Here is a 144179-nt window from a genome sequence, read left to right as displayed (position 1 = left end):
CCGCCCCATGTCCTCAGTCCATCAGCTCCAGCCATTGCAGAGGATCCCCTGTCTTTGCTGCCAGTCTCTGCACCCTGCACTCCACCGCGGCCAGTCGACACTTCGGCTACGCCCTGGCTCCTCCCTCCCTCGGCTCCACCGGAAACCTACGGCCATACGGCTTCTCCAGGCTCCCTCGTCTCTCCGGCTCCGCCTTGGTCAGTTGTCGACCTGCCTGCACCTTCGGCTTCGTCTGGCTTCGCCTTACCCCCCAGCTCCGCCTTCGTCCTCGGTCCCACCGGCTCAGCCTCTGTCCTGCAGGCATCCGGCTCCACCTTGGACGCTCGTCGCCGCAGCTCCTCCTCGGTTTGCTGGGCCTCCGCTCTCGCGCGGGCACATCGACCCAGCAGCTCCTCCAGTGTCTCCATCAGTGGCTGCTTCGTCGTCGTCGACCATATCATCCACTCCATGGCTCCTCCCGCCTCTGACTCCACCCTAGGGCCTCTTGCATATCACCTGGCTTCTCCTGCTCCAGGCTCCCCACTGGCTCCTCCCTCCTTCCACACCCCCATGGACTGTTCTTTCCTTTGGACTTTGTGTTGTTTCTTGCATGTTTCCGCGCCCTCCTCCAGAGCCTCCACCCTCCCTCCTCAGTTGTTCCCTTTACGGCGCGAGGATGCGCCTACTCTGAGGGGGCGTTATGTCACATATTTAGTCTGTGTCAGTTGTGTTTTTGGTTCTGTCACATGTTCCTTTGTTCCAGTTTTCCCGCCACTCCCTCATCATTGTCATTATGAGTTAATTCTGTTCAGCTGTGTCTTGTTAAAGTTCCTGTACCAAGTTCTCCTTCGCCTTCGTGAGTTTGACCTACACACTAGTTTATAACAGCCATCTCCAATGTGCAGCATCCACCTGGATTTTGCAACGGCAGCCATATTACGCCAGAACACCCACCACACACCAGCTGATTGGTGGAGAGGAGACTGAGTGATGAAGCCAATTGTATATATATGGGGGGGATTAGGAGGCCATGATGGACATAGGCCAATGGGCAAATTTGGCCAGGATTTTGAATGACCACAGAGAGTCAGGACCTCGGTTTAACGTCTCATCCGACGGACGGTGCTTGTTACAGTATAGTGTCCCCATCACTATACTAGGGTATTAGGACCCACACAGACCACAGGGTGAGCACCCCCTGCTGGCCTCACTAACACCACTACCAGCAGCAGCCTAGTTTTCCCAGTTGGTCTCCCATCTAGGTACTGACCATTCTCAGCCCAGCTTAGTTTAAGTGGGAAACCAGTCTTGGCTACAGGGTGATATGGCTGCTGGTTTAAGGGTAGGGATAGGGTTAAAATAAGTTGACATGTAATTGCAAAGTTACTTATACTCAGTAGAATGTCTGTTGGGGAACCATCAAAATAAAGTGTTACCAAGATTTAAACATGTTTTAATGACACTTTGTAAATCTTTTTGCATGCAAACCATTTTAATGTCATGCAGTTGTATGCACGCAGTGGCAAAGAAACCATGGTAACACTTTATTTTACAGTAATATCAGTAAATACATCCAACTAACCCTAAGCCAAGTCAAATTCCTAACCCTAACCCTATAGTAAGTATATGTTATTAATCAATATTACTCGGTACTTAAATGTATAATTAGACTGCATTTATACATTTAAAGCAGCACTAGGTAAGTTTTGCTCTCGGGGTCCCCCTACAGTTGGGAAACAGTATTGTCCTCTACTACTGTCGTAAACTCTGTCATCAGGGGATGCATCGCAGTGCATTTGTTGACATGACAACCATGATAGCCCTGAACACTGCAGGGGGAGTTCACATGCAGGTGTTCTGCTTGCGTCGCGTGTGAAATGTCTTAATCCCAGGTACAGTGGCATATGTTTCACATGTCATATGAATATAATTTCATGGGTTTTATTTTTTTTCAAACGCCAAATGATCGTGATGCTCACGTTTACAAGCCAGCATCATTATAGTAGCCTAGTCTATTGGTTCCCGTTTTACAGAATCTATATGATACTTCAATTCAATGTTTGAGTGGTAGGTAATAACCATACATTGTCAATATTATGATATCAAGCTACCATAGATGAATCTGCAAATTTGAAAAATCGATTTGCATTATAGCTTGAGGCAAGACAAATAAACAAATATCACAGACATGTTAGGTATCCTAAAATATGATTTTGTACATCTTATGTATTTACTTGCAAGAATGTAGCCCCTGCTCCTTCAGCTCACGCCAACGAGCAAATGCTGGCCCAATGTTGATCCTCGTCCTGCCTTTAATCCGATCACTTTCTCGTTTCCTCTTTTTGCTTTCCTCCGACAAAACCTTTGCTTTCTTATTTTTCTGTGCTGCTTCGGCCATGACTATAACATTCGGCAAACAAATGATAGTTGGGCTCGCACGTCCGAATTTAAGGAAGTGGGGGTGGTGGTGGAAGTGACGTATATGCCGTAAAGCGGTCAAATTTTGTAGTTCTTTTTGTTCTCGGGTTACTACCCGAAACCCGAAGTTTAAAAGTACGATTAAAAATGATACAGACCCGTCAGGCTATGGCAGACGTGTCAAACCTATTGTAAGTCGATGTATCATCACAAGAGTCTTGAAAATATATTATAAAAGTTGAAAAGTTACCTAGTGCTGCTTTAATAGACACATTTAAAATTAAAGTGTAACCAAAACCATTTATTTCATTAAATCAGCAGATGTATTTTTTTAGTTAAGTGAAGAATATGAACAAATGATCCAGTATAAAAATACTTCAAAAGAAACCATCTGGTTTAATAAATAATCAGTATAAAGAACCAAAACTCAAAGTGCATATAAGCAACAGATATTCATTTGGGTAAATCTTTAATTCTCTCATTCATTTTATCTTTTTGATTCTCTTCTAGTCGGTGTTTCTGTTTGCTTTTGTCAGGTATTGGCTATGCAGGAATGCTGATTCTTCTGTACAGCTGCATGTATTACATCATCATTCTGGCCTGGGCGCTTTTCTACCTCTTCTTCTCTTTCAGCTCCCAACTGCCTTGGGCCAGCTGTGACAACACCTGGAACACAGGTGATAATCTAAATAAATAAACTAAAGTAACATTAAAACTATAAGCAATAAGTGCCATCTGCTGAATGTCTTAATATTTTTTTCTCTGTCTTAGATGACTGTGTAAATCTTGCTGCAAAGAATTTGACCATCAACCGGACATCTCTAATTAATTCAACACCTGCAGCTACTGAGTTCTGGGAGTAAATAAATACAAATTGTGATACTGAGCTTTGAATGAACATTCTGCATTAGCAAATGTTATAATAATTAAGCAAATTAATTTGAAACTATTTATTTGTTCATAAAAACAAAAGCAAATTGTCTGTCTCTCTTTACAGACAAAGAGTGCTGGCTCTATCTGGAGGTATTGAGGAGATTGGTAAGATCAACTGGGAGATTCTTCTGTGTCTCATTGCGATGTGGATCATATGTTATTTCTGTATCTGGAAAGGAGTCAAATCTACGGGCAAGGTGTGCAAGAATGCCACTTTATTCATCTATTACTTTCTTTAAAGTCAGTATTTGTCCTAGTTTTTCTTACAAAATTGTGTCACATTGCTCACATTGGTTTCCTTAAGTGTATAGTAGATGTGCAGCCATGTTTCAGAAGGCATCAAATTAACTTGTCTCTTTCTTGTATTGTGTCTGTACTGTAGGTGGTGTATTTCACAGCCACATTTCCTTATGTGATGCTACTGGTGTTGCTGATTCGAGGGTTGACTCTTCCTGGAGCTCTGCAGGGGGTTGTGTTTTACCTGTACCCTGAACCGACCCGTCTCGCTGACCCACAGGTAATCAATCATCTTCCCTCTACCTTACTGTGACCTAATAACAACATAAAGCCTAAAGGCAATGACCAAATCACATGAAAATAGTTTAAAATTTAGTATTTAACATTTTTAATACATCACTACATTTGTCACATTAAAAAACAAGTTCAACTTTATATTATGTATCTTTAACTACTATGTACTAACATTTCAATGAATAATTTGATAGTGCACTTATTGTGCACATATAGGTTTTTATGTTGTATTTATTTTATTTTATTGTTTTAAATATCTGGATGTAGATACAGCTACAATTAATTTCAGCAATCTCATCTATAATTGCATTGTTGACCCTACCCTTCTTCAATGGGGACTACAAATAACTACAAAGATGGCACCAGGAACGGAAACAGGAACAGAACAGAACAGAGAACATAAGAGTCCAGACCTGACTCAGGGAACAAATATTACCTCCATCCCACCTCAATAGCTGCAAAAGTGTTTTGCAATACAACATAAACACAATTCTACCTAACATTTTTTTATGCAAGTACCTAGTAGTTAGACACCTAGTTAGACATCTAAAATAACAGCTAATATAACAAGTTACTAAAAAATAAAAAAAAATACATAAAATAAACATAAAAGTATTTTTTTTCCTGTAACTATATAAACAACGTTTTTTTATAATATATATATATATATATATATATATATATATATATATATATATATAAAATTATATTGAAATGTATGTGCTCTTTATGTGTAGGTTTGGTTGGAAGCCGGAGCTCAAATCTTATTTTCCTACAGTGTGTCTGTTGGCACGCTCACTGTTTTAGCCAGCTACAATAAATATAACAACAACTGCTACAGGTTAGTATTGGAGCTTTCAATAAAATTACACTACCAAAGAATGAGCATATGAATGAGTCAACAATTAAAAAAATGTATGTGTCGGGTTACTTGACTCTAACTCTGTTCCCTGAAAAAAACGGGAATGAGATGCTGTGCTCATAGTGTTATGACTGGTTGTGAAGTATGTGTGGCAAACACACCAAGGAACTTGGCTTTAAATAACCTCTGATGATGATGATGTCACTGAAATGTGTGCTCGTGAGAGGCTGTAAATAGACATGAAACAGGTGCCCCTTCAGGTATCACTTTGTCGATAAAATTAAATGAAACATGTGCACCTTCAGGTCTCATTTTGTTTATAAAATAAATCACCTTGGCCTGAGCCCAAAGCAAAACCAGCTGTGCTAGCCTGTTCAGATGGCACAAACACAGTCTGCTGTACTGTAACTGTTTCCACTGAAGAGGCAAGTTGTAGACCCAAGTGCAGTTCTTTATTTAAACATAAATCCAAACATAAAACAAGGACTTCACTTGAAACAAAGACTTAGCAAAAACAGGACATAAACAGACTTTACAATGACAATAACAGACGAGGACACATGGCAAACATGAGGGCTAAATACACTGAGACTAATGACAAGACAAGTGACACCTGTGAACAGTGATTAAACAATTAAAGGACAAGACACAAGATCACATGAGGGCATGGGAGTCACATGACAAGACTGTGAACATGACAAACTCAAACATAACATGATAAACTAAAAATATGAACAATGAACATGAACCATCACCAAAACACCCTGTGACAGATCCCCCCCCCCCTCTATGGGCGGCCCCTGACGCCCAAACATAACCAAAACACCAAAAGTCTAAACACAAAGAGTCTTGGGGGGTGGTCTTGGGGGAGGGATGGTGGGCCAGGCTCGTGCAGGGGCACCGGACCCAGACATGACCTGGACGGGCCTGAGAGCTTGGGCGGACCTGGACGGGCCTGGGAGCTTGGGCGGACCTGGACGGGCCTGGGAGCTTGGGCGGACCTGGACGGACCCTGGGAGCTTGGGCGGACCTGGACGGACCCTGGGAGCTTGGGCGGACCTGGACGGACCCTGGGAGCTTGGGCGGACCTGGACGGACCCTGGGAGCTTGGGCGGACCTGGACCCTGTGGCGTGGGCGGACCTGGACCCTGTGGCGTGGGCGGACCTGGACCCTCAGGCGTGGGCGGACCTGGACCCTCAGGCGTGGGAGGACCTGGAGCCGTGGACGGCCATGGAGGATCTGGAGCCGTGAACGGCCATGGCGGCAACAGCAGTTCAACGGGCCATGGCAGCAACGGCAGTTCAGGGGGCCGCAGAGGCGTGGCCTTCGTGGCCTCCATGTACCCCTTGCCCCCCACAAAAAATGTCTTGGGCGGGACAGCGGGCTCGAGGGCTGGAGCCTGGGCGTGGGCTGGAGCATGGACGTGGGCTGGAGCATGACCACTTAAAAACAAAATAAAGTCAATGTATTGTCAAAAGGTGCAGGGGTGTTCCTCTGATGGCATGAGGGCAGAGTCCAAACCAGTCAGAGTCCAAACCAGAACAAAAGCACCTTTTAAGCATGGTCTCATCCCAGGGCACAAAGTCCATGAAACGTATGAAGTCTCTGACATAGTCCTCTATGGGACGCTGGCCTTGACGAGGGTGGGCAATGGTAACTGCTGGGTCCATAATGGCGGTCTGTTATTCTGTAACGGTTTCCACTGAAGAGGCAAGTTGTAGACCCAAGTGCAGTTCTTTATTTAAACATAAATCTTAACATTAATCCAAACATAAAACAAGGACTTGACTTGACTTGACTTGACACAAAGACTTAGCAAAAACAGGCCATAAACAGACTTGCCTGACAACAGGTTACAATGACAATAACAGACGAGGACACATGGCAAACATGAGGGCTAAATACACTGAGACTAATGACAAGACAAGTGACACCTGTGAACAGTGATTAAACAATGAAAGGACAAGACACAAGATCACATGAGGGCATGGGAGTCACATGACAAGACCAGGAAGTGCATGACAAGACTGTGAACATGACAAACTCAAACAAACATAACCATGATAAACTAAAACATGAACAATGAACAATGAACATGAACCATCACCAAAACACCCTGTGCCATGTACAAACTGTATCTTGTAGCCTATAATTTTTGCTTCATTTTGCTTATGAAAATCTTCCTGCCTACTCATTCACATAAAACAATATATTGATTTAAAATTTGTTAGACATGATTTGAGTAAGCAGGCATTCATTTTCATGAATATTGATGTGTTTTCACACCTGGGAAGACAAAGACGCCTCCCTTAAAGGGTTAGTTCACCCAAAAATGAAAATTCTGTCAGTAATTACTCACCCTCATGTTGTTCCAACCATGTAAGACCTTCGTTCATCTTCGGAACATAATTTAGTATATTTTTGATGAAATCTGAGAGCTGTCTCACTCCTCCATAGGCTTTCAGAGGGACTGAAACTTGATGGCCCAGAATAGTAAGTAAAAACGTCATTTAAGGAGTCCAAATGACTACATTGGCTCTGTATTAAGTCTATCATGCGACGAAAATACTTTTTGAGCGGAAAAACAACAAAAATAACGACTTTATCACACTATTATTGTTGTTCAATTTGAGGCTCTGACGAGAGTTCGCGGGAGTGCCACGACGCATGCGCGAGAACTGAGATTACGGCGTTCTTCTTCTACTACTACTTGACTGGCTGCTCACTCTTTCGGAGTAGGGTTAATCTCAGTTCTCGCGCATGCGTCGTGGCACTCCCGCGAACTCTCGTCAGAGGCTCAAATTGAACAACAATAATAGTGTGATAAAGTCGTTATTTTTGTTGTTTTTCCGCTCAAAAAGTATTTTCGTCGCATGATAGACTTAATACAGAGCCACTGTAGTCACCTTAAATGACGTTTTTACTTACTATTCTGGGCCATCAAGTTTCAGTCCCTCTGAAAGCCTATGGAGGAGTGAGACAGCTCTCAGATTTCATCAAAAATATACTAAATTATGTTCCGAAGATGAACGAAGGTCTTACATGGTTGGAACAACATGAGGGTGAGTAATTACTGACAGAATTTTCATTTTTGGGTGAACTAACCCTTTAATGGCCCTATCAGCTGAATGGGACTAGAAGAATGTGAGGAGATTAAAACATTGGATTTTTAATTATTTGTATTTTATTTACAACAAAACACAATCCAAATATAACGAAGGACAAAAAGGCACATTATTGAGCACACTGATCTAAACACAGAGACGTGAACAGTCACCTTTGTGCCTGTTGGTGGCAGGGATTTTACAGAGGTTTCATGAGAAAGCAAGCAACATTATTTATATAGCACATTTTCAAAATTTACAAAAATGAAGACATTAAAATCAACATTTAAAATTGCATACAACTAAGCAAACACTATTTATTCAAATGCTAAAGAAAATAACTACGTTTTTAAATAAGACTTAAAAGTGGCAATTGAAGGAGCTGACCTCACATGGGATACTATTCCAGAGCTTCGGACCTACCACGGAAAAAGCAAAATGTCCTCTCGATTTAAAATTACAGAGGGGGACCTTTTGAAGCCATTGATCTGAGGACCTAAGAACTCTAGAAGGAGAGTAGGGAATAAGAAGATTGCTAATGTATTGGGGGGTAAGGCCTGATAGTGCCTTGTAGACAAAGAGGATCATTTTAAAATGAATCCGGCATTTAACTGGAAGCCAATGTAAGGCTTGCAGTACAGGGGTAATATGGTCTCTCTTTCTCGCCCCTGTTAAGAGCCTTGCTGCTACAATTTGCACTAACTGCATGTGGGCTAATGCAGTCTGGGAAGACCAATATATAAATAATTACAATAGTCTAACCATGATGAGATAAAGGGGTGAACCACAATTTCCAAATCCTTTCTGGATAGAAAATTCTTTACTTAAGCAATTGATCTCAGGTTAAAAAAGCTACCTTTAACAACGGCACCAATCTGTTTATTGAAGTTTAGAGATGAGTCCATAATTACCCCTAAACTCTTAACGTGATCTTCAAGCTTTAGGGACAGGGAACCTAGCTCACCAGCAAAGGCAGGTGATGTGGCAGAACCTACAATTAAAACCTCAGTTTTGCTCTCATTTAATTGGAGAAAGTTGTTAGAAAGCCAAAGCTTAATGTCACTGTAACATTCCTGTACTTTGTCCTGAGAGCATGTTTTATCTAAGCTCACAGGAAAATAAAACTGAAGATCATCGGCATAGCAGTGGTATGAGTTTTTTGTACAAACTTCGAGACGGTGCACTCGAAATCCATCTAGCCAGAAACAAGAGATGCAGCATCCTCTGCCCAAGCCAATGAGGCGCCGGGGCGTGCTTTGGAATCGGATACGAGGACATTCCGATCTGGAGAGAGAGTGAGCGAAAGGGACGGACCTGTCTCTCGCTTCAGCCAGATCGACTCGTGAGCCCCACGATCTCAATGTTGGTGCTTGCCCTTGAAATTATGCGAGACGAGCGTGAAGCACTTTAAAAGTGAACAATTCACAGTACTAACACTCGCCATGCTCAAACGCAAGGGCAGCATGCTGTTCCCCAAACACTCAAAGCAAAACTCCTGTTTATCATACTCTGGGATGGGCCATGAACACGGAGGCATGCATTGCCTGATTGTTTGATGATTGTTTGCTGATGTTCTGCTTTTCTTTTTCTTTCACACAGACATTTCTCAGTGACAATTGAAACTATAACTCCTAACAAAGTGGACAGATAGATAAAGTGTAGCACACACACACACACACACACACACACACACACACACAATACGGTCTCTGAAGACAAACCTGAAGGCACACCTGTTTCACATCTATTTATACCCTCTCATGAGCATGCATTCCAATAACGTCGTCGTCAGAGGTTATTTAAAGCCAAGTACCTTGGCGTGTTTGCCACACATACTTTACAACTGGTCAAACAAAGATGTTTTCGAAAAGCGCTATGAGCGCAGCATTGAGAGTAGCTTTTGAAAGGGAATATCTGTTATGTTGACAACTATGAGCCAGATGTTCTACCAGTATGTATACTGCTTCTTGTGATGCTCAGCCAGCAAATGGTAGATATGTGTTTTATCTACTGTATGTTTATCAGGGACTGCTTGTGGCTTTGCCTTCTGAACAGCAGCACCAGTTTGGTGGCTGGCTTTGCTGTGTTCTCTGTTTTGGGCTTTATGGCCCAAGAACAGGGTGTCCCCATAGAAGAGGTGGCGGAATCAGGTAATGCAATATTTCATGAAAACACAGAAGGTATTATAAAATTGAAAACATAATAAAATGTTGCACACAAGACTGTATTAAAGTAATGAGTAAGAACACAGAATGATTAAAATAATCTCTCTCTTTCTCTGTCAGGTCCTGGACTAGCGTTCATAGCTTATCCACAGGCAGTAGCCATGATGCCTCTCCCTCAGTTGTGGGCTGTTTGTTTCTTCATCATGATTATTTTGTTGGGGCTTGATACACAGGTGAGCTTAAACTAACACATAAACATAATTTGTAATACTGTACCTTGAACTAAAAACTGCAAATGAGTATTGAAAGAATAACGTCTTGGTTACTGTTGTAATCCTTTTTCCCTGGTGGAGGGAACGGAGACGTTATGTCGATACTGACATTAGGGGTCTTACTTGGGAGCCCCAATCACTGCTGAATTTTACAAAAGCAGGCAATGAAATTGGCGATTGGAATTTGCAAACCTAGCTAAACCTGACCCACGAAGGATGGAGCTACTACAAACATAGAGAGTGGGCAGAGGGAATCTGCCAAGGGAAAGACACAGGTTTACCGACAGGGAAACCAATCTGTGGAAAATACATATATGGGATTACCTGCAGGGAATCACTGCATATCACGCAGGCACCTAGCCCAGTACAGGGGCTGACTGACCGAGCAAGCATCTCAAGTACTTGGCCTGGCATCCGACTGCCGAGGGAAGCCTGGAGGATACTCTAATCCAGGGTATGCCAGCTGGGGAACTCTCATGAAGAGCATAGAGGGCACTTGCATTCCCCTAGGGTGGAATAGAACTGCAATCAAGAAAAGCAAGGTAGCCAGTCCTCCCACGCTTTACCTGTTTGTACCCAAAACACAGGAAGAACCTAGCTCTACCCAAAAAATTTTGAATCTCGTGAAGGTACTAGGTGTCACCCAGCCTGGATTCCTGCAGATGTCCACTAGAGAGGCAGCATGCACTAGAGCCCAGGAGGAGGTAACATTCCTAGTGGAGTGAGCCCTCACTCCAAGGGTGCACGGCACCACTTAGGTCTGGCACACCAAGGTGATGGCATCCACTATCCAGTGTGCCAACCTCAGCTTGTAGACAGCCTTTTCCTTCTGCTGACATCCAAAGCAGCAAAGTGCTGCTCAGAGCTTCTGCAGGTCCCCCATCCTCTTTATGGAAGTGAGCGCGGTTAGGAGCGCTGTCTTTAGAGACAGGATTTTAAGCTCAGCTGACTTCAGTGGCTCAAAGGGAGCTCTCTGCAGTCTAGAAAGGACTACAGAGAGAACCCAGGAAGGGATGAGGTGCAGCCTGAGAGAGTTTAGCCTCATATACTTTAAAGGTGGAGGTGGAGCCTCTCTTGCAGAAAGGAAAGCACAAAGTGGATCAGGCAACTCCGGGGGACAAACAGTACATCTTAGCGAACAGACTCCACTTCAAATCATAAGCCTAGTAGAGAGAGGTTTGGCTTGAGTGATCCATCCACCACCGCATTCCCTCCAGAAGCCACATGTGGAGGTTCCAGAGGTCCGGACATGACTGCCATATGGGAATCCTGTTGCGAGGAGAATTAGGTCCGAAAACAAGGTCCGAGAGGGCCAGTAAGGCGCAACCATCAAAACCTGCTCCTCATCTTCCCCGAACTTGCACAGTGTCTAGAGGAGTGGGCTGCGTCACCTTCCTGCAGGTGGTGTTCCCAAGTAAGACCCATTAGGGGTATTACTTGGGAACACAATCCGAGGGTATCGACATATCGTCAGGTATCGTCAGTATCGACATATTGTTGAACATGACTGTATAAAGTGTAAATTGATTCATCAAACAAAAATACATTTTAAATATAAATGTCTTAAGCACTAATTTGCATGTTCTCTATTTGTTTTTGGTTTTTTTTGTTTTTTTATTATTATTATTTAAATTATTATATTATTTAGGTCAAGTTGGCATCTCATATAACCCAGTGGATTTTCAGCGTAATATCTTTACACCATATCCCTAGTCAATAATTTTGACTTGTCTCTCTGCGTGTACAAAATATGTTTACAATAAATACCCAAATGCATCCACAATGTCCCTGAGTGTCAGGGAACTCTGCCTTTTTGGTGTTGCATAAGATGGGGCGTAATAATTTAGAGAAATTATTGTAGGTAAGTGAAAATATATACAAAGTATAAACCAAAAATATTGACATGGAAAAGCACATGGTAAATGTTGAAGTTCATGAATTATAAACATTTTATTTTGAGTAATTTGTGGAGTGTAAAAAACAACAGCATCTACAAATCCACTGGGATCTTTTGGTGTTAGTTAGAAAAACAGCTTCCAGTGTGTTACAGGGATAGTGTAACACACTGAAACTATTACAGCACCCAACTATTAAAATAATTTCATAATTTACTCTCTCTTTGAAGTTTGTTTCAATGGAAGCTGTCATGACATCAGTGATTGACCTGTTCCCTGTGGTGCTGCGCAAAACAGGACGACGAGAAATTTTACTCCTAGTCTTCTGTCTGACTTGCTTCTTTGGCCAACTCATCATGGTTACAGAGGTAAGGAGATCACCCAAAAACGAAAATTCAGTCATCATATACTTGACACAGAAGAAGATATTCTGAAGAACAGTTTTTTTCCATACTATGGAAGTCATTAGGGGCTTTCGCACTGGTTAGTTATAGGAAGTCAGTTATAGAAACATTGCCCTAGGGGCATTTTCCTTGTTGCATTCATACTGCCAGTAGGAACTCTGAAGTGACGTAAGCCAGTCGACAGGGAAGTAATTTAAGCACTGCATTATAGCTGAGCATTTTGGCTTTGTCTCTTCAAAGTTGCATTGGATTTCCTATTTAGCGTAAAGGTTGAGAAGTGCCTAGACTTCGCTGTTGGTCCATCTATCTGTTTTCCATGTTCATGGAGTAAACTGAATTTACTATATAACTTTTTGTAAATGGTGGTTGCCAGTGTTTCGTGTCGCTTGTGTTCGTCCAATCAACGTATACTTTCGTCAATGGTAGTTCCTATTGTGCTGAGTTAGACACTATTTTGAAGTGAATAACTAAAATTGTACCCAGTTCCTGTGGTGCAAACACGTTTAGCAGAAGAAAGAAAAACATACAGGTTTGGAAAAACTTGAGTGTGAGTAAATGATGACAGAATTTTAATTTTTGGGTAAACATTAAAGTGGACAGTAAACCAGTGAAAATTGACCCAACTTTTCAAATCTGCCTGAAAGACTTGGAACAAATATGAATTTAACATAATATTCATAAAGAGAATAATGTCCCCGTCCTGTCTGGTGGTTCAGTGACCATCACATAATGCTGGAAGAAGACAGAAAGGTGAAGAGCCTCCCCAAAATATATCAAACCGTTCAGGGCAGATTTAGGGCCCTATTTTAGCTATCTGAGTGCATGGTCTGATGCGCATGCAGCTGATGCACTTTGGGTGTGTCCGAATCCACTTTTGCTAGTTAGAAAAAATGGTTGGCACGCCAGGCGCATGGTCCAAAAGAGTTGTACTTAGTCTCCTAATGAGTCATGGGTGAGTGCAGTAAACCAGTCAGAGTCTTATCTCACACTCCCTTTAAAAGCGAGTTGTGCTTGCACCATGGCGGATTCGCTATTTACTTGGCGGAATTTGTGACCGGAAAGACTGAACGCTTCTCCAGAGAGGAATCCTTTTATTTTTAACATTTAAAAATATTTGTGTGCTGCTGCACCCTGTGTGTGTAATAGCAGAGTGTACACGCATTGTGCACCCGCCTATAGGTACATATTACTAACGCGCCCTTTAATTAACCCAAAGAATACTATGTTTTCAGTTGCCTCAAAATAGCAACGCGCCAACAATGCACCTGAACACAACTCGTTTTATGACCAGCACACCCATGGGCGAACAGATGGGCGTGAGTGCATTTGCTATTTAAACAACGTGGCGCTGGACATGAAAATGTCTGCGTCGGGCTGAAATTAGCTAAAAACACTTGCGTCGCGCTTGGCGTTGCATTGCGCTGGCTGTATGATAGGGTCCATTGTGATATTGGGGCCCCAGGCAAAATTAGGAATGGGGCCCTATACAATTGCACACATTTACCTGGATTAAACTTGAGGTTCTTTTCTCTGTTGTGATGCTTGCTGCTGCATGGCCGTTTCCCAGTTGTCCAATTTTTCTACATTTTTCATCTCCATGTTACAATTGCTGTGTTTCATGTTGTAGACCTCTTGTTTTAGACCCCTAAAATAGCAACTGTAGGCTTTGTTGTGAAACCATACACGGAACTTTCAAAGGGGTGTGGTGTGTATTAGACTTGCCATATCATAATTTTCACCCCAGTGCAGTTATGGTTTTCATGTTAAAACAGGTTATAACAGTATTAGAGTAGGTTGGACACTAGGTGGTGCTTTGGGGTCATTTTCACTATAATTCTAAACTTTAAAACACATTTATTTTTATTTATTTTAACTACAAATTTAGATGGACCTGAAATAAATAATGAAAAGGAAATTATACATTTACACACACAGGATTATGTCAACCAAAAATGAAAGACATATGTGCTGTGTCAGATTTGAGTGCCTGGGTGGAAAGTACCTGCACATATATCCTCTACTTGGGTCCTTGACAGATGTGAGCATCATTTTAAAACAATAAAAATATAATACGATTTGCGGAATACGAAATTATTTGCTACAAGCAGGATAACCAAGAATCATGTTCAACGCGGACGCACAGACGATTGTCATGGTAACGAACAAACATCATAACAATCGCTTGTGCATCCAGGCTGAACACACATCTTGTATATAAAAAGCATTTTAGGGGGCCCTTGGAAGTCGTCTACCTTTGCCTAATGGTTAGGTCCGCCTCTGTATGCGAGTATACCGAACAGTGAGTAAGGCGATCACTGACAGTAAATATAAAACTAGCCTACTATAAAAACCATAGGCCACCCTCCACCTGCTATATGCATGGAAAGTTTCCCCAATAAAGAAAAATAATCTTAAAATATTAAATTGTATTGGTACACTATTATTACAAAAAGCTATACAGTTTATGTTCTTGCAAAAATTGCTCCCAAGTTTAAGATTATCATAATAGTATTATCCCTTAGCTCTAAAATACTTAAAGAGTATTATAAATAAAATAAATAAATAAAATAATGTATTAATTTTCCTGCTAGTTACCCCTTTATCCGCCAAACTTGGAGGAAACATATTGTTCCCTTATATATATATACAAGTATGTACTTTATAGGTACATTACAATTACCGAAAGTTACGCTGTAAATTAATTTTACTTGCGCAGTACTTTCCGGGCTGTAATCTAAAACATTACCTAAATATTTTACAGGTACTTAACACATTTTAGAAGAGTTTAAGTTTAAAACAAACCTATTCAAACTTCTATAAATTCCCAGAGCTCTAAGATTGAGGGCCAGTGCTATTTTATTTACTTAATCTGAGTTTTACATTTTAACCACCACAATATCTTAATCTGGCCCTGGCAGTAATGTTGTATTGTGACCTGCAGGGGGGGATGTATGTATTCCAGTTGTTTGACTACTATGCCTGTAATGGAGCTTGTGTTCTGTTCCTGTCTGTGTTTGAGTCTCTGGCCATGGGTTGGATTTTTGGTGAGTAACACACAGCGCAGACCATAACATAATAAAGCCAACAGAATACAATGACAATGCTGGAAAGCCAGTAAAGCTAAATCCTCTACACACCACAGGGGCTGAGAGAATGTTTGACATCATTGAAGACATGACAAAGTCACGCCCTAACTATATATTCATGCTGTGCTGGAAATACCTGACTCCTCTCGTGTCCCTGGTGAGTGTCTCTGCATTTTATGCATCAGTTTGCGTTTGTCTTGACTTAATGAATATTATTTGGGTGTTCCTGAATTCCTGAAGCCTTCTCAAACATAACCACTTAAGTTGCACCCAGTTCTTACTATTTACTTCCCATTTCTCTTTTCCCCTTTCCATTCTGAGGTGTCTTTCATCTGTTCTTTGGTGGAGTACCAGCCCCTGACTTTTAACCGCTGGTATGTGTACCCGGACTGGGCATACGCACTAGGTTGGTTACTGGCCCTGTCCTCCATTCTGTTGGTGCCTGGATGGGCGTTGGGCCGAATGTGTGCTGAGAAAGGGAGTCTGAAACAGGTGAGGATGAAAAGATGTTGGAAACACTTTACAATACGGGTGCACTAATATGCATTAATTCATGCTTAATTAAAGCACAGATAATCACGTGTTAATGTATGACTCATGAAGACCTAAACCATTAATTAATGATTAGCATCAGCAACTAATAAAGAGTCTATATGATTAATAGATTAAGTAATATATGAATTGCTATTAATTAAATGTGTCGCCATGTATTAATTACTTAAAGGGGAGATATCATGAAAATCTGACATTTTCCGTGTTTAAGTGCCATAATCAGGTCCTCGGTGCATCTACCAACCAAGAAAACGTGAAACAGGACAACCCAGTAACTTTGTTTTGGTAAGCCTTTTTCTGCAAGCCTGTGGAAAAACGAGCCGCTCAGATTTTTCTCCCCTTCTGACGTAGGAAGGGGATCTATTTTAATATTACCGCCTCTTAATCTGCACGTTTCCACCCACGGCGCTGACAGACTGTTCAGTATTAGCATGATTTCCACCCTCAGCCAGTTGTACACTGTCCACCATTTTCTCTGTGCACGAGCAGCGACAACAATGTATTGTTAGTAATGCAGGTGCATTGCCAGAACGAGGGACAGTTCAAGGCAGGTTTTGCTAAAATGTTAAAGCTCAAGGATGGATCAGTACCAACTATTCGCGATCCAGTTTATAGTCTCCAGTCCGGAGCGACACTTGTCACGGCAGTCATGAAAGGGAGAGCGCGCACTTTATAATGCTTTATCTGAGTTGTTTTATGGATAGAAAGTTTACCAGATTATTAAGTACCCCCTGAAAAGGCATAAGATCTGTATATATTTGTTTATTATTAATTGTAACGAGTGTTTTGTATAATTCGCTGTGTAGGCCTATGCTGATCGATGCAAGGGAGAGAGAGAGTTTATGGTTAAGACTTTAATGCGCACTTCTTGAACTGTGTGTTCAGCTTTTACATTGGTTTTCTGGAGTGAAAACAGATGCTTCATCTTTTGTGTTATGAACAATAAACTTCATAAAACTCATCAGTAAAGTTTTGGACCTCATTCGGACAGGGTCAGCTACAACATGCTTGTACTATTAATGTTAGTGGATAAAAGCAAGGTGGCAACACAAGTTAAAATTATCGGAATTAAACTAAACCTGTTCTATGTCTATTCAGCATATATTCTCTGGCTCTGTAGGCATTATTGTCCGAAGTCCGGTTTGAACTGAACACCTTTAGTCACTGATTATAATGGGTTCTATTGTCTTTGTCTGGTCTAGACACCGTGTTCCCAGTCGTATGTTCTCAGTGTTCCGATTTGAATCCTAAACCTCAAGCTTAACCTGACTGTGCCATGATCAACCAAGGTATTGGATGTGCAGTTCATCTGGCACAGTGAAATCGCTAGACGGTTAGAAATTGAAACCCATGGCTAGTGTGGATGTCAAAACCAAAATGACATATTAACAGTTAGTTAACAGTTAGTCATGTGCCTCAAAAAGTAGTCATAATAATGATACCTTTGCAAATCATTAGCTAATGATTAAATAAAGCTGACAACTGGAAGTTGAAATACATGACTCATTGTGGTAATTCCACATTAATTTACACTATTAGTTAATACTGTATGCTATTAAGGAATGAATACATGATGGCACATTTGATTAATAGCAATTCATATATAACTTAATCTATTAATCATATAGAATCTCTATTAGTAAACATTAATAAATGGTTTAGTTCTTCATGAGTCATACATTAACATGTGATTATCTGTGCATTAAATTGGTACTTCAGTGCTGGGAAGATGAATGTGTAATTAAACTGGGTCTGGTGCCTTCTAAACTGAGAAATGACAGAAAATGTATTTTTGTCTCATGTGGATGAAAGACAACAACTCCCAGAATGCACTTGCTTCGCTGTCCAACGAGGCCACTCCCAAAGCCACGGCTACGGGTTATCACTTTCCCACCGCGGCTCCACCCCACCGTGGTTTTGATTTTCATAGTAATACAATCACTTCATTCCATTAGAGAACAGACACTACAATTAAACACTAAACGTGTCTTATCAATAAGGTTTGAGTGAGCCGAACGAAGGTCACGGCACAAATGCAGCAGGAGTCAGATTTCATTCATCACGAGAGCGAAGAGCTGAGGTAAGCGTGGCAGTCATTAACGACGCCTGTCCAGTCTGGCGTGTTTTCAGATCATGCCTATAGAAGCTAAACTTTCATAGGAATTAATTGAAAAGTTGAAACACTCACTTTTCTCTGTGCCGCTCCGTTATGAATGCCCGAGGTCGAGCCGAGCGCATTTACATTCTGTGAGTGAGATCCCTCCCCTGTGGGCGGTTTGATAACGTGCGGAACTAGCTCCTTCTACTGTCTGTAGTCTCTTGGCTCTGGCCAAAAAATCCCCTGATGAAGCAAAATGACAATATTTGCATCATCTGAGGATTTTTTCCAGAAACAAAATGCAGAATTCTTTCGTCTCAGGGGGACATGAGTGGGGAAAGTATGACAATTCAAATATACTACCGGGTTTCTACTGATACAAAGCTTAATGCTAAATCACTGAAGTAACCCTTTAAGCAGGGATTAATGCATATTAGTGCACCCATATTTGAACAGTTAAACAAGCCTCAAAGGATCTCAGTTCAAAACAGAGATATTTAACCAATGCTAACTAACCAAGAGAATCTAATCTGCTTTTCAGTACTGCTTAACTGTTGTTTTCCTGTATTTGTGTATTGACAGCGTTGGCATCACCTGTGTAGTTCTGATGCAGAGCTTCCTCTCACCTCTAAACAACTAGCTGAAATGAAGGAAACTGCTATCACTGCAGAGATGGAAGACTTAGTCAGGACCAATACAGAGGAACATGAAAATGGACTTTGAAAGAAAAGTTATTGTATTTTGCAGTCAGTTTTTTAAATTACTATTCTAATAAATAAAAAACTACAGAACAATGCCCACATTTCATTTTTTCATCTCAAGAAACAGGTAGTATTTGCTCAACACACAAGTCAGAGGATATGCCTAAATCGAACAGGATGTTTCAGGCAAATTTCTGGTCCTAATTAAATTCACAAAACAAAATGTAGGTAGGTTTCTGGTTCTCATCAGGAAGTACGCCACAGTATATAGAACATGTCTGTTTTCCCTTCCTCTTTGTTCTCACCTGTGTCTTGTTTTCCCAATTAGCCCATGTGTATTTAGCCCTCGTGTTTACTTGTTTCATGTTCATTGTCAGGTTTGGTCCATTTGAGGTTAGTTTGTAAGGCTAATTCTTGGTCTTAGTCTTAGTTCTTGTTTTGTTACTTTCCTGAGTTTCTTGTAACCTTTTGATTATTTATTCATTAAATACATTGCATTTAGATCCTACCCTTGCTATCTAAGACTCATTACAGACTCCTCTTTATTACAGAAGATCTGACCCTTCTATAGATCCAGCAGTTGAACTCCATAGAGCAGGGCTCTCCAACTAGTCCTAGGGTCCAGTGTTCTGCAGTTATTCGTACCAATCCCAGCTTAATAAACCTGTCTGCAATTTGCAAATAATTCTGAACATATTGTCAGCATCCAAAAGCTTAGGCAGTTACCTTGTTGCCTCACTGCCCTATTAGCCAATGACTTCACACACAGGAAGTGTTTGCATCTGAAAGTACCTCCTGAAACCTTTTGGCAGGGCTTATAATGCAGCGTATATACCATTTATATAAATAAGTCACTGAAATAAGTATTGAATATTAGACTTTAATAAATCTTATATCATATAATTTTTGTTCGGAAACAATGTGGAAATCACCCTGCCCGTACTTAAAATGTATAAGACATGTTTTGTGTCACAAAGGCTGTATGCAGGGAAGCTGGAAAGACAATGACCCCTCCCCTAATGGCCCTATCAGCTGACAACACAACATAACCCAAATGCACTTAAAGGTGCACTATGTAACTTTTCCGTCCACTAGAGATCGCCTATTCAAAACAAAGGCGTAGTTTGATGACGCCAAGTTGTTATGGCATTACTCTGTGCGTTCGCTCAGCGGCTCTTATGACGCTTGTTGCACACTGCAGTAAGAGTAAAGCGTTTCTGCAAAATAACTGAGGGTAACGCAGATATGACGCAATTGACAGGCGACTCCCTCACGCGTCCCGATTCCTTGGTTAAAGTAGCAATTTTCTCACAATTTACAAATAGTTGAAGACATTTGGGATATTGTACTCAACTGAGCAAAATATATAACACTGGCCTAGTGGTTTTTGGATATTTTACTGAAAAAAATGTTACATAGTGCACCTTTAACAGAGGAAGGCACATTTTGAGCACACCAATCTAAACACAGAAACTTGAAACAGTTCCTGTTCAACATACCTGTAATTTACTATTAGAGAAAAACAGTTTGAAGAGACTTTGAGTCAGTTTGAGTCTGTAGAACATCTGGTCCCTGTAAAAAACAATAAAACAACTGTGAACATGTTGATATCAAGAGCAGCTAGGAACTACAACTAGGAATACAATATTTATTTCTAGTTAGAAATGTAAATCAAATGTAAGTCATATGTTGAAATTGGGCAAAAACCTACAATTATACATAACCTTGCTTACCTATCTCCTGTCAACACAGGCCCCCCTTCTCCACTTGCCACCCATTGTGCATTTCATCGGTCCTCTAAAGTTGTGAGGAGGTAGTCTCACGCAGCCAGACCTTCAGGCAGACGGCAGAAGGTCTGGATTTTTTCGCATCTTTCATTGGCCAAGGACCGCCCAAGAGAATGTTTGACTGACATGTAACAAAACCAATCACAGTTGCGCTCCATCACGTTTGGGGTCATGAGAATATAAAGTCGATGACCTTGCAATAACAGACCGGCGTGCATATATAAATAGCCACAAACTTAAAAATCCAGCGTTTAGTTGATCCTGGTAAGCACTCATTGTCACAGTTGTAAACACAACGTTGTTTGTTGACAGCATTTGTTTCCAGGCACACCGTTAAAGAACGCAGCATACACGTCTTGCAGACATCCTGTAGAATTCAACCAATCAGATGACGACTTCAAAACTCCTGAAGTGTTTACAGAAAAGTGTACTATATGTATCAGATGTTCAGCCAATGTCCGTGGGCTTGACGTCTGAGGCTGAGACTAGTGAGGAGGTGGCTCCATTTTGTTTACTCAGGTTTAGCCCAACTGGGGCCCACCAGACATTCGCATGTGATCTCTCCCAGGCCTAGCTTCAGGAGAGGGCCCCAATATCCCCGCAGGCTGTGTCTCATCAAGTTCCCATTGCTTATATCATATCAGAGAGATTTAGTCTTTAGTGTCAAAAACGGTGTATGTCTAATGTGTTTAAGCTTCTCTTTAAAAAAAAGACAATAAGACAACAAATGCCCAGTGTCTTTATCATAAGAGACATTATCATAAACACATCACATTAGTTTTAATAAACTATACTTTCAAATACATTTTAGTTAGAGTAGGCACAACTGAATTATGTGCACATAAATGGTGTTGATTCATGTTTGGACCACTACAAAGCAGTACGATTGCTCCATGTATGCAGATGATGCAGTTTGCATAGCCCAAAGAATGTTGGCTCAAAGAATATATTCCCAGCCTGGTGTCTGTAAATTTTACATATATATTTTACATATTGTTCTTGAAACAAATTACTTTGTGGAAAAGATTTTACCTGAGGCTCACCCTCATCAGAACTAATCAAGATTCAAACAACATGTAATACTTCAGTTCTCTCAAACTGTTAGAAGGTGTGGGATAAAATCACAACAATCAGCATGTTTGGCTTGTAGGTTTATTACTAGTTACATATGTTTAATGTTTAAAAGCACACATTGTTACATCTTATCCCATGATGTAAAGATGCAAACCCCATCTGACTAATCAAAATCTGGGGCCTGTACCATGAAGCCGGTTTAGCTGGCTAACCAGATATGTTTAAGCTTAGTTTGTGCCAATCCTGGGTTTTAGGTACTATGAAAGTAGCTCGGCTTTAATCTGTGTTCGTCGCCATGGTATCTTACGCTGCACGGCTAACCTGCTCTGGGGCAGGTTATGTTCTGGATTCGAGATCTCAGACTTAAGTTTGACCAATCAGCTGTGAGCAAAAAATATGACGTAACTAATTCCCCGCATCTATTGCAATGGCTTCACCTTTTCTTCCAAATCCTGTGGACATCTCCGCGCAAATTGTTAGAAGAGCACTTTGTAGAGAAAGAGTTTTTAGGGACAGACAAAATCCGCTTGACTTTCCTGATCCGCAGTAGGAATCTGTTATCTTTGCAAACTTCTTGAGCCGCACATAACAAATGTGACTCGTCGGAGCCATGCCCTTACAGTACCGCATATGGTACGTATTGCGTTGCATTTTTTGCAAGTGGTACATACTTGTATGCGGCCGGTAATGCGGAGAATCAAGGGAAAAACACGGTTTGTCGAACCATTCGCAAGGTGGTCCTCAATCTGCAGGGGTACATAAATGGCTTCATTGTGTTCCCTGGATCTCACAATTTTCCCCTTTTCTGTTCTATGACAGGGCTTTTTGACGGCCGGAGACAGGGGTTATGCATGCCAGAGGTTTTTGCTAACTCCCTATCCTGACCCTCAGACGGGGCAACAGTGTGGCCCTCAGTAAAACCAGGGTCAAGATCGAGAGGACCTTTGGCATCCTAAAGGCGCATTTCAACTGCCTTCGGCGCTTAAGAGTGTCACCAGAGCAGGCATCACAGATAGTGGCTGCATGTGCCATTCTGCACAATATAGCCAATATCAGAAAGAAGCGAGTACCACCACAAAACCAGCTTCTCCCCAATGAAATTGACCCCATCACACTTGACCACCCTGGGGCAGCTGTCAGAGATGCAATCACAACACAATATTTTACTTAATAAAAGCACACTGACACTGCAGACTGTTCCCTTTCGAAAGGGAACTCTCGCTGCGTCTAGCTGACGCTATGGGGAACGCCTCCAGCGTCACAGGTGTCTGAAGCTACTATCGAATCACGTCAATCCTATTGACCGACGACAACCCATGACGTCATCACTATGCGACCCGGAAGTATATAAGGGCGCTGTGCCAACACATACACATCTTTCTCGTCTTCAGGGACTGTCTGTAAAGCGGTAAATTCTACGGATCCTGGTAAAAGACTTTTGTAACATTATGAAACGCACTGAGAAGAGGCAGAACTGCTTCAGGAAGTGTGCCGACCCGTGTCAGAGATTTCTGACACCGGAAGACACACACACTCTATGTGTTTTCTGCTTGGGAGAAGAGCATGCACAAGCAGTTCTTGAGGGTTCTGCTTGTGCAAATTGTGAGAGGTTTCCGCTGCGAACTCTCCGCTCTCGTTTGGCCCTCTTCTCGAGGGAAGGGGGCGCTTCATCTGGCGCAACCGATGTGGGTTCCACTCCCGCTGAGGCGGAGCGGCTACGCACATCGTGGGGCTCCCAGATGGAGCTCGCCGATCGTCTGGAGAGAGGCGTTGTTCTCTCAGACGATCCAGCGGCTGACGAGAGTGAGCTGCAGGTCGACGTGGAGAATGGCAGTTCTCCGAGAAGCTCTGCAGCGAGTGCTCTTCTGGACGGGCAGGAGATGGCTGAGGAGGGTGGTAACAACAACCAGGATCAGCCTGGATCCTCTCAGCCACCCTGTCCCGCGTACGCTGAGCTGCTGGACACTGTGGAGCGCGCCGCGGGCAGGCTGAGGCTGCCTTGGCGGCGCGCTAGGGGAGAGATCGCACGTGGTAGACTCGACGATCGGTTTCTCCCCGGCCACAGCCCAGTACCTCAGGCGAGCCTTCCATTCCTCCCGGACCTCCATGATGAGGTCCGGGCGGCATGGAGGAACCCGTACTCCGCCCGCATCCACCGGCATCAGCGAGCTAGTTTCGCTGATGTCGAGGGGATGGCGGAGCACGGGTATGTGTCGATGCCCCCCATGGACGAGACGTTCGCGAACTATCTCGTCTCAGGGCGTGCATCGACACTGAGAGCTCCAACTCTGCCATCCCGACCGCTGAGGGCGACTGCGCGGTTGAATGGCAGAGCGTACGCGGCAGCAGGTCAGGCTGGTGCGACCCTGCACACGATGGCTGTGTTGCAGGCGTACCAGGCGGATCTGCTGGAAGACCTCGACCAGGGGGCGGGGCTGTCCCCTGAGGCGGTGGCTGAGTTGCGCCGCACCACAGACCTGGCTCTCCGGGCCACTAAACAAACCGCTGCCGCGATCGGGCGGTCGATGGCGGCGATGGTGGCCACGGAGAGGCACCTGTGGTTGAGCTTGGCTGACATCGGGGAGAAAGAAAAGAGCTTTCTCCTCGATTCACCAGTTTCGCCCTCTGAACTTTTTGGCACCTCCGTAGAGGCGGTGGTTGGGAAGTTCAGAGAGGCGAAGGCGCGCTCAGCCGCATTTAAAAACTGTATACCGCTGAGGTCTGCGTCCGCACCCAGGCAGGCGGGACCTGGTCCATCGCGGCTCGAGGGCCGTAGAATGGACCAGAGAGTGAGCGTCTCTTCCCGTGCCCCTCCTCCGTTGAGGAGTAGGACACAGAGGAGACGCCAGTCCCGCAGGAAAAGGGATCTTAGGGAGGTGATCCAGGACAAGCGCTCCCGGCGTTGGTAATGGGTCACCTCCTTTGAGGGGATTTCAATCCTACCCTCTCCCTTTTCCTTTTTAAAATGCCTTTTTAATGCAACATTTTAACATTCTATGTCTTTTAAATCCCAGGCGCTTCTTACATCAGGCCTGAGGCGGGCCTATGATGATTAGAACAGTGGTTCTGACGGCCCGCCGTAGCTTGGTTAGTGAGAGCGCCACTTTCAGGCATGCAAGGGCGGTAGAACATCGCGGTGATAGCTGCTTGGTGAGTCTTCGCTCTACGTGCCGCAGGTGAGAGTGGTAATTTTTTGTGTTGAAACACTAAAAAATGTGCTTCTTACAGAGACACCATTCCCTGTTGCAGTACGGGATTTTTCTGAGACGGAGCTAACTGAAGTTTTCTCCCTGTAGGTGGCTTATGTCAGCATCAGGTGCTGCTTGAGTATGTGTTGGCCTTCCCTTCTGCGATTGAGTTATCGCGGGGCTGGCCACCGCTCATGGTATCATAGTTTTGTATTAAGGCCTCCTCTCAGTGTGAGAGTGGTGTTTAGGCCGCCGATCTTTCTATTGAAATGTTTGCGGGATACTAAGCGGTAGCACACCCTTCTGGGAGAATGGAGTGTTGTCTTTCTACCGCTTAGGGTTTTTTACTATATACCTTCGGTAAGCCACCGCAGGTTAGAATAGTTTGTCTCCTTCAGAGTGTTTGTTAGAGACTGATGCCGGAGCTTCAGTTGGGCATTTGGCTTAGGCTATGTGGATGAGGGAGCTGCATTGCTGAGGCACTGTCACCTCTGGTCGTCACTTCGTGATTTTGAGCCTTCTTGTACCATCCCTGTGGTAGCCTCCTCTCAATTGAGAGTCGTTTTTGTCAAAGCAATAATAGTATTAGTCAGCCAGTGGATCTAACTGTCAAGGGTTTCATAGCAGTCAGTTAAACTTGCTACCAGGTGGTAGGCCTCACCAGGCCTCCTTGGAGGCGAGTTCCTGAGTTGGATACTCGGGGAGCTAGCATTGCTTGCTATCAGGTAGTAGGCCCCTTCAGGCCTCCTTGAGGGCGAGAGCCGAAAATAAGGCGTGAATTTGATATGGCTAGCCTGATGGCTATCAAGCGGTAGGCCTCATCAGGCCTCCATGGAGACGAGCCCCTAGGGTCTTTTTTGTTACTCTCACATTGTGCAATGTGTTTGATATCAGTTGGCAGGCCTTTGAAGCTAGGCCTCGCTGGAGGAGCGCTCTGAGTCTCAGTCGCTTGACAGCTAGCACGGCTGAGGTAGTGCTAGCAGGTGGTAGGCCTCACTAGGCCTCTCTAGTAGGCTTGCTCTCAGATAGAAGGCCTCTTTAGGCCTCTCTTTTGAGGGTGAGCTTCCGGTAGAAGTTCCCGGGCAGCTAGCATAGCTTGCTATCTAGGTAGGCCTCACCAGGCCTCCTGGGAAGGCAAGTATCGATGCAGGGCATCGTGAAAAATAGCCCGGCTGGCTTTCAGGGTATAGGCTACAATAAGCCTCCTTGATGGTCGGCTGTTAGGTGGAAGGCCTCAGTCAGGCCTCCCGGGAGGCAAGTACCGATGTGTGGGCATCGGGAGTATTTTAGCCTGGCAGGCTACTCAGGTGGTAGGCCTTATCAGGCCTCCCTGAAGGCAGAAGAACCAGCCTAGCTGGCTATCAGGGTGTAAAGAGCCATTACGCTCCCCTGAGGGTCGGCTGCCAAGTAGGCCTTTATAGGCCTCTTGATCAGGCATATTATCAGTTGGAAGGCCTCGCTAAAAAAAGCAGGCCTCACTGGAGGAAGTACCGATAATCACATCGGGACAACTGGCCTGCCGGCTAGCAGGTTGCAGGCCTCATCAGGCCTCCCTAAAGGCCTGTTGTAGTGGAAGCAGGCTAAAATGGGTGGAAGGCTTTACAAAAGCTTCCCTGAAAAGGAGTTCCCAGGTCATGGTCACTAGATCAGTAGTATATATTGCTATCTGACAGTAGGCCTGTACCGGGCTTATCCCAGAGGCCGGTAGTAGGCCTTATTAGGCCTCCCTAAGGCGTTCTTGGGGCCCACTCACTTGAGAAACAGTTAGGAACGAAAAATAAACAGGTAGTAGGCCTCTCCAGGCCTCCCTAAAAGACTGGCTATCAGGTTGTAGGCCTCAATAGGCCTCCCTTGAGGGCGAGTTCCTGAGTCAGGATGCTCGGCTAGCCTGCGTAGCTTGACTGTCAGGTAGCAGGCCTTCATTTGGCCTCCTTGAGAAAACAAGTTCAGTTTTCCAGCCTTGACAGACAGCTTCAACTGTTATCAGGTGGCCCACGGGACCTCCCTAGATGTAACCTCAGCAGTAAGCATGCTTCGCTGGCAGGTGGTAGGCCTCTTTAGGCCTCCCTGAAGGTGAGCTCGAACGCTCTATAAGTTGGCATATATTGCTGTCAGGTAGTAGGCCTCTCTAGGCCTCCCTGAAGGTGAGCTTGAACGCTCTGTAAGTTGCCAGCATGGCGTGCTGTTAGGTAGTAGGCCTTTATAGGCCTCCCTGGGGGATAAACCTTTTATCAGGTAGTAGGCCCACCGGGCCTCCTTGAAGGCGAAGTTCCCGAGGTAGGCACTTCTTAGTTACCAGTTCTCTGTCTTAGAACTGGTCATAGTTGGCCTACAGCTGGAGGTTACCCGCCAGGCAGGCTCAGCTGCTCCCCTCACTGAGGGTCGTCTATGAGCACACAGCCGCCTGAGCCTGGTCAGACGGTTGTAGGCCTCTCGTGAGGCCTCCTTGTTAGATCAGTCCGTAGGCCTTTCCGGCCTCCTTATTGCTTTGAAACACAAGCACCTGATAGATCCTTGATTGAGCAGGCAGACTCCCCTCGCTAGCAAGGGTTGTAAAGCGCTATGCTGAGTATTGCTCTCTTGGATAACCCGTCTCTGAGTTCCGGGCTGAGTAGGACTGCCAGTTTTTCAGTCCCTTAGTTTGGATGCCTCCTGGGCACCATCCAGAGGCTCTGTCTCTGAAAAGACAGGGTTGGCTAAACCGAAGTGTCCATAACTCTTAGGGCACCAGGTCAGGCCTCCCTGGTGGCATTCGGGAGAACTTGTTTCCCGAAGAGTGACTGGCCAGGGTTCCCTCGGGTCCCCTAGCCACATTCCCTTAAAGTAACCCCTTCTGTTGAAGTAGTGGTCTCGGGCCTTTGAGCAGTCTGGATAAGAACCTCACGCAGTTGCGTTAAGGTTCCGATTAGATGTATAGCTTGGGCTATGACCGTAGGGAATGCTGTCGCTGACAGCCCAGTGTGACCTGAGGGAGTGGCTCAGGTTTTTGTTCAGTTGAATTTACTTGTGTTGACAGTGGTCACTGCCACTAGGCAGACACTCCCCTCAGCATGGCGGCGTTGGTATATCGTTCCCCATAGCGTCAGCTAGACGCAGCGAGAGTTCCCTTTCGAAAGGGAACGTTCTAAGGTTACGTATGTAACCTCTGTTCCCTGAGAACAGGGAACGAACGCTGCGTCGCTTTGCCATGCTTCAGGGCCTGTCTGCCACACAGTCCCTTCAGACGAGAAGATGTGTATGTGTTGGCACAGCGCCCTTATATACTTCCGGGTCGCATAGTGATGACGTCATGGGTTGTCGTCGGTCAATAGGATTGACGTGATTCGATAGTAGCTTCAGACACCTGTGACGCTGGAGGCGTTCCCCATAGCGTCAGCTAGACGCAGCGTTCGTTCCCTGTTCTCAGGGAACAGAGGTTACATACGTAACCTTAGAACGGTCTCAAACTAATGTATTGGTCATGTGGCTAGGGAGGAAGAAAGAGAGCAAGAGAAAGTTACATTAATAAATATTCATAGAGTGTTCATACTAAAGTGTTATTTGGTTAAATAAATTCACATACTGAGATCTGTTTTTTTTTCAGCTGTTTGATCTCCAATTTATATTTTTTAATTTGGAGCCTCCTCAGCTCACAGTCCAGCTCCTTTAGTGAACAGTCTAGTTCTAGACTCATTTTGAAACATAATTCCACCACAAACAATCATTTATTGTTTTCTGGAGGTTAAATCAAAATCACAAAAAGTGGCATGACTTTATATACAAACATAGGACTGACTGTAATTTATGTCAAGGGTTTAAAGCATTCCTACCTTCTGTAGCCCATTGAGGTAGAGGACTCAGTTTCTGGGGCAGGTTGTGAAAAATCCTACAGTAAAAAAGATAAGTGTAAGGGCCAGTCACTTATTTATGACACATTCAAATGTGTGCCATAATAAAAAAGCCCAGTGCATTCACCTCAGCAACTGTCTCAGAACACATAGAGTGTCTTCATCATTTGCGTCACCCTAATAAATAAAATTAGGCCAATATAAAGCATAACTGTTAATAACCTGTAAAGCAGGTTATGGTCATGGTGTTCTGTCTGCTGCAAAGTGCATACTGACATCTGTGTGGGAGACTGCGCATGTGTGCCTGCTTCAACAGGGACACTGTATTTCCCTCTACAGCAGAACATAGAGTCAGAAAAATTTGAAGTCATTCGAGTAATAAAAAAAAATAATTAGTAATGCATTGTACACATACCCAGTGTCACTTGCTTAGAGGAGCCAGCACCAGGGTCAGATTGCGCAGCATCTGTAATGCCATCCATAATTGGCCTCCCCGTATTGTTACTTAGCGCCAACTCCTCCGCCACAGTGTATTCTGGAGGAGGTGGCCCTCCCCAGTTTTCCAGATTTCACACTTTTTTCTGTTTGCTGTTTATGATAAAATGTTCACAAAAATAATAAAAGGTTGTGGTAAATACTCACCACTTTGAATTATATTTTTATCTTTTGTGTTGATCTGCTGCCAAAAATGTTTGGAGTTGGGTTGCATCTAAAAATCAATTAATATATATTTTTTTAGGATGTAACATATATATATACACACACACACACACACACACACACACACACACACACACACACACACACACACACACACACACACACACACACACACACACACACACACACACACACTCATTTCATTTTAGCATTTAATACATTTTTAAAATCAAAAGTTGTAACTGTTTACATTAGTTAGGTCTAATGCACAGTGAAGTAACATAGTAACATGAGTAACATGAACAAGTATTTTAGAAAAACGATTGTTCATTGTTAGTTCATGTTAGCTAATGCATTAACCTTTTAACAAATACAACCTTATTGTAAAGTGTTACAAGCGAACACATACATATAGGCTGCATTATATACATAATTTTACATTAATTAATTTACTTTTCTTTTTTTTTACTTCGTATTAATGCAATCAGCAATCTTCCTCCAACATTCTTCTCTTTTTTTGGCAGCAGAGACAGTGTTACTGCGTGCTTGAAATACAGTTTTATATTCTTCATAATATATAGCTCTCGCTCTATCCATATCGAACGCGATTGGTTGTTCAGTGCCGACGATAATCTTTTATGTGTGAGCACGCGTGAAGTAATCATAGCTTAAGGATCAAAGCCTGAGTTGACAGAGAAATTTGATGAGCTGCGTCATGGTACTGTAACAGTAATGATTCAATCAGTCATGTGGCAGGATAGACCAAAGTCTGAACACCTCACAGCCCTCATGACTTGTCTAATCAAATCATACTTAAACAAAAGGCCTGTGTGTTACGCTGATTAGATCCGAGGCGTCATCATGTAGCCGCAAGAGATTGGAGCGTTGAACTCTTTGGGCGTCGACCTTCCCCTCTATAAAAACTGCAACCGACCATAAACTCTTTGCATTTCCGCCACCACAAGGAACGGACCTCTTGGCATTTCGCCTTGAAGGGGAAGACCAACCCTGGAGGGCTCTTGCGAAAGGACTGTGAAGCTCTCTCTCTCTCTCTCTCTCTCTCTCTCTGTCTCTCTGTCTCTCTCTATCTCCCTTGTTAATTCTTCTTCCCTTTTTATTATTCGTTAAGTTTCATGTTTCCTTGTTTGTACCATATTGTTTGTTTTCTCCTATATACAGAGGTGTCAAAAGTATTCGCATTCATTACTCAGGTAGAAGTATAGATACTGGGGTTTAAAAAGACTTCTGTAGAAGTTGAAGTATCAACTCAAGCTTTTTACTCAAGTAAAAGTGTAAAAGTACTGGTTTCAAAACTACTTAAAGTATAAAAGTAGTTGTAAGTAATGTAAGGGGAAAAAATGCCATTAAAGGGGTAGTTCACCCAAAAATGAAAATTCTGTCATCATTTACTCACCCTCAAGTTGTTCCAACCGGTATGAGTTTCTTTGTTCTGAAGATTGAAAAATGTTTGTAAACAAAACGATTATATGCAATCATTGACTGCCATAGTATTTCCCCCTACTATGGCAGTCAATGGTTGCTCTATCTGCTTGGTTACAAACATTATTCAGAATATCTTCAGAACAAAGAAACTCATACCGGTTGCAACAACTTGAGGGTGAGTAAATGATGACAGAATTTTCATTTTTGGGTGAAGTATCCCTTTAAGGACAAAATATTAGGCTGCGCCACAGTGCATACCCCACCTCCTCAAAAAAACATTTTCTAAAGGCCATAATGACTATAATGTTATATTAAAAAGTTAATGTTGAACATTTTTAGATGCACTTGCGTTTCAGCCGCATATATTCCCATTGAAAAGGAACGCATTTTAGGTCAATGCAAATACATTAAAGAACCATATGTGTACTACTGAGCATTAACGTGTTTCATGGAGCGGAAGATTTGATGACTAATTGCCTATAAATATTTTAAAGGTGCAAAAAGTCAAAATTCAGAGGCATGTTATCAATAACCATTTTTTGAATGTGTGATCAGTGTGGCCAGATTGGGTAGACAATTTCCAGCCCAAAATCCTCACCAAATGTACATTTATATAAAAAAAAATGGTTATTGATTACATGCCTGGTTATTGATAACAATTTTGCACCTCTTACAATACTTATAGGCAACGAGTCACTCTAAGAAAAAAACCCAAAACTTTAACTGCCAAAATAATGTGATATTATTTTATTGCCATACCAGTCAATGTTGATAAGCAAGTTACCATTTTATCTCCTTAAAACATAACATTGATGATAAAAAAATAAATTTAAAAAAAATCCCAATAAAACGGATCAAATATGACTATATGTCCAGGTAGAAACTGTCAAAACGGCTATCCATCAGAAAAACACATACATAATTTTCAATGTCAACAGTAAGAAGCCAATTTACGTGCAAAAAGTGTCCAATATAGAGATTGGAAAAAGCAATGTAATTAACAGGCATTTCACACATTAATGCACACACCACTGCCAAAATGCGTAATTCATTGATACTGTACAATAATCCGTCAACAAATAAATAACAACAATGCGCTTACCTTTGTGTTGCACTTTGCTTTGACAAAACTACAGTACGTCTTTCGTGAAGTTTTCGGATTAATCGTTGATTTTAACCTCTTTCAGCAGCTGTCGGTGTTGCTAGTTGCAGATGTCCTAAGTGTGTATGATGATGGACTGGAGTCACGGTTATATTTATAAAGAGTCTTCGAGTCACAGGTGTCAATTCACGTTTGAGAGTTGAGTCACTCTCCCACTCTTTACTGTAGATACAACTTACTGTATATTTATGCCACTGGCATAGCGATCACTGGAACATACAGCTACGAGTTACAGTCCCTCCAGAAAAACGTGATTATGCGATCGCGTGATTTAACGCATAATCAGCCAAAGTCCGCATATTCATGCGGGGGCCGCATTTTTTCAAATACGCCGCACTTTCGCCGCATAAATTGCCTATTTCCGCGTGCAAAATATGCGGGGCTATCATGATTTCATAATCCCCGCATTTTCGTTGCAAAAAAAGTCATATATATTAGCAGAAAGTTGAAAAATTTTCGTTTACTTCACACAAGAGCCGCCATTTCCGCCTCTTGCCATGGGAACGTTTTGAAGTGACGTGATTACCCGACGCGAACGTCATCGAAAAGCTTCAAACCCCGTGGAGAAACCATAGATACCGGTGAAACCATGATGAAGCACAAACTCCCATTGGCCAACAAAAATAACAGCAAAAGAGCAAAGCAGTTTCCCTGTGTGCTGACTGATTTCAAAACACAGCATCATGAAGCTTTGAAGCGTTATGAATCAATGAGTCGATTCAGCGGTTTGAAGCGTTATGAATCAATGAGTTGATTCAGCGGTTTGAAGCGTTATGAACCAATGAGTCGATTCAGCGGGTTGGATCGCCAAAGTCACGTATTTCAGCAGTTTGACACGCGATCCGAATCATGAATCGACTCGATGATTCATAGCATCATGATGCTGTGTTTTGAAATCAGTCATCACTATATAAGTCGTTATTTAGTTTTTTTTGCACACAATAACTATTATCGTCGCTTCATAAAGTTATTGTAGAACCACTGTAGTGAGATGGACTTTGTAACGACGTCTTTAGTAGGCTACCTTTTATGGGTCTTGAGAGTGTACATTGTGCCAATGGAGGCCTTTCTGAGCCATCGGAATTCAACTAAAATATCTTAATTTGTGTCCAACAACATAAAGGGAAGTCATTAATGACAGAATTTTCATTTTTAGGTGAACTAACCCTTTAAGAGATTGCACTTTGTGCATTGGAAGCACTCAAATGTCTGTTTTGTATAGCGACATCTGTAAAACAGGAAGTTATTTATTAATTTTTTCAGAAGTTGTAGCATATTCCTTTTGTAAAGCTACAGAACTTGATTGACTAAATGTTTTGTAAATTTGAGCCATTATTAAGGTCTTCAATAAAACAAGATGAGAACTTAAATATTCCAGCACTTTCTGTGATGTAGTGCTTTTTTTCTCTTTCTCATCAAACCGCGGTTTTTGCAAGTTCCCGCAATTTTATCGCATAAAATTGCATAAATATCCCGCATTTTTCATCGCATTTTTTAAGAAAACGTGCCGCATAATCAAGGATTTTTGCCCGCAACAATCACAAAAAAAAGCCGCATTTTTCTGGAAGGACTGGAGTTATCGCGCTAAAAACACGGCTAAAGTCATGAATGAGCACGTCTGCCTGCTGAACGCTGATTGGCTGAAAGTGCGTGCTCGTCGGCGAGAACCCGCCCTATCTGGCAGCATGGTGTGTGATTTGTGCAGGTGCAGGCGTGATTGATCGCCTACAACCCAATAGGCTGTCGGAATGGTTTGTGTTTATCCTTCTCATCCAACCACAATCAAATCTGGATAGTTTTTTTTTTTTTTATGACAATCCGGAATTAAAACATGCCGAAATGGAATAGGAGTAACGAGGCTATTTTTAAAGAGTAGAAAGTACAGATAATTGCTTGAAAATGTAAGGAGTAGAAGTAAAAAGTAGGCTGAAAAATAATTACTCCAGTAAAGTATAGATACTCAAAATTTCTACTTAAGTAAGGTAACGAAGTATTTGTACTTCGTTACTTGACACCTCTGCCTATATATATATGCATATTTTCCCCGTATGAATCATAGCTTTGTAAACTGTAGTTGTTTTATTAAAACCCAATGATTGCATTAAATTGAATCCGTATTGTTTTGCTCACAAATATCAATAAATAAATATAAAGTCCATGAGACGTAAGATTTTAGCTACCCATTTAAGCTTGATTTTCCTGTATTACTACTTCAGTAATACAAATTGTACAAACATAAGAGACATTATTTGTCCTGATCAAACAGATCAATGTTTCTTAAGGTTTGTAAGATTGATAATTGATGAAGAAATCAATTTGGATAAAGGTTACTTTTAAATGATTAAAGGTTCCGTTATAAGTAATATTGTCTGTACAACAAGCAAATCATATTCATAGAATCATGAATATTAATACCATTTTAATTAATTATTCCCCGAAACTCATTGTTGCTACAGTACCAATAAAGCCTGATTGCATCGGTTTGGTTTTGTCAACTCAAAACCAATCCTGTAAAACCTGAGTTTGTTCAACTACCTTCATGGTATAGGCCCCAGGTTAAAACTGTCTCATTGTCACGATCACCAGTGTGAGTGCCCGTAATTATCACCAGAGGGCACTCCACCCCAGACTGTCACTCCATCAAGGACTACATTACCTACAATCCTCTGCCCTGATTCGTCAGCACTCATTGTTTTCACCTGTGTCTCATTTACCTCATTACCTCTGCCTATATCTAGCCTGTTCACCCTGTCATTCACTGTGAGGTTTTGTATGTTGTTACACTGCATCTCTGAGTGGTTTCCTGGTTCATGTCCCTTGGTTTTTGGATTTCTTGTCTGTCTTTGTTTCCAGCCTTGTGTGTTTGATTGTTTGGACTGGCTGCCTGTGTTTTGACCTGTTGCCTGTACTTTGGATTACGTGTCTGGATTGTCCCTCTAATAACTTGCTTTGTACCTTTTGATACTCCAAATGTGGTTGTGCAGTTTGTTGCATCAATCAATATAAGTCAATCAGCCATTGAGTTTTGCATGAATCAAGGTTGATACATGCCACCTGGATGTACAGTGCATTCACAGCGCTTCACTTTTTCCACATATTATGTTACAGCTTTATTCCAAAATTTCCCCTCAATTCTACAAACAATACCCAAATAATGACGTGAAAGAAGTTTGTTTGAAATCTATGCAAATGTATTAGAAATAAAAATAGTCACATGAACATAAGTATTCACAGCCTTTGCTCAATACTTTGTTGAAGCACCTTTGGCACCAATTACAACCTCAAGTCTTTTTGAGTATGATGCTACAAGCTTGGCACACCTATTTTTGAGCAGTTTCTCCCATTCTTCTTTCCATGACCTCTCAAACTCCATCAGGTTGGATGGGGAGCGTCTTTGCACCGTCATTTTCAGATCTCTCCAGAGATGTTCAATCTGCCTGGGCCACTCAAGGACATTCACAGAGTTGTCCTGTAGCCACTCCTTTGTTATCTTGGCTGTGTGCTTAGGGTCGTTGTCCTGTTGGAAGATGCACCTTCACCCCTGTCTAAGGTCCAGAGTGTTCTGGAGCAAGTTTTCATCAAGAATGTCTCTGTACATTGCTGCATTCATCTTTCCCTAGATCCTGACTAGTCTCCCAGTTCCTGCTGTTGAAAAACATCCCCACAGAATGATGCTGCCACCACCGTGCTTCACTGTATTGGCCACGTGAGGAGCAGTGCCTGGTTTCCTCCAGACATGACGCTTACCCTTTAGGCCAAAGAGTTAAATTTTCATCAGACCAGAAAATTTTGTTTCTCATGATCTGAGAGTCCTTCAGATGCCTTTTGGCAAACTCCATGCAGGCTGTTATGGGCTGTCTGGCTCCTTTACAAACATGCCTGATTAGTTGAGTGCTGCAGAGATGGTTGTTCTTCTGGAAGGTTCTGCTCTCTCCACAGAGAAATGCTGGAGATTTGTTAGAGTGACCATCAGGTTCTTGGTCAGAAATTTTTCTGTACCCTTCCCTTGATCTGTGCCTTGATTAAATCCTGTCCCGGAGGTCTACAGACAATTCCTTGGACTGCATGGCTTGGTTTGTGCTCTGACGTACACTTCTTCTTTTTTTTTATTCTTTTTGTTGCTTGGCAGATTGCATCCTTCATTTGTTACAAACTGCCACCTACTGTACATGAGTGTGTAGAGTGTTGCAGTAAACCTTTGGTTATTGAATCAAAAGGGGGGGCGCAAAAAAAAAAGAATTGTATTATTAAATCATTGTCTTTAAGGAAAATAAATAAGGTTCTAATTCTTCCGCTTTGCATTCCTTGTTCCCCAAGAATATCCTCAGTTATCGCCCATTTCTTGCCATCTTTGTCTCTGCTCACTTTGTCAACGCGGAGTGGGCGGTCGTGCGCGTTCGTGCGCATTGGGTGCGCAAGACCCCATTTCGCCTGGCGATGTGCAGCGCATTTTTTGTAACAGCGCGCGCGACTCCGCATCCGAAGCTGAACGAGTTCTAGGCGAATCTAGCCGAGCATGACGTCTCATCACACCGGCTCCCAGTTTGCACATACAAATTAGGTGCTTATATTTACAAAATGAGCCTACAAACGCAGAAATAAGCCCTTTTAAATAACGATCCATGTTTAATAAAAAAATTATCATGAAACTAAATGAAAATGTTTAGTGAAATTAGGAAATATTTAAGAGATCGTTAATTTAGTTGAATACATGTGTGCATTTTGTTCTCATGTCACAAGTAATATCAAGGTTTACTGAGTTTTACACAATTCTTTTGTAGTGTGGTTTTTGGTGAAGTGTACTAAAATACATATCATCACCTGAGTACATTAGCCCACTTCTTCTCGACGCTTTTTCCTGATGGTTTATAAAACAATTACTCCGAGTCGCCCTCTGTCGTTTCAAAGAATAGCACAACGGCGAGCGCGTCAAGTATAACGCCGCATTCACACGAGGCGTCGGCGTCAACGCTTCTCGTTTACTTTGAATGGGTGACGTCATGCGTTGACGAACTGAATTGTGGGTTCCGTTGCGTCGCTTCACTCGCGTTGCAAGCGGCAAAAGTTGAAGATTTCCCAACTTTTCAAGCGCCAACGCAGGCGTCATCCAATCAGATCACCCTATGCAAATATCCTAGAGCAGACACTAGCCAATAGCGTTCGTTTAAAACACCGGTGAATGAAGAGTGAATGAAGAGTGAAGAACGATCTAAAATGGAGGAAAAGCTAATAATTGCGTTGGGTAATCTTTACTACCAATCATTATTTACATACCGGGACACAAACTGGAGAGACCAGGCCTGGAAGGAGGTGGCAGAGACGGTTGGAGAATCTGGAATGTATCATGCTTGTATTCTGTCCGTGTACTATGTTTATCTTTGAATGACAGGCAGCATATCATATCATGTGTGGTTCAAATAGGCGCTATCCCCCACCCAATGAGGAATAAAATATTAAAGTGATCAGTTTTCATACACAAAATAATCTCACAGACTAGCTGTCAAAAAAGGCGCTTTTTTGTGTTGTGTTGTGGTCCAAGCGGCAAGTAATGTGATTAGCTGTTGTCACTATGACGGTTGCGTCAGCACCAAGCTTCAGCCACGCCCTTCGTCAAGCGTTGAAGCCAACGGCCCGGGTGAATGCGGCGTAAACGCCTCGTCCGTTTGGGGAGGAGCGCGCGCAGTCAGCGGAGGCTCGCGCTGCGGAGCCAGGCGAAAGTATAAACAAGGCTTTAGGTTCTGCTTCCAATTCCTGTTGCCACTTCAATGTTATTTCAAATTTTACTTTAGCTTTCGCTTCTCCTTTCCCTATTGGAGCATTCGTTTCTATTACTTTATTTTTTAGTGCCTTTTTAGCTAAATCAGCCAATTTAGCCTTTTCATTACCTCTAATTCCAATGTGTGCTGGAACCCAACAGAATTGAACTGTTATTCCTAGGCGTTTGAATATTTAACAGTATATTTCTAACCTCTACTATTAGATAATCTCTGACTGAAACTCCACTTTGTAAGCTCTGCAATACAGCCATTGAATCTGAGCATATTAGGGATTTTAATGGTTTTATCTCTTCTATTCACCTTAATGATGCTATTATACCAGTCATTTCAATTGAATATACTGAAAGGTAATTAGTCTATATTTCAAACCTTTTTTTAAATTCAGGAATGTAAATTCCTACACCACAATGACCATTTTGGTCTTTTGATCCATCTGTGTAAATGTTAATAAAACCATAAAATGAAGAAGACAAATATATTTCACTATTCAAGCAAAACTCTGTTCATCTGAGTGTTCTCTCTTTTCTTTCAAAAGTTCTATGTTGACTTCTGGCATTGGAAGCATCCAGGGAGGAACTTCACTCTATTGCTATTGCAGGACTAAACTCCAACTCTTTAATGCCGCACTGCTAAATGATGTAAGTCCCATCCAAACCCTTTAGCCTTTGTTTGATATTCCCAACAATCATTTAATACTGACACTGCTGGATTATTACTACTCCCTAGCAACCTAACCTATATGTTAATGCCAGCTTAATGAATCTTAATGTAAGTGGGGCTTCTTTTGTCTCTTCCAGTATAGCACTTGTTGGAGTCGTTTTAATAGCACCTATGACCATTCTCAGTGCTCTAAACTGAAAAATCTAAATCTAGCTTTGTTAAATTCGTTTGGCATGCTGTGCTATATACTATACAGCTATAATCTATAACTGACCTGATTAATGCTATTTATATATATATATATATATATATATATATATATATATATATATATATATATATATATATACTTATCAATTAAAGATTGTTTATCTACTCCCCAGCTATGTCCAGTAATCATTCTCCTCATATTTATGACTTTTTTCATTTAGTTTCAATGTGATTAATTTATTTCCATGTAAATTTTTTCTCCATCCAAACTCCTAGATATTTAAATTTCATAAATCTCTCCAGAGTTTGCTTGTAAATAAACAATTTGTGGTTATCAGCAACTTTCTTTCTTGTAAATAACATAACATTTGATTTTTGTATGGAACATTTAAATCCCCAGTCAACTCCCCTTTGTTCTAATAACTGAATTCTCTTTTGCATGATTGTTGTTATGTATGGAATATTTCTGCCTCTTTTCCACATTACAGCTATATCTGCATACAGTAATCCTTCACTTTCTTGTCCTAGTTTTACAAATATATCACGAATCATAAAATTGAATAAAATAGGACTGACATGCACTGTTAACTGTGGGAGCTTATAAAGACAGGTGTGTGCCTTTCCAAATCATGTCCAATCAACTGAATTTACCACAGGTGGACTCCAATCAAGTTGTAGAATGTCTCAAGGATGATCAATGGAAACAGGACGCACCTGAGCTCAATTTTGAGTGTCATGGCAAAGGCTGTGAATACTTATGTACATGTAGTTTGTTGTTTTTTTTATGTAATAAATTGCGAAGATTTTAAACAAACTTCTTTTACATTGTCATTGTGGGGTATTGTTTGTAGAATTGAGGAAAAAAATTATTAATTTAATCAATTTTGGAATAAGGCTGTAACAACAAAATGTGGAAAAAGCTGTGAATACTTTCTGGATGCACTATATGTCACTGTTGAGTAACTGCCCTTTTCAGGGTCAGATGTTGCCATCTGATCAGTTGTTGACTTGCTTTCCGTGTGTATCTATACTGGAGAAATTTAGACAGATTTACACACATAAAAACAATATAATTACCTTACTAAGTTACAAAATCGGTTGGTGTTTTCAAATCGTAATTGGTGCTTTCAACCACTGATTTGAGTTTACGGATCCTATGGCCCAAGATTCTGGGATAGGCTCCAGCATCCCTGCAACCCTATAGGATGTAGGCCTACATAGGACATAGGATTTGGAAAATCCATAAAGTTTGTATCATATGCACGCGAAAAACTGCGTACCATATGCATGCCAAAACTCATTTTGGCGTATACATTCCACGACATTGCACACTCGTATTATTTATATACACTGTAAAAACTAATTAGTTCAGTTTACTTAATTAAATTGTGCAAACTTGTTGCCTTAATTCAATTAAGTAAGCATCATAAGTCTAGAAAAAATTGCCCCGCCTCAAAAACACTTTGCCCGTCCGCCCGTCCACCCGCTTGTTTTTTTGCTTTGGCAAAATGGTACTCAAACCAGTCAAGTAATGTTTACTTGAGTTTTCTAAGTAACGAAGGCATAGCATGCAAATAGTTCAGATTACTTACTTGTTTTAAGTAAGGTCAACAAATTATTGGACATTAAGTAAAGTTTACTAAAAAAGTCTTAGTAAGAACAACTGTTGGATTTTACAGTGTACCACAGCTGCAGCTACAAACTTTTTGGATAAACAATGTCTAACTTTACGAAACCTAAACAACCTCGTTATGAATCAGAAAAACGTTGTGACAGTGTCCGAAATAAAACAGGGATTTGTATAAGAGATGCCTTTGAAAGATGGAGACGGCTGAAAACGGAGAATAATTTGAAGACTGATGCCAACGTTGCTAATTTTCTCCTGGACAGGTAAGGTTCATCTTTGTTTGGCTAATTTGTACTTAATGTAAATGGACATTTTCAAATATTCATGACAGTCAAACAAAGTTATGCATGTTCGTGCAAAGTAACGTTAGGTTAGCGCAGATGGAGGAGGTGGGTCATTGAATTGAAAAGGTATAAGGGAATTGTTTGGTAAATAAAAACGGCGAGTCGTCATTGCTAACATTAGTAATGCATTATCAGAGCCCGTTTCTCTGTCATTATGCTGGGACGCTGAGGAAAACAACATTAGCACGCTCATTATTGCAATGTGAAAACGTATTTGAGACAGTAGCCTAACGTCTCAGTAAAAATGATTCCTCATTCGTTCTTCGCATATATAGTGGACAAAACATGCTGCAAGTTGACCTGTATGACCATTGCTAATGTTATTTAGCTTTGCTGTAATTTTACTATAGTATTTTTTCATGTGGGAATGTACTGTCACATACGAGCGTTCATATTTACGATTAGTTTTGGCTAATCGCCATTAGTAAATTTTTGCGATTCATAATTACTTCACAAAACATCGCTCTTGAAGCATAAACATAATTAACAGAAAGAAAAAAAACCTTGTCACTTGCCATTGAAAGCTCCTAGCAGCCTACGTTCCTGCTGGATCCTGCAGCCTAGCTGGCAACCTCGAGTCGGGGGAGAGGGGAGACCCGCTCAACAGTAATTTTAAAGTGATTGCAGTACCAGTTTTGGCCACAGTCCTACATACAGCTCCTTTAAGTTTAAGATTCCTCAAACTGTGAATTTGTAAAAAAATAAAAGCTTTACATAAAGTCATAACAATTTACACATCATTATCCTGGCTCTTAGTGCATAGTGTTGCCTTCTTGAGCATTAGTGAATGTTTTACTTTTTTGTAGTTGATGGACTGTATACACGATCGCTTCTCCCTCAGTGGTCACCACAACTTCCTATAAAGCGCAGTGTATGGAAATTCTGAGGAAATCAAGCACAAAATTATATATTGAGGAAATTTCCTACCAGAGGACAAAGCAATATTAATACAATTCAACTTTTTCTCAAAACCATATAGCCGCTGTTGTAAAATATTCGATGATGAAAAACCAAAGAATGTCAAGGTTCAAGGTTGTGAAGTCACAATGTGAAATCAACATTTGGGGACATGCTGCGTCTGGCTGTAAAATGTCATCTTCCAATTTCAGTTTTCATTTAATTTCAAAACAATGTCTTAAACATCCACACATGCATGCAACAGATCCACAAAATGCACACAGGAATCCAGAAATATTTTCAACAGATGTACACATCCACAAAAAGTCCTCCCTTATCTAGGCTCCCCGCAGTGATTCTCAACCATTTCCACCACTGGTTACACCAGTGGATAATGACCACAGGGACTTTATTTTGATTCTGAACAGATGTTTCAAAGGATGGAGTGAAACTGATTAAATGTTCCTAAATATTTATATGTCAGCAGCTAAGACTACTGTTGTTAACACAAGCAAATAATAACAAGATTACAGGTCACAATTGAATCAACGCAAAAAAGTTTATACGAGTCTCATGAAAAAAACATGCCTGTTGTGGAGCCCGATCTCTCGAAAATGCGTATATGTACTCCTAGACTGGACTTTGCATATTTTAACATTTTTCTTCAAAACTAGAATTTGAAATACAAATGTTTCCTGAGGCATATCATACATCATGATCAACTGTATCTGCTTTAGACTCGCCCCATTACTTATTTTGCACTTTGGTTGTCATTTCAGCTGACGAGGATCAGTCAATGAATACCTTGAAACATTTATAAATAATTAGAAGCTAAGCAGAATTTAGAACAAATTCACTGTGAAATTACAGCAGTCTGGACAGCAGGATCAGAGTGACCTGGTCAAAACGGTGTGATGATATGACTAGAATCAAAGGACAAACGGAGGAGAGGGGGCACTGGGGCAGTAAAACAGAGTTTATTTTAGCTGTGGCAGGGATTGTGATTGGTCTGGGTAATGTTTGGAGGTTTCCTTACCTCTGCTACAAGTATGGAGGAGGTATGAGGCAGCCTAAATACACAAATGCTATTTGCGGTTTTGAAATTTCATTATTTTAGTGGTTACAAATATGAATGATCTATTTTACCTTTCTGGCATTTTAATGTTTTATTGTACTCAGGGGCATTCCTGATACCCTACCTGGTGTTTGTTGTTACCTGTGGGGTGCCTCTGTTCCTGCTAGAGACAGCTATGGGACAGTACACACAGGAAGGGGGCATTACATGTTGGCATCGCCTCTGTCCACTGGCTGAAGGTGAGTCAAAATATTGAAACAATTTTTTATTTATTTTAATCTGCATTCTTTTTGCAGATGGGATTTGGACAGGCAACCAGCATTCACATTTTCTAAAGTAGCCTAAATGTGAGGCAGTGTACCAATCGAGTCAACATTATTATTGTTATTGTTAGTCTGTGGCAGCCCCTGGAACTGTTTTATAAAAGGAGATGAAATTTCTTTAAAGTACATTTTTATATTGGTCTAATTCAAAATCATGGTTCCTGGTTAAAACCTTAAGCTAATAACACTTGTCACAGAAAAAAATTAAATAAATCATTCGTTTAAAGACGGCATGAAATCAAATTTTACAATTCATATTTTTATATGTAATATTGCAGTGTTTACTATAACTGATTTATCTGTGCACTTCATTCATTTTTTAAAATTAATTTACCCTTATAATCTTTAATCAAATACATTGACCTGCCCTCCCCAATCGAAACAACTTCTCTTCTCCCCTGGTCATGTACTTTGGCGCGTTTATTATTGCCCCGAAACGTTTATTAGTCTCGTTTCTGCACCGCCTCTCAGAAACCTGTCACTGATCGTAGCAATATGGTGGTTAGGTGCATTTTTCTGGGTGTAAACAATACCTTCTTCAGGAAGGACTTGAGGCAAAAAGAGAGAAAAATATGAGAAATAAAAGCTTTTTTTATGTAAAAATTACTAAATATAGTCGGACGAACAGCTTGTCGTGACCATAGATATCCATAATAAAGGCTAGATGTCTCGTACATGCTGCTGACCAATGGAGGTGGACGTCCGCACCTGGCGGCCATCTTGTCACAGGCAGCTCGCTCACTCGTAACATTGTTTTAATGGTGCTTGCACTTTTTAAATAACCATAACTTGCTCAATTTTCTACCGATTTTCAAACTGTTTGGTTTGTTATAAACGTCAGAGATGTAGTTATGACACTGCATACTTATGAAAAATTATTCATAATTTGTTCAAGCATCCATAATTATAGCCACCTTTAATAACGTTTGTAAGAAACCAAACCATTTTTAAATCCGTCAAGATTTCAGTGAGATAAGAGTATCTGTGTTCATGCAGATCATCAGGTACCACAGAGCCCTGCCAGTGACAAGATGGCCGCCGGTGATGACGTTAGAGACTCCGCCGTAAGACATCTAGCCTTTATTATGGATATCTATGGTCGTGACGGCTTGCACTTAGGAATAGCGTGTGTGAACGCGCTTACGGCGAAAGAGAGCTGAGAAAAAAAGTTTGACAGAAATAAAGCCATAAAAGGCTTAAAATAAGTGAAATCTGTAGCATAAACCAGCGAAAAGTGAGGAAATATGCTCAGTAACATATGTAGAAAAGATTTAGAGAGAAAATACATTTATTTAAGAGATAGATCGAGTTTTTCCTCCATAACTGAGTGCAAACTGGCATTCAAATCTGCCTCCATTTTGTTAGCAACACCCAACTTCCAACGATCCAATCAGTTCCCGAAGGACGAAATCAAGCCTCGCCTTACATTTTTTCTAATTTCAGAAGCCGTTTCACTCGGATATACGTCACAATAAGGAGAAAAAGACGATCTGAACTTCCGTTTCACGCCGACTTCAAAGAGTATTTTACTGACTGCAGAAATTATTGTGGGCTTTATTTATTTTTCTGGTGGGGGGTTTTTTTCCCTACTTTTTTTAGATTATAATATTTTAAAAATACATCACAGTAAACATTAAAGGAACACTCCATCGTTTTTAGAAATAGGGCTTATTCAACTTCTTTCCTACATTTAGATATGTGGGCAAATGCATTTTTGTCTCAGTGCATGCATTTTTTTAGTTTGGCAGGGTCGTCGCTAGCTTACCTTAGCATAATGAATGGAATCCTATGTTGCCAACTAGCATGTCCCGAGTAAAAGTGATTAAAAAAAAATAACCCCACCTAATTACTTCTTGTGGCCTGCGTATTCACAACGAGTACAAATAGCGATGCAGATTAAGACTAGGCGAAGTTGTGGGATTTCATGTGTTGTGTGATATCTCTGTCCCCAAGTAGCAGTGCTTCGCCTGTGCTTCCCCATAATATAGTCCCAAGTCAATATCTGCCTAGGAAATCGCCTAGTCTTAATCTGCATCACTATTTGTACTCGTTGTGAATACGCAGGCCACAAGAAGTAATTAGGTGGTGTTTTTTTTTTTTTTTTTGATCACTTTTACTCGGGACATGCTAGCTGGCAACATAGGATTCCATTCATTATGCTAAGCTAAGCTAGCGGCGACCCTGCCAAACTAAAACAATGCATGCAATGAGACAAAAATGCATTTGCCCACATATCTAAATGTAAGAAAGAAGTTGAATAAGCCCTATTTCTAAAACCGGCTGAGTGTTCCTTTAAGGTCTTTTGAAGAGAATATTCCTGTCTATAATTATATTAGTAACACAATGTTTTAGTTGTATCTTCTACTTATTTTATAATTGAAAACTAATTTAGCTTTTGTTTTTGATGAAATTAAGTTGGGAAATGCCAAATAAATAAATACATACATAAATAGATAAATGAAATTGACCTACATTAAGTAAAATTTGGGAAATCATTTGGAAATAATAATTTATTAAAATATATTGATTAAATAAGCAAACTATAAGTGTACCCTTATTCTTCTTCCAATTCAGCGGCCACTTACTGTTATGTATTTCGGGAGAAATTGATGAATTTACGTTATGTAAATCCGACAGATGCGATTCTCTGAATTGTGGTGCAACTTTACATGGCAACACCCATCGCACATTATAGATCAATTAACCTGATCATTATAAAGGTGTTTAAATGAAAACACATTCACTTACAGACATTTGACATACACGGAATATATCATATAGCATATAATTAACAAATTTGTGAATATTTTGAATAAAAAGGGGAAAAAAACTAAACAAAAGTTATTCATCGTTCATACTGTTTGGCTGCATGACACGTCAGCATGGAATTAAAATGTTCAAAAATAATGTTCTAAAATAAAATATAAAAATCAGCTAGAATATAGAGCCTCATCTGATATAAATCCCTCTTCCCACATATCATATTATGGGTCTTCTACACAACAAAATTATTTTTCTCTTTTAAATTTTATTTCTTTGATTTCAATTAATATAAATCTCTAAATGTGCAATCTATTATACATATAAAATTACTTAATTTGGTTTCTTAAAAATAGCTTAAATCGATGGGTCAATAACTTCCTTGAATGGTCCCTATTAATATTGTTGACTGTGCACCTGGTGATCAGTGTTTCTGTTTTCTTTTTCAGGTATTGGCTATGGAGGACAACTGATAGTGCTGTACAGCTGCATGTATTACATCATCATTCTGGCCTGGGCGCTTTTCTACCTCTTCTTCTCTTTCAGCTCCCAACTGCCGTGGGCCAGCTGTGACAACACCTGGAACACAGGTAATAATTTGAAGCAAAACTCCTAAAAATAACATCTGCTGTATACTATATCTAAATATGCCAAACCAAGGGTTTGCAAACGTTTATATATTATTTTTTTTTCTTCTTCTTCGCCTTCTCTGTCTTAGATGATTGTGTAAATCTCGCTGCAAAAAATCTGACCCTCAACTGGACAACACTGATTAATTCAACCTCTGCAGTTACTGAGTTCTGGGAGTAAATAAATATAAATGACATCATGACAACATTTGACAATACTTACAAAAACATTCCACATTAGCAAATTATAAAGTTATATTGTTGCTCTCTCTTGTCAAATTTTTTAGACACAAAGTGCTATCTCTATCTGGAGGTATTGAGGAGGTTGGTAAAATCAACTGGGAGATTCTTCTGTGTCTCATTGCAATGTGGATCGTGTGTTATTTCTGTGTCTGGAAAGGAGTCAAATCTACAGGCAAGGTCTGAAAAAATGTCATTTGAAGATAATTTTGTCTTAACACATTAACATTTCACAAAATGTCAAAAATGTTCACTTACTGGTCCTTAATTCTGAAGATTTTCTATTTTCTTCTGCATTTACAGTTTTTATATGGAATTATGTTTGTATTCATTATTAGTGAATGTCAGTACAGTATTTTTCCTGTTTATTGAAATTTGTAAAATTATTATTATTTTCCAAATGCTTAATTTTTTCCCTTTGTGTATTGTGCTTGGACTGTAGGTGGTGTATTTCACAGCCACATTTCCTTATGTGATGCTACTGGTGTTGCTGATTCGTGGGTTGACTCTTCCTGGAGCTCTGCAGGGGGTTGTGTTTTACCTGTACCCTGAACCGGCCCGTCTCGCTGACCCACAGGTAACCTGACCATCTGCCCTTTCCTGGCATCAGGTTTAATAACACTATACAAAGACTAGATCAGTTGATATTACTGAAAAAAGTAATGTTTTTTTGCACAGTCTATTTAAATACCTTCAAAACCAGTAAAAAGTATGCTATTTTCTTGTTATAAGTATCAAATGAATTGAAATTTTCGGACATCAAATTAGCATTAATATTAAAATTATTGAGCCCCTTCTTAAGTCTTGAGTACTAATCTGTTGTGCATTTAGGTTTGGATGGAAGCAGGAGCTCAGATCTTTTTCTCCTATGCTTTGGGTACAGCCTCTCTTACTGTATTAGGCAGCTACAATAAATATAACAACAACTGCTACAGGTAAGTTCGGTACTATTCGAAAATATGATATATTTTTTCATTATCTTTCTTTTTCTGAAAGATTCCTTTGAACTATACTGTATGTATTGTATACTACTGCCTTTGTTTAAATACTACTTCAAAGGTATTCTTACCTCAGGGTATCTTGAAGGGTATGGTGTCTAAGTTACATAAACTAATCAGTGATGTACCTCAGGGTTCGGTCTATGGCCCCCTCCTCTTCTCTCTTCTACAAAACATACAATTTAGGCACATTGATTTTCGTAGAACTTGTATAATCTACGTTTTCCCTATCAGGGACAGCTTATGGCTTTGCCTTCTGAACAGTGGTACCAGTGTTGTAGCTGGCTTTGCAGTGTTCTCAGTCCTGGGCTTCATGGCTCAAAAGCAGGGTGTCCCCATTGAGGAAGTGGCAGAATCAGGTTCTGCAACATTCTTTGAATTTTTTTTACAGCTTTAGACCACTAAATACTCAAGATTCTCTCTGTCTTTCTCCCAGGTCCAGGACTAGCGTTCATAGCTTATCCACAGGCTGTAGCTATGATGCCTTTCCCTCAGTTGTGGTCTGTTTGTTTCTTCATCATGATTATTTTGCTGGGACTAGATACACAGGTGATCTAAAATTCAAACCTACACACAGAGGTCTAAAACCTTAATCATGAGCCATGTTTGATGGGTATACTGATATGTTAAAGCCTTCCTAAGTTGGGAAGTCTTAAAGGGTCATAAAACCCTAAACCAAATTTTCTGAGATTTTAACAGAGTTATGAGTGTTGAGCATCATAGAATTCAATGTTACCATTCATTCATTTTGATTGTAGGAGAAAACTAGTTAATTTTAAAAACAATTGTGCTATATTCAACTTCCGGGTTTAAATTCATCTTTGTATTAACGTCACAGAATGTGACGCTTTGTCGTACTATAGTACAGCGATGACTCATCGATGTCTCATTAATTATTCATGAGTCTGCCTGTCTTTATCCTATGAGCAGAGGCCTCACTTAATTATTCATGAGACTGCGTATCCTTATCCTATGAGAAGACGTCTTGCTTAATTATTCACGAGTCTGCGTGTCCTTATCCTATGAGAAGATGCCTCGCTTAACACAGCAGCATGCGTTGATTGACAGGCGCTTCAAAGAGTGAGATCGCATTCGTAAGTGAGATCGTAAGTGAGAGATGCATTAATGGATCAAAAACGAGTGATTATTTCTGCTTTGTATTAGTTTCTGCGTCGCATAAGTTCTCTTCAGTAGATCCTTAGTCTTCACACAAACGCGATTCATCCACAATGTGAGTGTAACCTCTCTTTACGGCCCATTAACCGATCAAACGGCTCATAAAACACTGCAAAATAAGCCTCAAAAGTTATCAATGATGCAACAGCGTGTTCGTATATATTTTCTATACAGAGAACATGCGAATGGCTGTGCATTTATTTGTGCAATACATAGCTGTCATAGGATATGTATTTTATGTATTTGTGTTATTTAAGGTGAGCTTACAAAACCATGTGTATATTGTGTTACGTAATGATATTTTGCAGCATGCAAGATGCTTTTACTGAGAGTGAAATAATACTCTGAATCAGAAGCCGTTGCTGTGTTGTTGTCAGTCAATCTCCCCTCATCCCCCTCCACTCCGCAGCTTAACCACGCCCACTTTTATAGCATTTTTTAAAACTGTGGTGAGAACTGACGGCTGATGTAATATAAAGAACCTCATCTGAGGTAACATATTTGAAAGTGTTTCACAATTCTAATGCACTTGTGTTTTGCTTCCCCCAAAGTTTGTTGCGATGGAAGTTTTCATGACATCAGTGATGGACCTGTACCCCATGGTACTGCGCAAAGCTGGACGACGAGAAATATTCCTTTTACTTTTCTGTCTTTTTTGCTTCTTCAGCCAACTTGTCATGGTTACAGAGGTTTGGTTTGTTTAACTTGCTACATACTTTCAAACCTTTAACATTGTATGCTGTATACTGTTACAAGCTACTACTTTTGAAAATAGTAGGCAGTATACAGCACATACTATGCAGTATGAATTCCAATTCTTTGTGTTGTCTTCAACACATTTGTTCTGCTTGAGATGTAATTTTGCATTGTGACCTACAGGGGGGAATGTATGTATTCCAGTTGTTCGACTACTATGCCTGCAGTGGAGCCTGTCTTCTTTTCCTCTGTGTTTTTGAATCTTTGGCCATGGGTTGGGTTTTTGGTGAGTTGCACAGAAGCTACAGAAACTGAGAGCTGTAAAAGAAAAAATAACTGTAATATAAAGGCATACTGTAAATAGTATGTACAATAATCAGAACTTCCTCAGACCTAGATCAGTGGTCTTCGCTATTTTTTTTCAGGAGAGCCACATTGATAGGACAAAATCAATAGGAGAGCCAATTTTACAGCAAAGTATCAAAAGTTACATCCAGTCATAAATAGGATGTCTGATGGAATCGTCAGTCTGTCATCCCTGCTGAACATATAATATGCTATGCAATAAATACAAAAGGTAGATAGATAGTGGGTAGGCATAATATATTTTTAATGTAAACTTTCTTTTAGTGCTGTTTTAAACTAGATTATTCATCATTATTATGATTATTCAACATTTTTCTGTTTAAAACACGTTTTTTATATTTTATAATGTAATAATTTCACAGTAAATCAACAAATGAATGTAGAAAAAACAAAGACAGTATATTTTAAATATTTGTTCAATGGCATCTTTTTATGGATGAAGGCCAGTATCACTGATACTGATACTGATGTGTCTATGACATTTTTTTCCCTGGATGTGCTCTTCATTGTACTCAAGAAAGGCGATGGGTTACAACCAATTTTGGACTTGCGAACCTTGAATCGGGCCCTTCACAAGCTCCCGTTCAAGATGTTAATGCAGAAACGCATTTTCGAATGTATCCGTCCCTGAGATTGGTTTGCAATTGGTTTGCAACCCGAAGGACCCGTACTTTAATGTCTCGTTTCTTCCTCGACACAGGCCTTTTCTGCGCTTTGCTTTCAAGGGTCGGGTATATCAGTACAGAGTCCTGCCCTTCGGACTGGCCCTGTCGCCTCGCGTCTTTACGAAGGTTGCAGAGGCGGCCATTGTTCCCCTGAGAGAACATGGCATTCGCTTCCTCAACTACCTTGACGACTGTCTCACTCTAGCTCACTTGCGAGAACAGTGGTGCGAACACAGGGACATGATGCTCAGGCTCTCCAGTCAGTTGGGTCTTCGGTTCAACTGGGACAAGAGCAAACTCTCCCCTATGCAGAGAATCTCTTATCTCTGTATGGATCCACGTCCAGTCGGTGTTGAACTGCTTGGATTCGTTCAAAGGCAGGGCAGCGCCCCCACTGAAACTTTTTCAGAGGCTCCTGGGGCATATGGCAGCCGCAGCCTCAGCAACGCTACTCAGGCTGCTTCATATGAGGCTGCTTCAACACTGGGTTCACGGCCAGGTCCGGAGATGGCCGTGGCAGAGCGGCATGTACCAGGGGCACATCACCCCGCACTGTCGCCAAACTTTCAGCCCGTAGTCTACAGGCAAGAGTTCCCTTAGAACAAGTGTCCAGGCATGCTGGGGTTTCCACTGGTGCCTCTGCCACTAGCTGGGGGGCCTCATACAATGTGCATGCAGTTTCAGGTCTGTGGACAGGGCCTCAACTGCATAGACATTTCAATTGCCTTGAGTTTCTGGGAGTGTGTCTAACGCTGAGCCACCTCAAAGGGCCACTACAGGGCAAACACGTACTGGTCCGTACGGACTGCACTGCGGTTGTGTACATCGACTGTCAGGGTGGTCTATGCTCCAGACTCAACCAATTACTAGTTGTTCTATTCTCTGACAGAGAACTCTCAGCATAGATGCACTGGCACACAGCTGGCCCTGGAACCTATGCAAGTATGCGTTTACCCCAGTAAGCCTTCTAGCACAGACTCTGTGCAAAGTCAGGGAGGACCAGGAGCAGGTCCTGTTAGTAGCGCCATACTGGCCCAACCGAACCTGGTTCCCAGAACTGATGCTCCTCGCGACAGCACCTCCCTGGCCCATTCCTCTGAGGAAGGTCCTACTTTCTCAGAGACGGGGCACCCTATGCCACCCGCATCCAGACCTCGGGAAACTCCATTTCTGGTCCCTGGACGGGATGTGTAGGTTCTAGGTGACCTACCCCAGTTGGTGGTAGACACCATCACTTCAGCTAGAGACCCCTCTACGAGGCGCTTATGTGCATTAAAGTGGAACCCATTCGCTGAGCGGTGTTCTTCCCGCCGGGAAGACCCCCGAAGATGCCTGGTCAGAGTTGTACTTTCCTTCCTGCAAGATAGGTTGGAGCGAAGGCTGTCTCCCTCCACCCTCAAAGTGTATGTTGCCGGTATCGCCGCACACCCCCATGCAGTCAATGGTAAGTCTTTGGGAAAGCACCACCTGGTCGTCATGTTCCTCAGGGGTGCAAGAAGGTTATAACCTCTTTGGCTGCACCCCGTACCCTCTTGGGACTTTTCTCTGGTGCTCAGGACACTTCAGGGCACATCCTGTCCATTAATACAGTACTCCTGTCCTGGTAGCATTGGCTTCTATCAAGAGGGTAGGGGACCTGCATGTATTTTTGGTCAACGAATCGTGCCTGGATATGTGCCAATGGTTCCCACCATTCCCTTCAGGGACCAGGTGGTGAACCTGCAAGCGCTGCCCTCAGAGGAAGCAGACCCAGCCCTGGCTTTTCTCTGTCCCATCCGCACTCTGCAGTGTTATGTGGACAGAAAACAAAGCTTTAGGACCGCAGAATAGCTTTCGTATGTTGTGGAGGCCAGTAGAAGGGAAAGGCTGTCTCCAAGCAGACGTTAGCCCACTGGATAGTGGATGCTATCGTCTTGGCCTACCAAACCCAAGACGTGCCTTGCCCGTTCGAGTTGAGAGCGCACTCAACAAGGAGTGTTGCTTCCTCCTGGGCGCTGGCTCAAGGCGCCTCTCTAACAGATATTTGTAGAGCTGCGGGCTGGGTGACACCTAAGAAGTTCGATAGATTCTATAGCCTTGTTGTAGAGCCAGTTTCCTCCCGGATACTTGCCTACAATGGCCAGTAGCACAGAGAAATTGCTCAATGTCGGCTTGCTGCGCCATTCTCGCTTAATAGCTAGGTAAGTGCGCTTATTGCTCCAGTAAGTTACAGAAACGGCTAACCCTGTTGAGTTCCTACGTCAACCCGAGCAGTCAGACTTGGCGCAAAATCTGGCTCCAGGCCTAACACTCATATGCTTTGAGGAACCTGTGCTATGCTGGGTGTCCATATGCAGAGATCCCTGTGGCTACCCCATATGTGTATTCTTCCACGGTACAGCTACCCTGTAGGCTAGCCAGTGTCTGTCCTTCGACAAAGCCCGCTCTGTCATCTCTGCCAGTGTCGCCTCCCCCCTAAATAGACTGGAGCCACTCAAGACATTCCATATGCTGTACTACCCTAATTGACTAGTCCATATATGTAACTTCCACATGGTTACCTCCCTTCGGGCAGGATGTGGCTTGCATAGCGTTCCCTTTCCGCTTGAAGGGGCACGCTTTCCCAGCGTTATCCAACAGTCTCACTGAGTGGGTCATGCAGAACAGCAGTGATTGACTCTCTCTGCATAAGCTTCCGTCCCAAACAGGTGGTGGTCTGAGAGGCTTATGCAGGGCACTGGAAGAATCAGCAACATGGCGTTTTGGTAGGGATCCCATTTTGTCGGATCATCTCTGATGTACGTCAAGAGTGACTGACTGAAAGGGAACGTCTCGGTTACGTATGGTAACCCTTGTTCCCTGGTAACGTATGTCCCGTCGCCATGGTTGTTGTACCATCACTGCGTCTAGCTCGGCTCCTCAGCGAAAAGCAAAGAGATGCGGAACCCGCTTAGTTCGTATGTCAATGTTCATTGGCTCGTTTAGTTTCACTCTAAGTGTTTGGGCTCTCAAGCAAGATCCCATTTCGTTGAATCATCTCTGATGTACGTCTCTGTTTCCTCCTTCAGGAAACGAGGGTCACCATACGTAACAGAGATATTTTCATGTCACAGTCGCTGATCATTTTTGAAAATGACCATAAGAAACTAAATTATATATATATATATATATATATATATATATATATATATATATATATATATATATATATATATATATATATATATATATATATATATATATTTTTTTTTTTTTTTATACTATAAATTAAATAAAAATGATTTATGAGATGAGACAACTAGAGTATCTGAAACAGCAATAGACAACATTGACAGTATCTAAAAGCCAGTGATGCTCAATTCTTCCCTAACACCACAGGTGCTGAGAGAATGTTTGACGTCATTGAAGACATGACAAACTCACGACCCAATTATATGTTTATGCTGTGCTGGAAATACCTGACTCCTTTCGTGTCCCTGGTGAGTGTCTTTGCGTTTCTTTCATCTGTTTGAGGTTCATGTTTTATTTTTGTCAAAAAGCCAACAAATCTCTCTGGACATTATTTAGTTGTATATCCCTGGCTAAAGCCATTTCTCACATTCATCTGATTGCATTCTTCTTTTTCTTTTACATCCATTCTTCACAACTTCTATTTATTCTCTTTTCAGGTGTCTTTTGTCTGTTCAATGGTTAAGTACAAGCCTCTCACTTTCAACCGCTGGTATGTGTACCCGGACTGGGCGTACGCACTAGGCTGGTTACTGGCCCTGTCCTCCATTCTGCTGGTGCCTGGATGGGCGCTGATCCGACTGTTTACTGAGAAAGGAAGCCTAAAACAGGTGAGATTAAACATGATCAAGAGATGAACAAGCCGCTAAAATGTCAACAGGGCAGAGATGTAAATGTTTAACTTTTAACCAAAGCTGAACTGCATAAAAAACAAGAGTAAATCAACTAACAGATTAATGTTGTTTCTCTGTGTCTGTTTCTTGACAGCGTTGGCATCACCTGTGTAGTCCTGACACCAACCTCCCTCTTATCTGTAAGCAACGAGCTGAAATAGAAGAAAATACCTTCATCACAGAGATGCAAGACTTAATGCAAGACACAAACTAAAAGATATTCAACTCTTGCAATTTATTTCAATTTGTTTTTATAATCTTTGTCATTTATGTCCTTGACAACAGCACAACTGCTGAACTGCAAAATATATGTCATTGAACCGTTATTGTGCTTTTATGTCTGTATAAAATATATATGTGTGTGTGTGTGTGTGTGTGTGTGTGTGTGTGTGTGTGTGTGTGTGTGTGTGTGTGTGTGTGTGTGGGGGCATGTTTTCGTGAAATATCAGGACACAAATGTGTATAATGACATGGGTATGACATAGGTATTACAAAAAGAGGGTGAAATATGAGGACGTTCCCCATGTCCTCACTTTTCAAAATGCTTATAAATCACACAGAACAAGTTTTTTTTCACAGAAAGTGAACTGCACAGTCTCCTGTGAGGGTTAGGTTTAGGGGCAGGGGCAGTGTAAGGGGATAGAAAATACGGTTTGTACGGTATAAAAACCATTACGCCTATGGAATGTCCCCACATTTCACAAAAACACCCCTGTGTGTGTGTGTGTGTGTGTGTGTGTGTGTGTGTGTGTGTGTGTGTGTGTGTGTGTGTATATATATATATATATATATATATATATATATATATATATATATATATATATATATATATATATATATATATATATATATATATATATATATATATATATATATGTATGTGTGTGTGTGTGTGTGTGTATGTATATATATATATATATATATATATATATATGTGTGTGTGTATCTTTTTATTTTTCAAAAAATCACTCCAAACCAGGAGGCTTAAGATTTTTTAATACAACATAAAAAGAAATTGAACTACAAAAACTGTTGCGACCATGTATGAAAATTCATATTTTACATATTAAAGAGAACTTGAATTATGTGTGTTCCATACATTAGGTAATTACTAATCATAAATAATTAAAAAATAACATTTGTTACTTTGTCATTAGAGTTAGCAGTGTTTAAAATTAAAATATAAAAAGTTTGGGGTCAGTTCAGAGGAATAAAATGTGATCAATGTGATTTCCCATCTGTTGTTTATTCTTTAATCCTCCTCTGCTGAAATATTCAGAGATTTAATGTCTTGATTTCGTCTGTGACTGGAAGTTTCTCATTCTCTCTTTTCTGTTCTTGTCTTTCCTTCAGTGATTCTGCTCATTATCATCATCAGGTGTTCATAATTAATGATCAATCATCACTTAATTATCTCATTAACTTGAACACTGCTTCAATGGTACTTTATCTCAGTAGTGTGCACTAGGCTGTGTTAATTTATCATGGGCATTTTGCTGTGTACTATTACATAAAACTTACCTATTTCATTTACGTATGACTGACAAATATGAACATTAAGTTTATTAGTTTGTTCATGTTAAAACTACATAATCCAAATGGATGGGAAAATGTAATGTAATTCAAATACATAAAACTTAGGGTGACCATATTCTGATTACTGGAAACCAGGACACTCTGCCCGGCAATGAGATACTCAAATGATACTCGAAGTTTACTCAAAGATTCCTTATTAATTTCAATACATTTAAAGTATGTCCCCTCTGTATGAATAGAAAATTGTTATATTAGGGCCAGGACAGGACTTGAACAGGACATGTCCTGGGAAAACAGGACGTTTGGTCACCCTAATAAAACTTATATTTAGACCAAAATATTTTTTTGGCCTGTTGCACAAAAGTAGAATTAAGACATCCAAGATAAATGACTGAGCTGAGCTCAATGAAGCCAAAACAGGTGCGTCCAGGCTTAATTGGTTGCACAAACACCAAGCCAGGATGAGCAGACACGGATTCATCAAGCCAGGTGAAACCAATCCTGGATAGGTGCGCGCTCACGGCTCACTCAAATAGACCTGCCACCGATCACAGATTCGCTGATTCACCATGGCAACCAGAGCAGCGTACTTTTCCCCGTCGGAGGCACAAATCCTCATGGAGGCATACGAGGAGGTAAAAGATATAATTAAGAAGAAAGGCAACACCGCCACAGTGATAAAACAAAGGGAAAAAGCGTGGCAAAGTATTGCAGACCGCCTGAATGCGTAAGTAGTGCACAATTACACACTCACCGCTCCGCTGAAACATCACAATTACAATCCAAATAGTTTATTCACATCTCCAAAAACGCAGTTGTACTCTGATTATGAAACAGTTGAATTTATTTACATGGACTGCAGATATGAGTTAAATTGTGTAAAGTAACTCCATCACACTGTATAAGGCTTTGATAAATTATTATCAAAGCCTTACATTATTACTACGCTCAGTAGTACGGTTTAATTTTAGAAGCCGTTGTACTGTGCTTCTTATGTTGTCCACCGATTTTTCTGTGTTCTCCTGCTTTTATTAATGTAAAACTGCTTTGAAACAATGAAACAATTGTGATTGCGCTATACATAAAATAAAAATGAATTGAATAAATAGATGAGCTAATAATAATAATAATAATAATCACTTTAATTTATATAGCGCCTTTCAAAGGAGTCAAAGTCGCTTGCTCACTGACTCCATTGAATGTTCTTGTGTGATAAAGAAAGTATTTTTTTCGTGTGTGTGTGATGTAGATTAAACATGACTGGGCCAAAACGGACATGGCAGCAAGTCAAAATCAAATACAAGAACATTCTCCAGAATGGTAAGGGCCCTGACTAATACTTAACAATGCACAAGCATATATTGTACCCAGAAGGTGGCTGCTCACACATTGTCTGTACTGTTTTAGCAGTGAAAAAGAATACCCACAGACAAGGCACGGGTGGTGGGTCACCAAAAGCTGACCTCACCCCAGCAGAGGACATGGCCTTGGAGCTAAATAAAGGCAGGCCCGTGTTGGAGGGGATCCCTGGGGGGAAAGAGACAAGCATAGGTCCCTCCCAAGATGCCACCCACTTCATACAAGGTATGTCCTTCCATCTCTACATGGGACACAACCACATTCATATTGAATCCATTTGGACTGTCTGACTTTGGTTTGCCTATTGCCTTGCAGTGTCTGGCAGCACTGTGTTACTGTTAGAGCCACCAGCACAAGCACCAGACGATGCTGATCCAGTGAGTACTCCATCAAAGGCATACTGTAGGCCTGGCATGTCTTGTCTTCTAGCTTCAATATGAATCCAATTAAATGTGATAGGGTGAAGGCCACAGAGCAGCAGCAACAGCACATGACGGCGATGATGATGATGAGGAGACCATCTCTCTGGATTCAAGAAGGCATGAGGTATCATGTCAAGCCTGTGAAAGTACTATTTAGTCTACAATGGTGAGGAGTTATCATTTGGAGCCCACACAAAATCACAAAATCTCATTTCTGTAATAGGACCCAGATGCTGTACAGTGGGAAAGCCAGCCTGGCAACATAGTGCGTATTAATGGAAGGACACTACATCGTGCCAAATTCCCGCTGCGCTAATTGTATTGTGTTCACAGACCTCACAAGCTATCAGACAGTTGTATGGCAACCACCTCCGGCGCCAAATAGAACTGGCAGATATAGACATGCAGTACAAGAAGAAAAAGATGGAAAATCTTGATTTGGAGGCCGAAATAAAAAAGAGGACAGTTAGGAAACTGGACCTTGAAATAAAAAAACTTGAGCGGGAGGTGAGTTATGCCTTCAATGTACACTATATGCTACCTGTAACAAATGTATTAATCATTATTCTCCTTTCCTCCCCCAGCTCCAAGAAGATGACACATCTTTAAAATAAAAAATATAAGGTTAAGTCAAGTGAGCCATGACATATGAGCTCCCATTGTGAGCACACAGGACCAGCGGCATCTTTTAGTTGTTTTTTTTTATTTTCCCCAGCAATCAGTACAAATAACAACACCTGTGATGAGACGACTCGACGCCAGTGTTATGGCCTAAAATAATACACGATTGATTAACTTATTCTAACATTTTTCTTTAACATTCTCTTTCTAACATTTTTCAATGTACATTTATGAAATGCACTTTCTGTAAAGCTGCTTTGAAACAATGTGTATTGTGAAAAGCGCTATACAAATAAATTTGAATTGAATTGAATTTGAATTGAAATAAGCATCGTTATAAGGCACCCCCCAGCGCCAGGTGTGGCCACTAGCCTATATGAAGGGCCAAAATGGTGTTTCCTTTCTGCTCTGACAATGGCGTGCCCATTCTTGCGAGATGTGGTGGATGAAGAAGCACTTGTGCTCAGGAGAGCCTTCAGGCGAGAGAGGGTCTTCAGGGACCGGTTGGACCCACTGGCCTATCATGATGACCATCTATATGAAAGATACAGGTTTTCTGCAGATGGCATCAGGTATCTGTGCAGACTGCTGGGTCCCAGGATTAAGCACCGCACCGCACGGAGCCATGCACTGAGTGTGGAGCAAATGGTTTGTGTGGCCTTGCGCTTTTTTGCTAGTGGAGCCTTCCTGTACTCCGTTGGGGATGCAGAACAGCTGAACAAGGCCACAATTTGCCGCACACTAAGGAGTGTGTGTCTGGCTATCAAAGCATTAGCAGATGTCTTCATCTCCTTCCCTCCCCACAGAAGACTCTGTGACATCAAAGAGGAATTCTATAGGATTGCAGGTAAGAGGATCTACAAATTACAGGACAACTGTTAACACCCGTAGTAGGATACTCATTACTTTGTGTGACAGGTTTCCCCAATGTCATTGGTGCACTGGACTGCACACACATAAGGATAAAAGCCCCCTCAGGTGCCCATGAGGCAGATTTTGTGAATAGGAAATCCTTTCACAGCATTAATGTTCAGGTGAGCATAACTTTTTGATATTGTCCATTGATGAACACTGTGCATTGCCAGTGATGTGCATTGATTGGTTTAATATTCCTCATCTTATGATTTCAGATGGTCTGCAATGCTGACTGTGTGATCAGCAATGTTGTGGCAAAATGGCCTGGCTCAGTCCATGACTCCAGAATCTTTCGGGCCTCTGAAATCTATCAGCGCCTATCACAAGGTGAGCCACACATACAACCCCTATTAATAACCACTTTTTACATCATGACTGTGTCAAGAATATCACTGTTTATGAGGTAGTAATGATGAGATTTTGTGTTCACAGGTGAATTCTCTGGTGTGTTGCTGGGAGACAGGGGGTATGGCTGCCAGCCTTTTCTCCTGACACCTTTCACAGACCCCCAGGAAGCACAGCAGGCCTACAACCATGCCCATGCCAGGACCAGGGCCAGAGTTGAAATGACCTTTGGCCTCCTGAAGGCACGCTTTCACTGCCTTCACAAATTAAGGGTCAGCCCTGTGAGGGCATGTGACATTACTGTGGCTTGTGCTGTCCTCCACAATGTGGCCTGCCTGAGGAAGGAGAGGGCCCCCAGAGTGCCACCAGCCATGGACTGGGACAATCCGGCAATCTTCCCTGATGACGACAGTGGTCGGCTGCTGAGGGACCAATATGTGTTGAATTATTTTAGCTAGAATGTTTGCTTTCAATTTTGGTTAAATATGTCCTGCGGTGGCAGAGGAATTTGGGTTACATTTTTATAATTTTTTTATTGATTTGGCCTCTTATGATGTTTGTGCTGTATACTGTGTGTAATACAAGCTTGCAGGGAGGCTACTGCATTCATTTGTCTGTTCAGTTGATGTGTATGGATTTGTCCTGCATTTATTTCAGTGTGCAGACATGCGGGGTGTGTTATATACAGACCTTTGAATGTGTTATCCTTTTGTTGTAAATGCTTTGATTCTGTGCTTTCCATCTTGTAGAGTCACTGTGTGACTTCAGTTTCGAAAGGAGCTGATGGTTTACCTGCTTTGTTTTATCCTTATTCAATAAAGGAACATAATGTTACACTTTGTGTTTTTATATTTATATGGAATGTGTATTTTATACGACCGTGTATTAGGGCCACACTGAGGAAGAAGGAAAAAAGTCATATATATATATATGAGGCTGGTTCTTTCTGCGGAAAACATGCATATACTTTTTACAGTCCTGATACTTATGACAATGTGATGCTGATGTGCCAAAAGATTAAGTATGTCCTTGTTTGTGAAACCATACTGAAGAACAATTCCATGAAATGCCCCACAGCTGTCATTTTAACAACTGTCCTCCTCTAAAACAACGGGTTACAATATTATAACTTCATTCTCGAAGTCTGTGAATTTTCTTTTTTTCCTCTGTGGCCCTAATATTCTATAATTTTATATATAGCCTTATAGTCTATGGGAAACTGTAAATTATCTTATGACAGCATCATCTAAAAATCATAATTTATCCAAAATTATTGAAATTAATGATCTGAAAGTTTAAATAATGACAGTGGGTCTAGTTATATGTGATAACAATGTATAGTGGGCAGTGGAATAACTATTGGTTTCCGTTAGTGGTGACTGCTGACTGACATAAGGGATGAGATTAAATAGATCCTGGAATTTAGCCTGGTCTGGAGCAGGCTAGCTCCACAGAATAAATCTCCATGGTAATTTATACCATAACATCCAACTGCCACCCTATCCAGCTTTAGTGCAACCGGATCATGGATAAATTGAGCCAGGATCACCAAGATATCCCGGCTTAATCCCTTATCCTAGTTTTGTGCAATAGGCCCCAGGTCACTGGTGTTCCAGATTTAAAATATTTATTTAAATGTGTTGATTTACTCTGATCGGTGATGTGGGTTTTGCAATGCTATATTAAAATAATCTGAAATTATCTTTTATAAAAATGTGTCACTGCTGTTATGTTTTCGAATGAATTAATTACTTTGCATTATATATTTTACCTGAGGCTCACCCAACCATCATAATAGATAATTAATTTTGCCAGTTTTAGACTCACACACTGACTTATTTGTTTCTCAATGATCATCCTCCACCACTGTAGAGTTAAAGCAGTCTACACAGCAGGATCAGACAGAACTGGTGAGAACGGAGTGAAAAAATGAGCAGAATAGAAGGACAAATAGAGGAGAGAGGGCACTGGGGCAGTAAAGCAGAGATTCTTCTGGCTGTGGCAGGGAATGTGGTTGGACTGGGTAACGTGTGGAGGTTTCCTTATCTCTGCTACAGGAATGGAGGAGGTATGATGACAGCCTAAATATACATATTTCATTATACACCAATCAGGCATAACATTATGACCGGTGAAGTGAATAACACTGATTATCTCTTCATCACGGCACCTGTTAGTGGGTGGGATATATTAGGCACCAAGTGAACATTTTGTCCTCAAAGTTGATGTGTTAGAAGCAGGAAAAATGGGCAAGCGTAAGGATTTGAGTGAGTTTGACAAGGGCCAAATTGTGATGGCTAGACAACTGGGCCAGAGCATCTCCAAAACTGCAGCTCTTGTGGGGTGAACCTGGTCTGCAGTGGTCAGTAACTATCAAAAGTGGTTAATTGGTGACAGGATCATGGGCGGCCAAGGCTCATTGATGCACGTGGGGAGCGAAGGCTGGCCCGTGAGGTCCCATCAAATAGACAAGCTACTGTAACTCAAATTGCTCAAGTAGTTAAAGCTGGTTCTGATAGAAAGGTGTCAGAATACACAGTGCATCGCAGTTTGTTGCGTATGAGGCTGCATAGCCGCAGACCAGTGAGGGTGCCCACGTTAACCCCTGTCCACTGCCGAAAGCGACAACAGTGGGAACGTGAGCATCAGAACTCGACAGAAAGGAGTCAAATCTACAGGCAAGGTGTGCAAGAATATTATTTAAAAGAATATTGTCTATTCACAAGTCCGTTTACCCATACTCTTTAGCTAATAAGGTTTAAGCGTATTTGGCTTGCTGTGGTGGAGGGGCTCGAGGAAGCCGCTTCTACTCGAGCTTAGATTTACCCCCCAGGGACAACTAGTGCTAGGAAGAAGATATAGTAAACAAGATGCCTAAATGTAAGTAGGTGGAGATGGGGAGGTGGAGGAATGCAAAACAACTGATGCCTGAAGGAGGTAGGAGGCTGCTTATATGCTTTGGTGGTTAATTGAAAGATTAGATGGTTCACGCCTCCCAAACTTGCGTTGTGAACTTCACTAATAACCTGTTTATATTAAAACGTTGGGCATAGATATTTTCTCTTCATTGTTTTCTCTCTTATAAGATATGGCCACTTTAAAAAATATTTGGTTTCACTTCATTTTGATGGTCCCTTTAACACATTATGTTGACTATAGCGTTGCACCTAAATTTCTACTAACTCTCATTAGAGTGTTAATAGAGTATAAGTAGACTGGTAGGGTTAGGGTTAGAATAAGTAGACATGTAGTTGCAAAGTTACTTATGGTCAGTAGAATGTCTGTTGGGGGACCATCACAATAAAGAGTTTGCAGATATTAAGCAGACAGTTTATTAATACTCTAATGAGAGTTATTGGCATGTAGTTCCAACGTTACTTATATAGTCAACAGAATTTCAAAAGGGACCATCAAAATATCTATTTTTTTGAGGATGAATTCATGTTTTATTCTATATTTGTTCTGCTCTCAGTGTCAATATTATTATATTATTGCATTGTGCCTGTAGGTTGTGTATTTCACAGCCACATTTCCTTGTGTGATGCTACTGGTGTTGATTTGTTGGTTGACTCTTCCTGGTGCTCTGCAGGGGGTTGTGTTTTACCTGTACCCTAAACTGGCCCATCTCGCTGACCCACAGTTAACCCCACTGTCTGCCTTCTACTTATGCCTTATAACTAGTGATGGGGACTAACTAGTAACACACAAAAGTATGCCAAAATGTCTGCTTTGTCGAGTATCCTTGTAAGCACAGTCTTCAATTAGTTAAATAAAGTCTTAAATGACCGTAAAGAGTTGTGAAGACATCGGATACATGTCAGATCTGTCTTAGGCCCTGTCCACACGAACACGGGTATTTTCAAAACCGCAGCTTTTTTTATGCGGTTTGGCTGTTCGTCCACACGCAAACGCAGTATCCGGTTACTGAAACCGGACTTTTTTGAAAACTCCGGCCAGGGTGAAGTTTTTTAGAAACTCCGGTTACAGCGTTGTCGTGTAGATGGTGAAACCGGAGATTTAGGCTTGTTAAGTCAAAATGTGCGCTGTTCTCTCCTTTGTTTGACGTCTGTTTGTGCGCCGTTATCGCTTTTGTTTAACGTTACATGAGTCGAGTCTATGCAATGGCGGACGTAGCATTTAATAACTCTGCTAATAGCGCTTATCACATGTAGCCTATACAGATACATGCGCAGTTATCTCATTGTATTGCAGAACAGAGGCGCCAGAATGCAATAATACAACATAGTAAGGCAAGTGTGTGAAGCTTCAGTCCACTTGGGCCCTGCCCCTGTGTACAGTTACCTGTCACTGAGTCCAAAGTAAACTTGTAGAAGGGTTTCACTGAGCCCATAGCATCCCTCCGTGGATGGGACCCATGTGGAAATCAGGCAGCCAATCATAGCCCGGTTTTGCGTTTTCATGTGGACAGAGATTTTTTTTAAACCGTGCTTGTGTGGACTCGATTGTTTTTTTAAACGGATGAGGAAAAACTCCGGTTATAAAAATACCCGTGTACGTGTGGACTAGGCCTTAAAGTCACAGCAGCCAAAAAACCTGTCATTAATGATAATCAAAGAACAAAAGACAAAGAGAAGATCATTCACTGCTCTTTACTAAACTTGTATAGCTTTAATAAGGATTAATCTATATTTAAATTATAATTTATTTAGACTGTGACGTGTTTGATTAATTTATTCAATTTCTGTATATTTCTTAGGCCTAGCTGTTTGATCAAATATTAAAAAAATATACTGTCTTTATGTTAGTGCTGGGCGGTATGACCAAAAATCTATGTCACGGTATTTTTCAAAATTATACTGTTTACTGTTAAAGCTGCACTATGTATCTTTTCCATACACTAGAGGTCCCCTATTCAAAACAAAGGAGTAGTTTGATGATGCCAAATTTGAGCGCAGAATCTTGGGACAAAAGAATCGGGATAGGACTCAGGCAGAAATCATGTTCATGGATGCGATTATTAACGTTACTGTAGTATGAAGCAGAGCAGGGCCGAGTGTTGTGGGAGCTGAGCAAGGCCGCTGGAGCGATTGTTAATAAGAAAAGAGGAACATACGCCTCGCGAGCAGCGGGACTGTTATTATGGCATAGTTGCCGGCAGGACTTTTATTATGCCACAGTCGCCAGCGCCATTTCCGCTTTTCTGGTTCGTGCTTAGAGCACTATAGTATATGAAATATGTCCATAAAAAACTTAATTGCGCACGCGCTATATGATATATATATCTGTGCTATATGATATATATCTGTGCTATATGATCCATGTGGTGAACGTTGTTAATATCATCTCGATTCAGCCATAGGCTGTAATGTGATCTCAGCTGTGTCCTCACTACAGTGCAACAGTGAAACGGGACCCTCTCAAACAGTGTCGCGCTGCACTGTGTTCCGAACATTGTTTAAGCGACATATACCGGTATTGGTATGAAAAATAAACACCGGTATTCGGTATGAACCAGTATACCGCCCAGCACTATGTTGTTGTGTTCTTGAATGCTGTTTCTACATTCATTTGGAGATTAAATGTGAAATTATTATAATATTATAATATAATATAAAGTTAAATTATTATATATAATATATTAAAAACTGTTTAAAAATGCTAGGTGTCATGTCACAGGTGTGATTAATCATGATTAATTAAAGGAAAAATGATAGGAGTAAATTACAATTTGTTGCTTTGCTTGTTTTTGATGTGCCATTTTAAGGCCGTTTATTAAAGTGAACTGTTACACCTTCGATCTCAATGTAAAAAAGAGGTGCTAAAGTCTGGTTTTGTGGTCGCTTAAAGTTAAATTATTATAACCTTAATTCAAGTGATGAAGGATTTTCAAAGTCTGACAGTAATCAATGTTGAGTACGACTGTATGGTTAACCCTGGTTTAAATGTTTGAAAATGATTAACTCTTTACAAAAGGAATCAAAAAGGAATCAAATGCAGAGGTGTCAAAAGTATTCGCATTCATTACTCAGGTAGAAGTATAGATACTGGGGTTTAAAAAGACTTCTGTAGAAGTTGAAGTATCAACTCAAGCTTTTTACTCAAGTAAAAGTGTAAAAGTAACTGGTTTCAAAACTACTTAAAGTATAAAAGTAAAAGTAATGTAAGGGGAAAAAATGCCATTAAAGGGGTAGTTCACCCAAAAATGAAAATTCTGTCATAATTTACTCAAATTGTTCCAAACCTGTATGAGTTTCTTTGTTCTGAAGATTGAAGAATTTTTGTAACCAAGCAGATTATATGCAACCATTGACTGCCATAGCATTTTGCCCCTATATGGCAGTCAATGGTTGCTCAATCTGCTTGGTTACAAACATTCTTCAAAATATCTTCAGAACAAAAACTCATACAGGTTTGGAACAACTTGAGGGTGAGTAAATGATGACAGAATTTTCATTTTTGGGTGAAGTATCCCTTTAAGGACAAAAGATTAGGCCGCGCCACAGTGCATACCCCACCTCCTCAAAAAAACATTTTTCTGAAGGCCATAATGACTATAATGCTATATTAAAAAGTTAATGTTGAACATTTTTAGATGCACTTGGCTACGCGTTTCAGCCGCATATATTCCCATTGAAAATGAACGCATTTTAGGACAATGCAAATACATTAAAGAACCATATTGTGTACTAATGAGCATTAACGTGTTTCATGGAGTGGAAGATTTGATGACTAGTTGCCTATAAATATTGTAAAGGTGCAAAAAGTCAAAATTCAGAGGCATGTTATCAATAACCATTTTTTGAATGTGTGATCAGTGTGGACAGATTGGGTCAACAATTTCCAGCCCAAAAACCTCACCAAATGTACATTTATATATATAATTTTTAAAAATGGTTATTGATAACATGCCTGGTTATTGATAACAATTTTGCACCTCTTACAATACTTATAGGCAACTAGTCACTCCAAGAAAAAAACCCAAAACTTTAACTGCCAAAATAATGTGATATTATTTTATTGCCATACCAATCAATGTTGATAAGTAAGTTACCATTTTATCTCCTTAAAGCATAACATTGATGATTTAAAAAAAAAAAAAAAAAAATCCCAGTACAATGGTTCAAATATGACTATATGTCCAGGTAGAAACTGTCAAAACGGCAATCCCTTAGAAAAACACAAGATTTTCAATGTCAACAGTAAGAAGCCAATTTACTTGCAAAAAGTGCCCAATATAGAGATTGGAAAAAGCAATGTAATTAACAGGCATTTCACACGTTAATGCACACACCAATGTCAAAATGCGTAATTCATTTATACTGTACAATAATCCGTCAACAAATAAATAACAATGCGCTTACCCTTGTGTTGCACTTTGCTTTGACAAAACTACAGTATGTCTTTCGTGAAGTACATTGCACATGCACTTAGCACAGTCAAAATGGCAGCTGTCGGGGTTGCTAGTTGCAGTCAGGTGTCCTAAGTGTGTATATGATGATGGACAGGAGTCACAGTTATATTTAAAAAGAGTCTTCGTGTCACAGGTGTAATTCACGTTTGAGAGTTGAGTCACTCTCCCACTCTTTACTGTAGATACAACTTACTGTATATTTATGCCACTGGCATAGCGATCACTGGAATATACAGCTATGAGTTATCGCGCTAAAAACCCGGCTAAAGTCATGAATGAGGCTGAGCACGTCTGCCTGCTGATCGCTGATTGGCTGAAAGTGCGTGCTCGTCGCGAGAACCCGCCCTATCTGGCAACATGGTGTGTGATTTGTGCAGGTGCAGTCGTGATTGATCGCCTACAACCCAATAGGGTGTCGGAATGGTTTGTGTTTATCCTTCTCATCCAACCACAATCAAATTCACTCTGTCCGGATGGCGCGATTTGTCTGGATAGTTTTTTTTTTTTTTATGACAAGCCGGAATGAAAACATGCCGAAATGGAATAGGAGTAACGAGGCTATTTTTAAAATGTAAGGAGTAGAAAGTACAGATAATTGCTTGAAAATGTAAGGAGTAGAAGTAAAAAGTAGGCTGAAAAATAATTACTCCAGTAAAGTATAGATACTCAAAATTTCTACTTAAGTAAGGTAACGAAGTATTTGTACTTCGTTACTTGACACCTCTGATCAAATGTAATCAGTTAATAAAGTAATTGAAATAGTTACATTACTTATTACATTTTAAATAGGGTAACTTGTAATCTGTAACTTATTACAATTCCAAAGTAACCTTCCCAACACTGCTTATAACCAAATAAACGCAAAGGAAAAGTAACAACACATATTAAACATTTAAAACATCAGACTATTACAGGTTTGGGGTGTTGTGTGTTTGTTTAGGTTTGGATGGAAGCAGGAACTCAGATCTTTTTCACCTATAGTGTGTGTTTTGGCACTCTTGTTGTTCTAGGCAGCTATAATAAATACAACAACAACTGCTACAGGTTAGTAATTAAACAAATGCACAAATGAATAGCTGAATCTGTTGTATTTATGTGTTTGTATAATCTATGTGTATCAAAGACTGCTGGTGAAATTGTAGTACTCATTAATAATCTGTGAAAGGATGATATATTAATGAACAAGTCCAAGCGATGCGAGTTCAAGCATTTGTTTATCTTGAATCAATAGAAATTATGTACATCAACATGTGCACAGAGTATCACAAACTTACATACATGTTTAAGTTACATGCTGGTCATGTAAGCACTCAAATTCAAATCATGCCATGAATACATCCAAGTTCGCTCGACTAATCATGACGTCATACACTGTACATACTCACACTAACAGTAAACCAGCGCTGAATAAACTCATAACTCAATATTAATGACTAAAGGAAACCATGAAACATACAATCTCATTACATAGTCTGTACTCTGTCTCTGTATTACTCGAGCGCGCACGCTAATCGCAACACGTTTGCCAACCATGTGCTCAGCACTGATCGTTAACTCTAAAACAGACATAACTCTCTCATATACATTAGGAAAACAATGCAGTTAACAGTCCTTCCTATAAAACAATTATGGTGTGCTTTTTATACATTAGTTACCTGTGAAAGGATGATATATTAATGAACAAGTCCAAGCGATGCGAGTTCAAGCATTTGTTTATCTTGAATGACGCGTATCGCGAGAACTCTTTCTACAAAGGCGCGCAATGACGCTCACACGCCCGCGCAACCAATCAGACACATCCATCTTAAACTATAATAATATATTTAATTAATTCAAACTGATAGCGCTTTTTATAGAACTCACAATATTTGCAACAAGTATTTAAATGAAAAAAAAATTATAATTATATAAATCTAATACAAATCTGTGAATGATCCCTTAAAGCAAAAGCACGTAAAATATATTTAAAGCAAAAGCATGTAAAATACATATGAAAACTGATAGTGATAATAATTATGCACTTATATCAGATCACAAATTATTCAGTCTACCACACTCTCCCCCACAAAATAAGATGTCGTCTCGACATCATATGTCTTAAGTAATCAGTTACAGCAATGCTCAATTTATAGTATTTAACTCCACCCAGAAGTTGTTGTATACAACATCATGTTTTACAACCCTGTTACCCAACATTTTTCTTGCACAACATTTCTTTTTCTTCTTTTTTTTTCAGTCCATATCAATGAATTGGCAAATGCCAAATATTGACAAGAGTCTCAGAGCTCAGTAACAACAGTCCATGTAATTTGCTCTTGTCAGGAAAAAAAATGGCAAAGTGTCCTTCAAGGAAGAAAAAAGATTCAAAAAGTGTCAATAGAGAAAGTCTCAAAGTGACTCAAAGTGTCCACAGTTTCAAAACTGCACACCAGTCCATTATTTTTGTTTTGCAATAGTTTCTCACTATGGGCAATAACAGTCACTGGGTAATGTCCTGTATAGTGACTTTTCATGCCTTCGACACAGGGACTAGTTATGGGGTGAAGTTTGTGTGGTAGTGCAATTCAAAGTTAATAGCACAGATATGGAGGCTGGGGGTAACAAAGGGGTGTTGATGACCAGGGTGTCACAGCTGTCATCCCACTAGATGCAAAGTGTGGGTAGTGGTTGTTTCCCACCATCTGCATGTTATAGCATGAAGGAGTCCCAAAGTTGTCATATGTAAACTTTTTAGGCGGTCGTCGTTTTCTCCTGGTAAACTGGTACCCGTTTTCCCCCTCAGAAGTTCTGTCTCTGGACCCAGGTGCTGCAGCTGTTTCCCTAACAGGTAAGTCTTGTTGCATTAGGTCAACAGTTGGTTCATTTTCATTAGGTTCTTTTCTCATTTCAGGTGCAGACTCTGGAAGATCTATCTCTGACTCGGCTGGAAGTGACTGTGGACTTAGTTCCACTACTGGAGAGTTAGATCGAGGCTAAGAAGGGACTGACTGTGGTGATAACGCATTTCTTTTTTCTAGGCACTCACTGCTTTCCTGTGGCCTTATCTGGAAGGGCTCCACTTGAAAGTAGTATTCATCCTCTTCACTTTCATTCTCTTACTCTGACTCACATTCTCTTCCCCGGGCGAGCTGAGTTCTGCTATTTCTTGGTTGCTGTCCTTGTTTTTGTTTAGTACTTTGAGCTGGTGTGATTTCAAGAGGTAGATGGTCACATGGAAGGAGAAGATTACGATGTAAAACTCGTGATCTGCCTTTACTCTGTTCAGGTTTTACTTCGTAGACTGGAGCACCATCTGCCACCTGGCGTGTAACAACGTGAACCTCATCCTCCCAGAAATTTCGCAGCTTCCCAGTCCCTCCTCTTGGAGTCAGGTTTTTTACGAGGACCCTGCTTCCTGGGAACAGGTCAGTACACCTCACTCGTTGGTCATAATTCCTTTTGTTTCTTTCTGCACACTTGTTTGCCTGTTCTCTTGCTATCTCACAAGCTTCCTGCATTCCTTTTGTCCATCGTTCCATGTACTCACTGTAACTTTGGGAGTTATTGTCGGAGTTGAGTCCGAAGAGAGCATCGATGGGCAACTTTGGTGAGCGTCCGAACAGCAATTGGAAAGGTGAAAAGCCAGTCACGTCACATCTGGTACAGTTATAGGCGAAGATTAATTTGTTCAGGGAATCTTTCCAATTAGCTTTTTGTCTTTCAGTTAGGGTTTTCTGCATCTGCAATAATGTCCGGTTAAACCGTTCCACCTGTCCATTCCCCTGAGGGTGGTAGGGGGTAGTCCTTGAGCCGGCAACGCCGCTGTACTTTTTGAGTTGGGCAAGTAGCTGGTTTTCAAATTCTCCCCCTTGATCGTGGTGAATTCGGGACGGAAACCCAAACTTCAGGGCGAAATCATTGAATAACCGGTCAGCTACTGTTTTTGCAGATTTTGAGGTGGTGGCATATGCCTGGGCAAATCGAGTGAAGTGGTCAACAATTACCAAAATGTACTCATAGCCCCCTTTGCATTTGTCCAGATGGAGAAAGTCAATGGACACCAGTTCAAACGGGTGGGTTGTTTTGATATTTTTAAGGGGCGCTCTTGTCTCACGACAGGGTTTCTTTTGTTTGATACAGCAGCAGGTTCTCAGAACATAATTTTCAATGTCTTTCTGCATGTAGGGCCAGAAAAACCGATCCCTAATGAGGCTTGTGGTGCGATCAAGTCCCTGATGGCCCATCTCATCATGCATCTCTCTCAGAACAGTTCTTTTGAATTGCGTTGGTAACACCAGCTGTTTTCTCTGAGACGTTTGGCGGAACATAATACCATGTTCATCTAGCTTCAGCTTATCCCACTCTCTCAGAAGAACTTTGGCCGGCAAGTTGACTGAACGCCACTGTTGAGGAGGCCTGGATCCTGCTTGTAAGTGTTCACTTATTATTCTAATGTCCTTATCATCCTTTTGTGCTTGTCTGATTTCCTCCTTTGACAGGGGTTTGAGGTGTCCCTCATTTTTCTCCACACTTGACAGTACACTCTGACAGGCCACTACAAAAGTCACATCTGGATTCCCTTGGGACTCCACTGCTTGGATCACGGCTCCCACACAGTCAGGTGAAAACTGCTCAGTACATTCTCTCATCGTCGTTTCCAGATCCGCCGGCATCCTAGAGAGTGAGTCAGCGTCTATGTTTTCTTTACCTGGACGGTAGCGGATGGTGAAGTGAAAATCTGCAAGCTCTGACACCCACCTACACCCGGTGGCGTTCAACTTCGCAAAGGTCAGGACATAGGTCAATGGATTATTGTCACTGAAAACTGTAAAGGTTGGTGCATAGTACAGGCAATTACTCTCAGCTTGCCATTCTGCTGCTGGTATAAAACAGCTCCCAACCCTTGGTTGGACGCATCTGTATGAAGGGTGAATGGTTGAGAGAAGTCGGGGAATCCCAGGATCGGAGGTTGAGTCAAGCAGTTAATCAACTTTTCTAGTATCTCCTGGTGTTTTTCTGTCCACTCAATTGATTTACTTGACGGCACCACATGATTTCGTTTGTCATTTCTTACTTTGTGTTTTCCATTTCTCTGTGGCCCAGCACCTTCAGTCTTACTTTTTAGCAGGTCATAGAGGGGACTGGCAATTCGGGAAAAGTCTTTAATGTATTGCCGATAATAGCTGAGCAGGCCCAGAATCTTTCGTTGTTCCCCCACTGTGCTTGGTGTCTGTTCTTTCAGTGCCGTTACAGCAACGGTGTCTGCGGGATCAATACGACTGCCTTCAGCTGACACAATTCTCCCCAGATATCGCACCTCTTTCTTAAAGAGCTCACATTTTCTTGGTTTTAACTTGACTCCACGGGACTGTAACCTCTGCAGTATTTTCTTCACCGCTTCCACTTGTTCATCAAAGGACTCAGTGAAGACCAGGGTGTCATCTAAGTACGGTATGCAAATTTTGTCTCTTAACCCTTCCAGGCTCTCTTCCATGAACCGTTGAAACGCTGCAGGTGCGTTCATAAGGCCGAAAGGAATACGAATCCATTCGTATAGGCCCCATGGTGTCGTGAATGCAGTCAGGTACCGGCTATCTGGGGACATGAAACCTTGGTGGTAGGCCTTCCCTTGATCTAACAGTGAGAACCACGCATTGCCTCCCAGCCCGTCTAGGATATCCTGCACCCTGGGTATTGGCTGGCGATCAGGGATTGTTTTGCTGTTCAGGTCCCTGTAATCAATACATAGCCTGAGGCTGCCATCCTTCTTACGAACGCAGACAATTGGGGACGAGTAAGAGGAATGAGACTTGGCCACCCACCCTTGAGCAATCAGGTCATGTAAGTAGTCCTTCATCTCTTGATATAACGGTTTGGGGACCAATGTGTATGTGCAGGCAACAGGGGTGTTATCATTTAATAAGATACTCAGATGCAAACCTGGGACACAGCCGATATCGTCGTCTGACTTCGAAAAGGCATGACACTCTTCACGTAACATCCTCTTGACCTGTTGTTGTTGGGGCGGAGTTAAATGGCTCACATCAACTGGAGGGTCCCACGAATCCTGGGTGTCATCTCCACCAGCTGTTTCTGGTGGAACCTGAGTGACAGAGACTGTGGCTGCACTCGATGGATTTGCCATTGGTAAGACAGACTTAACTGGCTGCAGAGTTCCTAGCTCTGTTCTACCACCGAGCGTGATGTCATGATCTGTTCCATTCTGCACATTGATAGTAATTATTGGGTGAGCCCCCTTTTTCAGAAGGACGAGAGTATCAAAGAGTTCAAGGCCATCCGGGTATATTGGGTTAACGGGTGGCTCAAACAGTAGCACCGTATCTTGTTTCACGTGAGGCATTTTTACCAGACACTGAATTTGCATAATGGTGTGCTTCTCTATGTTCACAGGCTCTTTTCTGGTTCTTACAACGTACTCGCTGAGGCCCTCTGCAGTAACCAAATTGATGAAGGTATGTACACTTTTCTTCTTTATGCTAGGGAAAGCACTTCTGACAGTTCTGTACAAACAAGCATTAGTCACATCAAGGGATCCACTTGTTTCGTTTCGTCTCATTATTTGTTCTATCACGTTATACCCGATGATAGGTCTGGGCAATTCTTGGTCCTTCAAAACAAGCACAGGAATGTTTAACTCTTTCTCATTGGTTACAGGGGATGCCAGCTTGAAAGTCAACTCCACCCATCCACTGTATGGCATGTTCGCTCCATTTGCTGCCACCAGGCGCAGGCTGTCTGGCGCCTCGGTCGCCTCCAAAACATTTCTCAGTGTCACCTCAGGTGCATATTTGGCTTTCCACTCCTCATCTATAATGAATACTTGGGAGCCTGTATCCCATAATGCTTCTGTCTTTTTTCCCTGAAGATAACAGGTAACAAGGCACTGTTTTCCCACTAAGGACGTGATGGCAGAATGTTGGTTAACTTGACAAGGGGCAGTTAAAATACTATTAAGCGACTGGGACTCAAACGGTTTCTGATGGCCAATGCTACATTTCTCATGTTTTCGGGACTGCTCTGCCGCTCGGGTCACACCCTGTCCCTTGGGGGTAACCCGCTCCTGTTTAACGGAGCTCCATGCTGAGGTCTGGCGCCTTTACTCTTACAGCCAGCTGAGAAATGCTCGCTGCTGCCACAGTGGTAACAATGGGTGCAAGGGTCTTCTGCTTTACGCTGCTGGCAATGGAAACATTGTCTGGCCCGTGAGGGACGGGGCTGGCGGAACTGATAAGGGTGTTGTTGTGGTAGCACTGTGTACTGCGAGGGATAATACGGTGATGCTGCAAAACTTGAAGGATGGGTTGCATAATTGATGGACATGGGATGCTGCTGAGGAGAAGGATACACATGTGGCTGTCCATGGTGAGTCTCTGGCACTGTATAATGCTGACTCGACTGGGGATAATGTTCTGGTGGAACAGAAGAGCACTGAGCTGGCTTTGCAGGTATAAGTGGCATGTTCTGTTCCCTCACCTGTTGTTGGTTTTGTGAGAACTGGTGTGGAGACATATATGGACTTCCCTGCCGTTGGTATGGAGCGGTCTCAGGTTTCCAGGTTTGATGCTCTTGGACTTGGGTCCATCCTGATGTCTTTTGGGACACTGCTGCTGCTGGTTCTTTGTCATAAACTGCAAAACACTGCTGAGGGACAGATAATGGCTGTTGGATTGACTCTTTTATCTGTATGATATCATCACTCAGGCTTTTCAGTTGTGACATTAAGTCGAACTTCGACTGTTTGGACTGAAGTTTTTGTTCATGGGCAGGCTCATTCAACTGTACAGCATGAACAGTACCATTTTTCTCATATTTTCGCTTATTTTGCCTTTCAGATTCATTGGAGCAAGCTACATTGAGTTTCTCCAGCAACACTTCGTCTGGGACAGCAGGGTCTGAAAGGTATGGTTGAAGGTGGCTTTGGATGCGGTCGTTTTGCAATCCAGTCAAGACGGTGTGTAAGAACATATTCTGAACTAGGGCGGGATCATATTTCAACCCTGAGTCATCCTCCTGAGAGGCAAACAGAATTTTCTGTCTCAGATCAAGAGCTCGAATTAGGAAGCTTTGTGGCGTTTTTCTGGTGTGCTGAGCTTCTTTGGTGAGCTGCTTATATAATTCGGTCGCATTTTTCTCCTGATAATAAGAACGAAGTATCCGCCTTAGCATCGGGAGTGTCAGCCCTGCCTTTCCTTCAAGATAGCTCCGCAGCTGAAGCCCTGGCGTGATAGCCCCGATGACAGAATCTACTATTTCCTGTTCTGCATAGCCCTTTTTAAGGCCACCTTCTATCTGTCGTGCCAGACTGGAGAATGAGAGACGGTCCTTCTGCCCTAGATCTCCTATTAGACCAGAAATTTTGAAGTCTTTCTGCCATTTTGCATTAACTTGTCTCTGAAATGTGGGTGAAGAATAAACTAGGCCATGGTCTACATGTGTCTGTCTGTTTTCTGCATTCTGTGGTGCAGTGGGACTAATGTGCATGGCAGAGAATAATTCAGATGCACTTTCTCCACTTTCTTGCATTGCTCTCTGGACGGTGTTAACATTTCCAAGTTTGTTTTCCTCTCTCTCTGTACCTTTCCCAGAAGCACTCATTGTGATTCCGATGAGCTGGTTCAGGTTATCATTAATTGTTAAAAGTTCAGTCATGCCGCCATCTTCTAACTCCTCTAGCTCAGGTCTCAATAAATAGTTACTAATAAGGCTCAACAGGAACAAACGAGTCAGCTTTGTCTCATCCTCTCGTGTTAGGTGAAGAAAGACACTGAGTTTTATCAGTTTTTCACGCGATAGTGTGCATAATTTCTCACCAATTTCCTCTTGGAGATGTTTAAGCTCATCCATTTTAGCTGCTATGTAGACAGGTCGTTGAGAGTAGTGTTTACTTTACTGACTTGACCTTGCTGCCACTGGTAAAAAACTGAATCTCCATGACGTGCACTGCTCAATCAGACCTTTTTCACCACTCGTCCTGAATGTCTCACACAGTAGCTTTTCTGGATCACTAGTAAGGGGATGATGTTGCTTAATGGGCTCTGCCGGTCAGGGAGTCACTCCACCGAACATCTATCCCAGCGGTGCCTCCAAAATTGTAGTACTCATTAATAATCTGTGAAAGGATGATATATTAATGAACAAGTCCAAGCGATGCGAGTTCAAGCATTTGTTTATCTTGAATCAATAGAAATTATGTACATCAACATGTGCACAGAGTATCACAAACTTACATACATGTTTAAGTTACATGCTGGTCATGTAAGCACTCAAATTCAAATCATGCCATGAATACATCCAAGTTTGCTCGACTAATCATGATGTCATACACTGTACATACTCACACTAACAGTGAACCAGCGCTGAATAAACTCTTAACTCAATATTAATGACTAAAGGAAACCATGAAACATACAATCTCATTACATAGTCTGTACTCTGTCTCTGTATTACTCGAGCGCGCACGCTAATCGCAACACGTTTGCCAACCATGTGCTCAGCACTGATCGTTAACTCTAAAACAGACATAACTCTCTCATATACATTAGGAAAACAATGCAGTTAACAGTCCTTCCTATAAAACAATTATGGTGTGCTTTTTATACATTAGTTACCTGTGAAAGGATGATATATTAATGAACAAGTCCAAGCGATGCGAGTTCAAGCATTTGTTTATCTTGAATGACGCGTATCGCGAGAACTCTTTCTACAAAGGCGCGCAATGACGCTCACACGCCCGCGCAACCAATCAGACACATCCATCTTAAACTATAATAATATATTTAATTAATTCAAACTGATAGCGCTTTTTATAGAACTCACAATATTTGCAACAAGGATTTAAATGAAAACAAAATGATAATTATATAAATCTAATACAAATCTGTGAATGATCCCTTAAAGCAAAAGCACGTAAAATATATTTAAAGCAAAAGCATGTAAAATACATATGAAAACTGATAGTGATAATAATTATGCACTTATATCAGATCACAGATTATTCAGTCTACCACAGTGGCTTTGCTTTCTGAACAGTGGCACCAGTTTGGTGGCTGGTTTTGCTGTGTTCTCAGTCTTGGGCTTCATGACCCAAGAGCAGGGTGTCCCCATTGAATAGGTGGCAGAATCAGGTACTGCAACATTTCATTAAAAATTTTTTTATTATAAAGCAAGTAAAGATTAAATTAGCTATATTAATGATTAAGAATACAAAATGCTTAAAATCAGATCTCACTCTGTCTCTGTCAGGTCCAGGACTAGCGTTCATAGCTTATCCACAGGCTGTAGCTATGATGCCTTTCCCTCAGTTGTGGTCTGTTTGTTTCTTCATCATGATTATTTTGCTGGGGCTAGATACACAGGTGAGCTAAAACTGACACATACAGTTTTATAAATCCTCAATATTCATTTAAAGCTCTTAGATGTATGATAAATTGTCATTTTTAATACTAAAACTATGTATTTAGACTTTTCTGGATAGTCTAATTTTCATACTTTATTATATTTCCTTCAAAAATTACAATTACTGTAAAAGTAAAATCAGTATTTCAAATGTTCTATATGTAAACCAAAATATAGATCTTAAATATACAGTATTTAGACACTTTAGACATCACATTGCAGTGCAACCTCTTAAACCATAAAACAACTGTAAAAAAAAAAATATTTTAAACATCTTTACGGCTCAAATAATACAATAGATTTTATCAGAATTATTAATTTAAGAGTTATTATAATTACAAGCCTTACATTTCTGCTTTTGAATCCTCCAAAAATTGTCCCCATTGTAAGTGCCACACCCACACCTAAAACAAAACATAAGACAATTCAAATGTCCATGATTCCAACCTCCACCTTTAAGCAGAACCTCCAAAACACGACTCTTGCTCCTGCTGATAATCCTGAACCATATTTATACACACATACCTCAAGCACTTTATTCTCTGTTCTTTTTTTTCTTTTTCTTTGCTGTCTACCTCTTTTAGTTTAATTGCTTGTTCTATGTGTCATGTGTATGACTATGTACAGTTGTACAGTATGTTTCCAATTTATTTCTTGGCCAGGTCATGTTTGCAAATGAAAAGTGGTTCCCGAACAGTTTACCTGGTTAAATTAAAAAAATAAATGTTGTGCTAATCAGCATTATACCACAAATGTAGGTTGTGCACCTTGTTCAGAACCAAGGATTTTCTTTTAACTGTATTAATATGAGATATTTTAAATATGCGTAATGACATCAGTTAAGGACTTGTTCCCAACGGTGGTGCGTAGAGCTGGTCGCCGAGAAATCTTCCGCGTGCTCTTCTGTCTCACTTGCTTCTTCGGAGAACTCATAATAATTACAGAGGTCAGAGGAGCGTGTGTGTGTGTGTGTGTGTGTGTGTGTGTGTGTGTGTGTGTGTGTGTGTGTATGTGTGTGTGTGTGTGTGAGAGAGTGAGACAGAAAGAGAGAGAGAGAGAGAGAGAGAGAGAGAGAGAGAGAGAGAGGTTTACAAAACTTTATTTAAAACAACACTTTAAAAACAACCTTCAACAAATCACATTATAAATATAAAATTACAAATTCAAAGCCAAATGTCCATCATGAACAAAACACAAAACATCATTAACACACCACAGGTCATTAAAACCCATCTCATCATTTACAATACTATAGTATGCAAATTCTATTTTTAGTCTACCAGCAACCAATTTCATGAACATCACTTCAACATTAATACTTTGAAGCAATAACCCTTGATTTTTTCTGGTTTTCCATATTGACAGTTTTGCAGTTCCTATTAAATAATTTAACAAGGTCATCTTCCTCCTCTTTGAAAAATTATATTTCACACCCCCTATAAAACTTGCTCAGAGAATTCTTCACCAAAATCTTGAAACAATCTGTTAAGAACATCAAAAAGACCTTCCAATCGTTTACATTTTAAAAACAAATGTTCTAAATCAGGGTTCCCCAAACTACGGCCCGCCCCCACATTTGGACCGGCCCTCTGAACAATGACAGAGACATGTAATTTAAAATATTTTAATCTTATCATATCTGTATTTGATAATAAAGGTTGGCTTTCAAACAAAAAAAAAAATCTTAGTTGTTAACTATTACATATCCTTAACTGTCATAATTATTAATGTAGCTTAATTATTTGTTAGATTAACCCACCAATAGAATGGTACATTCAACATAAATTTCCATCGTGATCGAGCGGGTGCACGCGAGCCAGCAAAAAAACAAAACAAAACAAAACCTCCTCAAAGAGACAACAAGATGGCCAAACGGTTGGGAAAGAGAAAAGTTAATTCAGAATGCAGGGTATTTAACCAAAAGTGGACAAGTGATTATTTTTTGGTTCAATGCAAAGAAATGGCGGTTTGTCTCATCTGTCAAGAAACGGTGTCTGTGTTCAAAGAATACAATCTGCGCCGACATTATGAAACCCGCCACAGAGACAAGTATGCGAGCTTACAAGGCCAAATGAGAGCAGACAAAGTGTCGAAGCTAAAAAGTGGACTATCAGCTCAGCAGAATACGTTTGTACGCCAAACCCAGTTGAACCAGTCATCCATTCGAGCTAGCTTTCAGGTAGCTAAACTGATTGCAACCAGCGGTAGGCCATTCAGTGATGGAGAGTTCGTCAAGAAATGTATGAGTGCTGTTGCAGAGGAGGTGTGCCCCGATAAGAAAGATGTCTTAAATGCGGTGAGTCTTTCCGCAAGTACAATCACCAGACGAATTGAAGAAATGGGGTCTAATGTATATGCCCAGTGTAGCAGCGGCAGTAATGTAATTCGACTACGCCACCCCGAGATCTAATCCGGGGAACTGTAAGTAACCACCCAGTTTTCTGTAAACTTAGGCCATCAGGTTCGGGCACTGAACAAACAGAGAAGTAGTTCCATACAAAAAAATACAAATTTTATTAATCAAATGCACAGCAAATTCACAGCAAAAAGTAGTAAACACTATGAAAGCTGACGTCAGCACATTCCTAAAACACTATACTCTGGGGGAGAGTTGATGGTAAAATCACCATAGATCCACATTCACAATCCAATGGATTGAACAATTCATCTTTATCAAGAAAACACATTAATAAATGGCACCTGAGATGGTTGAGTCAGTGTACTGACAAGGAGTCTCTCACACACGCACACTCACAAGACCGAGCTTGAGGCTTACTGGTGGGCGTCCAGCGACTCGGGCCGTCGGGCATAAGTATCCAGATAATCCACCCCAACGCATGTGCACAACCACACAACCAGCACAGCAATCAATCACACGGTGAGGGCACCCACACTACACAGCAAAGAGAGCCCGCCACCTCGAGCGCGCCGTCCCCACCGTCAGCACTCAGCTCCTCAAACATATAATAAGGACAGAATAAACAAAATTAACTACAGGTCATAATTTCAAACCAGAGATCAGACTAACACCATCATGACAAAAACAAAATAACTTTACCAACAACAGCAGTACTGATAAAGTAAATAAACAACAAAGAAAATCAAATCATGTTACAAAACAACAGTAATGCTGATCAATGAAATTAACTAAAGAAAAATAAATAATATTGCATAACAATAATGCTAAGAAATGAAAGAAACAAAAAGACAAATGAAATAACTTCACAGAAAACAAAATACTGATAAATGAATAAACAAAGAGGGCGAATGAAGTAACTTTACAAACACAGAATACTGATAAATGAATAAACAAAGAGGGCGAATGAAATAACTTCACAAACACAGAATACTGATAAATGAATAAACAAAGAGGGCGAATGAAGTAATTTTACAAAGAAAACAAAATACTGATAAATGAATAAACAAAGAGGGCGAATGAAGTAATTTTACAAAGAAAACAAAATACTGATAAATGAATAAACAAAGAGGGCGAATGAAGTAACTTCACAAACACAGAATACTGATAAATGAATCAAATGTAAATGAAATAACTTTGCAAAAACAGCAAGACTGATAAATGAACTAGAACGGGGGCAAACAAAATAATCGTTAAGTAACGAGGACGCACAAATCACTCAAACGATCACAATTAAATCACGTAACAAACACATTCATCCGTGGGTAACTGAATGAGGGCAGGTACTCAGTCGGTCACACAAGTGGCCAATGAGGCGATTTCTATAAAAGATGACCTCAGTCCATTAACTCGGACTCGGCGGAAACGTTCCTTAGGGGAGACGTGTATTCACAACACAAAACAAAGCAGCAGTTGCCCCAAGGCAGGCCGCAAACGCTTCCTTGCGATGGTAGCTATCCCTGAGCAACAGCACGCTGACACATGAATCTCGCAGGCAATGCGCAGTGCGCGAGTCAACAATAACACGCTATTCCATTCAATCCGGTGGAAAACGGGGTAGCCGCAACAAAGCAAGGAATTCTGCGACACCACCAAAACTGGGCGAACCCAAACAACACGAGCCTCTAGCGTCACACACTACCCGGGGTTACGTTCGAGCTATAACATGCTCCGCCTGACCTGATTGGCCACCACGAGCCAATAGTAAACCGGCTAGGAAGGATAAAGCCAATATAACTAAATGAGGAGGAGGGACTGAATCCAACTACAGTCCATCCTGCCACAATCTACCCTGCCTTTTAAATCGGCGCCACGACGATGGGCCACCAGAAGGATAAGTCAGGTGAACCATTTGTATTAACGAAACAGTGCTTATCTCCCTAACACATCGATCTTGGGAGATGGTGGGGATTAGAGTGTTGTCCAGCCGTTGACCGGGAGGACTGTCGTACTCTCACTTCCGTCCCATCAGAAAGGCCAGGCAACACAGCCACACCAGGGAGTGGAGAACAACTCACATCCACTGGAGGAGCTGAAAGGGACGACATACTGTGATCGTTAATAGCTAACCCCGTTGCCGGAGACTCAGATTCGAGCGCTGGCCGGCCCTGGATCATCAAGTCATAATTGCCCAGCCATTCCTCCTGCCGGGTTACATATGAAGTGGATGGCGGGGCGACAGTTTGGTCGATAACAGGAGGCAGGGGCATTGGCACGTTCTCGCGAACCACCGGTTTCAACAGGGAGCGATGCACCTGCCGAGCCTTGCTCAGGTCACCTACTGGTGCCACGGTATATACTGTGCCACCCTCTTTCGGTGCTTTCAGTACCTGGTGCATGACTGAGCTCCACATGTCATGAATTTTGTGGCGCCCCCTCACACTGAGATCACGGTGATATACTAACTGGCCCTCCTGTAACGGTATCTCTCGAACTCGCTGGTCATGGTTTGTCTTACGGCGTGTAGCTGCTGCTTGCAGCCGCTCTCTGGCTCCATGAAATGCAAGTTGCAACCGAGCCTGATGTTCTTGGATCCATTCGTGAACAGTGATCCCCGAGGGCTCAGGGACATTACCCAATAGAAAATCCAACGGCAACCGTGGTTCTTGCCCGAACATCAAGAAGAATGGCGACTCCCCTGTGGCCTGGTGGGGGGTGGTATTATAACAATACAAGATTTGGGGCAAGCAAGTGTTCCAGTCTCTTTTTTGTGAGACTGGTAAAGTTCGTAACAGGTTGTGCATGGTCCTATTAAAACGTTCGCACTGCCCGTTTCCAGCTGGGTGATACGGAGTAGTGCGCGTCTTCTGGATCCCATATAAACCACAAAGCTGCTGAATAAGCCCATTTTCAAAACTGCGGCCCTGGTCCGAATGAATTCGGCCAGGGACCCCAAACTTTGAAAACCACTCCCCCACCAGCACCCGTGCCACTGTAGGGGCACGTTGATCGTTAGTCGGGACAGCCAAAGTATACTTGCTAAAAATATCAGTCATTACCAAGACATTCTCCTGCCCACTCCTAGCTGGCTCTAGAGTAGTAAAATCAATTGCCAAGATTTCATTGGGTCGCCCCGCCAGCAGGTGGCCCATGAAACTCTGTGCAGCAGGATGATTATCTTTGGCAACCTGACACCTTTCGCACAACTGACACCAGCGTGCCACATCCGAAGCCATACCTGGCCAGAAACACCGCTGCCGCAAAAGCTCCAGGGTCCTTTCGGTCCCCTGGTGGCCATGCTGCTGATGGGCCTGTGTTAGTACTTCTTTTTGCATGGCCTCGGGCAGCAACAATTGCCATACTATTTCTCCCCCGTCTGAACGGAAGACCTTACGGTAAACCACACCATCCCGCTCCACTAAACGGTCCCACTGTTTCAGCAGGGCCAACGTCTGTGGTGAGACCTGTTTGCGCTCTTGAGAGCTAGGCCGTTCCCCCCGCCTCCAAAAGACTAAAGCTTCCTGAATGGTAGGGTCTTCCTGCTGAAAAACAGCAATCTCAGCCGGAGTATGCGCCGGTAGGGCAGAGATGGCCAATTGGGTAACCTTGGTCAGCCCGGAGTGTAACACCTGTTGCAGTGGTTGAGGGAGAGTAGTACCAGGGGCTATAGCTTCCATGGTTTGGGAGTCTGGTAAATGCAGCCTAGATAGAGCATCTGCATTTTTGTTACTCCTCCCCGACCGATATTTGACTTCATAGTCAAATGAAGCCAGTTGGCCTAGCCAACGCTGCTCTATGGCACCAAACTTCGCTGAGGCCAAATGACTCAGTGGGTTGTTGTCCGTATAGACTGTGCATTTATGACCCAGCAGATACTCACGAAACTTTTCTGTCATGGCCCATTTAAGGGCCATGAACTCCAGTTTCATGGAACTGTAGTTCTGCATGTTCCTTTCTGCAGGTCTCAACCCCCGGCTGGCATAGGCTATAGGCCTCACTCGGCCCTCTTGCTCCTGTGACAATACTGCACCCAAACCCCCATAGCTCGCATCGACCTCTAAAATAAAAGGTAGTGTAAAATCTGCGTACGCTAGTACTGGAGCAGTAGTCAATTTTGTCTTAAGGGCATCAAAACTGGCCTGACACTCACTAGACCAAGTTTGAATGGCTGCCCTTTGAAGCCTTTTTCCCGACTCCCCATTGGCCAGCTCTGCCACTAGCCGGTGTAACGGGGCCGCCAACTTAGCAAAACCTTCAACAAATCGCCTATAGTAGCTAGCGAATCCTAAAAAGGACCGCAGCTCAGAGACTGTGGTAGGAGTTGGCCAAGAAGATACCACTTCGATTTTACTGGGATCCGTGGCCACACCCTGGTTTGAGATTACATGGCCCAAATACCGTACCTGCTGCTGGAAAAACGCACACTTCGAAAGCTTCACCTTTAACCCTTCTCTCTCCAACCGACTCAACACCACCCCCAGCCTCTCCAGATGTTGTTTAACTGAACCGGAAAAGACCACAATGTCGTCCAAATAGAGAAGCAACGACTGACACTGTTGGTCACCGAATATCCGCTGCATCAATCGCTGGAAAGTGCTGGGGGCATTGCACAGTCCGAAAGGCATTCGGTTCCATTCGAATAGTCCGAAGGGCGTGCAAAAAGCGGTCTTGGACCTATCCTCCTCTCTAACGGGTACTTGGTTGTAACCACTAGCCAAATCGAGCGTGGAAAACCACTGAGCCCCCGTCAGTGCATCTAATGACTCTTCTATTCGTGGAAGAGGAAATGCATCTCTTCTTGTTTTGCTGTTTAACTGTCGGTAATCCACGCACATACGCATACTGCCATCTTTCTTTTTCACGAGAACTATGGGGGAAGCGTATGGACTGCAACTTTCTCGAATTACCTGCGTTTCCAGCAGTTGATTAATATGTTCCTTCACCAACTCATACTCCGATGGGGGTATGCGTCGATAGCGTTGTCGCACTGGAGCACTATCTTGAAGGGGGATCTCATGAGCAATTAAGTTAGTACACCCTAGATCTAATTCGTTGGCTGAGAAGACATGGGCGTACTTCCTTACCAAGAACCGCACCTGTTCTTGGTCCTCCCTAGACAAGGGGGACAGGTCCAAAGCCTCAATCTGGTCCGACACCAGGGGGGATGCTGACTGAGAAAACACAGTAGCGGTATAGGAGGGCACTTCGGTGACACCCGCTGGTAAGCTAACAATGTGGGCATGTTCTAACTCACCTACAACGGTGCGGGAGTAGAGCAGCACATCGGCGGTACCCACATTGACAACCGGTACGTAGGCAGTTCCTCGAATCACTTGAATGAGAGCAGGAGATACCAACAGACCTGCCGGTAATCCTGCCTCTGGGGGTTCCAATAATACAGTGGCCCCAGAATACTGGTACGAACAAGTAGCAGCCACCAGCTTCATTGTGCCCCCAGGAATTCTACAAGCCCTCCTACCCCGAACCTTTACTTTACCCCTGACCCCCTCAGACCACTGCAGGCTACTACTATGGCATCGTTGGAAAGCCTGTTGGACAGAAACCGGTGCTTCCGACACTGATGGCAACTCGAATAAAGCCAGACCGTGAAGTCCAAAGAGCTCTTGGAAACACTTTTGAATCACATTCATTCCCAAAACACCGGGTGCTAAAGTATGGGAACTACCTGGTGGATCCTGAACCACCAATACACCACACTGTGGCATCAACTTCCCACAAAGCACCACGTCCATTTCCAAGTACCCAATGTATGGAATGGCTAAGCCATTGGCCGCCCTAAGCTGCAACCAATGGCAAGAGTGAAGACGATCCTGACCCCAAGGCTTAAAATGCTGCGAAAAAAAACTCTCAGTGACAGTAGTCACCATCGACCCAGTATCTACCAAACAAGGCACCTTGACCCCTCCCAATATTACCTCAACATACGGACAGGAAGCCATTAACTTTGAAACTTTGGTCAAATTTGGAGATTCACTTATTGAGCCAGAGCTTGCCCCACCGGATGTGTGGCTCTGCAAAACGGTGGGTACTAGTTTTCCGAAGCCAAAGTTGGACGGGCCTGGCTACCAAAGGGAGGGCCTCGCCCCAAGGACTGGGGTCGAGAAGAAACCCGAACCCCATCACATTCACTTGCAAAATGGCCAGGCTGTTGGCAACGCCGGCATATCAACGGCCCATTGCGCGACGAGCGACCACGCAGGTCCGGGCGTTGCAAGTGTACAAGATTTTGGGAAAGCTGTTGTAATTGCTCTTGTTGACGTCGCAACTGTTCTTGTTGAAGTTTCAACATCTCCTTTATTTCACTCATCTCCGATGGCGGGGGTGTCCGAGACGGATCATGCGGGCTACCCTGTACCCTATACTGGATGCCAATAGCCGAGGGAACAGAGTGGCTACGACCCCTCATACCACCAGGCAACCCCTCTTGTTCCCACCGCATGGCCTCCCTTCTAACCTCCAGCAACGTGGCCGTAGGCTGCCGCCGCACCATCTGCTTTAGCTCACGGCGTAAAGCACCATCCAGAACGTATTCATTAAACTGATCCCTAAGCAGGGCTTCAGCATTTGGCATACCATCAGGTGCCTGACCCTTTATCTTGGCCATGAGACTCATCAGGGCCAATGAAAATTCTTGGAGGGTCTCACCTTCCTGCTGCTTCCTCGAAAAAAATGCCTCCTGCAATACTACATATGAATCAGTACAACCATAAAGTTCTCTTAATATGGCAATTATACGAGCTGGATCCCTCCGATCAACACTAGGGCGGTACTTTATCTCGTCACGAGCCTCCCCCTCTAAGTGGTCATAAAGGAAATCGGCTTGATCATTAGCTGCCAAATGCCGTACTCTCATACTTGCTTGTGCCTCCTCAAGCCACTCGCTCAACCGTTGGCCCGATTTCCCACTAAATATAGGACATGTATGTTCTCGTGGGATGAAAACCATCCTCTCCGCTATGGGGACAGCAGCCGCACCATTACTAGCAACATTAACGGCTGGTGGCAAATTAGGTGGTGCAGGGACTACATTGGGATCCCGTTCAACTAAAGCCTGTTGTTGGCGAAGCCTTTCATTATCTACTTTAAGCTGGGCCACTAAGTCCCTCAACTCTTGTAGTTCCTCATCCATGGCTAGCTCAAAATCACCAACCCCACTACAATACAGGAGAAACAAAACACAATCCCCAACAACCTTACCTGACACGTTACGGGTCCACATAAGAACAACTGCTGCTTTGCTCAAAAAGAATCGTCATCCAACTGCCCTCAAACAAAACACAATTAACATTCATCCACAAAACAAAACAAGAAATAGGATACACTTCTCTGTTATATTTCAGGCCACCCTGCCGACTATACGCCAAAATGTAGCAGCGGCAGTAATGTAATTCGACTACGCCACCCCGAGATCTAATCCGGGGAACTGTAAGTAACCACCCAGTTTTCTGTAAACTTAGGCCATCAGGTTCGGGCACTGAACAAACAGAGAAGTAGTTCCATACAAAAAAATACAAATTTTATTAATCAAATGCACAGCAAATTCACAGCAAAAAGTAGTAAACACTATGAAAGCTGACGTCAGCACATTCCTAAAACACTATACTCTGGGGGAGAGTTGATGGTAAAATCACCATAGATCCACATTCACAATCCAATGGATTGAACAATTCATCTTTATCAAGAAAACACATTAATAAATGGCACCTGAGATGGTTGAGTCAGTGTACTGACAAGGAGTCTCTCACACACGCACACTCACAAGACCGAGCTTGAGGCTTACTGGTGGGCGTCCAGCGACTCGGGCCGTCGGGCATAAGTATCCAGATAATCCACCCCAACGCATGTGCACAACCACACAACCAGCACAGCAATCAATCACACGGTGAGGGCACCCACACTACACAGCAAAGAGAGCCCGCCACCTCGAGCGCGCCGTCCCCACCGTCAGCACTCAGCTCCTCAAACATATAATAAGGACAGAATAAACAAAATTAACTACAGGTCATAATTTCAAACCAGAGATCAGACTAACACCATCATGACAAAAACAAAATAACTTTACCAACAACAGCAGTACTGATAAAGTAAATAAACAACAAAGAAAATCAAATCATGTTACAAAACAACAGTAATGCTGATCAATGAAATTAACTAAAGAAAAATAAATAATATTGCATAACAATAATGCTAAGAAATGAAAGAAACAAAAAGACAAATGAAATAACTTCACAGAAAACAAAATACTGATAAATGAATAAACAAAGAGGGCGAATGAAGTAACTTTACAAACACAGAATACTGATAAATGAATAAACAAAGAGGGCGAATGAAATAACTTCACAAACACAGAATACTGATAAATGAATAAACAAAGAGGGCGAATGAAGTAATTTTACAAAGAAAACAAAATACTGATAAATGAATAAACAAAGAGGGCGAATGAAGTAATTTTACAAAGAAAACAAAATACTGATAAATGAATAAACAAAGAGGGCGAATGAAGTAACTTCACAAACACAGAATACTGATAAATGAATCAAATGTAAATGAAATAACTTTGCAAAAACAGCAAGACTGATAAATGAACTAGAACGGGGGCAAACAAAATAATCGTTAAGTAACGAGGACGCACAAATCACTCAAACGATCACAATTAAATCACGTAACAAACACATTCATCCGTGGGTAACTGAATGAGGGCAGGTACTCAGTCGGTCACACAAGTGGCCAATGAGGCGATTTCTATAAAAGATGACCTCAGTCCATTAACTCGGACTCGGCGGAAACGTTCCTTAGGGGAGACGTGTATTCACAACACAAAACAAAGCAGCAGTTGCCCCAAGGCAGGCCGCAAACGCTTCCTTGCGATGGTAGCTATCCCTGAGCAACAGCACGCTGACACATGAATCTCGCAGGCAATGCGCAGTGCGCGAGTCAACAATAACACGCTATTCCATTCAATCCGGTGGAAAACGGGGTAGCCGCAACAAAGCAAGGAATTCTGCGACACCACCAAAACTGGGCGAACCCAAACAACACGAGCCTCCAGCGTCACACACTACCCGGGGTTACGTTCGAGCTATAACATGCTCCGCCTGACCTGATTGGCCACCACGAGCCAATAGTAAACCGGCTAGGAAGGATAAAGCCAATATAACTAAATGAGGAGGAGGGACTGAATCCAACTACAGTCCATCCTGCCACACCAGCTGCAGGAGAAAGTTAAAGAATTTGAATTTTTTGCATTAGCGCTGGATGAGAGCAATGACGTGCAGGACACAGCGCAGCTGTTAATTTTTCTTCGCGGAGTTAGCTCAAACTTTGAAGTGTCCGAGGAGCTGGCAGCCCTACAAAGTCTTAAAGGTACTACAACAGGGGAGGATATTTTTGGGAAAGTGTGCCAAATGATGGGAGAGTTGCATCTAGACTGGTCAAAGCTGGCCAGCATCACGACTGACGGGGCTCCTAGTATGGTCGGCGCGTCAAGGGGACTAATAGGACGCATGAATAGAGAGATGGAGGAAAGAGGTCTCACCCCCCCATTACAAGTCCACTGCCTGATTCACCAGCAAGCACTGTGCTGCAAAGTTCTTAAGTGGGAATCGGTCATGAAGGTGGTGGTGTCATGCATAAACTTCATCAGAGCAAACGGACTTAAGCACAGGCAATTCCAAGCCTTTCTCTCCGAGCTAGAGTCTGCTCACGGAGATGTGCTTTACCACACAGAAGTCAGATGGTTAAGCCGGGGCAGAGTTTTGAGGCGTTTTTACGAGCTGCTACCCGAAATCAACACCTTTCTTCTGACAAAGGGCAAAACTGTCCCAGAACTGATCAACACAGAATGGAAATGGGACCTCGCATTTTTAACAGATGTGACAGAACTGTTGAACGGCCTCAACTTGCAGCTCCAAGGCAAGGGGAAATTAATATGTGACATGTTTTCCCACATAAAAGCATTTGAGGTGAAACTAGCACTTCTTGTGGGACAAGTGCAAAAGCAAGACTTCACCCATCTCCCTGTTACCCAAAGCCTCTCAGCTGAGAGACCAGCGGTACCATTCCCAGCTGAAAAGTCTGTGGAAGCGCTGGAAATGCTGAAGGCGGAGTTTGATGCGCGATTCCGTGAGCTACATGTCCACGCTAAAGAAATCCGCCTTTTCCAGAACCCCTTTGCTGCTGACATTGACAAAGCCCTGCCTTCTTATCAGTTTGAGTTGGCCGAGTTACAGAACTGTGATGTTCTGAAAGACGCATTTAAGCCCAACCGTCTCATTGAGTTCTATGCTGCCATCCCTAACGAGACATACCCAAACATCAAAAGGCATGCAATGAAGATGTCCACACTTTTTGGCAGCACGTATATCTGCGAGCAAACATTTTCACGCATGAAACTGATGAAATCTCCGATGAGATCAAGACTAACTGATGAACATTTGCATCAGTCTTTGAGACTTGCTGTGACAGGAATGGAACCTGACATTGTACTTCTCACCAGCCAGAAGCAAGCCCACAGTTCACACTGATTAATATGCATAAGTAAGTGTTTTGATTTCAATAGTAATGAATATGAAAAAAATGTAATTACAATAGTAATAATGCTCTTTAAATAGACTATATGTCACGGTTCATTAATTCACTGACTCACTCTCTCTCCGTGTGTGTGTGGTTGTGTTGAAGGCGTGGTCACTGATTACAGCTGATCAGATCATCAGCGCCGCTGCGGCTGATGATCAATGCGTCTTTTTAATGTCTCGTCATCCACTTTGTGTTTGGCAGATCGCTTCGGAGTCTCCCGTGTGCGTGTCCTGTTCCTGGCTATCTCGGTGATCCTGTGTTTTATGTCTGGATCCAGTGTTTGACTTCCTGGTTGTCTGTTCCCCGTGTTCACGGAAGACTGGTTGCCCATCCGTGTCCTTCGCTGCCAAGGGAGTAGCCTACTGCCGAGCACCTTGATTAATCTGCTAATGCTCTTATTGGATTATCGCAATAAATACTGTTATTCTAACTCGCATTTGAATCCTCCTTTATTGAACCTGACAATATCCTTTGAAAAGTCTGTACGGTGCACAACAAAATAATAAACTAATCTAGCATTATGATGGATAATAAATACATTTAAAATCATAAAATCTCCACAATAATAATGGTAGTCACTCCGGCCCATGTAATTTGACCGACACGGAAAGAAAAAAGTTTGGGGACCCCTGTTCTAAATTCTCTTCTTCTCCACAAAATCTACATCCCACCCCTACTGCTGGGTTAAGGTGCGCCACATGTTTGTCTGTGGCTATTGCCCCATGAATTATCCTCCATTGTAAATCTGCTGTTCTCTTCTCCACTGGAGGTTTATACAAAGTTCTCCATTGGTCTCTCACAAGAAATTCTGGCTTCAACAAAACTGGCCACCTTGAAATCTTTTGTCCTCTGAGTGAAACTTGATGCAAAACTTTAACTGTGGTAGTATATATTGCTTTCTTTGATGTAGTTTCAAACAGGTCCAGCTGTGGAGTTTCAAAAGATAAGATTGAACCTTCTGATTCGCCCTCTTGTCTTTCACCAACGACAGCAGCAACTCTTATTTTTGGAAAATCCGGCTCATTTCTTGTATCCGATGGAAAATCTTGTCCAATATTTTTCCTATAGCCGCTTGGTAATGTATTAACAATTTCTTCTAACAGCTTTTCCGTCAAGCGTGAGGATTTTAACCCCGTTTCTTCTTTCAAAGTTTCCACGGATTCCCATCGGTCATTATTCAAAAGTTGCCCCAACTTCACAATGCCATGTCTTTGTAAACATCCACTCACGCTTACAGAAGATAAAAGTCTTGTCTGTAACATTGGGTTGAAGAACAACTATTCCTCTCGTATCCAACTCCCAGAGTCATCAACATCTCTTTCCACTTTAAAAACAGTTCTCCAAGAGTGCAACATTGACCGATAAAAGGGGGTAACTTCAGACAGATTCACTTTTTCCAGTTCCATTAGAAACAGATGTCGGTCTAATTTAAGACCACCTGCTTTTTGCAGAATCATTTTTGCTGTCTGAGTCCAGGCTAAGTCCTTACAATACAGGAATCGTTTTGCGGCTTGTATTCGAAAAGCACAGATCTTACTCCGCACATCTACCAGACCTTGCCCTCCCTCGTAAACAGGAAGGTAGAGTGCTGCTGCACGAATCCAATGTTCTCCACTCCAGAAAAACTCCACAAATATCCTCTGTATTTTACAAATCAATTCCTTAGGTGGTTCCATTGCAATGAGTCTATGCCATAAAGTTGAGGCAGCCAAGTTATTTACAACAAGCACTCTTCCTCTGTATGACATTAGTGGCAATACCGATTTCCATTTACCAAGTCGGGCAGACACCTTTTCCAGCATTCCCTCCCAATTTTTTTTCTGAAATTGTTCATTTCCAAAAAAAACACCTAGCATTTTAAGCCTGTCTCTTTCCCACAACAATCCACCAGGTAATTTTGGAGGTCCTTGTCCTCCTTTCCATTGACCAATAACAAGTCCCTCACTCTTTCCCCAGTTTACCCTTGCTGATGATGCCTTTTCATATTTTCCAATAGTTTCAGTTAAAATATTAACATCATTTTGATCTGAAATAAAAACAGTAACATCATCAGCATAAGCAGATATCGAGATTCCATGCATGATGTTTACATCAGGAGTATCAATTCCTTTGAGATCCCTTCTTAGCCTGCACAGCAATGGCTCAATAACAAGGCTGTATAATTGTCCAGAAAGTGGACAGCCTTGCCTAATCCCTTTTAACACAGGTATTGGGGCACTCAATCCTCCACCAACTTTCACAATTACAAAAACTTCAGAGTATAACAGTTGAATATATGATATAAAATTATTTCCAAACCCAAAATTTTTCAAAACCTCAAAAAGATATGTATGATTCACTCTATCGAAAGCTTTCTCTTGGTCTAATGAAAGCACACCCAGGTCAACATTATTGAATTGATTAAAATCAATTACATCTCTTAACAAAAAAAGATTGTCCATAATTGACCTATTCGGGATACAATATGTTTGATCTCTGTGAACCAATAATTCCAAAATATGTTTCAGCCTATTTGCTAAACATTTTGACAGTATTTTATAGTCCATACACAGTAAAGAGACAGGTCTCCAGTTCTTTAGAAGGTATAAATCCCCCTTTTTAGGGAGCAAAGATAGGACTGCTCTTCGACAGCTTGTAGGAAGTAACTTCTTCTTTATACTTTCTAGTAATACTTCATACAAATCACTTCCTAGTACATTCCAGAATGTCTGATAAAATTCTGCTGGCAATCCATCAATTCCAGGAGAACGTCGATTAGATAACTGTCTCATTGCCTCAGTAATCTCTTGAAACGTAATTAGTCCATCCAAAGATTCTTTCTGTTCATTTGTTAGCTTCGGTAGATCACTCAGTAAATCAGAAACACATTCAGTATCACAAGTCTCTGCATCATACAAGTCTGAATAAAAGTTTGTTGCCAGTTTCCTTATTTCTACTGGGTCAGAGGTTATGAACCCATCAGGCCGGCGAAGATGATACATTTGCCTTTGATGGACAATTTTCTTTTCAAGATTAAAAAAAAATGAAGAAGGAGCATCCATGTCTTTAATGGAACAAATTCTTGCTCTTATTAATGCTCCCTTGACTTGTTCTTGTAATAATGAACCAAGTTCTTTCTTTTTATTCAAATATTCATTTTGTACCTTTCCATCATTATTATTGTTCACCAGAATATTCTCCAAAGCTTGTATATCCCTTTGAAGTTTTTTTATTGCTGCTTTCACCATAGACGTAGAATTTGAACTATAATTTTGACAAAAGATTCTTATGTTTGCCTTACCAACCTCCCACCACATATGCAAACTTTCGAAAGAAGCTTTTTTTAACTGCCAGTCATTCCAAAAAATAATTAAATTCTCACAAAATAAAGCATCCTGCAATAATTTATTATTAAAATGCCAAAAATGATGTGGCTTTGAATTAGTTTTCATATTTAAAGCAAATAATATCAAATGGTGATCCGAAAAACCAACAGGTAAAATAGAAACCTCAGTAATTTTATTATTCCACTCTTTACCTATATAAAATCTATCTAATCTAGCTCCACTTACCCTATTATTAGATGCTTTGAGCCAGGTATACTGTTTAATTGTTGCATTTCTTTTTCTCCAAATATCTATTAATTCAAACTCTTTTAAAAACTTTGACAATACAACAGCTGATTCATGATGGGGTTCTTCTCCATTTCTATCAATAATAAAATCAATAGTACAATTCCAGTCCTCTCCAATGATGGTACAAACAGTGTCATCAATTTTCTGAATCGCATTTCCATTCCAAAAAATGCCTCACACGCTCAGGTCCATTATTAGGTGCATACACATTTATCAATAAGATGACAGATCCCTCATATTCTATCTTTATCAACAATATTCTTCCCTTTACAATTTCTTCTACCATCAAAATGTTTACATTAATTTCTTTAGAAAATAATATGGCTATGCCAGCACTCGTATTTGTCCCATGACTTAAAACACTTTTTCCTTCCCACCATCTACTCCATTCAGCTTCATTATCTAAACTAGTGTGCGTTTCTTGTAAGAAAGCTACATTTATCTTTTTTATTCTAAATAACTCCGCTACCATTGCCAATTTGTTCACATCCCTACCCCCATTCATATTTAAAGAGCCCACCCTCAAAAGCTCCATAGAAAAAAGAAAATATAAAGAGGACAGAAAAAGAACAAAAAAGCAAAAAAAGTGATTCACCTCATGTGACTTAAACATTTGATCTTTTTTGTGCGGCACCTGCTTTATCCCTTCTTAACTTTGCTATCATCTTCTTCAACCTGAACCTTTTTGGTTTACTTAAAGCCTCAAAGCTAACATTTCTCTGCAACAATTTCACTGTATGAATGAATTTATCCAAATCAGGAAAAAAATCTTTAACTTCAATAGTTCTACCGAAGGTCACATCCAGAAAACCATTTATATCTTGCAATGTATATACATCGTCCACATTTCCACCCTGTGATCCAATGTCAGATATTTCAGAGAACGCATCATCGTCTCTCATCCCCAAATCAGCATCAGTACACATTTCACCAGAATTTGCCATTACAGACATTTCCTCAGAAACCCTTTCAACATTAACCGTTGCTGCATCTTCATTGATTACACTTTTATCATTCAATTCAGAAACATCATGACTTTTACCAGAATCAACCATTTCATTAACATTTTCAGTCTGACTTTCAATCAAACTATCACTATCAACGTTCCTCTGTGATGCAGCTTGAAGCTGCACATCCTCAGAAGTTGACTTACTACTCTCACCAGCAGCAGAAGTACTAGGCCTAACTTCCACTTCACTGACCTGGGCCTTATGTGGACACGCGTGCCTTTTATGCCCGATGTCCCCACACTCAAAACATTTCATGCTACCGGTGTTTGCGTAGATAACATATGCCTTCCCTTCATGCAAGACTCTAAACGAAATATCCAACTCTGGTTCGTTTAGGAACATAAACACCTGCCGTCTGAATGACATAAAATGTTTCAGAGCAGTGTTTTTACACCCCAATGGGATCATCCTAATCTCACAAGCCATTTTACCATATCTTGTTAACGCTTTCTCGATTTAATCATTCCGAATGAAAGGAGGCACATTCGATATCGTAACTCTAGTCGTCGGAGTAACCAGCGGTGAAATAATAAGAAAATCTCCACTTACCACAATTCCGTCACTTATCAACTGATTTACTATGTCTTCCTTCTCGACAAAAACCACCACTGCTTTATTCATCCGGGATGCCGTAGTAATGTTTTCATATCCAATTTTTTCCCCGATTGCTAGCAGCACATCTTCAACAGTGACACCCTGTGCCGGTACACACCTGATTCCATGGCGGAGCGACACAGGTGAATTCGTAAAAATAGAGAGAAAAAAATTATATATATATATATAGGCGGAAAAAAACACCCAAAACAATAGCCCTCTCCTTGTGAGCACCCTCACACACCCCCAGCATGCACCGGAAGAGAGAGAGAGATTTGATTTTTACAATCAATTTATTAAAATGTTTGTTAACATTTACATAATTTTACACACACCTAAAAAAAAAAAAAAAAATACAAAAATATATATAAAAAAAATAAAATAAAAATAAATAGAAATTACATCAACTCTCTTGCAAAAACAATTTCTTCATTGTCAACTGAACACAAAGCAAAGTTACAACACCACTGAATTTCAAAAGCTTTTATCATGCTCATCAATTTATGAAAATTAAAATCAATAAGAATTCTAGATTTTACCATATTTTTAAAGACTAATACAACATCTTGTCCTGACTTCTCTTCTATCTTATTTCTCCTAGTGATATAGACAGCATATTTTGCTTGTCCCACAATAAAATTAACAACATGACATTTGAACTTTTGTTTTGAACTGTAAAAAAACCCCAAAATATAATCTTGCTTTGAAAAACAAATATTAAACGAATCCAAAAAAACACTTAATAAATCAAAAAGAGGATTGAGTCTACTACAGTACATAAAACAGTGAAAAATTGTCTCTCGTTCCAGACAAAAAGGACATTTGTCACTTACAGTTGGATTTAAAATAGATACAAAAGCATTTACAGCGATGGCTCCATGTAAAATCCTCCATTGCAAATCCCCAAGTTTTTTCTTTAATGGTGGTTTGTAAAGTGCTCTCCAGACAGGTTTAGTTTCAGTGTTGATTCCTAATTTTTCTCTCCATACTGTATCTGTTTTGATACTTAAATTACGTTGATTAATAACTTTCACAATGCATTTATACAATGTTTTCCCTTCTGCTGTACAAAAATCAATATACTCATTAAATCCACATTTTAACAGGGGGCTATTAAAACAAGACTCTTCTATAACAGGGCAGATTTCAAGATCTGGAAAAAGATCTTTACTATCAGGGATTAAAGTCCCTGCACCAAACTCTTCTAAAAGTGCCTTCTCTTCAACAGTTAAAATTGTAGTTAGTTTATGGAGAACCTTCTGAGCAAAACGTATTGATCTAACTCTTAGAAGGGTAGCAACTTTTTCAGCTTTCAGTAAATTATATCCTGATTCATTAATGATAGTTTTTAGCTTAAAAACCTTACTATTACATAATATTTCTGTTAACCCAGGAACATCATCTCCTGAAGTATCAAACTTAGCTCCAAATATAACTGGTTCTTCCAACAACCAATAAAGAGAAATTGCTGGTTCCATCCAGCGATGTTTAAAGAGACCCCACACTTTAAACAAATTTTGATAAAAAGGAGGAATTCCAGTAAAAGTCCATCTTTTATGATCCATTAAAAACAATGATAAATCCATATCCATATTGCTCACTCTTCTCAAGATGTGCAAAGCCAACGGTCTCCAGGCAAGTGAATAAGGTCCCGTTAACAGTTTCTGAATGTATTGGAGACGGAAAGTGGCTCTTCTGCTTGCGAGATTTACCAGTCCTTGACCTCCTTCCTCTTTGGGCAAAAACAGAATGCTTTGAGAAGTCCAATGATATTTGTCCCAAAAAAAGTTCACCAGTTCTCTTTGAATATTGACAAGCAGTCCATTCAGAGGATCGACACAAGCAAGTTTATGCCACAATGAAGATGCCACAAGATTATTAATGATAAGAATACGTCCTCTGTAAGATATCTGAGGAAGCAACCATTTCCATTTATCCAATCGACCTTTTATTTTCTCAATTAGACCTTCCCAATTTTTCTTAATGAAGTTTTCATCTCCTAGATAGACACCAAGGTATTTTAACCCTCCTCTTTTCCAAATCAATCCTCCAGGTAATGCGGGAAGATCTCTACTCCAGTTTCCCACTAGTAAAGCTTCACTTTTCTTCCAGTTTACTTTGGCAGAGGAAACACATTTAAAATCATTAACAATTTTTTCTAACATAATAACATCATCCTTTCCATTTACAAAAACAATAACATCATCAGCATAAGCGGAAAGATGTAAAGAATTATTACAACCAGGGAAAGTCAGACCTGTTAGATGAACTCGTAACTTTTGAAGTAAAGGTTCAATGGCAAGGGAATACAACATGCCAGACATGGCACATCCCTGCCTAACTCCCCTCTCAACTTTAAACGGAGCACACAAACCACCATTAATCTTAAGAACACTCTCAATGTTACAATACACAGCCTTAATCATAGATATAAAAGCATGGCTAAACCCAAAAGCCTCTAAAGTGTTCCATAAAAACAAATGCTCAACTCTATCGAAGGCTTTCTCTTGATCAAGAGAAATCAGACCAGAGTTAATTCCCAGGAGTTTAGAAGCATCTAAAACATCTCGAATTAAAGCAATATTATCAAGAATAGACCTGTTGGGAATACAATAAGACTGTTCAGAATGTATTAACTTACTTAATACTTTACTAAGTCTTGTAGCCAAACTTTTAGACAAAATCTTGTATTCTGAACATAAGAGCGAAACAGGGCGCCAATTGCTGATACACTGAAGATCACCTTTCTTAGGTAACAGTGTGATGACTGCTCTCCTGCAGCTTAGAGGTAATAGTACTCTTTCCAGACTGTCATTAAGAACCGTCAGCAGATCTTCTCCTATGACGGGCCATAGAGTCTTGTAAAACTCAACAGGTAACCCGTCAATTCCTGGAGATTTACCATTTTCCATGCTCATCATGGCGGTATAAAGCTCTTTTAGTGACAGAGTCTGTTGTAGTTCATTGTTGGACTCTTCATCCACCTTTGGCAGTCCTTGAAAGAAACTCTCAGCATCTGCACCCCATTCCCTCAGTTCAGATTTATAAAGGTCTGAGAAGAAATCTACAGCACGACTACGTATCTCAGCAGGCTCAGTTAGTTCTTGCCCTGTAGCTGAACGTAACGTGTGCATCATTTTACTTTGACCTTTTTTCATTTCTAAATTAAAAAAGAATTTTGAGGGAGCATCCATTAGTGTTACAGTTTGGAACCGTGAACGGACTAAAGCTCCCTGTGCTTTAACTCCCAACAGGTCTAACAAAATGGCTTTTTTTTCCTTCAAGTCATCAATATGTTTTCTATTTTTTTTAGATGCTAATAAATCCTGCAGAAAACTAATTTCTGTTTCTAGAGTCTTCATTAACTGGGCTGTGTCTCGAGTAACATTCACAGTGTACTTTTGACAAAAGTCTTTAATAAGAACTTTTCCACAGTCCCACCATTGCAGTAAAGAAGTGTAGAAATGCTTTTGCTGCTTAAAAGTTTCCCAAAAAAAATTAAAGTTATCTATAAAATGTTTATCATTTAACAAAGAAGTATTAAAAGTCCAGTATGCACTTTTATATTTGACACACTTGGTTAAAACACTGCACAGAACTAAACTGTGATCAGAAAATCCCACTGGAATAATTTGACAAAATTTAAAAAGATTACGTTGGTGCTGAACACTATATATTCTGTCCAGTCGTGCCAAAGAGATGGTATTTTCAGTACTATGAGCCCAAGTCTTCTGGATTTAACTCTTTCAAAACAGCATCCACCTTATCTAAGAAAATCACTCTTTCTAACCCTTTTGTAGGTGCATATAAATTTAAAAGCACCATTGTGGTTTTCTCAAATTTCACTTTGATCTTTAAAAAACGACCACCAATTATTTCCTCAACTTCACAAGACAAAGGTAAAAACTGCTTTGAAAACAAAACAGCCACGCCTCCACTAGTAGAAGATTTGTGACTCAGGACAATCTGTCCATCCCATTCTCTTCTCCAGTCAGTCTCATTTTTAAAATCACTATGTGTTTCTTGCAGAAACAGAATATCAATTTGCTTTTGTCTACAAGACTCAAATAACATCATTCTTTTATGACCATCTCTGGCACCATTTAAGTTTAGAGTTCCGATTTTAAAATGTGTCATATTTATTTTAAAGACCAGAACAAAAATTATAAGAAGAGCTGCCAAAAAAATATTTTTGGGCAGATTTTTAGAAGTTGACAAGCTCTTCATCTTTAGTATTGTTTTTTTTTTTTAGTTTGTTCACAATTTTTCTAAGACGATAAATCTCCACATCCTGAAAGGCTCCCTCTTTCATTAAAAACCTCACATCATTGATGAATTGTTTATGGTCAGGGAAAAAATCTTCAACTTGCACTCCTTTCAATCCCTTTGTCTCTTGCAGAAATTTACTAATGTCATCAGCTCTATACAGACAGATCAAGTTATCATTTTGAGAACTTATAGACGGATTTGAACACTGAGACACATTTGAATCAGAGGAATCGCCATCACTGTCAGATCCCACATTCTCGCTACCCCCCTCATCTTTCTTTACTTGCTTAAAAGCTTTTCCACTGCTTTTTTTCTTTCTCTTAACTGGTATTTTAAAGACCAAGTTGGCTTCCTTCTCAAAATCAACATCGTCTTCCACATCAATTCCATCAGCCACACAAGCGTTTTCAGCCTGATTAGTCTGTTCCTCAGACATCGAAGACTGTTCCTCGAGACTTTTACTAGGCTCGGTAACAATCTCAGTTGTCTCAGGGTTATTCTCGATCGGCCCGAGCTCACTCTCACCGGCCTCGACCACACACATGTCCGCGATCTCAGCCGTGGGAACCGCAGAAGCGCCCTGTCCCGAGCTAGTGCTCGCACCTGCACTGTCTGCTTTCTTTTGACAATCTCGAACTAAGTGTCCGATCTTACCACAACTAAAACATTTAATTGTCGTGTCAGATGTTGCAAACACTGTGTAATCGAACCCATCAATTTTGAATTTAAAAACCAGATCGATCTCATCAATTCCATTTTTTAGCACCATGAACACCTGTCTTCTGAACGAGACTAGATGCTTCACTAAAGGGGACTTGCACCCGGGATTTTCTTTATAGGGGAAACCAGTTTTCCATACCTAGATAACTCCTGCACCAGTATTTCATCTTTGATAAACGGAGGTACGTTGGACAGAATAACTTTTTTGGACGGGGTACTCAAAGGTAAAACCGTCACGAGTGAACCATTCAACACAACGCCGCTCTGCACAACGTCATTTGCCTTTTCAACCGTTTTAAAAAAAATAACAATTGCACTGTTCATTCGCGATGCCGAGACAATATGATCATGCCCCACAATCTCTCCCACCGCTAAACAACACTGCTCCACATTAACCCTAGACTCCACCTTCACTCCATGGCGGCGGGTTAAATCTTTAAAACTCATTGTGTTTGGGTTCGTCATGCCTCCCAGCACAACGCTGGTTGCAGACGCTTAAACACCTTCAAACTTTTGAACGAACAAGTTTAGCACATACAAACAAACACAAACAAAGATAGAAGATAGAAAAGTTTTTAGCACTCAGCCACAAACGCACTCACACTCACTACGCTCCGTTCACTCCCAGCATGCACTCAGAGAGAGAGAGAGAGAGAGAGAGAGAGAGAGAGAGAGAGAGAGAGAGAGAGAGAGAGAGAGAGAGAGAGAGAGAGAGAGAATTTTGAATTTTAACAAAACATTTATTTTACAATTCTTATACATTACAACACAATTCCAATATAAATATAACCACAAAAATACACATCACATTAGAGATACTTATTGTAGCACACAAGAAAAAATTAAAAGATCATCTACAACAGAGCAAACTGCATCATTATAACACCACTGATTTGAAAAAAACGTCAAATCCTTCATCATCTTATAAAATTTAAAATCAATCCACACTCTTGATTTTATTCTGTTTTTTAAAATAGACACAACCTCACATCCTTCTGACCCTTCAATTTTGTTCTTCCTGCTTAAATATATTGCCATTTTTGCTTCACCCAAAATGAAATTTAAAAGTTGACATTTTATTCTTTTTTTTGCTACATACCGGTAACCAAAAATAAAACTCTGAACAGTAAAACCTTAATTTAACTTATTAAACAACAATTCAAGAAAATCAAAAAAAATAACCCAACCTTGAACACTCCATAAAACAATGAAAGATTGTCTCTCTTTCTTTACAAAAAGGACACCCACTAGACACATTGGGATTAATAACACTTATAAAAGCATTGACAGCAACTGCCCCGTGTAAAATCCTCCATTGAAGATCCCCCACTCTTTTTCCCAAAGGAGGTTTATACAACACTCTCCACACCGGTTTTATACTCCGTTCCAATCCAAATTTGTCTCTCCAAACAGTGTCTACTCTTCCATTTAAAACTTTCTTATTTAAAACTTTAACACAGTTTCGATACAATTTCTTACGGTCAGCCTCGTGAATACTTAAATCTTCCAAATTCTCCAACATCCCCCCATTAGCTCCTTTAAGATCAGGAGTAAATAAAACTTCAGGAAAAGGATCTTTATTGTTTGGGGAAACTTTCCCTTCCCCATAACTCACAAGTAGAAACTTTTCTTCCATCGTAAGTCTCTGTTTTAAAACCTCCAACAATTTTCTTGCCAATCTTTCCGACTTTAATTTTAGACCAGATGCTACCCCTTGCGAATTATTTAAATCAGTACCTCCCTCAGCTATCAGATCACAAAACTTAAACTTTTTTGAAATACACATTACATTTTCAAACCCACATGCAATTTCATTAGATACATCCAACCTGCCTCCAAACACAGTCGGTTCTTCTAATAACCAAAATAGAGAAGACTCAGAAACCCCTCTTCTCTTTTCAAAAAAACTCCACACTCTAAAAATCCCCTTATAAAAAGGTGTCAGTCCATTCAGTGGAATCCTGTTAGAATCCATTAAAAACAAAGTGAAATCCAAACCCAGACCTCCAGCTTGTCTTAAAATAGATCCAGCAACGTTTCTCCAAACCAGATCCTCTGGACCTGTTAAAAGTCTTTGAATGAACTGTAAGCGAAAGGTTGCTCCTCTGCTGACCAGGTGTATCAGTCCTTGTCCCCCTTCCTCTCTAGGAAGATAGAGAACACTCTGCGGTATCCAGTGAAGTTTAGTCCAGAAAAAATCCACTATCACAGTCTGCAGTTTTGCAAGAAGTCCACTTGGCGGCTCAATACAAGCCAAACGATGCCAGAACGTCGAAGCCACCAGATTATTAATAATTGTCACACGTCCTCTAAAGGACATTTTAAAGGACATTTTAAAGGACATACAACATGCCAGAAAGTGCACACCCTTGTCTTATACCTCTTGTAATTTTAAAAGGAACACTCAACCCTCCATTAATTTTGAGTATACTCTCAATGTTTGCATACAACACCCCAATCATTTTAATAAAACCCGGGCTGAAACCAAACTCACTCATAGTCTTCCAGAGGTACTTATGCTCAACCCAGTCAAAGGCTTTTTCCTGGTCTAAGGAAATAAGGCCAAAATCTAAACCCAATGATCCAGAGACATCCAAAATATCTCGAATTAAATGAATGTTGTCAAAAATCGATCTATTGGGAACACAAAATGTCTGGTCTATATGTATGACCCCACCAATCACTTCTCTCAACCTAACTGCTAAGGCTTTAGATAAGATTTTTATATCAGAGCATAAGAGTGACACAGGTCGTCAGTTCTTTATGTTTCTGAGGTCTCCTTTTTTCGGTAACAGGGTGATCACTGCTCTCCGGCAGCTTGTCGGCAGCGACCCTCTGGTCAAGCTGTCATTAATCACCTCCAGAAGATCATCACCCAAAACTGCCCAGAGTGATTTATAAAACTCAACAGGAATTCCGTCGATCCCTGGAGCTTTCCCACACTCCATACTCTTTAGGGCGTTATTGTAGCGTTAGACATCTCTGCAGCAGTCTATCGCGTATCACAGTCACCAAAGTGATTAACTTATTCACGAGAGAAAAATCAGACAGACCACCATCATCTGTTGAACTCACGGCAGCACACTGCTCACATTTTTTTATTTTGTACGCATGTTCACAACATACACAGTGCACGAGGCACGCACGTTTCAATGACGTCAATGCGTTGACTATAACATGGCTTTGCCACTTATACTTATTCAAGTATGCTTAACACTCCCACTCAAAGACATGTTTATAGCATTCTATAGTGGCAAACAAAACATTTTGTATACTGGCAGTAATCTCAAAATTAACACACACAAAAAAAAAAAACTTAATCTGCCAGTTCACATTATTCTCCAAACAAATACCTCTTGAAGTTCTCCAACTTAACCTTTGTCACCGGCTTGGTAAGGACATCAGCTATCATGTTCGCAGTAGGACAATATTCTATAGATATTTTCCCTTGTGTGTGTGCAGATCGTACAAAGTGATATTTTATATCAACATGTTTACTTCTCTGTCTGCATACTGGGTTCTTAGACAAAGCTATCACCCCCTGGTTGTCCTCATATATCTTGACTGGCACATGTTGGTTACTACTATCAATTCCTTTAAGTAGTTGCACAAGATACATACTCTCTTGAGTAGTGGCAGCTAGTGCCATATACTCGGCTTCACAAGTGGATAAAGCCACCGTTGGCTGTTTCCTACTCTTCCATGATATGACTGGACCATTTTCAGTTAAGCTGAAACAATATCCAGTTGTGCTTCTCCTATCATTTTTATCTGTTGCCCAATCAGCATCACTGTATCCCTCAAGCTGTAGGCTTTTCTCACATTTTTGGAAGTGTAGTTCTTGATTTATAGTACCCCTTAAGTACCTCAGTAGGTGTTTTGCTGTAACCCAATGCTGTTGTTTTGGTTCCGCTAGATGTTGTGAAAGTTTACTAACAACCCAGCTCAGGTCTGGTCGAGTACATGTCATAATGTATATCAAACTACCTACTATCTCTCTATATCCTGTTGGGTCAATGACTTCACCCTCATTGTCAAAGTTTAACTTTTGTTCACATGGGGTGGATCTTGGTTTACACTCTGACATTTCAAATTTCGCTAACATCTTCTTTATGTGTCTCTTTTGAGTCATTTTGATCTCTTCATCACTCTGTATGAAATCAATACCCAGGAAGTGTTTAAGTGGACCCATATCTTTCATCTTAAACCTTTTCTTCAACATTTCTTTCACATCACTGAGTAAGGTGTTGTTGCTCGCTGCTATGATTAAGTCATCTACCCATACTAACAAAATCACTTTCTCGTTCTCAAATTCTCTGCTGTAGACACAGTGATCAGCATCATTTTGTACAAAACCATTCTCTGTAAGGTGATCATGCAGTAACATGTTCCAGTTACGTCCGGACTGTTTTAAGCCATATAATGACTTATTAAGTCTACACACTAAGTGTTCTCCTGTTTTAGATTTAATCTCAAAACCTTCTGGTTGCTCCATATACACCTCGCAGTCCATCGGAGCATGGAGATAAGCAGTCTTTACATCCATTTGATGTAGAATAAGATCCTCTTTCACAGCCACTTGCATTAATGCTCGGACAGAAGTCATGTTGGCTGTCGGTGAAAAAGTCTCTTTATAGTCAATTCCTTCCACTTGACCATACCCTTTTGCAACATATCTGGCTTTACAAGTCTCAGATCCATCTGGGCTTTCTTTTACTGTGTATACCCAGCGACCTCCCACTGCTTGTTTTCCTTTTGGCAGTGTCGTCAGAGTGAAAGTCTCATTCTCTGTCAAAGAGTTCATTTCCTCTTTCATCGCATCAGTCCACCTTTCTGCCTTCACGGAGTCCCTAGCCTCTCTAAACGTTTTAGGTACATCATAAACCACTCTGTAGAAATAATCTACATTTTCACTTTCATCATTACTACACTCAGCTTTACACTGGTAATCATTAAGGTATTCTGGAGCTTTTCTCTGTCTTGTAGGATACCTTCTCTCTCCCTTTTCACTCTGAGTACTATCTGTCTGGATCGGACCCTGCTCAGTAATGGACTCTTTACTCTCTTTAGGTTGTTCCTGATCTTGATTGACTAGTTTTGGTAATGTATCTCCATAACTCTCAATTTCGCCCTCCATGTCACAATTTGTCTGAGTCTGGTTATCTGTACTACTTTTTGTGATGAACTTTACCAGCCTATGTTTTAGAACTTTTCTTGTCTTGGGATAATACACATTATACGCTGGACTATATTTGTCATATCCTACGAAAATCCCTTTTTCGCATCTAGAATCCAGCTTCTTCTTATCCTGCTTATACACGTAGCATTCAGAACCAAAAATCCTCATATTAGACATATTAGGTGTTTTTCCTGTGAAAACACGGAAAGGTGTCTGCTCTAACCGATTACTGTAACATCTGTTACGGATTTGAGCTGCTGTCTGTACAGCATATGTCCATAATTGCTTTGGGAGGTTACTCTCCAATAGCATGCATCGTGACATCTCAAATAAGGTTCTCCAACCTCTTTCGGCAGTTCCATTCTGATGGGGTGAGTAGGGTGCACTCGTCTCGTGCCTTATCCCGTTACTCCTAATTAGAGACTGGAATTGCTGCCCGGTAAATTCTGTACCGTTATCAGATCTTATACACTTTATTTTTCCATATGGAGCTACGTCTGCTATGAATTTTTCTGTAGCTTTTGTCGTGTCGCTCTTTGCTCTGATAAAGTATGGAAAAATCATTCCAGTGTAATCATCTGTAAATGCTATCGCATACTTGTACCCGTCTTTATCTGCTGGTTCTATAGGGCCGCACAGGTCTGTGTGTACTAGCTCTAGCACGGTTGTAGCTTTAGCGTCTGCCTGTCTGTTTCTACTTTGTGTAAATTTACCCTGTGTGCATATTTCACAGTTTCGATTGGACCTGTCATGTTTCCCTCTTATCGTCATCCCCTCAACTACTTGTTCTAATTTTGCAACGTCATCAAAATTACAGTGACCAAGTATCCTATGCCACGTTTGAATGTCATAGCTACTGTACACTTCATCAACGTTTTCATTTTCTACGGTGTTAAGGTAATAAAGCTTACCATGCACGTCCATTTTAAATTTTGTACCGTCTTTGTGAATTAGCCAGTTATCACCATCTTTGAAGTGCATCTCGGCTCCGTTAGCTGTAGCTGATTTTACTGAAAAGATGTTCTGTGGAAACGATGGGATGTATAGTGCTTGCTTTAGCCTCGTTTTCACTTGTCGTCCATCTCTGTCCAGCAAGTAGACTTCGGCTTCTCCCCTCATCTTCGCCATCCCGCTCACCTTGGTTCCGTCGGCAAGCTCGATCATGTGATCCTCGGGCCTGAAGCTCTTGTCAACCGTTATGAACTTTGTGGCGTCGTTAATCATGTGTGATGTAGCGCCACAGTCGACCATGAGACCCTTCTTGTTTCCTCTTTGAATAGGACAGTCACTCATCTTGAAGAAACAAAAAGATGTAGACTCTTCCTCGGTCTCTCCATCTGCTTTCTTCACGTGATCACGGCCTCGTCCGCGTCCCTTTCCTCGCTGTGGTGTGTCCCATTTTCGATCATCTCTCCTCGCCTGAAATCCGTCGGGACATGTCCTGGCCATATGCCCCTTTTTACCGCAGGTATAACACTCAATATCAGTCAAATCCATTTTCTTTCCTCTCCCTCTTCCACGTGATCTCGTTGTCCCGCTAGTCTTCATCACGTTGTCTTCTTCTACATTCACGTCACTTTTCCCGTATTTTTCAGTACTCTCGTAACTTCGTAGTTTCGCTTTAAACTCACCGAACGTTACAGCATCATTAGTCTGGGTAATGTGCACAACAAACGGTTTGTACGAATCAGGCAGCCCCTTTACTACCATAGCTATCTGAAGTCCATCACTGATATGCTCGTCTGCTCTTCTCAATGACGTAAATATAGTCTCTGCTCGAATAATGTAGTCAGTAACCGTTTCATTGCAAGCCTTATGAAGTGAGGAAAGTTCACAATACAAACTCACAACGCGGGGTTTGTCTTTTCCGGCGTAATGCTCGCGAAGAATCTCCAGTGCTTTTCTTCCATCACGTTTCGCGTCCCTCATTATCAACGACAAACTTTTATTGTCCAAGCATTGCACGAGCTCTGCATATGCCTCTCCGTTCTTTGCCTCATCTTCCGCGAGAGCTCCTTCGTCTCCTTCATCTATCTGCGGATCCTCTAAAATAACTTCTCTGAGGCCACGCAACTCCATGTGCGCGAGGAATCTCGTTTCCCAGAGTTCATAATTTTTCTCATCACCGTCGAATAAAAGTCTGAACCACCTTTGGCCTGATTGACTGGGCCCATAACCTGTAGCGTTAGACATCTCTGCAGCAGTCTATCGCGTATCACAGTCACCAAAGTGATTAACTTATTCACGAGAGAAAAATCAGACAGACCACCATCATCTGTTGAACTCACGGCAGCACACTGCTCACATTTTTTTATTTTGTACGCATGTTCACAACATACACAGTGCACGAGGCACGCACGTTTCAATGACGTCAATGCGTTGACTATAACATGGCTTTGCCACTTATACTTATTCAAGTATGCTTAACAGTCATACAGCTCACCTTTCGTAAAAGGTTTTTCCAGCTCAGTGTTTGCTTCGTCCGAAACTTTAGGCAGACTCACATAAAACTTACTGGCTATATCCTTCACCTCCACGTGACCACTCTTATATAACTCGGAATAAAAACCTACCGCTCTTTTTCTTATTTCCTTAGCCTCTATAATTTCTGTACCTGATTCAGATAGCAAGGAATGCATGGTTCTATTTTGACCATTTTTCTTTTCAAGTCCAAAAAAGAAACTGGTTGGGCCATCCATCTGTGCTACACTCTGAAAACGCGAGCGTACCAGAGCACCCTGTGCTTTAACCCCCAACAAATCATCTAAAATTTTCTTTTTATCCTTTAAAATTTTGACACATTCTCTGTCTCTAACAGATTCCATTAAATTTTGCATTTCAATTATCTCTTTCTCTAGATCTTTCAGGGATCGGGAAATGTCTCTCGAAACATTGAGTGTATACATACGGCACAGTTGCTGTATCTCTATTTTTGCACAGTCCCACCATTGTTGTAAAGAATCAAACGATGACTTCTTGTTCTTAAACTGTTGCCAAAAACACCTCACAAAAAAAATTATCTTGCAATAAAACCGTATTAAAATGCCAATAAGCACTTCTTGGCTTTACATTATTGACAAATACATTACAACTGACTAAACCATGATCTGAGAAACCCACAGGAGAAATTGCACATTGTTTAATTATATTAAAATTATGTTTAAAACAATACCACCTGTCTAGTCTAGCCATTGTCACATAATTGTCCCTCACTTGTGTCCATGTATACTGCCTCTGTGTTTTATTGAGAACCCTCCAAATGTCATACAATTCACATTCTTTCAGAATTTGTTTTAAAACACACTGCGAAGGCATATGCGGTTCTTTGTGATTTCTATCAATTGTATCATCTTCTGTACAATTAAAATCACCCCCTAGAAATAAAAACTCTTCAGATTTACAATTCTTCACAATATCTCTAACTTTGTTTAAAAACATCACTCTTTCACTTCCCAGTACTGGGGCATACACATTTATAAATACAACAGAAAAACGTTCAAACTCAAGCCGTAATTTCAGCAACTGTCCCCCGACTACATGCTCTACTTCACATGAGACTGGATTTATATTTTTCCTTAATAAAATTACTACACCTCCACTAGTGGTGGTCTTATGGCTCACTATCACCTTTCCTTCCCATTCCATCATCCATTCACTTTCATTTTTTATATCACTGTGTGTTTCTTGAAGAAACATAACATCAATCTTTTTTTGTCTTATCAACTCATAAAGCATTGCTCTTTTCCTAAAGTCCCTTGCACCATTCATGTTCAGGCTGCCCAGTCTTAAATTACTCATAAATAAATGAGAAAAAAAAGAAACTGTGCAAAACAAAAACAAGAAAATGACAAAGAAAAAAGAAAAATTAAAACACTTCCTTTTCATCATTTAATCTTTTGGATCTAACCTTTTGAACTAATTTCTTTAACCTGTATACTTCCTGTTCTGTGAGACCCCCTAAACCAATTTCTTTCATTGACATTCGTGCAGCCTCTATGAACATTTCAGTATCAGGAAAAAACTCTTGTACTTGAACTCCCTTCATGCCTTTTGTGTTCTGCAAAAAAGATTTAATTTTTTCAAGAGTGTAAGCACTCCTCCCAGATCTTCTTTGAGAGACTGAGTCAACTGAACTTACAGATTCACACTCACTTCCTGTCACAGAATCATCTGAGTTATTGTGTTCAAAGTCAGACATGGTTTCTTCAACCATCTTTTCTTTTGTCTGATCTTCTTGAACCTGCTCTCTCCTAGCTTTTTTTCCTCTACTTTTTCCACTTGTTTTTCTCTTTAAAGTCGGTGTTTTAAACAGATTGTCATCCTCCACCATATCGATGTCTCCTGAGACTTCTACATTCACATAAGGGCCAGCAGCATCATTTACTTTTTCAATTTCCCCTTCTCCTACCTCTTCCTCATCAGTCCCATTTACAGTTTCTCTTTGATTAGTTTGTTCACCACTCTCAAGCACTTCCCCTCCTTTTTCCTGATTTACATTCTCCACATTATCTTGCTGTCCCTCACCTTCAGTATCATTCCGTAGGCCTACTGCATCGTGTTCCACATTCCCAGGACACTCACGAGCAAGATGTCCTCCTTGTCCACATTTAAAACACTTCATTGTCTCTGATGTAACATAAATCACATAGTCAAAATCATCAATTCTAAACTTTATTGCGAGATTCAACTCCGTACTCTCATTGTTCAGAATCATATACACCTGCCGCCGGAAAGAAACAACATGCTTCAACTGTGACGATTTGCAATTTAAGGTGATTTTTTTAAACTGCGAAACAACTTTTCCGTGCCTGGCCAGTTCTTTTTGGATCACTTCATCCTTTATAAAAGGTGGAACATTCGATAACAAGATCTTTTTCGCCGGTTGAATCAAAGGCATTACCGGTGTATACGAATCATTCAACCAATTCCACTAGCAACTATCTCATTCACCTTGTTCACGTCATCTAGGAACAAAACAAAAGCACTGTTCATCCTAGATGCCGACAAGATGCTCTTATACCCCACAACTTGAGCAACTGCTATGCTGCAGTCCTCTATAGAGCAGCGCTCCGCGGAGATGACTTTAATGCCATTCCGTCGCGTCAGCTTATCAAGCTGCACGCTCTCCGCTGCTGCCATCACCGACAGCACACGCTGAACACTCTCCCTAACTCCAGCAAACCTCCACTAATACACCAAACAACTCTGCCAAAGAAAAGAAGAAAAGATAGAAACTCACACAGCCCGCAGGCCAGCGCTCTCGCACTCACTCCACACTCCACACCCGTTCAGCTCAGACGCTCACGCATGCGCACAGAGAGAGAGAGAGAGAGAGAGAGAGAGAGAGAGAGAGAGAGAGAGAGAGAGAGGAGAGAGAGGTGAAAGAAAATTTAGATTTCTCTGATCTACATATGTGGATTTTAAGAGGTTTGAAGGCCAAAAAAAACTGGATAACAATAGCTTTAAAACTGTCATAGTTTTGCGATGCGTTTGGAAGAAAAATATCCATATTTAAAACTTCATAAAGTAAAATATCTATAGCTTTCACCAGACCGCCTTCCATATTCAACATAAAATCGAAAAAAGCGTAACTGACACGACGTCAGCAAATCGTCCACCGTAAGCGCTTTGAACAGTGAGAGGTGTTACACTTTCTGCGTAGGTTGAATACGGAAGGCGGTTTGGTGAAAGCTAGATACTTACTTTATAAAGTTTTAAATATGGATATGTTTCTTACACAAACGCATCGATTCACTTCAGAAGGCCTTTATCAACTCCCTGGAGGCTGGAGCCATGTGGATTTTTTGGACTTCAAATTTTGGGCTCCCATTCACTGCCATTATAACGCTTGGATTAGCCAGGACATGTTTTAATATAGCTCTGACTGTATTCGTCTGAAAGAGAACTACCCACTACCTCTAGATATAAACATGGAATCCAAATATGGAATCAACAGCAATTCAAGCATATTTCTAACCTTGAAAGCATTACAGTTAAAATCAAACTTTTTCTTCTATATCTAGAGTTGTAATGTTGTATTGTGACCTGCAGGGGGGGATGTATGTATTCAAGTTGGTTGAAAACTATGCCCGTAATGGAGCCTGTTTGCTGTTCCTGTCTGTGTTCGAGTTCTGGCCATTGGTTGGATCTTTGGTGAGTTACAAACAAGCTACAGGAACTGAGGTTAACAGACTCTGACTATAATTTAAAAAAAAAAGTGAAATATAAAACGTCAAAGACTGCATTGACAGTATTTATTCTGCTGTCCCCTATATGCCACAGGGGCTGAGAGAATGTTTGACATCATTGAAGACATGACAAATTCACGACCCAACTACATATTCATGTTGTGCTGGAAATACTTGGCCTCTCTTGTGTCCATGGTAAGTATCTATATTTTAGATTCACAGATGCTTATACTTGGTCAAAAACATCTTACTGTTTAAAAATATCTAATTGATTTTAAACAATTCTCCAAACCTCCAGATTTCTCCAGATCCTTATTTTAGTTAAATGTTCAAACTTTTTAGGTCTCACTCATTAATGATGTATTGTACACAATTCTGGTAATTTCAACATTCAGTAAAAGCAAATACTCACATAAAACTAGTGTTATTAAACTAAAGCATTTTATTATGTTCCACAGAGTTGATTATTAGCCTGGATTATTTTTTATTATTATTATTAAAAAAATTATAGCTCTTATATCAACAATCTAGTAGTGTCACTCCCGTCCTCACTGCAAAAAGTGCTTTTCTTACTTAGTATGTTTGTCTTGTTTCCAGTCCAAATGTATAAAAATTCTTAAATCAAATGCATTTAGCCTACTAGATGAGTAAAATAACATAACATACACTATATTGCCAAAAGTATTGGGACACCCCTCCAAATAATTTAATTCAGGTGTTCCAATCACTTCCATGGCCACAGGTGTATAAAATCAAGCACCTAGGCATGCAAACTGCTCCTACAAACATTTGTGAAAGATTGGGTCGCTCTCAGGGGCTCAGTGAATTCAAGCGTGGTACCGTGATAGGCTGCCACCTGTGCAATAAGTCTATTTGTGAAATGTCCTCACTACTAAATATTCTATGGTCAACTGTTAGTGGTATTATAAACTAAGTGGAAGCAATTGGGAACAACAGCAACTCAGCCACAAATTGGCAGGCCACGTAAAATCACAGAGTGAGACAGCACGTGCTGAGGCACACAGTGCACAGAAGTTGCCAACTTTCTGCAGAGTCAATAGCTACAGACCTCCAAACTTTGTATGGCCTTCAGATTAGCTCAAGAACAGCGAGAGAACGTAGAGAGCTTCATTGAATGGGTTTCCAGTGGATACGTGTTTTCTGGAGGGACCAATCATGCTTCTCTGTCTGGCAATCTGATGGACGAGTCTGGGTTTGGCAGTTGCCAGGAGAACGGTACTTGCCTGACTGCATTGTGCCAAGTGTAAAGTTTGGTGGAGGGGGAATTATGGTGTGGGGTTGTTTTTCAGGAGTTGGGCTTGGCCCCTTAGGTCCAGTGAAAGGAACTCTTAATGCTTCAGCATACCAAGACATTTTGGACAATTTCATGCTCCCAACTTTGTGGGAACAGTTTGGGGATGACCCCTTCCTGTTCCAACATGACTGCACACTAGTGCACAAAGCAAGATCCATAAAGACATGGATGAGCGAGTTTGGTGTGGAGGAACTTGACTGGCCTGACCTCAACACCTTTGGGATGAATTAGAGCGGAGACTGTGACCCAGTGTCTGACCTCACAAATGCGTTTCTAGACGAACGGTCAAAAATTCCCATAAACACACTCCTAAACCTTGTAGAAAGCCTTCCCAGAAGAGCTGAAGCTGTTATAGCTGCAAAGGTTGGGCCAACTCAATATTAAACCCTACGGATTAAGAATGGAATGTCATTAAAGTTAATTTGCATGTGAAGCCAGGCGTCCCAAAACGTTTGGCAATATAGTGTATTACGGTATGTCTAATACTAATAAGAAAATAATACTAAGTAAGATTTTTTTTTTTGGCAAAGCTGCCCCTTCCACACTTAGAGTGGCATAAATTAGTTTACATGCAAAAAAAAAAGTTAAATGTGTACCTTGAATGCAATGCAAGTCGCTTTGGATAAAAGCGTCTGCCAAATGCATAAATAAATGTAAATAAATAAGCATGCGAAATACCTTAATGTATATCCAAAAATGTCAAAATTAATAAAACTATCCGGACATGAGAACAAAAGACGAGAACTTTTTTAAAGAACAAGCACTTGAGAAACAAAGAGGCTCCTTTTTGAAATGCATTGCATCTGGAAGTCAAGATGGCAGCGTAGGCATCACCGGTGACCATTAATGACAGCGAAGGTGTGGACGTTGCTAGTAAATTACTGGAGGCGGACAGCTTAGCCGTCTGCTGAGGGACAGATGAAACAGCAGAGAGTAATATTTCTCTCAGAAGGTAAGGAAATATGTCATAATCCTGGCAAATGGCCAGCTGTAATAAAGCCAACTAAAGACTATAAGACTCTACAACTCTTTCTCTGCTTCCACTTCTCGCTGGTAGGTGTTAAAATGGCACATATGTCAGAGTGGCCTTACAGTTAAGCCCCTTAGTAATACTAGATGGGAAAGCAGGATTGACGCTCTCAAACCCATCCAACACCATTTAGTGCTTAATTTCAGTAAACTGACCACTACATTATAAAGTCATTAAGAAATAACAACAATTTATGCTTCACTAGGAATATCGGTCATTTTTTAAATTATGTTTAACAAGGTTCAGGAGGAACACGTTCAGATAATTGACACAAGTGGAGAGCACTAATCAACAATAGAGATATATATATGCAGCAGTCCTACCTCCGTTTGTTGACAGTTATCAGCATGGACGGCATTTCCGGCAGTTCACCCCGCCCACCCACCCACTCACGCTGTATAACCTACATGGCTCCACACGCCGCACGAAGCAGTTCTACAATGCTAAAATCTTTTCATTATAAATGTATAAGCTACCTAAGGTTTAAAGTTTAAACCTTACACAGATTATTAGTAAGCCTACTAGGCATGATAGTAAATGTTCAGGAAATGCTAGTGTCACGGGTGACGGATTACGAACAGGGAGGAACTTGAAATGGAGCCCAGTTTCCACGGGGAGCGCTTCCGGCGGGGGACCGAGGAGGATGCTTGTTCCGGGTGTATGGGCAATCAGGTGCGGGAGCAAGAAGAACAGGGCGGCGATTGGGGCGCGTGCTATATATATATATATATTCACGTGTGATTACTTGTGTGGGTTGCAGTGAAACACGAGTGTGGGATGGAGTTGCGGAAGGCATTGGTGGTTCTAGCGAAAACAGTTGCAGAAGACGCTAAAAACTGTGAAAGCCCGTTGATGTGGTTTAAAACACTCATCTTTCTCTCCGTTTGAATCCAGTTGCAGGAAACGCTAAAAGCTGTGAAAGTCTGTTGATGTGGTTGAAAACACTCATCCTTTTCTCCGTTTGAATCCAGTTGCAGTAAACGCTAAAAGCTGTGAAAGCTCGTTGATGTGGTTGAAAACACTCATCCTCCTATCTGTTTGAATCCAGTTGCAGGAAACGCTAAAAGCTGTGAAAGCCTGTTGATGTGGTTGAAAATACTCATCTCTCTCTCTGTTTGAATCCAGTTGCAGGAAACGCTAAAAGATATGAAAAGCCCGTTGATGTGGTTGAAAACACTCATCTTTCTCTCTGTTTGAGTCCCGTGAAGAGCCTGCTAAAGCTGTGAAGTATACGTACCCTCCTCTCTGTCAGAGTCCAGTGAAGAGCCTGCTAAAGCTGTGAAGTATACGTACCCTCCTCTCTGTCAGAGTCCAGTGAAGAGCCTGCTAAAGCTGTGAAGTATACGTACCCTCCTCTCCGTCTGATTCCAGTGAAGGGCCTGCTAAAGCTGTGAAGTATACACACTCGCCTCTCCGTCTGAGTACAACAAAGAGTCTGATAAAGCTGCAAAGTATACGTACCCTCCTCACCGTCTGAGTCCAGTGAAGAGCCTGCTAAAGCTGTGAGGTATACGTACCCTCCTCTTTGTCCGAGTCCCGTGAAGAGCCTGCAAAAGCTGTGGAGAATACGCTAAAGCTGTAAAGCATATTCACTTCTTCCTCCATTCGGATCCTGTTGAAGAGAACGTTGAAGCCGCTACAGTAATTGTTTTAAAGAGATGTTTTAAAGTAAATAAAGAGATTTTTATACTTACCTTTTGTTTTCCCACCTGCTCTGTCCTGTGGTGCAGCTCCTCACGGTGGTGTGCAAGTCAGGGGTGACGGCCGGTCATTTAAGTGCCCATCCCGACCTGTGACACTAGTCTTTTAGATATAATTTTAACGAATACCCCAGATCGATATCAGAAACCCCTGGTTTAAAGAATCAAATTGGAGCAGAACACGATCAGGGGGATGTAGCATATTCCAGTTTAAATCACCCATTAATATGAATTCAGAATTAGTGTAAGAGCTAAGAATTGATCCAAGAGTTGTTAAACCGGAGGGAGCTGATGGTGGACAATAGCAGCCTGCAACTCTTATTGAACTACTGGCAAGTTTTAGTTTTAAAATCAGAAATTCAAACTGTTTAGGAATCGATTTAGATAAAACATTTTGTGCTTTGGAGATATTCCTTTACAAAAAAAGCAACACCCCCACCTTTAAATGATTTATCTTCCAGCCATATCCAGCCATTCTAATAAATGAGTTATCTATGCTCTTCTTTAACCATGTTTCTGTAATAGCTAATTCATCAGGTGTTGCAATTTCTACCCATAAGTTTAGTTGGTCTAGTTTTGGTATAATACTCGGTGTATTTATATGCAAAAAAAAATTTTTTTACGAGAACAGAATTGTTCAAAATTACAGTGTGGATATATAAGTTGTGGGAGATGAAGGACCAGGATGTACAATGACATTTTAATAATCAACAATAAAACAATCAAAACATGACAATGTGAAGCTATGTTTTTACAATCAAAACACGACCATGTGAAGCTATGTTTTTACATTGATATTTGGTAGTGTTTTCATTAAAATGATCAGAGGGCAATATTATATTTGTTACCAACTGCATCAAGTAGCATGAAAAGGAAGCAGGTGGAATGAGAGTTGTTTGCATACCATTATAGGGGACCAAGGAAAGCAAACTGGACTGTAGATTGACATTTTTTGAACAGATTCATGTACAAGAAAATTATCTACTATCACATACATCCAACGTATTTACATTTAGAGAGATATTTGAAAAATAACACATTTCCGAATGTACCAAAAAGGGGCAGAATAAAGGCCCTTTCACACCGGACACGTAACGTAAAAGCGAAGCGGAAAAAGCAAATATTTTTTGTGCAAATAGTCGTGTCAAAACCATTCACATCAGCCGCGACGCGAGTTTGCGACGTCTGTGACGTTTCAGAACTCCAACATTCCAAAACATTTGCGGTGACGGCTGAGAAAACACGTACACTTCATCATCCAGTGAAGACGAGCTTTTCATTTTATTTAAAAGACCGAAAAGAAGGTTTTGGGTGCACCCAGTCTTAAAGAACAGAGCGTCTGAAGGGGAGTGTGCTAATCTTGTACAGGAGCTAAAACTTTATCATGGCCGGTTCTGCACTTACTTTCAAATTTCCGTGGGACAATTTGAGGAGCTCCTCCAGAGACAGTAGCACCGCATCTGACAAGACAAACCACTAACTTCAGGAACCAATCGATCCAGAGCAGCTCTGTTTCCAGTTGAGTCACAATGTAAACATTTAAGTGCCACAGTCGTACTGACGGAAATACATTCACTTTCTATAGTCGCGGACACAATTAGGTTAGAAAAAAATCAACGAGTTTTAACTCAAAAGGTTATGATATTGTTGTCTGTAGCCTACAGTGGGCAAACACAGCTGCATCTGTACAGCTGTAAACACAACTACAGCTGTAATCTCGTGAGAAATGCGATACCTGGCAAAGGTTAATGTTGATTGAATAGCTAATGACATCAACTGGACATTTCGTGACCTTTGTTTCCTTGTATGTGATTGGTTTAAGCCTTTTCTGTCGCTGCGAGTGTTAATAAAATCGACATCGAAATTAATAAAATAAACATAGTTTTTTCGCCACAGCACATTCGCGTTCGGTATGGAAGCACTCATTACACAAACAGCTGATCGAAAAAAATTATAATTGCGCAAATTATTTGTCCGTCAAAATCGCGTCCAGTGTGAAAGGACCTTTATACTAATGATATTGAATAGATGAGAAGGCCCAGCATTTTATATGATGTACTGTGTAAACTCAACATCTTAAAAATAAATGTAAATATAACTAACCACCAACGTAAAGAATTCATTTGTTGTTAATGTTATTAGAGTGTTAGTGTATGTTACCAGACACACACCAACGTCTCTGTGTGGAAACAGCAAAAGTGTACAGTCCAGACTGATGATAGGCCCGATCGCGCTCCGCCTTCTGGACAAACACCAACGGTGCTAGATGGAAGGAGTAGAGAGTGTAGTCCCAGCAGTTGCGCTTAGCAAGGCCCAATCGCGCTCCGTGTTCCGGATAAACACCAACGGCGCTGGATGGAAGGAGTAGAGAGTGTAGTCCCAGCAGTTGCGCTCAGCAAGGCCAGATCACGCTCTACGTTCCAGATAAACACCAATGGCGCTGGATGGAAGGAGTAGAGAGTTTAGTCCCAGCAGTTGCGCTCAGCAAGGCCAGATCGTGCTCCACGTTCCAGATAAACACCAATGGCGCTGGATGGAAGGAGTAGAGAGTGTAGTCCCAGCAGTTGCGCTCAGCAAGGCCCGATCGCGCTCCGTTAGATTTCTTAAAAACCTTTTGAAAATATGTCACCACAGGCATGTTTTTTTTCATGAGACTCGTATAAACTTTTTGGGGTTAATTGCGACCTGTAATCTTGTTAATATTTCCCTTTGTTAACTTCCCAAGACATGGTGTTATGCGCATCGTTTAAATTATAACTTTTCCCATGTTTGCCCCCACAAAAAGCACAACAGTAGTGTGAGGGACCAAGCAGTCAAGGGCAAAGAACACAGGATTTCCAACCAAAAAATAATTAATTAAATTCAAAACAAAATTAAAAATTAAATTACTTGAAAAACTGAATGAAAATAAAGTCAGGTCTGGGCCCATGAAAAGGGTAAACTAAAGAGAACCACACTTAACAGTAATCAAACAAACTAATCAAACCAACAAAACCAACAAATCAAACTAAACAAAGAAAACATGGCCTCCCCAATGCCACATTATGGATCAGCGCTGACTCGAGACGTGAACCATTTAGAACGATTCAGTTCGATTTGGTGAACTGGTTCGACCGGTCCACAAAAAAGAACCGGTTCAAAAGAACGATTTGTTCGCGAATCGGACATAACTAATGTACCAGAGACGGAGCGATTGCTAACAAAGTTATATTGTAACTACTGAGTTGTGAGAGCGCTGTCAGCGCAAGTTTACTTTGTTTGTATCTGAGAGTTCTGAATGAACACGAGTCCCAGTCATGCCGAGCCCGTCTACCTTCTTATTCTACCAACTTTGTAACACGTGGGGACACTAAATTTTTCAAAATTTTTCAACTAAATATACAAATAAATCTAATTATTAAACTAAATTAACCAAATAAACTAAATTACTGATCTAATTACTGATCTAAAGCCCACACTGTCACTGTATAATAATTGAAATGAACTGATGACATCACCGTTTTCTCCAGAATGGCTACACGGCTGAATAAAATTATGGGCCCTATTTTAACGATCTGAAACGCAAGTGTAAAAACGCGAAGCGCAAGTAACTTTGTGGGCGGGTCTCGGCGCTGTTGCTATTTTCCCGGCAGGATAAATGGCTCTTGTGCCCGGCGCAAATCTAAAATGGGTTGGTCTGAAGTAGCTTCATTATTCATAGGTGTGGTTTGGGCGTAACGTGAATAAACCAATCCGAGCGTCATCCAACATTCCCTTTAAAAGCAGGTGCGCAAGTTCCATAATGGATTGCTATTATTATGGCATATTTACCAGGCGCACGCCAGGAGCGGTTCACAGCCAAGGAGATTGATGTGCTTGTAAGAGCAGTGAAAGACAGAGAAGTGAAGTTGTAATGTTGTACATTATGGTAAAGGTGATTTCACAGTCTTTTTTTTTTCAGTCTTTCAGTTTTTTCAGTTTTTCAGTCGATTTTTTTTCCTGGTTCTTGACGGACAAACCAATTTGTCAGATGTCCTTATATACATATATGTCTTGCCACTATTGGGCAAAAGTCTTATCCTTAATTATTACAATTAGCCTGAATCATTTGTAAGCTAGATTTATGCCTATTTTTTCACATCTTCGTGGCACACCACAATGATTTCCGTCATCTCATGTGTTAATATTTTTTTAGCGTAACAATTTATGATTTGCAAAAATAACTGTTGCATCTGTGTAGATTACATGAGCAAAGTGTATGCGCGTTGTGCACGCTATACATTATGGTCAAGCATGCGCCCTTAAAATAGCATAATGAACAACGCGCAACGCGCCACTGACTTTAGACTAGGTTTTTTCTGGTCAGTGGCGCAATTGTTTAATGGAACAGCAAAATAGCACCAGGGATTGTTTGCGCCGGAACACGCCTCCTTTTTTGCGCTGAACCGCCCAGGGAGCGCAAGTGCATTCACTAGTTTAGCGACGTGCTTCTGTGGAGGGAAAAGCGCGCTTTGCGCGGGTGCAAAATAGGAATTACACATGCGTCGGTGTACAAAGTCAATTGCGCTGGGTGCAAGATAGGGCCCTATGTTGCATTATTTTCCTGTTTAACACTGTAAAGCTGCTTTGAAACAATCTGCATTGTTAAAAGTGCTATATAAATAATGTTGACTTGACTTGACATGTAACCATTACAGCTGTCGAGATGAAGGAGTTACGAGTAAGTGTTGATTATAGCATCATTTTTAGATATTTTCCTATCATATGAAGCGTCAGTGACGCGCATTGAGTACACAGCGCAAACAAAGACAAAAAAGCGCAGTAATCAAATGTAATCCAGTTTATTGTGGGGATAGCTGGCTAGCCTAGCCCAGATACCCCACGCTTACCCCCCTTCTGCTTAATCTCGCGCCGCGTTTGGTGCCTCCGCTGTGGGCGAGATGCAGTACTGGGGGTCGGTGATGTTGAAGGCCGACCGGTCAGTGCAGCCCGAGCTTCGACGTGCGTGAGGTTTATCTCTAAAGATGTGGCTCTGCCGATGTTGAGCAGAAACTCACGACTGTATGCACATTTTAGAACAGATAGACGCAACGAGGACGTGCAAAAACAGTGACTCACAAGATAGAAAACACGAAAACACCATTCTGTCGGGAGAGAGAGAAGCCACAGCGTGTGCACGAATAATAAAGTTCTGTGTGAACTTGAATAATTAGCTACACATCAGGAATCACTGATCACAGATCAGAAGGAACTGAAAAAAGACTTCTGTTTTCATTTGTACATCCAAACACTGAGAAACTGCCAGCATTCACTCGTTCACAAGCCATGAAAATTCAAGATCAGCTCGTCTGAGCTGTCATTTTCTCAAAGGCAGAGAAAGACAGCCAGAACTCGGTTTACACCGATCAAAATTTCTAGCCACTTGGGGACAATATTCAGGCTAGGGGAACTCATATTAATGTTGAAAAACCTCATGAAATTAAAATTTCATGCCATGGGACCTTTAACACAATCATAATCAAGAGAGTCATCAGTGTCCTTAAGAACATATGCCGCTCGGGCCTTACCAGTCAGTAGGGGAATCAGGCGGAATGCCCAGTCAGCCTTAGGTCAACAACATGCTGCAGCAATCCTCTCAAAGGTTATCAAAAAAAATTATACGTCATCAGAGTCACTTAATTTTTCTAATCTAGGCTCTTTAATCAAGGACTGACCTCTATCAAGGTCCACGTGGAGAAGTTCTCTTTCACTCCTTTTAGAAAGTGGTCAGTCAGAATCAGGGTCACCATCCTGCATTTCCCCAGGACATAAATTCATAGAAAGTGGCTCAGAGGTGGGTGGAGTACGAGCTTGCACCTCCATCTGAAGCAGGCCAAACTGATGCTGTAATGCCTTAAATCGTCTTTCTTGTTCCTTATGCTCTTGGGCCCCCCCAGCCTCCCGAGCGTCCATTTGCACCATGTGGGCTCGGAACAAACTTGTCAGATCTGCAAGCGTTGGCTCCCGACCTCCGGACTCCTCTGTGACAATCTCCTCACCATCCTCTATGGTCTCCACCTCTCCTTCTGGTGCTTCCATTAGCACCCGCCTTTGTGCCCCTTTTCTTCCAGGCCAACTCATAGCTAAAAAAAAAAAATAGGGAGGACGAAAAGGGGAAAAACTAAAATAGGAAACCTGTGCCCTCTGCTGATCCCACTTCTGACACCATATGTGAGGGACCAAGCAGTCATGGGCAAAGAACACAGGATTTCCAACCAAAAAATAATTTATTAAATGCAAAACAAAATTACAAATTAAATTACTTAAAAAAACTGAATGAAAATAAAGTCAGGTCTGGGCCCATAAAAAGGGTAAACTAAAGAGAACCAAACTTAACAGTAATCAAACAAACTAATCAAACCAACCTAAACAAAGAAGACATGGCCTCCCCAATGCCACACATGGGGAAACGTATATACACAAAGGACTAGTCCATTACACACATAGGGAATAACAAACATAAATTAACACAGTTAGAATTAATAAAGTAATTCATTCACAAAAAATAAAGAAATGGGTCATGAACAAGTTAGTTATATACACAAACAATTATAATAAACAAAAATAAACAAATAAACAAACAACCCTAGGGACAGGCTCCAGAAGGGGGCAAAATCTCATTGAGCCCCATGTTAAAATGGCCAATTTACAGCAGGAAAAAACATGTTTACAGCCTGGTACAAATTGTGGTTTTGGTCTATGCGGCTAATTTTGCCCTTCATGACAACTGTGAGGGGGGTGAATTTTATTATAACTCATTCGTTTACATTATATAAAGCCTTAAAGTTCTGCATAATTAAGGGCGTGGCCACTTTGAGTGACAGGTGGATAGCCATTTATCTGCTGTCTGTTAGCCATCGCGTCACCTCAGCTCCACCCACGTCCCGCCTCTTTGCCCATTTTCTATTATCCGGGAGTGACGTGTGATGACGCGCTGCCAAGATGGCAAAGGCCAGCTAGTCCCTACTTTACACTTCAAAACTGCTCTTCAGAATCCTATGGGTGACATCACGGACACTACATCTATATTTGTTTTGGCAGCGGCTATTTGCACTAAGTGCAAAAGGCGGATTCAAAACCATGTCAGTCGCGTCAAAATCAAGATCCATTAGCCATATACTTTACTGATTGCACCACTGTAGACACTGAAATCCAAGCGCTTTTTTAAATCTTGTTTGGCCCAACTAGGCATTGTTTGGCGGAGCTAGTGCAAATAGCACTTGCCAACAAGGCATGCTATTTGCACTTGGTGTGAATAGACACTTTTTTTACAGTCTATGATTAGAACAGACCTCCACAGAAGTGCAGCGTTTTGACCAGACAGCGCCAAACCTCTGCTTTCCACATGTAGGTAACTTAAACTCAAAAGAAATAAATGTTAACTCAATATACCACTAATAATGATGGGTTACTTAACGTAATCCCGGGTTCTTTGATAACAGAGTGAGGTGTTTCACTATGGGAATCGCTTTGGCGTGACCAACTACGGAAGCTCTTATGCCACCACGTCTGTCTTTGACAGACAGGTCGACCTGAGATCAGGCTCCGCCTCCACCTATATAACTCAGGTTGGACCTAACAAAGTCATTATGGAGAGATTTCTTCCCTTTCCTGTGCAAGGAGGGAAGTGTTGGTGAAACACCTCACTCTGTTATCAAAGAACCCGGGATTACGTTAAGTAACCCATCGTTCTTTTTCTAACTTCGTTCTGTGTTTAACTATGGGAGATATAGACCACTCCCGGATTGCACAACGTACGCTATACCCCATCATATGGGACCTGATGTGCTGGCTCCTAGCACTGCGTGAGCTAAGGATGGCTCCGACACATTCAGTCTATAAAATCGCACAAAAGTGTGCGGTGTGGCCCAGCTTGCTGCAGCACAGATCTCCTGGACCGAAACTCCCCTAAGTAAGGCCCATGATGTGGCCATGCCCCTAGTGGAGTGGGCCCTTAAGCCCTCGGGAGGTTGGGAACCTCTGCATTTATATGCTAGAGAAATAGCTTCCACAATCCAATGGGACAGTCGCTGATGTGACAATGGCTTCCCCTTGCGAGGAGTAGCCCATGACACAAACAGCTGGTCATTTACCCTGAAACCTGCTGTCCTTTCCACATACACACGAAGTGCTCATACAGGACACAAAGAATTCAACCTCGTATCCTCCGGAGAAGAGAACGGAGGAGGGTGAAAAGCTGCAAGTTCTGTAGTTTGACATCTATACGACGAGTCCACTACTTTAGGTACGAAAGCAGGATTAGGGCGAAAGGAAACCCTTGTGAACCCTGGAGAAAACTGCAGACAAGACGGGCTGACCGACAGAGCCTGTAAGTCACTCACCCTCTTAGCTGAGACCAGCGCTAACAGCAGTGCTGTCTTAAGAGAAAGAAACTTTAATCCCATAGCTTCCAACGGCTCAAAAGGGTGTTGAGAAAGGGCCTCTAAAACCGTAGACAAATCCCACAATGGGACCATCCGTCTGGCCACTGGCCTCTTACGTCGTGCCCCCTTCATAAAGCGACTTATAAAGGGTGCTGACCTGCGGTCTTGTCACCAAAACCCACATGACAAGCAGATATAGCCGCTAGGTATACCTTTAACGTAGAAAAAGCTTTCCCTTTATCTAACAGATCCTGAAGGAAACATAATATGTCCCTCACTGAACTTTGAAAAGGGAAAATATGACTCCGCCCACACCATACTTCAAAGACTCGCCATTTATTACTATAAAGTGAGCAGGTGGAAGAGGCTCTTGCACTCTGTATAGTGTGTACGACTGATGGGGGCAAACCTGCTGCACTTAAATTCCACCTCTCACGGGCCAGGCCCAGAGAGCTATCCTGTCTGGGTGAGGATGGTAGATTCCCCCCCCCCCCCCTGCTTGTGATAGGAGGTCCCTCCGGGGAGGGAGGGGCCACGGCTGACCCGACAGTAGTTGAACTATCTCGGCTACCCAATGTCTGGATGGCCAACGTGGAGCTATAAGTATCAGCGACAATCCCATATCCCTCACCCTGACCAGAGTTGGTGAAATCAGGCTCAGAGGAGGAAATGCATACAGCAGGACATTTGGCCATGGGTGGGCTAAAGCATCCACACCCAACGGTGCATTTCCGTCCGCCAGAGAGAAATACAGAGGACATTGAGTGTTTTCCTGCGAGACGAAGAGATCTACGGCCGCCTGGCCGTATTTCTGCCATATCTGCTTCACCACCTGGGGATGAATTTTCCACTCTCCGTACAGGGGATTTCCCCTGGACAATAAGTCTGCCCCCCTGTTCAATATGCCTGGAACATGGGTTTCCCTGATGGATAACAGCCTTATGTCGCACCATACAATCAGCTTTTTTGCCAACTGGTGCAGTTGAAGAGAGCGTTTGCCTCCCTGTCGGTTGATATAAGCAACCACTGTGGAGTTGTCTGTTTTCACTAAAACATGCTGGCCCCTGATGAAGCTCAGAAAAAGTTTCAGTGCTAGAAACACTGCCATCAATTCCAAGTAATTTATGTGCTTGTGAATCAGCTGTGGAGGCCACACCCCGTTCACAGTTCTGCCCATCAGAGTCGCTCCCCAGCCCTTTAATGACGCGTCCGTCGTCATAGTGACTCTCGACGACACTGTCCCCAAGGGAATCCCCAATCTGAGGATCGCTGGGCTTTTCCAATGTCTGAGCGCTCTGACGCACACATAAGTCACTCTCACCGGTCGGTTGAGATGACGCAGAGAACACAGACGCAGATGCGCGACCCAGCGCTGAAAGTCTCTCATTATGAGTAGTCCCAGCCATACTACAGATATCGCCGAAGCCATTAACCCCAGCATTCGTAGACACAGTCTGAACGGGACAATTTTCCCCGTCTGAAAACGGGAGAGACACTGAGTGAAGGACGTGACCCTCCTCTCTGTCAGAGTGACTCGATAAGAGAGGGAGTTTATACTTAGTCCTAGATATTCTGTGTGCTGAGCTGGCTCTAAGCGGCTCTTTTGCATATTTATTTTGAATCCCAAGCTGTCGAGATGCATTAACACCCTGTCTGCGTCTTTGATTGCTTGCTCTTTCGATGAGGCGCATATCAGATAATCGTCTATGTACGACAGTATTCGTATCCCCTTGTTTCTTAACGGGAAAAGTGCTGCTTCCACACATTTGCTGAATACTCTTGGTGCTAGAGACAGACCAAAGGGCATTGTCTGAAATTCGTAAGCAGTGCCTCGAAATGCAAACCTGAGATACTTCCTGTGAGATGGGTAAACATCTATGTGAAAATACGCGTCTGACAGATCGATCGTCACAAACCAGTCGTTCTGGCGGATGGATCGACAAAGTGTTTTGTGTGTCAACATTTTGAATGAATACTTCCGTAGGTGTTTGTTTAACACACGGAGATCTAAAATTGGACGCAGAGATGAGCTCTCCTTCTTTGGAATCACAAAGTAATGGGAATAAAAACCCTGACAGTTCACTTCCTTTGGCACCACTCTGATGGCTCGTTTGTCTAAAAGAGTGTCTATTTCGGCCGTCAGGGCACGAGCTGATTCTCCCTCGGCCACTGAGACTATTATACCATTGAATCTGGGTGGTTTCATGGCAAATTGAAGTCTGTACCCCCGTGAAATTGTGTTTACAACCCACGGATGAGCTGCGCATGCGCGCCAACTGAGTATGCTGGCCGAGAGAGGTCCCCTGTATACTTCCCCAACGCCGGCGCGCTCTGATGACGTCATTACCGTCTCCGCGCAAACCCCTTCTGGAGGCGCGAGTGCTCCCTCCGGCGGAGAGGCTAGGGATACACGTTTCAATGTTTGGATTTTTGTGTGATCTATTGCTCTCGGCTGTCTTCCTGGCTGCGATAGTGAAACATTTTCAGTGTTTATTGAATTCGGGGAGCATATCGCCCTTAGCTTGTGGCCTGGATGCGATAGTGCATTCTTTATTAAACATTCCCCTGAACCGATAGGTGTTTGAAAACCCCCTGTGAGTGCTTGGTGACACTGGAGAACATTTTGACCCTGATAGCTTATAGCTATAGCCCTTACTGAACTGAGAACAACAGGGCTGGACTCCCTCCTTCTCTTCACGGGTGGAGAGAGAAGTGCAGGGGAGCATTCGCGTGTCAGGTCGCACGCTTTTTCTTCCGATCCTCGGGGTGGGGTTGGCAATTTCTCGCCACCGCAGCCGCAAATGAATGTTTCCCCCAGGGTCCGGATCCATCAGATCTCGGACGATGGCCAGATTGCTGTCCGCTAGGAGGCGGTCTCACACTCCTAGCCCCCGTTTGTCTCCCTCTCGCAGTAGCGGCTGCTGCGAAGCCCTGCCATGCTGGCTGAGAGGGTGGTCGCGGTGTTTGCTTGCGTGGTAAACAGAGGTTGAAAGCTTCATCCTCCTGTTTCCTGAGGGTGCTGGTCTCTCTCATTTTCTCGAGAGCTGGTCCGAATAAGCCCTTGGTTGGGTCGAACGCAGCGTCCATCACCTCAGCTTTTTGAGCGTTGCTCAGTCCAGACAGGTTCAGCCATAACGCTCTCTCATCTGAAACTGCCAAGCCCATAACACGGCCACAGCCCTGAACCGCGCCACGAGAAGAGCGGAGAATTAGGTCGTTCACCACACATATCTCATCCCAGAGTGCTGGGTTTGGCACCCCCGTATCTAGCTGTCGCCCCATCTCCTCCAAAATCTCGGCCTGGTACGCTGACAGTAAAGTCACCGCGTTCAGCGAGCACACTGACTGCGCCGCGTGTTTGTACATCCTCTGATAGACGGACACGGTCAGACGCTCCATCTTGCTCGGCAGCGAAATTTGGGATGAGGCAGAAAATGAGCGGCGATTCGGATGGAGGTGATAGGCCACTGACAACTCTATCGCTGGGGGTCCGGCCAGCCCCAGCTCTTCCATTCCTTGGATCTCGAGCTTAGAGCATCCCTTGGTCGGGAGCTTGCTCTTAAAGGGGCTACCCCAATGGCGGGACATCTCCTTCATGCACGCCGGCACGGCGGGTAGGAGTTGTCTTGTTGTGGTTTGAGCAGGCGGTAGCCTTTTCCCGTCGTAAAGGTCCCTCTCTGCTCCTTCAGAATCCTGAGCCGCGGGCCACGCTAGGCCCAGTTTTGCCGCGGCTCGCTTGCACACCTCGTGCAGGTTACCGTCTGCCTGAGCGCCCGAGTCGGTCGCGCTAGGAGGTCTAGACTGTTGGACAGGGAAGAGAGAGTTGTCTTCTTCCTCTTCGTCGTCCATGTCCAAGTCGAGGAGGTCAGAGTTAGCATCGCCCTCCGCGTCCTCGTCCCCCGGTTGCTCCTCCTCGTGTGCGAGAAGGCCATCGAACAGAGGAGGCATATCCGGGGATTCGGCTTCCATCATATCAGCCCAGCTCGTCGTGGTAGCTCGCTGATGGTCAGTAGCCTTAGGTTTCGCGGTGGCTCCGGCCAGACATGGGTCCTGCTGGTTAGCCACCGCCACTCAGCCTTCTCTCCAAAATTTTCGAAGTCATTCTCGCTTTCTTCCCGTGAGGGACAACAACAGCTCTCTCAGCACGTCCGACCTCGTCGCTGATTTCGCTTAACTGTTCAACAGGCGGGCCATCATTGGATTACGCTACCGAACGCGACATCAGTTTGTGGGTCCGCAAGCGACGTTTGAGCATGCTTTGCGCCCATGCACACGATGCACATGGGATGGGGGTCCCTGCCCGAGACGATTGCTCCACATGATGATGGACACGGCCGGGGTGCAGGCTCCCTGCTTTTCGACTCATTCCCTTTGGCGGGGGTAATGACTGTCGACATAACGGCTTGAGAGAGGAGGAGTGATTCAGAGACTCGTCACAACACGTTAGTCTGATGGTTTCGTGGCTCGCTTGACGCGTAAAGCCCAAAGGCGGTTTGACACCACTGAAAATTCTACCGTCCTGATAACACGCGATAGACCAAAAAGAATAGCTCGCCTTGACGCGTACACTATTCGGTGTGACACTCAACACAATCCAATCCACTGATGTCTCGTTCGGTAGCGTAATCCAATGATGGCCCGCCTGTTGAACAGTTAAGCGAAATCAGCGACGAGGTCGGACGTGCTGAGAGAGCTGTTGTAGTCCCTCACGGGACGAAAGCGAGAATGACTTCGTTAGGTCCAACCTGAGTTATATAGGTGGAGGCGGAGCCTGATCTCAGGTCGACCTGTCTGTCAAAGACAGACGTGGTGGCATAAGAGCTTCCGTAGTTTGTCATGCCAAAGCGATTCCCATAGTGAAACACCGAACGAAGTTAGAAAAAGAACTAGAAAGTGTGCACCCAAACTAGTCATGTATGGTATAAAAGTGTAAATTAGAAATAAAATGGTGAAAATTAACCAAATCTGTGTCTGTCTTTATTATGAAATATATAGCGTGATCTGCAACAAAATGTTTAATTATGAAATGTACTAAAGGACAAACAAAATAACATGTAAACAAACAAAAGGGAAGGATGCATGTCTCTGTGTGTGGTTTAGTTACCGCCTTGCTGTGTGGCCACGTCATCGGCCGTCACAAGTAGTCTTAGCTGCTGACATGTAAAGATTTAGGAACATTTAGTCAGTTTTACTCTTTCCTTTTAAATGTTTGTTCAGAATCAAAATAAAGTCACTGTGGTCATTTTCCACTGAAATGATTGAGAATCACTGCGGGGAGCCTAGATAAGGGAGGACTTTTTGTGGATGTGTGCATCTGTTGAAAATATTGCTGGATTCCTGTGTGCATTTTGTGGATCTGTTGCATGGATGTGTGGATGTTTAAGATATTGTTTTGACATTAAATGAAAACTGAAAATGGAAGATGACATTTTACAGTCAGACATAGAATGTCCCCAAATGCTGATTTCACAGTTTGAGGAATCTTAAACTTAATTAAGACAGGTGAATTGGATCTGAAACCTTACAAATGACAAAAAAAAATAGAAAACCATAATACCAATATATAGCAGTCAACAGAATGGATGCATAATGATTTACTCATACAGTATTTTCAAACTAAAACTGGGGCTTGCTTTTTTGATAATAATTGTCATGCATTTTTAAGTTTGTTATTGTGGGCTGAGGGGGTAGTGGGTAACTGACGGTAACTTAACATACGGTTTTGCAACAGTGCACACTATTTACTCCTAGACTGGACTTTGCCTATTTTAACAATTTTCTTCAAAACTAGAATTTGAAATACAAATGTTTCCTGAGGCATATCATACATCATGATTAACTATATCTGCTTTAGACTCGCACCATTACTTATTTTGCACTTTGGTTGTCATTACAGTTGATGAGGATCAGTCAATGAATAGCTTGAAACATTTATAAATAAATAGCACCTAAGCAGAATTTAGAACAAATTCACTGTGAAATTACAGCAGTCTGACAGCAGGATCAGAGTGACCTGGTCAAAACGGTGTGGCAGTATGACTAAAATCAAAGGACAAATAGAGGAGAGGGGGCACTGGGGCAGTAAAGCAGAGTTTATTTTAGCTGTGGCAGGGGTTGTGATTGGTCTGGGTAATGTTTGGAGGTTTCCTTACCTCTGCTACAAGCATGGAGGAGGTATGAGGCAGCCTAAATGCACAAATGCTGTTTGCGGTTTTGAAATGTTTTTATTTTAGTGGTTACAAATATGAATGATCTACTTTATCTTTCTGGCATTTTAATGTTTTATTGTACTCAGGGGCATTCCTGATACCCTACCTGGTGTTTTTGGTTACCTGTGGGGTGCCTCTGTTCCTGCTAGAGACAGCTATGGGACAGTACACACAGGAAGGGGGCATTACATGTTGGCATCGCCTCTGTCCACTGGCTGAAGGTGAGTCAAAATATTTAAACAATTAAAAAAGAAAATGTATCTGCATTCTTTTTGCAGATGGGATTTGGACAGGCAACCAGCATTCACATTTTCTAAAGTAGCCTAAATTTGAGGCAGTGTACCAATCGAGTCGACATTATTATTGTTATTGTTAGTCTGTGGCAGCCCCTGGAACTGTATTATAAAAGGAGATTCAATTTCTTTAAAGTGCATTTTATATTGGTCTAATTCAAAATCATGGTTCCTGGTTAAAACCTTAAAGGGGTACTTCAGTGCTGGTGTGTAAGTGAAAACACATTCACTTGCACACACTTGACATACACACAATATATCATATATTTTATGATATAATTCACAAATTTGTGAATATTTTGAATAAAAAGGAAAAAAATAAGTAAAAGTGATTCCTCTGTCATACTGTTTGGCTGCATGACACGTCAGCATGGAATTAAAACGTTCTAAAATAATGTTCTAAAATAAAATATAAAACTCAGCTAGAATAAAGAGCCACTATAGGATATAAATCCCTCTTCTCACATATCATATTATGTGTCTTCAAAATTATTTTTGTCAGAATGAGTCTCGGAGTCAAATGCAAGTTCAATGTTTATTTGGAAGTACAATGAGAAGTCTAGGCAAGGCACATCACACTCCACAGAATTGAGTCCACACACGATGTCCCACGACGTAATCCACTCTGGTGGGTAACCGGAGAGAAATCCTCACTTTGAATGACTGACGAAACACTCCATGCACTGGACAGATGACGAGGCAGCATCTGGTAGAAAAGACAGCTCGCCGAACTCAGGTTGAGACTGGATCTCGCCTAAAAACGAAGCGTACCAGTCACACCGACAAGGCAGGGTGGAGTTCTCTCAAGGACAAGTTCACGGATACCGCAAGCGTGTGAATTCCGGGCGTTGACAAGCCTCCGGATGCCTGCGACCGAACCTGCGAGAAACTGAAGAGAGACAGAAACCAGGACCTCCAACTGGACAGGACAGAGACTGAGACCAACCAAAAACAATGAGCGTGCGACGAGAGACAGGACAGCGTGCTATAAAAAGAAAACAACTGATGAGACACGACAGGTGAACAATTAGTGAAACGAGTGGGAGGGACCAGTGAACCCGTGAGGAACCACCACCAACAGGTAAGAATTACATACACACAAACACGATCACCCAGGAATCCTGACAGTATCCCCTCCCCCATGACCGGCACCGGACGGGCATGGAGGAGACTCACCCTGTCGCCGACGGAGATCCTCGATCAGACCAGGGTCCAGTATATCCCGGGCCGGAACCCAGCACCTCTCCTCCGGACCGTAACCCTCCCAGTCCACTAAATACTGAAAACCTCTGCCCCTGCGACGAGAATCTAGTAATCTCCTAACAGTATAGGCAGGAGCACCATCCACTAGACGAGGGGCGGGGGGTTTAGGGGCAGAGACAGGGGGATTATTCCGGGCAAAAATCACAGGTTTAACCCTGGATACATGAAAAACTGGGTGAACCCGACCAAGAATAGGAGGTAACTTAAGCTTGACCGCTACCGGACTAATGACCTTAGATATACTGTATGGCCCAATGAAACGAGGAGCCAGCTTACGAGAAGGCTCACGGAGAGGCAGATCCTTGGTGGAAAGCCATACCTTTTGTCCACACACATAACGGGGTGGAGGTCGCCGGTGACGGTCAGCCGCAGCTTTGGTTCGTCTGGAGTTTTGTAATAAGAGTGATTTAGCTTTCCTCCAAGTGCGTCTGCACCTGCGCACGAAAGCTAAAGCAGACGGAACCACTGCGTCGGGCTCCTGTGATGGGAAAAGGGGAGGTTGATATCCGACAGATAATTCGAACGGAGACAAATTAGTGGATGCGACGGGAAGAGAATTATGAGAGTACTCGACCCAAGGAAGCTGTTGGCACCAAGAATTAGGATATTTAGACGACAGACAGCGAAGCGTTCGACCGAGATCCTGATTAGCCCGTTCGCATTGCCCATTGGTCTGCGGATGATAACCAGAAGACAGGCTGGCTATAGCGCCGATCTGTCTACAAAACTCCTGCCAAAAACGAGAGATGAACTGAGGACCCTTATCTGAAACTACATCAGTCGGAATACCGTGTAACCGAAAGACGTGATCAATCAAAACCTGAGCCATCTCCTTGGCAGAAGGAAGTTTAGGCAGGGGAATAAAATGAACCGCTTTAGAAAAACGATCCACCACAGTCAATACGACAGTGTTACCATTAGACGCCGGTAAGCCGGTGACAAAATCAAGGGCTATATGAGACCAGGGGCGGGAGGGCACGGGCAAAGATTTAAGCAGACCAGCGGGAGGTTGATTAGATGCTTTATTACAAGCACAGACTGAACAGGCTAATACAAACTGTCTGACGTCTGAAGTCATAGAAGGCCACCAAAAACGTTGACGGATGGCAGCCAACGTTCTCCGAATTCCCGGATGTCCGACAAACTTGGATTCGTGACCCCACCGGATGACATCGGAACGTAAACACTCGGGAACCCATAGACGACCCACCGGACACCCCTCCGGAACTTCCCCCTCTCGGCCGGCCTCTCTCACCCGCTGTTCGATTCCCCACACGAGGGCACCGACCACCCTCCCCTCCGGGAGAATGGTTTCGGTCCGCTCCGACCCGGAACCCTCGAACAAACGGGAGAGAGCGTCAGGTTTAGTGTTTTTAGACCCCGGCCGGTACGAGAGGGTGAAGTTAAAACGTTCGAAGAAGAGTGCCCAGCGAGCCTGTCTAGATGTTAACCTTCTGGCTGAACGGATATATTCCAAGTTCTTATGATCCGTCCAGACCAGAAAGGGCTCCGAGGTTCCCTCCAACCAGTGACACCACTCACCCAGAGCGAGTCTAACCGCCAGCAGCTCCCGATTACCTATGTCGTAATTTCGCTCCGCTGGGTTTAACCGATGAGAGAAAAAAGCGCATGGATGCACTTTCCCGTCAACAGAGGATCGCTGAGATAAAACGGCGCCTACCCCGACATCAGATGCATCCACTTCCACTATAAATTGTCTAGCCGCATCCGGTATAGAAAGAACAGGTGCAGAGATGAAACGGGACTTTAATTCATCAAAGGCTTCCTGAGCTTCTGTATTCCAACGGAAACACACTTTAGAGGAAGTAAGAGCGGTAAGAGGTTTAGCGATCTGACCAAAATTTCTGATGAAACGCCGATAAAAGTTGCCGAAACCCAGAAATCGCTGAAGCTCTTTACGAGTGTCGGGCACTGGCCATTCGGCGACCGCTTTAACTTTAGCGGGATCGGGACAAATCTCTCCCTCGGCTATAACAAAACCCAGAAACGAAACCGACTCCTTGTGGAACTCGCACTTCTCCGCCTTAACAAAGAGCTGATTCTCTAACAACCGTTGTAAAACCTGGCGAACATGCTGGGTGTGTATCTGCTTAGAGGGAGAAAAGATGAGAATGTCATCGAGATACACAAAGACAAACTTGTTAATCACGTCACCCAGCACTTCATTGACCATGGTTTGGAAGACAGCCGGTGCGTTACAAAGGCCGAACGGAAGAACGCAGTATTCCCAGTGCCCTGATGGTGTATTAAAAGCTGTCTTCCACTCATCGCCCTCTTTGATACGTACCAAGTGATAAGCGTTGCGCAGATCTAACTTGGTAAACACGTGCGCTCCCTGTAATAACTCGAACGCTGACGACATTAAAGGCAAGGGGTACTTATTCTTAACAGTAATGTCATTCAGCCCTCTATAATCAATGCACGGACGAAGAGACCCATCCTTCTTTTTGACAAAGAAAAATCCAGCACCGGCTGGAGACGAGGAGCGGCGAATGAGACCGGCATTAAGAGATTCATTAATGTACTTATCCATAGCCTCTCTCTCTGGTTTAGATAGGGAAAATATACGACCCTTAGGCGGAGAAGTGTCTGAGAGAAGTTTGATCTCGCAATCGTACGACCGGTGAGGAGGTAGGGAAGTAGCCCGGGTCTTACTGAACACCCGATACAGATCAGAGTACTCCGCCGGCACTCCCGAGAGATCAACATCCGGAACCTGAAAAGTTGAACAAACAACAGGAGAAGGAGCAGGACCAAGACATGAAACATGACAGAAAGACTTCCAAGATAACACAACACCGTTCTGCCAATCAACGTGAGGATTGTGTTTGGTCAACCAGTCATGTCCTAAAATGACAGGCGATTGAGACTCCTCTAATAAATAGAATTCGATCTCCTCACGATGATTGCCAGAGACAAACAAACTGACAGGGGGTGTGCGATGGGTGATCACAGCCATATGCTGTCCTTTTAAGGTCCAAGCGGAGAGAGAGGAAGACAGAGGAATAGAAGGAATGTTCCACGATTCGGCCAACCCGGCATCCAGAAAACTTGCCTCCGCACCCGAATCCAGCAACGCCTGTGAATGAAAAGACAGTTTATAGTCAATGATTACAGGTAGTGTGGTGCAGCTTACGGGAGATTTGAATGACGACACGCCCACCGAAACTCCCGAAGTCATCGGCGGGCGGTACCCTTTTACCGGACAAACTGCGGCGATATGCCCCGCTTTACCGCAATACAGGCACAAACCACAGGACAAACGACGCTGTCTTTCAGTGGTGGTAAGGCGGAGCTTGCCCAGTTGCATCGGCTCCTCCGTCTGGAGAGAAGATGCTGTGAATTCCTCCGGCTCAGAGACGGCGAGATGACGAAACGACCGGCGGATGTCTCGTTGACGGTGGCGAGTCTCGATCCTCAACGCCAGGTCGATCGCTGTCTCGAGAGAGGTGGGAGGATCCCGTGCAGCGATCTCGTCCTGAATGGCAGGATTAAGACCCTCGAGGAATTGAGCCCGTAGTGCAGCGTCATTCCAGCCGCTGGTGATGGCTAGCGTCTTGAACGTGATGGCATACTCGGTGACGGAAGAGGTCCGTTGTAATAGTCTTACCAGCTCGGCGGCTGCCATATCCCCACGAAGTGAGCGAACAAACAAGCTCAGCATCTCCGTCTCGAGAGCCTCAAACGACGCCGTGCACGGAGCCTTAGCCCCCCATACAGCCATTCCCCACTGTCTCGCCCTTCCGGTGAGAAGTGTCAACACATATGCCACTTTAGACGTTGAAGCGGCGAAGCGCCGTGGCTGGAGAGCGAAGACCAGGGAACACTGCTGTAGGAAAGCCCGGCAGGTGTTGGGGTCGCCGTCGAAGGACGGAGGTGTCGCCGCGTGTGGCTCACGGTCTGCAGGTGCAGTCTCAACAGGTGCAGAAGGAGAAGGAAAACGTTCACCGACCGAGGAGACAATCTGGTCTACTCTGGTATTGAGCTCAGTAATTTGTTCAGACAGAACACGGAAATCTCGGGAAGCCTCAGTCAACAGGGATGAATGCTGTTCTATGACCATTCCCTGCTGATGAAGTGCGGCGTACCCCGATTCCGAATCCTCCGAACTCGCTGACTCCATCATTGGCGCGCTCATTCTGTCAGAATGAGTCTCGGAGTCAAATGCAAGTTCAATGTTTATTTGGAAGTACAATGAGAAGTCCAGGCAAGGCACATCACACTCCACAGAATTGAGTCCACACGTGGTGTCCCACGACGTAATCCACTCTGGTGGGTAACCGGAGAGAAATCCTCACTTTGAATGACTGACGAAATACTCCATGCACTGGACAGATGACGAGGCAGCGTCTGGTAGAAAAGACAGCTCGCCGAACTCAGGTTGAGACTGGATCTCGCCTAAAAACGAAGCGTACCAGTCACACCGACAAGGCAGGGTGGAGTTCTCTCAAGGACAAGTTCACGGATACCGCAAGCGTGTGAATTCCGGGCGTTGACAAGCCTCCGGATGCCTGCGACCGAACCTGCGAGAAACTGAAGAGAGACAGAAACCAGGACCTCCAACTGGACAGGACAGAGACTGAGACCAACCAAAAACAATGAGCGCGCGACGAGAGACAGGACAGCGTGCTATAAAAAGAAAACAACTGATGAGACACGACAGGTGAACAATTAGTGAAACGAGTGGGAGGGACCAGTGAACCCGTGAGGAACCACCACCAACAGGTAAGAATTACATACACACAAACACGATCACCCAGGAATCCTGACAATTTTTCTCTTTTAAATTGTGTTTCTTTGATTTCAATTAATATAAATTAATCTAAATGTGCAATCTATTATACATATATAATCACTTTGAGACTATTTAATTTGGTTTCTTAAAAATAGCTTAAATCGATGGGTCAATAACATCCTTGAATGGTCCCTATTAATATTGTTGACTGTGCACCTGGTGATCAGTGTTTCTGTTTGCTTTTGTCACGTATTGGCTATGGAGGACAACTGATAGTGCTGTACAGCTGCATGTATTACATCATCATTCTGGCCTGGGCGCTTTTCTACCTCTTGTACTCTTTCAGCTCCCAACTGCCTTGGGCCAGCTGTGACAACACCTGGAACACAGGTGATAATTTGAAACAAAACTCTTAAAGTAACATCTGCTGAATATCATATCTGAATATGCCAAACCAAGGGTTTGCAAACTGTTTTTTTTCTCCTTCTCTGTCTTAGATGATTGTGTAAATCTCGCTGCAAAAAATCTGACCCTCAACTGGACAACACTGATTAATTCAACCTCTGCAGCTACTGAGTTCTGGAAGTAAATAAATGAATATAAATGACATCATGATAACATTTGACAATAATATAATCACATCTTACAAAAACATTCCACATTAGCAAATTATAAAGTCATATTGTTGCTCTCTCTCTTTAAAATGTTTAGACACAAAGTGCTATGTCTATCTGGAGGTATTGAGGAGGTCGGTAAAATCAACTGGGAGATTCTTCTGTGTCTCATTGCAATGTGGATTTTGTGTTATTTCTGTGTCTGGAAAGGAGTCAAATCTACAGGCAAGGTGTGCAAAAATGTCATTTGAAGATAATTTTGTCTTAACACAATTCACTTACTGGTCCTTAATTCTTAGGTTTTTCCATTTTCTTCTGCATTTACAGTTTTTAAATGGAATTATGTTTGCATTCATTATAATTTAATGTCAGTACAGTATTTTGCCTGTTTATTGACATTTGTAAAATTTGTATTATTATTATTATATTTCATATTTAATTTTATTTGCATATTATATATTTATTTATTATTTAATTTAAAAAAAAATGTACCTTCTTTTATTGTGCTTGGACTGTAGGTGGTGTATTTCACAGCCACATTTCCTTATGTGATGCTACTGGTGTTGCTGATTCGTGGGTTGACTCTTCCTGGAGCTCTGCAGGGGATTGTGTTTTATCTGTACCCTGAACCGGCCCATCTCGCTGACCCACAGGTAACCTGACCATCTGCCCTTTCCTGGCATCAGGTTTAATAACATTATACAAAGACTAGACCAGTTGATATTACTGTATAAAGTAATGTTTTTTGCACAGTCTATTTAAATACCTTCACAACCAGTAAAAAGTATGCTATTTTCTTGTTATATGTAGCTAAACAGAATTGAAATTTTGCAGACATCAAATTAGCATTAATATTAAAATTATTGAGCCCCTTCCCAAGTCTTCACTACTAATCTGTTGTGTATTTAGATTTGGATGGAAGCAGGAGCTCAGATCTTTTTCTCCTATGCTTTGGGTACAGCCTCTCTTACTGTATTAGGCAGCTACAATAAATACAACAACAACTGCTACAGGTTAGTTCAGTACTATTCGAAAATATGATATATTTTTTCAGTATCTTTCTTTTTTTTCAAGATTGAACTATACTGTATGTACTGTATACTGCTGCCTTTGTTTAAATACTACTTCAAAGGTATTCTTACCTCAGGGTATCTTGAAGGTTATGGTGTCATATGGTGGCAAGTTACATAAACTAATCAGTGATGTACCTCAGGGTTCGATCTTTGGCCCCCTCCTCTTCTCTCTTCTACAAAACATACAATTTAGGCACATTGGTTTTCATTGGACTTGTATAATCTACGTTTTCCCTATCAGGGACAGCTTATGGCTTTGCCTTCTGAACAGTGGCACCAGTGTTGTAGCTGGATTTGCGGTCTTCTCAGTCCTAGGCTTCATGGCTCAAAAGCAGGGTGTCCCCATTGAGGAAGTGGCAGAATCAGGTTCTGCAACATTCTTTGATTATTTTTTTTACAGCTTTAGACCACTAAATACTCAAGAAAAGATTATCTCTCTGTCTTTCTCCCAGGTCCAGGACTAGCGTTCATAGCTTATCCACAGGCTGTAGCTATGATGCCTTTCCCTCAGTTGTGGTCTGTTTGTTTCTTCATCATGATTCTTTTGCTGGGACTAGATACACAGGTGATCTAAAATTCAAACCTACACACAGAGGTCTAAAACCTTAATCATGAGCCATGTTTGATGGGTATCCTGATATGCTAAAGCCTTCCTAAGTTGGGAAGTCTTAAATAGATGTAATATAAAGAACCTCATCTGATGTAACGTATTTGAAAGTGTTTCACAATTCTAATGCACTTATGTTCTGCTTCCCCCAAAGTTTGTTGCAATGGAAGTTTTCATGACATCAGTGATGGACCTGTACCCCATGGTACTGCGCAAAGCTGGACGACGAGAAAAATTCCTTCTACTTTTCTGTCTTTTTTGCTTTTTCAGCCAACTTGTCATGGTTACAGAGGTTTGTGTTTGTTAAACTAGCTACATACTTTCAAACCTTTAACAGTGTATGCTGTATGCTGTTACAAGCTACTACTAAATAGTAGGCAGTATACAGCACATATTGTGTTAACTTCAACTTAACTTCAACACATTTGTTCAGCTTGAGTTGTAATTTTGCATTGTGACCTACAGGGGGGAATATATGTATTCCAGTTGTTCGACTACTATGCCTGCAGTGGAGCCTGTCTTCTTTTCCTCTGTGTTTTTGAATCTTTGGCCATGGGTTGGGTTTTTGGTGAGTTGCACAGAAGCTACAGAAACTGAAAGATGTAAAAGAAAAAATAACTGTAATATGAAGACATACTGTAAATAGTATGTACGATATTCAGAACTTCCTTCCCTTCAGTCATGAAACTCTAGATTGTGCAGGCTGATATGTCCTTTACATGCAATCTGCAAAACTGCTGACTCAGTTGATTTTGCAGCCAATGAAATTGCTTGCTCAACATTTAAATAGTCTGGTTCATCATTTGCTGTAAGCTGTATTTCCTTTAGCACATTATCCGAGTTCCTCTGAAACCCTTCACCTCCCCAGCTCCACCTGCATAGATCTACTATGGCGCACATTAGTGCACTGTTTGTCTTGCCTTTTTCATAAGGGCTTGAGCTCTCAGCACACCATGTGCCATCGAGTTTGACGGCCATGCTCACAGTCTCACATGCCTGGTAGCTTACAGATGGGATTGCTGGTCATTCTCATGGGGGACCTAGAGTTTCATTCGGGGCTCCAGCAGAGGACAGATGTCAATTGATGCATCGGAGAGAGGGCTGTTATATTTTGGAAATGAAGATGATGCTGAAACTCCCACTGTAATAATGGGTGCTCATGCTGAATCAGATTCAGAGTTGACAGTCATGCTTTCCTGGGTGGCTGGGGCATAAATCGCTTTGCCTGCCCTGGTGCCTTTTTTCCCTGGATGTGCACTTCATTGTACTCAAGAAAGGCGTTGGGTTACAACCAATTTTGGACTTGCGAACCTTGAATCGGGCCCTTCACAAGCTCCCGTTCAAGATGTTAACACAGAAACGCATTTTCGATTGCATCCGTCCCTGAGATTGGTTTACAATTGGTTTGCGACTTGAAGGATGTGTACTTTAATGTCTCATTTCTTCCTCGACACAGGCCTTTTCTGTGCTTTGTTTTCAAGGGCCAGGCATATCAGTACAGAGTCCTACCCTTCTGGCTGGCCCTGTCACCTCGCATCTTTATGAAGGTTGCAGAGGCGGCCATTGTTCTCCTGGGAGACATGGCATTCGCATCCTCAACTACCTCGATGACTGTCTCACTCTAGCTCACTCGCGAGAGCAGTGGTGCGAACACAGGGACATGGTGCTCAGGCACTCCAGTCTGTTGGGTCTTCGGGTCAACTGAGACAAGTGCCCTGTGCAGAGAATCTCTAATCTCTGTATGGAGCCGCGTCCAGTTGGTGTTGAACTGCTTGAATTCGTTCAAGGGCAGGATAGCGGCCCCACTTAACTTTTTCAGAGGCTCCTGGGGCATATGGCAGCCGCAGCCTCGGCAACACCACTCGGGCTGCTTCATATAAGGCCACTTCAACACTGAATTCACGGCCAGGTCCGGAGATGGGTGTGGCAGAGCGGCATGTACCAGGTGCACATCAACCCACACTGTCGCCAAACTTTCAACGTTTCTACGGCATGTCCAGGCATGCTGTGGTTTCCACGGGTGACTCTGTCACCGGCTGCGGGGCCACATACAACGGGCATGCAGTTTCAGGTCTGTGGACGGGTCTTCAGTCTTCATTCTCTGACTGAGAACTCTCGACATGGATACACTGGCACACAGCTGGCCCTTGAACCTACGCAAGTATGCGTTTGCCCCAGTGAGCCTTCTTGCACAGACTCTGTGCAAAGTCAGGGAGGACCAGGATTAGGTCCTGTTAGTAGCGCCATACTGGCCCAACCGAACCTGGTTCCCAGAACTGATGCTGTCATCCAGACCTCTGGAAACTCCATGTCTGGTCCCTGGAGCTGTCTCCAAGCAGAGGTTAGCCCACTGGATAGTGGATGCTATCGTCTTGGTCTACCAAACCCAAGACGTGCCTTGGCTGTTCGGGTTGAGAACGCACTCAACTAGGAGTGTTGCTTCCTCCTGGGCACTGACTCAAGTCGCCCCGCAAACATATATTTGTAGAGCTGCGTGCTGGGCGACACCTAACACGTTCACTAGATTCTATAGCCTTGGTGTAGAGCCAGTTTCCTCCCGGATACTCACCTTCAGTGGCCAGTAGCACAGAGAAATTGCTCAGTGTCGGCTTGCTGCGCCATTCTCGCTTAATAGCTAGGGACGTGCGCTTATTGCACCAGTAAGTTACAGGAACCGCTAACCCTGTTGAGTTCCTCCGTCAACCCCGGCAGTCAGACTTGCCGCAAAGTCTGGCGCCAGGCTTAACACTCATATGCTTTGAGGAACCTGTGCTATGCTGGGTGTCCATATGTAGAGGTCCCTATGGCTACCCCATATGTGTATTCTTCCACAGTACAGCTACCCTGTTGGCTAGCCAGTGTCTGTCCCTCGACAGAGCCCACTCTGTCATCTCTGCCAGTGTCGCCTCCCCCCTAAATAGACTGGAGCCAACTGAGACATTCCATATGCTGTACTACCCTAATTGGCTAGTCCATATGTGTAACTTCCACATGGTTACCTCCCTTCGGCAGGATGTGGCTTCCACAGTGTTCCCTTTCCGCTAGAAGGGGCACGCTTTCCCAGTGTTATCCGATAGTCTCACTGAGTGGGTCATGCAGAACAGCAGTGATTGACTCTCTCTGCATAAGCATCCATCCCAAACAGGTGGTGGTCTGAAAGGCTTATGCAGGGCACTGGAAAGATCAGCAACATGGCGTTTTGGTAGGGATCCCATTTTGTTGGATCATCTCCGACGTACATCAAGAGTGACTGACTGAAAGGGAACGTCTTGGTTACATATGGTGGTAACATATGGTAACCCTCGTTCCCTGGTAACGTATGTCCCGTCGCCATGGTTGCTGTACCATCACTACGGCGGGTCACTAGCTCGGCTCCTCTGCAAAAAGCAAAGAGATGCGGCATCCGCTTCCATATTTATACCCGCACTGCGGGGGCGGAACGCGTGATGCAAAGTTTGTATGCCAATGTTCATTGGCTCGTTTAGTTTCACTCAAAGTGTTTGGACTCTCAAGCGGGATCCCATTTCTTTGGATCATCTCTGATGTACATCTCTGTAACCCCTCCTGTTCGAATCGCCCGCTCCAAGCAGGACTCAAACCCAGGTCCTCCGGCATGAGAGTCGGACGATCTAACAAGGAGGCTAAAGGCTGCAACCTCTAGTGTAAGTCGCTAGAGCGTCTCTTGAGATCAGAGGAGTGAGGGTTACTTGCACAGCAATTACTAGCTGGCCTCCGTTACATCTCCGTTCCCTCCTTCAGGAAACGAGGGTCACCATACGTAACCGAGACATTTTCATGTCACAGTCCCTGATCATTTTTGAAAATGACCATAAGAAACTATATTATAAATTAAATATTTTTTTTACTATAAATTAAATTAAAATGATTTATGATATGAGACAACAATTACAGTTTCTTAAACAGCAATAGACAACATTGACAGTATCTAAAACCAAGTGATGCTCAATTCTTCCCTAACACCACAGGGGCTGAGAGAATTTTTGATATCATTGAAGACATGACAAACTCACGACCCAATTATATGTTTATGCTGTGCTGGAAATACCTGACTCCTTTCGTGTCCCTGGTTAGTGTCTATACATTTCATTCATCTGTTTGAGCTTCATGTTTTCTATTTGTCAAAAAGCCAACAAATCTCTCTGGTCATTATTTATTGTATATCCCTGGCTAAAGCCATTTCTCACATTTATCTGATTGCATTCTCCTTTTTCTTTTACATCCATTCTTCACAACTTCTATTTCTTCTTTTTTCAGGTGTCTTTTGTCTGTTCAATGGTTAAGTACAAGCCTCTCACTTTCAACCGCTGGTATGTGTACCCGGACTGGGCGTACGCACTAGGCTGGTTACTGGCCCTGTCCTCCATTCTGCTGGTGCCTGGATGGGCGCTGATCCGACTGTTTACTGAGAAAGGAAGCCTAAAACAGGTGAGATTAAACATGATCACGAGATGAACAAGCCACTGAAATACCATCAGGGCAGAGATGTAAATGTTAACTAAAGCTAAACTGCATAAAAAAAGAGTAAATCAACAAACAGATTAATGTTGTTTCTCTGTGTCTGTTTCTTGACAGCGTTGGCGTCACCTGTGTAGTCCTGACACAAACCTCCCTCTTATCTGTAAGCAACGAGCTGAAAAAGAAGAACATACTTTCATTACAGAGATGCAAGACTTAATGAAGAGCAACACAAACTAAAAGATGCTCTACTCTTGCTATTTATTTCAATTTGTTTTTAGTAATCTTTCTCATTCATGTCCTTCACAACAGCACACAAAGGTGCCTGAACTGCAAAATGTATGTCATTGAACCGTTATTGTTTTTATGTCTGTATATATACAGGGCTTTAACAATCGCCAACCCACCATTTGCAGGTGTATTTCGGCTGTGGCGTTTAACAGTCATTCCCACTAGCCACTTTGGCGGTTGAAGCCACTTTTGC

At 42.0% G+C, this 144179-nt stretch overlaps 4 protein-coding genes and 1 pseudogene across 5 annotated transcripts in view; all 5 read left to right on the top strand.

Annotated features, from left to right (window-relative positions):
- The window catches only part of LOC307131585 (sodium- and chloride-dependent GABA transporter 2-like), a gene marked incomplete at both ends in the record, with an annotated part of 20733 nt that extends 1710 nt beyond the window's left edge, over window positions 1-19023 (top strand). The window contains 12 exons of the mRNA XM_079825297.1: window positions 2934-3074; window positions 3169-3256; window positions 3395-3527; window positions 3713-3847; window positions 4599-4702; window positions 9854-9978; window positions 10114-10226; window positions 12391-12528; window positions 15506-15608; window positions 15707-15807; window positions 15972-16142; window positions 18883-19023. Of these exons, the coding sequence (XP_079681423.1) occupies window positions 2934-3074; window positions 3169-3256; window positions 3395-3527; window positions 3713-3847; window positions 4599-4702; window positions 9854-9978; window positions 10114-10226; window positions 12391-12528; window positions 15506-15608; window positions 15707-15807; window positions 15972-16142; window positions 18883-19023 (1493 nt within the window). The remainder of the gene's footprint in view (window positions 1-2933; window positions 3075-3168; window positions 3257-3394; window positions 3528-3712; window positions 3848-4598; window positions 4703-9853; window positions 9979-10113; window positions 10227-12390; window positions 12529-15505; window positions 15609-15706; window positions 15808-15971; window positions 16143-18882) is intronic.
- A 23553-nt stretch (window positions 19024-42576) lies between these two features.
- LOC307131584 (sodium- and chloride-dependent GABA transporter 2-like) lies at window positions 42577-54680 on the top strand (the record flags this gene model as incomplete). Its single annotated transcript, XM_079825296.1, has 14 exons — window positions 42577-42715; window positions 42837-42971; window positions 46265-46405; window positions 46534-46621; window positions 46732-46864; window positions 47127-47261; window positions 47516-47619; window positions 47917-48041; window positions 48119-48231; window positions 49410-49547; window positions 49738-49840; window positions 53943-54043; window positions 54233-54403; window positions 54561-54680. The coding sequence occupies 14 exons, from the start codon at window positions 42577-42579 to the stop codon at window positions 54678-54680; spliced, it is 1746 nt and encodes a 581-aa protein (XP_079681422.1).
- Window positions 54681-58818: 4138 nt separating this feature from the next.
- LOC307131583 (putative nuclease HARBI1) lies at window positions 58819-60122 on the top strand (the record flags this gene model as incomplete). The annotated part of the gene is made up of 4 exons (XM_079825295.1): window positions 58819-59251; window positions 59323-59438; window positions 59535-59646; window positions 59752-60122. 4 exons carry the CDS (start codon window positions 58819-58821, stop codon window positions 60120-60122), a joined length of 1032 nt encoding a protein of 343 aa, XP_079681421.1.
- Window positions 60123-61593: 1471 nt separating this feature from the next.
- On the top strand, window positions 61594-116098 carry LOC307131582 (sodium- and chloride-dependent GABA transporter 2-like; annotated as a pseudogene). The gene is made up of 10 exons: window positions 61594-61732; window positions 62328-62347; window positions 63173-63304; window positions 67977-68084; window positions 77046-77160; window positions 77279-77391; window positions 78243-78377; window positions 111821-111922; window positions 112052-112152; window positions 116033-116098. The product of its transcript is annotated as a sodium- and chloride-dependent GABA transporter 2-like (transcript).
- Window positions 116099-130439: 14341 nt separating this feature from the next.
- Window positions 130440-143935, top strand: LOC307131581 (sodium- and chloride-dependent GABA transporter 2-like; the record flags this gene model as incomplete). The annotated part of the gene is made up of 14 exons (XM_079825294.1): window positions 130440-130578; window positions 130700-130834; window positions 137175-137315; window positions 137423-137510; window positions 137637-137769; window positions 138058-138192; window positions 138449-138552; window positions 138854-138978; window positions 139065-139177; window positions 139374-139511; window positions 139685-139787; window positions 143206-143306; window positions 143495-143665; window positions 143813-143935. 14 exons carry the CDS (start codon window positions 130440-130442, stop codon window positions 143933-143935), a joined length of 1749 nt encoding a protein of 582 aa, XP_079681420.1.
- Between the last annotated feature and the right edge of the window lie 244 nt (window positions 143936-144179).

This window comes from Gobio gobio (assembly GCF_949357685.1).
Source record: "Gobio gobio genome assembly, chromosome: 9".
NCBI classification, from domain to species: domain Eukaryota; kingdom Metazoa; phylum Chordata; class Actinopteri; order Cypriniformes; family Gobionidae; genus Gobio; species Gobio gobio.
The sequence above is the reverse complement of the archived record's forward strand: the minus strand, read 5'-3'. Positions and strand labels throughout refer to the sequence as shown.